The sequence below is a fragment of the Castanea sativa genome, chromosome 11 (assembly GCF_040712315.1).
Source record: "Castanea sativa cultivar Marrone di Chiusa Pesio chromosome 11, ASM4071231v1".
In the NCBI taxonomy this organism is placed as follows: Eukaryota; Viridiplantae; Streptophyta; class Magnoliopsida; order Fagales; family Fagaceae; genus Castanea; species Castanea sativa.
The window spans coordinates 70,588,200-70,732,378 of record NC_134023.1 but is presented as its reverse complement, the minus strand read 5'-3'; the positions used below and the strand labels follow the sequence as shown (position 1 = coordinate 70,732,378).

The following is a 144,179-nucleotide window of genomic DNA, read 5'->3' as shown; positions in this document are numbered from 1 at the left end:
TTGAAAAATACATATTTGAAAATCAAAATTGAATATTTATTCTCCCCGCCCTCCCCAAAAAATAAAAAATAAAAAAAAGCTTTGACAAATTCAGATAAATATAGATAGCAACATCTTCTTCATGCTTTATTTATTTACAGACCCACTCTCAAATCAACAATCAACCTATTAAGACGCCCATGAAAATCCCCAAGCCGTAGTTTACATATTCCCGTGCTCCCAGTCCCAGGAATTCGTTTCAAACACAGTTATAGATACTGTAGACTGCATGGAAATTGGAATAACCATGCGATCTTCCAGTTCAACAACTTGTAGTCACATATATAATATATGATCACTACAAGCGGGAAAGGTTAGAATTAACTGGGAAGTAGGATAGTACAATGGGAGCTCCAGATGATTTTGATTTGTCTTTGCCTTTGGGTTTCTTTAAAGACTCTGCTTTCATGGCATCATCAGAGACCTGTGACGATGAGGAGGGCACAAAACATTTGAACAAGGCTGAGAAAAGAGCCATTGTGTTTACTTGAAAAGTTTTGAACGGGTGAAGAGGCTTGTGGATTCTTTAGCAGAAGTTTGAAATGGATGAGAATTGAGGAAATTAAGATGCTCTATTTATAATGATACCAATGAGTCCATTAGCTTGTAGAGTAAGTAAGGGCAGTGACAGACTATGAAAAATGGGAGTGAGTCCAAAGCTTGGAGAGCACGGAGAAGACCAGGTAGAGTAGACTAGGAGGGCGTTTGGATCCAAGTCTGGCGTCCACGTCCGCGTTTTTGTTTTTGTTTTTGTTTTTTTTTTTTTTTAACCCAGCCGTATAGATTGACTTTTCAGTGATGAACAGTGCACAAATGCACTGTTCACGGGTCCCACAAATTTCACTTATCAGCAACTTTTTCATTAAAAATGGGTCCCATAGCACTATTCACACATTTAAAATTTATTTTGCTACAGTGTTTTCAGTTTTCAGTTTCAGTAAAATAAGTTCTATCTAAACAGACCCTAGGTCCCCGAAATGTGCGTTTGTATATTATTCCAAATTTCCTAGATGTTTTGTCACCATCACTAAGGATCCGTTTGGATAGAATTTAATGCTGAAAATTGAAAACACTGTAGCAAAATAATTTTTAAATGTGTGAATAGTGTTGTGAGTCCCATTTTTAATATATTTTTTCTGAATAAAATGCTTGTAGGTCCCATGAACAGTATGGAACATTGCATGAACAATAACAGTTACTGTTTATAAGCGCTGGAAAAAAAAAAAAGAAGCAAAAAATATGCAAATGCAAAACGTAAACACTGAATCCGAACCTATCCTAAGTCTCTCTTGGTTTTGTGGTTGCGCTAGCTTTGACTACAACTTACAATTAATGTTAAAGCAATACTCACAAAAGCACAAATATTATGCTGTTAGCTGTATGAAGCAGGATGAAGCCGTTTTTTACGGAAAACTATTAGGTATTTCTGGAGTACCATAAATGCGTATTTCCTCCTCTCACATGAATGTTGGGTCCCACCATGCTGTTAGCTGTATGAAGCGGGATGAAGCCGTTTTTTATGGAAAATTATTGTGTATAAATGCATACTTCCTCCTCTCACATAGATAGTGGGTTCTACTATGAATTTAATTAGTGGGACTCATTATTCATGTGAGAGGAGGGGGTACGCATTTATGGTACTCTAGGAGTACCTAATAATTTTCCGTTTTTGATTAGTATAAATTTGGTCCTTATTCCTTAGTCCCTCCCAAAAAAAAGCCAACACTTGTTCAAAATACCGTTTTTATGTGGTTGAAATCTCAAAATTGTAATATCGCATACCCAATTGTATTGAAATCAATGATACAATCGATCCTATATTGCTTATTGTATGCTAATGCTTATTATTTGAAAAAAGTAAACAAATGCTTACACCAATTCAGATAAGTTATATATATTGCAACATCTTCATGCTATATCTTTGTTACAAATTATTCACTCCATGCTTCCTCCCCATAATTCCACTCTAAAAAATCATCAAAACAACATACTAAAGACTACCATTGAAAATCCAAGCCATAGTTGAGATTTCCATGATACGACTATTTCCATCTATATTTCTTGGACAAACATGCTCAATTGAAGCATTTTCAAATGGGAAAAGTTTTTCTCTAAATCAATTTTCCTTCCAACCTACTACATGAAACTTGAAATGACCATCCACGTGCATTATTAGTCATATGATATTTTTCATGAGTCATGTGACACCGCATAATTTCACGATTGCAGGGAATAACCATACCATTATGCAGCTCAACATCTTGTAGCCATATATATGAATATATCACTACAAGTGGGAGAGGATTGAATTAATTGGGAAGTAGGATACAACAATCGGTGCTCCGGATGGTTTTGATTTTGATTTGCTTTTGGATTTCTATAATGACTCTGCTTTCATGGCATCATCTGAGACCTGTGACAATGAGGAGGGCACGAAACATTTGAAGAAGGCTAAGAAAAGTGCCATTGCGTTTCCCTTCTTTTTTTGACTTAGTAGAAGTTTTTGATTGGAGTGAAAGAAGGTTGTAGTTTCTTTGGCAAAGAAAAGTTTGAAATGGATGAGAAATTAATGAAGTGTGATTGATGAGAATTTGAGGAGTTAGGTGCTCTATTTATAATGACAAATCAGAGATGGCAATGGCTGATGTAACACCCCGTATTTTTTTTATACCAATTTAATTATTATACTTAAATTATAAAAGAGGCCTACAATTAAATGAATTTGATCTGGGTCTAAGATATTAAAAGTGAGATATATACTTTGGAATATAAAGCCCAAGTGAGGTGACATAAGTATATATATATGGGCCTTGTTAAGCTTTAAAAAAAATTAAATAAATAAAATCCTAGCTTTCTTCCTCTTTGGTCACACGTGTATTTTCTTTTGCTTCAGTCAACTATTGAACTCTGTTTTCTTCACTGTGGCGTTGAGTTGGAGTCTACAGGTGTGATTTTCTAATGCTCTAGATTTAAGAAGTTGGAATAGTCATAGGTAGAAATTGTTATGAACCTAGACTATCTCTATACTAATAGAAAAGAGTGCAGCTTCCATTGTTGACCGAATCAACCATCACCTTTTTGTTATTCGCTAAAACTAGTCCAACGGCATCATGAGAATTATAGGCTACTAGATTGATAATTAAGACTTCTACATGGATTCCTATATTTGATTGAATAGATATATGTATAATAATTTTTTACTATGAAGATTTAAAGCTTTTAAAAGGGAGTTTTGGCTTCTCTAGCAGACCATGATGATTATTGTAGTAGGAATTGTATATATATACCCGTATGGTCACCATAGACTTTGAAATTGAACAAATAGAGTAATAGGCTTGGACTTTGTGACTATGTCAAAGGGATAAAGGTGCTTGTGTTAATATGTATTCACACATAACTTCCATTGTTGGCCAAATCAACTATCACCCTTTTATTGTTTTCTAAAACTTGTCCAGCAGCTTTAATGGGGGAATAGGCAACTAGATGAATGAATTAAGACTTGTACGTGGGAGCCGTGTTAGATTGAATATATATATATATATATATATATATATATATATATATATATAAAATATTAGAGTCAATACCCAGCAGCATCAAGTGGGAATGCTAAGCAACTAAATGGATAAATTAAGACTATATGTGGCTTCCAATATTCAATTGGATAGTTAAGTGAATAAATAGAGGATTTTGGATATAACAATTTTGTCTAGGATAAAACCGTTTAAGCATGAAAATAGATTTTTAAGTGGGAAATTGTGTATTGATGAACCTATTTTTGGTGTTGCTAGGTTCTAATTCTACAGATTTGTTGTGATTCAAGGGAGGTTGATTTCCTTTATTTTTGCAACTAAGAGGTAAGTGGTGTTTGTTAATTTTTGGGGTTTCCCAAAACAGTGTTTGATTATTAAACTATTCTATATCAAATAAATATGTTGATATTATATATAAATTGATACTTTATAAATGCTTGATGTGCACGTTGAATATTTATTTTACGAAAAACATATGGGACAACCTAAATTTATTTAAACTTGTATGTGTGAATATATATTGATATTTTGAGAATTATAAAATGGATTATTTATGTGAGCATCTAGAATATGTTTTGAAAACCTATGGCAAGTCGTGATTAAAAAGCTCAGTATTGTGTTAGTCCTTAGCAAGGGACAATCATACTGTAGCTAGTCCTTAGCAAGGGACAGTCCCAGAAAAGGAGACAGTGCATATTTGGTAACTCCTTAGCAAGGGAGTATACTATTGAGGATCTAAAAAGGAAGCTCCTTAGCAAGGGAGTGCATTTTTAGGTTCCAAAGGAACCATCCTTAAGAAAGGGAATGAAAACGAGGTTCCAGTCCCAGAAAATGGGATAGCACAACCTTGTCAACGGGGCGTAAATGTTGACCACGAGTAAAGTCTAGGAAATTGTGTTTGTGATGGTATCGATATATATATACACTATAATGGCTCACTATATAAAGATTATTATTTCTTTTATATGAAATATTTAATGATAAAATATTGAGGTATGAGTAATGAATTGTTTGTAAGAATTATTTTTTTAAAGGTTGTTCCCACACCCCAATATTAGTGAATTCCACTTATTGAGTTATCTCAGCCCCCCTTTATTTCCCCTTACAGATACATTAGATGGATTATTGGAGTAGAGATTCCTAGAAGTCAGCAGTTACAAATTATTTTATGGGACTGAAGATTTTATTTTTTCTTTTATGATATTAAACATTGTACTGGAGAATTTTTTTTAGGATGTTTTAATTTTTGGTGGATTAGAGCTCTGACATTTGTGATGAAATTTTTAGATTGTTGGATTCTTTTATTTAATATTTTTATGGATTTTTCAGATTAAACAGAATTTTATTACTTATGATTTTTGGGGCGTTACAATTGTGGTATCAGAGCTTAGGATATGATTCTGTAGACACTTGATTCGATAGACTTGAAAATTAGGATATGATTCTATAGACACTTGAAAACTAGGTTATGATCTTGATTTTATTTTCAGAGCATTGGTATCTAGGTTATGTTTGATGAGATATTTTAAATAATTTTGGCAAGGTTACTTCTTATGTTTAGTAGTAATAATTGTTGCACCATCTATATTTCTTGATTTCTTTGTTAACTAGGTATCATGCCACCCAAAAAGAAGAGAGTAGCTAATTCCAATAGTGAGGAATCTATCGTTAATTTGCGAAGGCCAACCAAAGCAAGGGTTGGTACTGAGGCTGAAGTCACTCAAAACGTGAGAGATAATGAACGTCCTAGGGTGACTGGCATTGATCCTTTGGATGAAGCTGCTGCGCGATTGTTGGACAGGTTGACCCAGGTTGCTAGTAGAGGTGCAGGTAGGGTAGAGGCAAGGGTTGGTTGCTCTTTTGAGACTTTTATGAAGCAGAATCCCCCTTCCTTTGATGGGAAGCCAAATCCTACAGAAGCTGAGAACTGGTTCTTGCAAATGGAGAAATTGTTAGAAGCTTTAGATTGCACCGACTCTCAGAAGGTGCGGTTTGCAACTTTCAAACTGATTGGAGAAGCTGAGCGTTGGTGGAGATCCACTAAAGCCATTTTGGAGGGAATGGACATTGAGAGAAACCCCATCACTTGGGAGAAATTTAAAGGGGTTTTCTATGATAACTACTTCCCTGAAGTGGTTCGGGAACGAAAAGAGAGGGAGTTTGCTGATTTGGTGCAAGGAAGTATGACTGTTGAGCAATATGCAGCTAAATTCATTGAGTTATCTCGCTTTGGACCCCACTTAATCCTTATTGAGGCAAAGAAAGCAAACAGATTTCAAAAGGGGTTGAATGAGAGACTTTGACACCATTTGATTGCATCAGGGGTTGATAATTATGGAGAGTCAGTTAAGAGAGCTATGAGACTGGAGGAAGATTTCAAGAACAATGTTAGGAATGAGAACCCACCTAGAAACATTGGACAGACAGGCTTTCGATAAGGCAATGCTTAAGGTCATTGGAACAAGAAAGGATCTGTTGGGAAGTCTGGGAGTAATTCATCATCAAATAGGCCAGAAAATAAGAATCAACCCCATAATGCTCAAGGTAGAAGTTCGACTTGCGCTACATGTGGAAGGTTCCATGGAAAGGTTCCATGGAGATAAGCCATGTTTCTTTGAAGGAAAGGCTTGCTATAATTGTGGGAAGACAGGACACTTAGCTAGAAGTTGTACATCTCTTCAACAAAACTCAATGGCACAACCTAGAAAGGTGTTAGGAATATTTGGGTTAATACAGATACCAAGCTGGCTGGGTCATTGGAACAAGAAAGGATCTGTTGGGAAGTCTGGGAGTAATTCATCATCAAATAGGCCAGAAAATAAGAATCAACCCCATAATGCTCAAGGTAGAAGTTCGACTTGCGCTACATGTGGAAGGTTCCATGGAAAGGTTCCATGGAGATAAGCCATGTTTCTTTGAAGGAAAGGCTTGCTATAATTGTGGGAAGACAGGACACTTAGCTAGAAGTTGTACATCTCCTCAACAAAACTCAATGGCACAACCTAGAAAGGTGTTAGGAATATTTGGGTTAATACAGATACCAAGCTGGCTGGGTCATTGTATAATTGTAATTCAATTGTATTAGTAATATTGTACTGTGTATGGAGATAGTGAAGATAGTTGGCAAGGTGGTTATGACAGGTGGCAAGTTAGGGAGTTAGAAGTTAGTTAGGAAGTGGGGTTTAGTTGGAGTAATGGTTAGTTAGAGTAGTTACAGGTTAGAGGAGAAGCATTGTCAAGGGTATAAAGGGAATGGATTATACAGAACCGATATAGAAGTTTAATCCCTAATTCATATTCTTTCTGTTCAATTGTCTCCTTCTCTGTATTCTTCTCTTCCAATTCTGTATTCTTCTTTTTCTATGGAGGACCAGCTGACCTCGAATCCAGCTAGATAAAATCATATCCATCAATTCCATTCATAACATTTGGTATCAGAGCCTTGTTCCTGAGAATCCATGGCTGAAACACGAGCTTCGGCTACCATGAATTTGGTGAATGAAGCCATCGCCTCTCTTCGCACAACTTCAGACCATCACGAGAAGGACATTCAAGAAATTGAGAAAGACATTCAAGAAATCCAGAAAATTCAAGGGATTCACACTAGGACGTTGAGTGAGATGAATCAAAATATCCACACTATTCTACAGAAATTGAGTGTTATCGATGTTAATTCAACCACGGCGTAGAGAAACAACTCTTCAAGTCAGAATTCTTCGACGGTAGCTTTTGCCAGACCTGTGAAGCTGGAATTTCCACGTTTTTCAGGCGATGATCCTGCTAGTTGGGTTTATTAAGCCAATCAATATTTTGGTTATTATCAGACTCCAGCTACAGAAAAATTGCTAATTGCTTCATTCCACATGGAATTGGAAGCTTTGATTTTGTTCCAGGATGCTGAGGAGGCTGGTGTGTTCACTGATTGGGATTCATTAGTGCAAGCTTTACACGTGAGGTTTGGATCAACAACTTATGATGATCCTATGGAAGTGTTAACTAGGCTGAGACAGTCTCAACAGTGGCGTTATACAAGGCAGGGTTTGAAGCCGTGTCTAATCGAATCAAGGGTTTGTCCCCTGTGCACAAACTTAGCTTCTTCCTAACTGGCTTGAAGGATGAAATCAGGCTTCCAGTAAGGATGCTTAATCCAAGAACCTTGAATGAAGCATTTGAGTTGGCTAAGATTCAAGAGGAGTATGTGTTCAGTTGCAAGAAGAATTCCAGATTTCCACAAGAAACGGGTAAGGGTTCTATCTTGGGCTTACCAAAGAATAATATGGTGATAGAATCTAAATCTAAGATACCCATTAAGAGACTAACCCCTGCTCAGATGGATGAAAGAAGAAAGAGGGGTCTTTGCTATAATTGTGATGAGAAGTGGGGGGTTGGGCACAAATGTAAAAATGCTAAATTGTTTTTGTTAGAGGGAATTGAATTATCCTGTGGAGTGCAGTCCGGAGTACAAATCACTGAATTAGAGGAAGGAGTGGAGAGTGAGGTAGCTGCCAAGGCAGTTGGTCAGGAAGAAGAGGTAGAGATTACCTTGTATGCACTTACAGGAACCCCTACACCTGGTACTATGAGAGTGAGTGGTAAGGTTAATGGACGTGGATTGGTAATTCTAATAGATACCGGCAGTACCCATAATTTTTTAGATGCTTCCTTGGTTTCTGAGTTGCAATTGAGAGTAGATATCACTAGGGTCTTGGAAGTTAAAGTAGCCAATGGTACTGTGGTTAAAACTCTGGGTTTTTGTAGTAGTGTGCTAGTATGCATTCAAGGAGTGAAGTTTTACATTCCATTCCATGTTTTAGCATTGGGGGGCTGTGATACAGTGTTGGGCACCCAATGGTTAAGCACTTTAGGGGAGATTCAATGGAATTTTAAACTTTTGACAATGTGTTTCTGTTATGAAGATCAGAAAGTCTTGCTGCAAGGATTGACTCCATCCTTAGAGCTTTCTATTATGGATTGTGAACAGTTTTTCAAAGGGTCTGTGAAGAAAGGGCTGTTGTTACAAATTGCTAGTGTGGAGACAAATGCATTAGAGGTGAAGCTTCCTGTTGAAGTGGAATCCTTATTGCAAGAGTTTGAGCATGTTTTTGAGACTCCTATAGAATTACCTCCCCTTATGGGTCATGAACATTCCATTGCCCTTAAGGAAGGAGCTCAACCTGTGTGTCAAAGGCCCTATAGGTATCCTTTCTACCAAAAGAATGAGATTGAGAAGATTGTGAGAGATTTGCTATCTGTTGGTTCCATTAGGAACAGTAGCAGTCCCTTTGCCTCTCCTGTGTTGTTGGTAAGAAAAGCTGATGGTTCATGGAGGATGTGTATTGATTATAGAGCACTCAATGATATCACTATCAAGGACAAGTTTCCAATTCCAGTTATTGATGAGTTGCTGGATGAATTGAATGGAGCTACCATTTTTTCCAAATTGGACCTGAGATCTGGATATCATCAGATCAGAATAAGGGAAGAATACATACCTAAGACAGCTTTTAGGACACATGAGGGTCACTATGAATTTCTGGTGATGCCCTTTGGCCTAACCAATGCTCCCTCAACATTCCAATCATTGATGAACCGGGTATTCAAGCCCTTCCTTAGATAGTTTGTGCTAGTATTTTTTGATGATATATTAGTCTATAGTAAATCTTTGGCTGATCATGTAGTCCATCTAAGGAAAGTCTTGGAAATTTTAGCTATTAACAAGTTGTATGCTAAAAGGTCAAAGTGCATGTTTGCTTGTAATGAAGTTGAGTATTTGGGACATGTTATTACTGCTGAGGGGGTACACACTGATCCTAGGAAAGTGACTGCCATGCAACAATGGCCTATTCCTACGGATGTGAAGTCTCTAAGAGGTTTTTTGGGCCTCACTGGGTATTATAGGAAGTTTGTCAAGGGGTATGGTCAACTTGCAGCCCCCTTGACAGCTTTATTAAAAAAAGACTCTTTTTGTTGGTCTAATGAGGCTGAGTTGGCATTTCATCAACTTAAGGATGCTATAGTTAAGCCTCCAGTGTTAGCTTTGCCAAATTTTGATCTTCCTTTTGTGGTGGAGTGTGATGCCTCTGGAAGAGGGATTGGGGCAGTGTTAATGCAGTAGGGCAGACCAATAGCTTACCATAGTCAGGCACTTAAGGGTAAAAACTTGGCTTTGTCTACCTATGAAAAGGAGTTGCTAGCCTTAGTTGTTGCTGTCAAGAGGTGGAGAGCTTATCTGGTGGGTAGACCTTTTGTTGTTAAAACTGATCAACAAAGTTTGAAATACATGTTGGAACAGAAAATTGGCACTCCATCCCAGCAGAAGTGGTTTGCTAAATTGCTAGGCTATATGTTTGTGGTGGAATACAAGAAAGGCAAGGACAACTTAGTGGTTGATGCATTGTCTAGGAAGGCTGATTTTGGTGATTGTGCTTCCTATGAAGTTCCTAGTGCAATTTCGAAAGTTCATGAGGGAATCTTATGCATGGTGTCCTTTCCTTCCCCAACATGGCTGACTGAACTTAAGGCCAGTTATGCTTCTAATCAGCAGGTGCAAGATATTTTCCATGCTTGTCAGTTGGGAAAAGTGGTGCCAAAAGGGTATGCTGTGCAGAGTGGGTTGTTGTTATATAAAGGTAAGATTTACCTTAGGTCATGTAATGCTTTGAAGGCTACTGTTTTGCAGCAAGTCCATGACAGTCCCTTGGGTGGACATTCAGGTTTCCTCAAAACTTTACATTGGGTGCAGAGAGATTTTCATTGGCCTAGTTTGAGGTCTGATGTGAAGAAGCATGTTAGATAGTGTGATACATGCCAAAGAGTTAAGACAAAAACCTATCATGTTGCTGGGCTGTTATAACTCTACCTATACCTGATAAACCTTGGCTTGAGGTGAGCATGGACTTTGTTGAAGGCCTTCCTAAGTCCCAATCCAAAGACGTGATTCTAATGGTAGTTGAAAAACTTACTAAGTTTGTCCATTTCATTCCCTTATCTCATCCTTATACAGTTGCTAAGTTAGCCAATCTCTATCTGCAACATGTGTTAAAATTGCATGGTATGCCAGCTTCAATTGTCACTGACAGGGACCCTGTTTTCACCTCTCATTTTTGGCAAGAGTTGATGAGGTTGCAAGGAGTGCAACTTGCTATGTCCTCAGCTTATCACCCCCAGACTGATGGACAAACTGAGATAGTTAACCAAAGTTTAGAGCATTATTTGAGGGCCTTTGCAGCTGATAGACCTCAACATTGGGTGAAATGGCTACCATTGGCTGAATTTTGGTGTAATACCAATTTCCATTCTTCCACCAAGATGACTCCCTTTGAAGCCTTGTTTGGTTATCCTCCTCCCAAACTTTTGGATTATATTCCAGGCACCACTAAGGTAGGCAATGTGGATGTACAATTGAGGACTAGGCAGCAACTTCTGACCTTATTGAAGCAGAATTTGGTGGTAGCTCAGGAAAGGATGAAAATGAATGCTGATAAACACAGGACTGAAAGGGAGTTTGTTGAGGGTGATTGGGTATATCTCAGATTAAAGCCTTACAAGCTAAAGACAATGAGGCAGAAACATTTGGGCAAGTTGGCACCTAGATATTATGGACCTTTTCAGGTTTTGTATAGGGTTGGTAAGGTAGCTTATCGGTTGGATTTGCCACCAGGTTCTAGAATTCATCCTACATTCCATATTTCTTGTCTTAAGGAGAAATTGGGCAAGCATGTGGCTGTTGTTCCTTCATTACCTTTTGTGGATGCAGCTGGCTGTCTTAGTCCTGAACCAGTAACTGTTTTGCAGACTCAAACTCACAAATTGAGAAGCAGGACTATTACACAAGTTTTGGTGCAATGGCAAGGGGAAAGTGTTGATAATGCTACTTGGGAAGACTTGTATTTGCTGCAACAACAATTTCCTCACCTTGTGGGCAAGGTGCTTTGAGGGAGAGGGTAATTGTTAGGAATATTTGGGTTAGTACAGATACCAAGCTGGCTGGGTCATTGTATAATTGTAATTCAATTGTATTAGTAATATTGTACTGTGTATGGAGTTAGTGAAGATAGTTGGCAAGGTGGTCATGACAGGTGACAAGTTAGGGAGTTAGAAGTTAGTTAGGAAGTGGGGTTTAGTTAGAGTAATGGTTAGTTAGAGTAGTTACGGGTTAGAGGAGAAGCATTGTCAAGGGTATAAAGGGAATGGATTGTACAGAACAGATATAGAAGTTTAATCCCTAATTCATATTCTTTCTGTTCAACTGTCTCCTTCTCTGTATTCTTCTCTTCCTTTTCTGTATTCTTCTTTTTCTATGGAGGACCAGCTGACCTCGAATCCAGCTAGATAAAATCATATCCACCAATTCCATTCATAACAAAAGGATGATCAGAGGAGGAAGGCATAAGGGAGAGTGTTTGCACTCACACCACAGGATGTTCAAGCTTCAGATACTGGGGTTGCAAGTATCCTCCCATTATTCTCAAACTTTGCTAAAACTCTATTTGATTCTGGATCTACACACTCTTTTATCTCCACTCGATATGCTAAGTTATGTGATAAGAAACCTGGACTTATGGATTATGACTTGTTTGTGGCCATACCTATGGGTGATTCCTTAGTGTGTAATTCTATGCTTAAGTCTTGTGTTATTCAAATTGAGGATAGGGAAATGTTAGCAGACTTGATTTTGATGGACATGTATGATTATGATGTAATTTTGGGAATGGACTGGTTGGCAGCTTATCATGCTAATGTAGATTGCTTTAGAAAAGAGGTGGTGTTTCGGCCTCTAGGAGAGCCAGAATTTCGATTTAAGGGCTCTAGGATGCATGCCTTACCCAGGGTGATATCAGCCCTTTGGGCTCAGCGTCTATTACGAAAAGGATGCCAGGGGTACCTAGCTCATGTGGTGGACACTAGGAAAGAGGAATTGAAGTTGGATGATATCCCTGTTGTGAAGGAGTTTCCTGATGTCTTTCCTGAAGACTTACCAAGGATACCTATAGATAGAGAGATTGAGTTCTCCATTGATTTGCTCCCTGGAACTTCTCCTATATCGAAGGCACCATATCGGATGGCACCCACTGAACTTAAGGACCTCAAGGAACAGTTACAAGAACTTCTAGACAAGGGGTTTGTGCATCTCCTTGGGGTGCACCAATTTTATTTGTGAAAAAGAAGGATGGGACTATGAGGTTGTGCATTGACTACCGTGAGTTAAACTGGGTTACTGTGAGAAACAAATACCTCTCCCTTGTATTGATGACTTATTTGATCAATTGCATGGGGCACAAGTCTTCTCTAAGATTGACCTTCGTTCTGGGTATCACCAGTTGAAAATCATGAGTGAAGACATACCCAAGACAGCTTTCAGGACGAGGTATGGGCACTATGAATTCTTGGTAATGCCTTTTGGTTTAACCAATGCTCCTGCTGCATTTATGGACTTGATGAATAGGGTGTTTCATGAGTACTTAGACCGCTTTGTTATTGTCTTTATTGATGACATTCTAATCTTCTCCAAAAGCATGGAAGAACATGAAGAGCACTTGAGAATTGTTTTTCAAATTTTGAGGGAGAAGAAGTTATATGCAAAGTTTACGAAGTGTGAATTTTGGCTTGATCAAGTGGTGTTTCTAGGGCATGTGAAATCTGAGGCAAGGATTTCTGTAGACCCTAGTAAGGTTGAAGCTGTGGTTGATTGGGCAAGACCGACGAATGTGAGTGAGATCAGAAGCTTTTTGGGCCTCGCTGGCTATTATAGGCGGTTTGTGGAGGGATTTTCCCGTATTGCAGCCCCATTAACTCATCTAACTCGTAAGAATGCCAAGTTTGTGTGGACAGAAGAATGTGAAAAGAGTTTTCAAGAACTTAAGCAAAGGTTGGTCACTGCACCAGTACTAACCATCCCTAGCAACTTGGGAGGCTTTGTCATTTATAGTGATGCTTCAAGAAAAGGGCTTGATTGTGTGTTGATGCAGCATGGTAAAGTCATAGCTTATGCTTCCCGCCAATTAAAGAGTTATGAACAAAATTATCCCACTCATGATTTGGAGCTGGCTGCAGTGGTGTTTGCATTGAAGATTTAGAGACACTATTTATATGGTGAAAGGTGTGAAATTTATACAAATCATAAGAGCTTGAAGTACTTCTTTACTTAGAAAGAATTGAATATGAGGCAACGAAGGTGGCTTGAGTTGATTAAAGATTATGATTGCTCAATCAATTACCATCCAGACAAGGCTAATGTGGTAGCTAATGCACTTAGTCGGAAGTCTTCTGGTTTCTCAGCTGCCTTGTTAACTACTCAAAAGGAGATTATTAATGACTTGGAGAGGATGGGAATTGAAATTGTCATAGGTGACTCCCAAGTCTTTATGGCTAGTTTAACAATACAACCCACTTTGATTGAGAAGATTAAGAGGTCACAGGTCGAGGATGCACAAATTGTAAAGATCATAGGAGAAGTACAAGAAGAGAAGAGACCAAAATTTAATGTGTCTAATGATGGTGTTTTGAGGTTTGGAAGTAAACTTTGTGTGCCAAATGATTTTGGATTAAAGAAGGAGATTATGGAAGAAGCCCATCATACCCCATACTCAATGCACCTTGGTAGCACTAAAATGTATCGTGATATTCGAGAAACTTATTGGTGGAATAACATGAAGAGAGAGATAGCTCAATTTGTGGAGCAATGCTTGACTTGTCAACAAATTAAGGCACTACACCAAAAACCTTCAGGATTGCTGCAACCACTTCCCATTCCCGAAATGGAAGTGGGAGCATATATGTATGGATTTTGTAACTGGTTTGCCAAGATCTCCTAAGGGACACAAGGCCATTTGGGTCATTGGGGATAGGATGACAAAAACAACACGTTTTATTCCGGTTAAGATGACTTACTCACTTGATCAACTAGCACAGATATATATTGATGAGATTGTGAGTCTTCATGGAGTTTCAGCATCAATTGTGTCTTATTGAGACCCAAGATTCACCTCAAAGTTTTGGGAAAGCCTACATAAAGCTTTGGGTATTAATCTTAGCTTTAGCACAGCCTTCCACCCGCAAACAGATGGACTATCAGAAAGGACTATTTGTACTTTGGAGGATATGTTAAGGGCTTGTGTATTGGATTTCAAAGGAAGTTGGGAAGAGTACTTGTCTTTAGAGGAGTTTTCCTATAATAATAGCTACCACTCTAGTATTGAGATGGCTCCCTATGAGGCTTTGTATGGTAGAAAATGCAGGTCCCTATTGTGTTGGGAAGAGGTTGGTGATAGAAAATTGTTGGGACCAGAAATCATTCAGATGACATCTGAGAAGATTAATATGATTCGTAAAAGATTGCAAACAACACAAAGTCGACAGAAGAGTTATTATGACAACTCGAGGAGGGGAGTGGAATTTGGAATTGGAGATATGGTATTTTTGAAAGTCCCCAATGAGGGGTGTGATGAGATTTGGGAAGAAAGGGAAGTTGAGTCCCAGATTTGTTGGTCCATTTGAGATCCTAAAACGCATTGGTAAAGTTGCCTATGAGTTGGCCTTACCACCTACACTTGCAGGAGTGCATAATGTGTTTCATATTTCCATGTTGAGGAAGTACATCCCAGATCCTTCACATGTTTTGAACTATGAGCCACTCAAGATCAAAGACAACTTGACTTATGAGGAAGTTCCAATCCAAATTCCTGACTGTAAGGATCAAGTGCTACGCACCAAGACCATATCATTAGTTAAGGTCCTTTGGAAGAATCACAAAATGGAGGAGGCATCTTGGGAGCGAGAAGATGGGATGAAATCAAATTATCCAGAGTTGTTTGTTAATGAAGGTATGTACAATTTCGAGGAACAAATTTTTAAGGGGGGAAGGATGTAACACCCTGTATTTTTTTTATACCAATTTAATTATTATACTTAAATTATATAAGAGGCCTACAATTAAATGGATTAAATTGATCTGGACCTAATTTATTAAAAGTGAGATATATACTTTGGAATATGAAGCCCAAGTGAGGTGACATAAGTATATATATATATATATATATATATGGGCCTTGTTAAGCTTTAAAAAAAAAGAAAAATTAAATAACTAAAACCCTAGCTTTCTTGCTCTTTGGTCACACGTGTATTTCCTTTTACTTCAGCCGACTATTGAACTCTGCTTTCTTCACTGTGGCGTTGAGTTGGAGTCTACAGGTATGATTTTCTAATGCTCTAGATTTAAGAAGTTGGAATAGTCATAGGTAGAAATTGTTATGAACCTAGACTATCTCTATACTAATAGAAAAGAGTGCAGCCTCCATTGTTGACCGAATCAACCATCACCTTTTTGTTATTAGCTAAAACAAGTCCAACGGCATCATGGGAATTATAGGCTACTAGATTGATAGTTAAGGCTTCTACATGGCTTCCTATATTTGATTGAATAGATATATGTATAATATTTTTTTACTATGAAGATTTAAAGCTTTTAAAAGGGAGTTTTGGCTTCTCTAGCAGACCATGATGATTATTGTAGTAGGAATTGTATATATATAGCCGTATGGTCACCATAGACTTTGAAATTGAACAAATAGAGTAATAGGCTTGGAGTTTGTGACTATGTTAAAGGGATAAGGGTGTTTGTGTTAATATGTATTCACACATAGCCTCCATTGTTGACCAAATCAACTATCACCCTTTTATTGTTTCTAAAACTTGTCCAGCAGCTTTAATGGGGAATAGGCAACTAGATGAATGAATTAAGGCTTGTATATGGGAGCCATGTTAGATTGAATATATATATATATATATATATATATATATATATATATATATATATATATATATTGTTAGAGTCAATAGATATCCCACTTGATGTATACATATAATATTAGAGTCAATACCCAGCAGCATCAAGTGGGAATGCTAAGCAACTAGATGGATAAATTAAGACTATACGTGACTTCCAATATTAAATTGGATAGTTAAGTGAATAAATAGAGGATTTTGGATATAACAATTTTGTCTAGGGTAAAACCATTTAAGCGTGAAAATAGATTTTTAAGTGAGAAATTGTGTATTGATGAACCTATTTTTAGTGTTGCTAGGTTCTAATTCTACAGATTTGTTGTGATTCAAGGGAGGTTGATTTCCTTTATTTTTGCAACTAAGAGGTAAGTGGTGTGTACTAATTTTGGGGGTTTTCTCAAAACAGTGTTTGATTATTAAACTATTCTATATCAAATAAATATGTTGATATTATATATAAATTGATAATTTATAAATGCTTGATGTGCACGTTGAATATCTATTTTATGAAAAACATGTGGGACAACCTAAATTTATTTAAACTTGTATGTGTGAATATATATTGATATTTTGAGAATTATGAATGGATTATTTATGTGAGCATCTTGAATATATTTTGAAAACCTATGGCAAGTAGTGATTAAAAAGCTCAGTATTGTGTTAGTCCTTAGTAAAGGACAATCATACTGCAGCTAGTCCTTAGCAAGGGACGGTCCTAGAAAAGGAGACAGTGCACATTTGGTAACTCTTTAGCGAGAGAGTATATTATTGAGGATCCAAAAAGGAAGCTCCTTAGTAAGGGAGTGCACCTTTAGGTTCCAAAGGAACAATCCTTAAGAAAGGGAATGAAAAAGAGGTTCCAGTCCCAGAAAATGGGATAGCACAACCTTGTCAACAGGGCGTAAATGTTGACCACTAGTAAAGCCTAGGAAATTGTGTTTGTGATGGTATCGATATATATATACACTATAATGGCTCACTATATAAAGATTATTATTTCTTTTGTATGAAATATTTGATGATAAAATATTGATGAGGTATGAGTAATGAATTGTTTGTAAGAATTATTTTTTTAAAGGTTGTTTCCACACCCCAATGTTAGTGAATTCCACTTATTGAGTTATCTCACCCCCCCCCCCTCCCTTTATTTTCCCTTATAGATACATTAGATGGATTATTGGAGTAGAGATTCCTGGAAGTCAGTAGTTACAAATTATTTTGTAGGACTGAAGATTTTATTTTTACTTTTATGATATTCAACATTCTACTGGAGAATTTTTTTTTTAGGATGTTTTAATTTTTGGTGGATTAGAGCTCTGACATTTATGATGAAAATTTAGGTTGCTGGATTCTTTTATTTAATATTTTGATGGAATTTTCAAATTAAATAGAATTTTATTGCTTATGATTTTTGGGGCGTTACAGCCAATGATTTAGCTTGAAGAACAAGAGACAGAGTGATATATGACCAATGCATTTTCCATTGCTAGAGAGTACATGATGCGAGGACAACAAGGAGAAGACCAAATGTTTATACATTCCTAGATGTTTCTCACTGGTCTTACGGTTTTGTCCCAGCGATTTGGTCACAGCTCAAAGTTAATTAAGTATGTATATGAGATATTGGATGAGCTATTCCTTGTGTATGCCAATATTTATCTTTAAAAATATTATATAAATAAAAGAAGTTTAGTTGATGTACATCATCAACTATAGCATTAGCAACAAAAAAACATATCGTATGTGTTGCTATTGATGTGGGCCGAGTAGCATGCTCAAAGATGCTCAAATTTAATTTTTCATTTGTTGATATCAATCTTATTGTTTAATGAAAATATAACAACAGCAAAGTGATGCAATCGAGTTATTTATGACCGGGTTCCAAGATGGCAAACAAGTGCAAGTATATTTAATATTTATATTGTTTTGTTTTCTTACTTTGACTTTCGAAGGTGGATCAATTGAGTTGATCCTTTGGAGAGAGACATAGGAGAAAAATATTAGCGTAGAGATCGAGCAAGGAGCAATACACAAACATTTCAACGACCAAATAATAATAACGCGTTTTTCACTTTTTTCGGACTCTTCTCGGTCTTCTGCCTCCTCTTTGGTGAATGCCCCATCCCCTACCTCTTTCCTTTTCAATATTACACAACTACCATATGTATTTTTTTTTTTTTAAGAAACAAAAATACATACAAGGTAGATGACAAGGGGTTCTAACACAAAACCACATCACAACTCTACTCAAAAGCCATGATAACTTTTAAGGGAGGGTGGGACAAATTATACTATACACAACACACTCTCTTAAGCAATGCGAGACAATTTTTTTTTTTTTACTTGAGAACAAACACACACACACAAGGGAAAGAAAAAAATGTTCTAACACAAAGCCACATCACAACTACACTCAAAAGCGATGGTAACTTTTAAGAGAGGTGGAGTAAGTTATACTATGTACAACACACTCCCTTAAGCAATGTGGGACAATTACTTTTTTTTTTTTTGAGAAACAAACACACACGCACACAAAGGAAAGGAAAAGAGGTTCTAACACAAAGACACACCACAACTCCACTCAAAAGCCATGGTAACTTTTTATAAAGCTATATTATAGGTATTTTTATTTTTAACTTAACATGCTAATTTATATTTATATTTTTAATGTATAGTATTTTTAAAGTCTGGCTTCGATCTTTTTTTTTTTTTTTTTTTGATAAACTTGTACGGATAAACCTGTACTTTCATACAGTTTTTTGATAAACAAAATAGGTTCATGAAAATAATCTAAGCACTAAAGACAACATGTGGGAGGTGGGCACATCATGTTTTTTTTTTTTTTTTTGTTATATATATATTAAGGTGGAAAAAGGTGGTTCTTTTGGAGAGAGACAAGGAGGAGGAAACAAATAGCTTGGAAGCAAGGAAGAATAGGAAGGTTCCGCTTATTTTCCTAATGTTTGTCACTGCGTAGACCAAAGCACTTCTAACAACAGCACAAAACATGTTTAATAGCTGCTTGCTTCCCGACAATTCTAGACTACAAAAGTAATTCTAGTTTCTAGTTGTGGGTTTTTTTTTTTTTTTTTTTTTTTTTTAACAGTACCTAGGCCTGAGTAGAAATAAAAATCTTGGGTCTAAAACTTGTGATTTGGTGGACTAGATTTGGTTCACCGTAGTTGTGTTAGGCTGATTACGAATCAAGTTGTGTGCAAAACATGATTCCTGCAACACATACAAATTTATACATACAAAACATATATGTATTGTACAGTAAGGAACAACAAAGAGATAATAAAAAGGTAAATAAGACGTCATGGATCCTTAGAATGTTTAATGATATTTCATTATTTTGAGTTTTAGTACATTGGGTCCCTTTTCCATTGGGATATGTTACAAGGTCTAAATAAGTTTAAAAGTTACAGACTTAGATAAGTCCTTTAGGCTTCTAAGACTTGTGAGGTTTGAATCCCTTTGAATCCAAGTGTATCTTCTAATGCATGTCTTAGGATCCCTCACAGTGTTTTCCTTCTTTTCTTTCTTTTTGAATTCTAAAGAAGTTTTTTAAAGGATCTTTTTAGTCTGATTCTCTATTGCTGACTGGTTTTTGCTGTTGGCTCTATCCCCCTTTTATAGTGCATTCCTAGGGTTTTTGGTGTACCATTGATTCCCTCTGTTTGCTGCCCTGGGTAATAGAACCAATGTTGTGTCAGGAACATTGGTACTTGGTTCTTTCCTTATTTTCTCATTATTTTCCCCTTTTGAAGTTTCCCCCCAAAAATTATCTAGCTAACCTTCCTCTTTTGGGAGGTTCTAAGGGCTGACTTTCAATCTTTATTTTTCAAGGCTTCTAGATACTACTTTTCAAACCCACCGTTTTGCCTGCTTTACCTTTTGTCTTTTTCTCTAAATGGACAAATTCCTTTCTGTCAGGCTGAAAGATCCCCAACCACCTTCCTTTATAGTCCATCTTCCTGCGTTCCCCGAGGTACCAGGCTTCTTTTCATGAAGTGTTGATTCTTAAGTCATCAGCCTTTTTTTGAACCATGGGTAGCTGATGGGACATATCCATCTGTATTCTTTGTGTCCATGAGCATGCTCTCTTGAGTTGTTCCAATCCATGCTGATTTCTTTCTGCATATCTTGAGGATCCTTGGTTTTTGGGAATCCAAAGGTATCCTAGTTTAGTCCCTTTCTGGCAATGGGCTCCCCAGCAAATTTTTCTCACAGGGGCTGGGCTGAGCTTCCTTTTTCCTTTTCCTTTATTTTTCTAAGGCCCAAAACTTACCCATTCATGAGTTTGGACCCCCTCCTACTTATTTTAAGTGGTCCTTAATTGGCGGATTTGGGCTTTGTCCCTTTCTTGAAGGCCCAAATGGGTTTTAAATTTCAATTGTGTAATGTTTTGGGCCTTGATACAATGTTTGTGATATTTTAGACCTCAACACTAGTATACATAAAGCACATAAGGCTTGTCTTATTACATGTATTATAGGAAAATCCTTATGACACAAACCGAAGGTCTTATGAAGGATTTTGATGATCACACTACCTGCCCACATGGTGCTATTAGCCGAGCACAAAGGTCCAGCTAGCTAGGACTACGGTGAAGTTGTTAAGTGGGATTGCTCTCCCTATTCTGCAGGTTAAACATGGAGACTTCAATGTTCAAAGAGTAGGATTCTCGTTGAGCTTGCTTCTCTCTATTCTTGTGACCCAAATTTCCTTGCAAGGAGAGTGCCCCGTAGACTGTAGTTAAAATTTTGTAGAATTTGTTATATTGGTTGAAGGATTTGCACTATTGTTAGGGCATGGTTCCTTGCTTCTTATCTATTTGATATAGTCAAAAATAGATTTTTCTTTTTAAGCTTCATAAAATTTTAAAGTTTTTATATCTTTTTGAGATAGATAGAAAGGGGGAGACGAGGAGGTGGGATTCAAACCTACCACTAGACTATTACTTGAACACATCATATCTTTATATCAACCATATATTCTTAGAAATCGAGCCAAATTACAATTTGAATTTGATATATATTGGTTTTCCTTTATTTTCCCATCGACTTTTGGTAGTATGATATAGTTTTTCATCTCTGAAACTGTTAACTCACATGCATTTAATTCTCTATTTAATAATACTTATATATATATATATATATATATATATATATATATATATATATATATATATATATATATATATATATATAGGTGAGCAGACCGAGCAAGTGAGTTGGGTCGTGGGTCACGCCTAAGGATACCTAGCTAGGAACCCGAGGATGGTCGTAAGGTTTATTAAGTTTAGGGACCAACGAGTTGAGGACGAGAAAGTATAACAACAAGCTTGTAGTAGTTACCGAGGAGCCAAGATTCCTTGGGATAGCATTGTGGAAGGTTGTGACCCAACCTTCCCGAGGATGCTATCCTTCCTTTTATGGATAAGCTTCAAGGAAGATAACCAACAACAAAAGAAGAGATATCTGGGGAGAAGGCTACTATCATTGCACTAAATGTTCTGCACTTAACTAGCTGACCGCATTTATGTAGAAATAACCCCTGAGCAAAGATATCTCAATTTACAGCTATTCACAAAATTTCTAGGAGGTTTTTGATGGGACAAACATCTAAGAGATCATCTACATGATCAACAAGTGGAGGGTTGGGATTAAGTATAACAGGACCATATAAGGGAAAGGCCCCCGTGAAAAATGGGCATGGAATCTATGAGAAATAAAGGAGAAAAAAGAAAGTAGACCTTGTACTTAGACAAAACTAGTGTAAATATAAGAACAATTTATCCTCGGACTTGATCGGTGAATGTCTTTCTCACATTGTGTTTTATAACTGGTTTAATCCCTTTCAATTAGGACCCGTATTTGATTTGTTGAAACGTTCTTTCTTGTTAAATCCACTCTCTAACAAATATATTGTGTTGAGCTTGTTGGGCTATCATCAATTGTTTACATGTTGGAGGTCCTTCAAAAATGGGTCCTTACATTATATATTTCAAACAATAAAGTCAAGTTATGCATAAATAAAGAAAAATAGGCACAATTACAATAAATTTGTGAATGCAATACAATAAATTATTGAAAAATACATATTGAAAATCAAAATTGAATATTTGTTCTTGGTCTCATAAAATATAAAAAATAAAAAAAGCTTTGTCAAATTCAGATAAATATACATGGCAACATCTTCTTCATGCTTTATTTATTTACAGACCCCACTCTCAAATCAACAATCTACCTACTAAGACGCCCATGAAAATCAACAATCAACCTACTAAGATGCCCATGAAAATCTCCAAGCCATAGTTTACATATTCCTGCGCTCCCAGTCCCAGGAATTAGTTTCAAACACAGTTGTAGATACTGCAGACTGCATGGAAATTGGAATAACCATACCATCTTCCAGTTCAACAACTTGTAGTCACACATATAATATATCACTACAAGCGGGAGAGGTTAGAATTAACTGGGAAGTATGATAGTACAATGGGAACTCCAGATGATTTTGATTTGTCTTTGCCTTTGGGTTTCTCTGAAGAGTCTGCTTTCATGGCATCATCAGAGACCTGTGACGATGAGGAGGGCACGAAACATTTGAACAAGGCTGAGAAAAGAGCCATTGTGTTTACTTGAAAAGTTTTGATCAGGTGAAGAGGCTTGTGGATTCTTTAGCAGAATTTTGAAATGGATGAGAAAATAGGAAATTAAGATGCTCTATTTATAGTGATACCAATAAGTCCATTATCTTGTAGAATGAGGAACAGTGACAGACTATGAAACATGGTAGTGAGTCCAATGCTTAGAGAGCGCGGAGAAGACCCGGTAGAGTGGGCTAGGTCCTTGCAACGCGCGTTTGTATATTCTTCCAAGATGTTTGTGGCTGCGCTAGCTTTGACCACAGCTTATGTTGATGCAATACTCACATTAGCAAGTTGATTGGTGTAATGACATAAACCTCAGCCTTCTGATTGGTGTAATCACATAGCTTCATTCTTCACATTAAGGTATTGAATAGTCATTGTTTATTGCTGATCATTAATTACTTTTCTATTTGTAAAATTTCTTTTAATACGTTCGGTCTTTTATTACCGCTGTGAGGGCATCTCTAGTTTTTCACTACAGAATCAATATTTTATTCGGTTAGTCATTAAAATTCTTAATGAAAAACTAATCAAAGAAAATTTATTGACCGCATGGTTTAATTAGGAAACATTATTGAACAATGTTCTTTGTTCTGTTCAAGTCTACTTTTAGTGTGAGTTTGGATAGTGTTTTAGGCCTGGTGTTGCGTGTTTGCATTTTATTTCTGTAGATCTCGTGCATTGTTCACGAGACTCGCAAGTATGAAATTTAACAAAATCAATTTTAAAACTGAGTCTTACGGTACTATTTACACATTTAAAAATTATTTTGCTATAGTATTTTTAGTTTCAGCAATAAGCGATATTCAAGTAGACTTTCAATATTTCTTTAAGTTTGAATCAAATAGTCGTAATTAATTAAGGACTAAAGAGATGGATATACCTAAAAGAGAGGAGAAATGAAAGTTTATAACTTTTAAAGCAACGTGATTGGTGTAACTGCATAAGCTTCATCCTTCTGATTGGTGTAATCACGTAGCTTCATTCTACTTAGTACAGTATTGAATAGTCATTGTTGCGGCTGATTAATTCATTATTATTTGTAAATTTATTTATAGGTCTTATTTTATTTTTTTCACACTCGTTCAAATCAACTATTTCATATATATCCATAATTGATGCAATAATATTCACATTTTAACTGGTAAAAGTGGATGAAAAAAAAAATGAAATATTGAATATATGAGAATGTAAGCCCGTCTTTCCTACTTCTCGCTAGCTCTCAAAACCGAAAATTGATAGTTATCATAAGTATTCAAGCCATTGTGCTACAAAGAAAACCCGTCTTTTATTACTATAGTGAGGGCATCTCTTGATTGTCACTATGGAATCAATAGTCATTAATTAGGAGTTCCTTTTTACTCATATAATCACAAACTAATTAAAGAAAATTTATTAAATGCGTTTTAATTAGGAAACATCAATGATATCATATTATGTCCAATTTTTTCAGTGTCATGTTTTTACCAAACATGAACGTTGTTCTTTGTTCTGTTCATGTCTACTTTCAATGTTTTCTTTATATATGTTCAAATCATAGATTACTAATCAAAGACTAAAGAGAATGGACATCCTAAAAAGAGTGGATAAATGATGTTTTATAACTTTTAAAGTTATCACATAAATATTTGGGTGAATTCATGAGACTTGAGCACCCACATCCTAAAACATTGTTGACAAGCATAGTTACGAGGAATCACACACACACACACACAAAGAATAAATAAAGCCAGGCCGTTTGGTACATGTGTTTAACAAATGTTTTCAGTTTTTAAAGAACATTACACGTATTTTTACACACTTTTTCGCCTACACATTTTTCAAAAAAAATACAAATAACGTTACTAGAACAACGTTACCAAACAACTCCCTTAATTTTGCACTAGAGTTCTATTAAGAATTTAGAACCACAACTTTGACTATTATTTTGATGTGACATATTGCAGAGTATTTATTTATCACTTTCATATAAACTTAACACTTTTTTTTTACTACTCACAATTAGCCACACAGGATTGTGACAAAAATTGCAATCAACAAACTTTCTCTTTGCATTATTGTTCAAAATTTTGCAAAACACTATAGTGATGAAATGCATTTTATTATACGATTTTCAATAATCTCTCACACACAAATATTCAGTAGTGCGCTGATTCATCTTCCCATGCAAGCCTCCCATCTTAATTAGCGTCGGAGGAGTTCCAAGATCAATTGGATGTTGCGATTAGTGCATCTATTTTGGAGTTCCGATATAATTTGGTGAACAAATATGAAGTATTAGATCAGAGTAGCAACGCTATAGACCTTAGGAGACCATCAGATTGATTTAGCAAGGGATAAAGTTTGAAGAGTGTGTTGAGGTAGCTTCGGTCTCTCTGACTCTTTATTACCTATTTCTTTGCTTAAATCTTTATTTTGGTCTGTTTATGGTCATGATGGATGATCACACTTAAGGGTTACCAAATAGCCCCTTGCTTAAGGCTCGATCCAGTAGCCCAAAGGCCCACCAGGGTAATTGGCGGCTCGGCTTGTTGTTATTGAGACCCATAAGTAGCCCACTAACCTGGTGAGTCAAGTTATAGGCCCAAGCCATTTCCCAATTTGATAACTCAAAATTCATAATAAAAAAATATAGGAAGAATATGAAGAATTGATTTTAACACATTATGGAGGAATTTCTTAAGATTACTCCCTTAACTACTAAAATACTTAAAATGATTGTGCTAAACTTAGTTTACTAACTATATATTTTTATAGTAATCTAGCAACTTTAAATTAATCATTTGACATTTTTTTTAATTATTAAAAGATAAGAAAATAAAAAACCATTTAAAGCCTTAATAAAAAAATTAAATAGGTTTCCATCATCAAAACAAAAAATTAAATAGATTTTATTGTAAAAAAAATTTAAATAAGTTTTTTAATTTTTAATTCTTTCATTTAAAAGTAATAGATTGATTCTTGCCTTATTATATTAAAAAAAAATACTAAAATAAGATGCTAACATAAGCTCATGAGTAGCCTATTAGGCTCAACACAATAACCCAGCTAGCTAAAAACAAAATGGGCATTGCCCATGGGTAAGGTCATGAACTTGAGTTTTCTTTTTCTACCCAATCCAACCTGGCCCATTAACTAGTTAACAAGTCGCTATATCTAGCCCATTGTGCCTATGGGCCAAGTAAAAATGGGATAGGCCGGCCTTATCTGGTTTATTGTCAACCCTTAATCACACTATTATATGGTATATCTTTGTTGTTCTTGATGAGTGATCACACTATAATATGGTATATTGTCATTGATTTTGATGGGTGATCAAACTATAATATGGTGCACCATAATATATAAAATATAACCGCATTTGGTGATTGGTATGTTGCTTCATATATAAAACATTAAATTTATTTTGCAATGAGTTATATCCTTTGGATAGGGTTATGACTCTTTGGTATAGATATATCTATTTATTAACAGATACATGCATCAACAAATTTTTATATTTTTTTTTAATGATATTGATAAGCAACTTTACAAGTTTATTTTCAAGAACTGTGTCTATAAATTATTCAAAAATTTCCTTCTTTTTAATGAATGGATGAACTTTAATGAGAATAAGATTACAAGTTACTAAGTCACCTCCAAGATTTGTAAGATAGCTTAGAATCTTATAAATCATTGTTTATTATACGATTTAAGTAAATTATGAACAAGAATAATGGAAGATGAGTTCCATAATTTCAATTCTAAGAGCTTTCACATATGGTTTATAAAGTTTAGATAAATTTTGAAAGAAAAGTCACCTTTTTTTTTTTTTTTTAAGTTCCCTAGACTTTTAAAATACATCTCACGTCCTACCCTTTAATCTTTATGCTTTATTCTTTCTCTACTCCATATAAATATTCCTTTATTATTATTTTATTTATCTGTAATAGTAAAACCAAGCAAAAATAGTATTACCAAACATCCTCCCAAAAAAATATAGGAAGTTCATACTATTTACCATTTGCTTTGCAACAAACGTCCAATACCAAAATCAAGCAAAATTAAAATTTCTACAACAAAAAGCTCAAGATAATTATAACCCCAATTAAACAAAATTATCAAAAAAATAATTTGGGTGTAATGTGTGGATGGAATGATCTTATGCCCAAAGGATCCGATTTCAATAAATTCAATTCAAACCCACGTTATCAAAAAGGTCAAAAAAAGTGTAGAATTTATTGCACAAATGACTCGTACATGTATATAGCCAAATTCACCAAACCCTTTGAAATGCAAAATGATATGGTTAGGTGAAGTAATTGATAGAAAAGAAATTGTTATTAAGTTGCAACAGGTACATCATAAACACAGTTGAAATTAAACATTTTTACACCAAACAAGTACTACCTCAAAAGTCTAAAAAAAAGAAAAAACCCAAAAATTGCTCCATCAAGGAGATGATACGATATGATACACATCAAACATCTATAATATATATCATGTCACGTTAGACTTTATGTAGAGTCCATATCTCAAAAGACTCGTTCATAGTCATTAGTCATACACCCCTTCTTCCAGAATCAGATTTGGTCAAAGATCTAAGCCTCACCAAGAACTTCACTTTCTTTTCCCACGTAGACCCACCACCACCACCACACCCACCACTTTCCTTCCTCTTCTTCATCCAACTCTCCGGCGACCCCACCATCAACACGCTCTCCGGCGACCTCCCTGCGGCGGCGGCGTCATCACACTCCATCCCCTCCCCATGTCCCAACCCCAATATCTTCGCCTGCATTGCAGACACAACGTCTCTCAACGCCAAGTCAGCGTCGCCTCTGTTCCTCAGCAGTACCTCCCCAACCTGAGCCGGCGTGAGGGCCCCACCAGACCTCAGGCAACTCTCCACCACCTCGAACGCCGGGTGCGAGTCCAAACCGAGGTAGTTCTTCACCAATGCCTTGAATGCGTGCATCCCGCACGTACCGAGGCTGACGTGCACGTCCATTCTTCCACACCTCACCAATGCAGGGTCCACATTGTCTCTGTAATTGGTGGTGAACACTATGATCCTCTCTTCTCCGCAGCAAGACCATAACCCATCTGTGAAATTCAAGAGCCCCGACAATGTCACCCGCCCGCTCTCCTCCTGCTCGCCACGCGCCACCATCTCCTTCCTCTTCCTCATCAATGTCGACCTCGGTTTGATCGTTCTGTCCACCGTCAGATCCACCGTGCAATCTATATCCTCTATCACGATAATCGACCTGTTCGTCGTCTGTATCAGCAATGCTCTCAGCTCAGAATTGTCAGACACTTTCGTTAGCTCCAAGTCGTACACGTCGTAGCAGAGATAGTTCGCCATGGCTGCGATCAAGCTCGACTTGCCGGACCCGGGTGGACCATGCAGCAAGTACCCACGTTTCCATGCACGACCAACTCTGTGATAAAACTCTTTGCCGTTCGCGAACGCCGTCAAGTCCTCGGTGATCTGCTTCTTGAGGTCCGGCTCGAGAGCGAGAGTTTCGAACGTGGAAGGGTGGCGGAAAGGGACGGAGACCCAGCCGGACTCGTAGGAGCCGTGGCCGTTGTTGGTGAAGAGCCGTCTCTCGCGCGAGACTCGCTCGAACTCTTCCGCACGCGAGGTCACGTGGTCGAGGTAAGGCGAGAGGAGGGTGTGGCGGTGGCGCTTCGGGAGCTTGAGAGTGAAGCTTCGCTTCTCTTCGAGAGAGTCTTGAACAGTGTCTACATGGTGAGTCCAAGAGAGAGTGTGGTTGGAGAACGAGTCGTGAACGGTTTGGTTGGGCGCGACCGTGAAGGAAATGCGGTTGGAGGACTTGGAGCGAGAGAGGGTGAGGCGGCGGCAGGTGGCGGCGGAGGAGGGGTTGTTGACGGAGTTGAGGTAGAGGTTGACTTGGCGGTAGAGGTCGTTGACGTCGACGCCGCAGTAGCCGTTGAACTCTGGGACTTCGAAGTAAGAGTAAGGGGAGAAGAAGTCTTGGAGAGACTCGTAGAAGGAGTGAAGGAGAGAGAGGAGCTGAGTGGGCAAGACGTTTTGGAGGACTGTGAGAAGCCCCAAAAACGACCACATTTGCGACAATATCTCCATCTTTGCTTAATTTAGAACTATGCTTTGCTTTTGTTTTTGTTGTCTTTGTTCAATTGTGAGTTTGTCTGTGTCTAGCTATGAGAGTTTGGTGTAGTTTGAAGGTTTTATTAATGGTTTGTGGATTTTGTTTGTATATATATAGGGAGTGAGGAGAAGAAGATGACAAATTAGCTTTGAAGTGATAGTGTAGTCATTATAGTGTAGGTGTGGTGAAGGGTGTTTTGGGTATTTAGGGCTATGCTGCAATGTAAAACTTGAAAAGAGAAAGAGAGGCAAAGACACTGTTTTGAGGGCAGAAAAAAAAAAGAAGAAGCAAAGCAAGCAGTGGCAAAAGATAAAGCTAAAGATGAAACCGACTGCTCTCTCTTTTGCTTTTCTTTTACATGTGGACGGTTCCGGCCAGTTTTGTGTTTTTGCTCCACGCGCACTTTGGAAGTGTGAACCATACAAGGCCTATGTTTAACTTTAAGGTGCTATGAGAATGAGGGCATCCATGCAAAGCTACATTGTTTCCAAACAATTTGATAGAGGAGCATCTTATTTCGTCATTAAAATGTTTGTCTTTACAAATTGATATAAGGTTTATTTACTTTACATATAACCCTAGCTTAAAGAAAAGATTAGAATGAAGATTTAGGAAAGTGTTTACCTTTTATGTATGCCAATGAAAGCCAAATCAATGTCAAGAATTATGCAATCAAGTACAAAAAATGTTACAAATGGTAAAATTAATTTTGATTTTTCGATTATTAAAGCATGAGAGTTTTTCTCAATTTAAATTATTTCAAAATCAATGTAAAAATTTATATATATAGAGAAAGCTGTGTGCATAACAGTGAAGTCAATACCGTACCAGTACGTATACCGGTATCGAAACGATAACATTTTGTACTAGTTTAAATACCGGCCGTATCGGTCATGTACCAGACATACCGGCCAATTTCGGGCAATACCGGCCAATTTCGGGCAATACCGGCCAGTACCAAGTGTACTGGACGGTACAAAAAAACTTTTTTTTTTAGTTTTGTAATTTTTGAATTTTTGTAAGGACATAATGGTAATTTATTTACATTAACTTATTAGTATTATTTGTTTTCTTAGTATGCAATGAACAATTAAGCTTTCTATTTTTTAAATTGTGTTTTTTTTTCTTTTAATTGATGCTAAAGTCTAAAATTATGAATAATTTGTTCTAAATTGAGGTAATGTTTTATGATAAACTTTTATATTTACTATAATATAAATGAAATATTATATGCTTATAAACACGGTTCTAGAGATTTTGTGTGTGTGTGTGTGTATATATATATAATATATATACATATATGTATAAAATAGCGGTAAACTCGAAACGGTACACCGGTATTCACCGGTACCCAAAATATAACGTACCGTTGGCCAAACCGGTACAACCTCCAATATGGTATTAACTTCCTTGGTGCACAATCAAAATTATCAAGAAATATGAATGAAAAAAATGCAGCCTTTGACTCTTGTTTGTGGATGTACATTGTGTGGACAAATCACCTAAAATTCTCGTGTGTTGTCTGTTATTTCTTCTTCAATTTCTATTATTCTATCTTAAATTGAAAATTTTTATTTAATTTGATTGTACGGTTTTTGTCCTCTCACACCGTTGATATATAATCTGTATACAAGTTTATAATTCCATGCATGATATTTACTATTTTTTATTTATTTATTGATGTTCATGTTTAGAGCATGAAATAAAATGCATATAAACTAGTGCAATAAAGTGTATGAAAGAATCAAGGCTCTTGCTTATACACAGTTTCTTATCATGATTATAATGATTAATTAACTATGTAATTGCAAAATGAAAACTTAATGAGTAACTTTATAAAGCATTCCAAGGATGAATATTACACCAGGGAAACTTTATATAATGCATGAATGCATAGAGAGCATATATTCTACGCGCTTTATATCAGTAGTGTGGTGATAAAGGGCAGAGAAAGAGTAGTAGCTAACTAGCTAGCTAACATATAATACATATGCATGGATGACCGGCACCACCACTGCAAACAGCGGCGCGCATGTAGGGACACAGAGACACGGATGGCTTTTTACTTTGGTACTGGTAATATAAATTGGAATTTGCTTCTGCTTCCCTTCTTTACCATTACCAATCACCTTTATCTTTTTCTCTCCTCGTAATTTGGGTTCTTCTGCAGAGGTCAGAGAATGTTCTTCTGAATAATTATGCTCATCATCCTAAGAGGATTAGGATCGATATTGACATGTACAATCATGTCCTGCTGATTACATACACATCTTACTGACTTACTGTCCCCAACTGAGCCCCACCTCAGTTATTTTCGGCGTTAATTAAGATCTTAAACATCAACAAATTAAATAATACTACTAAAAGAATAAAACTACAAAGCTTGTATATGCGGTAAATTGGTAATGGTAAAAATAAATAAATAGTAATGTCAATACTACGCTTAAATGATATGTAATAAGAGTTTTCAATCTAAATTTTGTTGTAAAAAAGTTGTATTCTTAGCAATATCAAATTATTACAATCTTACTACAAACAACTTAAAAACTAGATGTGAAAATGAATATAATCAATATCTTTCCACCATATAATAAATAATTTTTTAACACATTTTTTGATTAGTAATTCATTAGTTTGTACTACCTTCTTTTTCAATGGTTGTTTATGTCATGTGCAATTGAGATGCTCAATTTCTTAAAGCTGGCAATGAGAATTGTAAAAAATATTATAAATTTTACTATATAAAATTTAGAAATTAATGTGACAATGATTGTGATTGATGTGTTTCAACTAACTAATAAATAAATGTTTAAATTGTGTTTTTTGGCTATTGATGATTATTATTATTATTATTTTTGAGGGGCTTTTGATGATTAATTAGTTAGAAATCTTTACACGACATCCTTAGAATCACTGCTTTTAATATAGTTGTTGAGACTTGAGAGCATGAAAGGATGGAGGAAAGGGAGGGCAATTTTGGACCATAATCTTTGGTGCAGCTTATGCGGATGAACGTCATGTTTGCTTCAGCGTTTAAAGCTAAATTTTGAAGGAAAATAAGAAAGATATCCTTTATCCCAAAATTAGTTTTTGCACGTTAAAGGGCATTTGGGACTTGGGAAAGGACCTAAGCAAAATTTTTTGAGTCTTTGAGGATTATTTCGCTACAATAAGTGGGTTCTTTCCTACAAAATTTTGCTTTTGTATTTCACAAGCCACACACACACACACATCTTTTTTTCATTTTTTTTAACATTTTCATTGGGGTTGGGGGAGCTGAGAGAGATAAAAGGGCAGCTCATAATATACCTTTTTTTTTTTTCCTCTTTGCCACTTGCAAATTTATCATCTTTACAGAACTATTCCTTTTAAACAAAGTTAATTTACACTTCTTTTACAAAAAAAAAAATTCACGTAAAATTCTTTTGAGAAAGTGACCCCTTGACCACCTTCAATTCAGATTATATGCTCTAGCGGGCCTTCATGGTCTCAAATGCATTTTATTAGGCTCTCTTTTAAATGTCTAGATCTCAGAAATGGTTGAAATTGAATTAAAAAAATAAAAGTAGAAGAGAAAAAGAAAAAGAAAAAGGGTTTAGGTTTGACATGGAAAGCCAAGAGTGAGGAGAGCAAAATTAGAGTATAGGTCAGCCTTGTGAGAAAGCTGAGCTAGCTCAATATGGAGAATCACGAATAAAGCCAAAAAGAAGCTCCACCTCGAATGTCAAAGATCAAATGGCTCAGATTCGGTTTGGCAGCAGTTTTTGAGATCATTCATGGTACAAAATATTTGGATTTAATTCATCAAGAAAATAAAATGACCTAAAAATAAACAAAACATTTGGACTTACATATCTATGGGGCAAAAACGAAGGTGATCAATCTAGCAATTGCACATGAGATATAGGAGCTCAAGTCCATCCACTTTTAAATCTTCATGTTGAGGCATAGAATGCTTACAAGAACATTAATACAATGTATGCTTGATTGCACAAATAGAATTTTCATCAAAGTAAACTTTGTCGGTATCTTTTTATCCCAGTCTTTTTTCTTTTTTTTCCTATAGAAATTAAAGGATAAATCTGAAGTCCAAGATTATCAGCCGGTTTTGGCCTCCAATTTATCATTGTAACTAAGATATCATATTTTATATATGTTAAGATGTCCTTCAGACCTAGGAGAAGAAAAACCAACTTGGGAACAAGTTCCTCTGACATAGCACTTAAGGTGGGGCAAACAAAGACTGACAAAAAGATTGGATTTGTTAGGTAAATTGTAAGAAATTACAGGAAACTTGAATTATAAAAGTTTTTGCAACAACGAACAACCAGTCAAGACAGATAAGTTGGGGTGCTTGAGTAGTGTTGTTGAGTTAGTTAGCTAGGAAGTTCGAGGTGGAGACATTCATGGGCAGTGGGTGAATAAAAGCATGGGAATTGATTCCACTTTAATTTAAGCTTTCCGCTTTTTATAATGTTACGTTTAGAAAAGAAGCCATTAAAGAAGCTTTAGATGGGGAATTTATCTATTGCATGATTTCTGAACTGAACATGAGAGAGGGTAGCCTAGCTAGCCTGGCCAGGAAAGGGGAAAAGGAATGGGGTGTGGGGGGGAGAGCCGGGGAGGGGGCGTGACTCATGAGAGTTTTCTTCTTTTACAAGGGTGGTGTCTTTTTTACAAAGTGTAAGATTTTAGTGAAGGCAACATAGTTATAATTCACCACAATGAAGACGTAAAGCATTAAAAAAGTATAAAGATTTGGTAACAATGAAAAACATCTTTAAAGGAAAAATAACTCTAAAAATCAAATCTCATTGAAAATCCACTATGATAGGGAATATTTTCACTAGCTACAAAATTTTTCTAACATCTTAGAGTCTTCGATCAACAAAGCATCATGAACTTACCAAAAGAATCTTTGGTCACCAAAAATATCGCCGGTCACAAAGGGAGTGCGACATGTTCTGCTCTGACGGTTGTTATGTATCAATGGGTCGTCATGTACCAAAAGGTTGTCAGGGACCTAGCAGTCGTCAGGTACCTTCTTGACGCCGCGCGACACGTTTTACCTTGACAATCGCCATGTATCAATGGGACGTCAAGGACCGAGCGGTCGTCTGGTACTAAAAGGTCGTCAGGGACCTAGCGATCGTCAAGTACCTTCCTTAACACCCTGCGACACATTCCATCTTGACAGTCGTCACATATCAATGGGTCGTTTAGTACCAAGAGGTTGTCAGGGACCCAGCGGTCGTCAAGTACCTTCCCTGACACTATGCAACACGTTCCGCCCTGACGGTCGTCACATATCAATGAGTCGTTTGGTACCAAGGGGTCGTCAGGTGCTGCGACTTAAATAATGCTCCCAAGTGCAAGATTGTCGTGAAGTAATAATTCAGAAATTCTGAAGTCAAATTCACAGAAAAAAGAGAATTGATTAGCAAACCACAATAGAATAAAACTAAAATAATAAAGTTCAACTGAAGAGATTTTTGATAGTTTAGTAAAGGTAATTTAAATTGAGAAAAAATAACAATATATTAAAACGCTAAGGTTTAGGGATCCACACATAAGACATCTATTGGTAGTCTTAAAAATATTTATTTTATAACTCAACTAAAATTCATATGAAGGATGATCTTAGTCTGATGATTTAACAATAAAAACTCAAGAATTAATTGTCTAAGGTAGTTTCATGCAATTGATTGATTTTAAGCAAAACATAACTAGTGAATTAGTTTGCAGGGAATACTAAACATTTAATATGCCCGAAGTCTACAATAAATCAAAGGATTATACAGAACTAAACATTTTTCTAGATGCGTAAAACAATCAAAAACATAAAAACATAAACTTTAAAACCAATAAATAATTGTTAAGAACATACTAATAGACGGGTGGATTTCACACCCCTTGCCTTAGCAAGACTTCTAGCAAGTCATAACACAAATAAAACTTTTAAAACTGTAAAGAAACTTTAAGAAAACCTAAATTATGTTCTACAGCAGCTCCCCTCTGAATTTTTCCCTAAAGAGCCTTTAAATAAGTCAAGGAATCATATTATAAGTTGAATTCCAGTTTGTAGAAAATCCAGGTTTTTAGGCTTCACTTAATTGACATAATTTTCCCATTTAACTTTAGAATTCGGACTTTTGGTAAACTACAAAGTTGTAGCCCTTTAAGTAAACTTTCTAGCCCAACTTAAATCATCTCAATTGAACATTTGAGCTAAAAGTTATACTTCAAATACTAACTAGTGTGCAAGCTGGAATCCTAATCTGAATTGGACTTGGATAATGTGCAAATTTCCATTGATTCCTTACTCCAATTGGACTTGAATTTAATTGGGTTCGCCTTTTTTGAGTTCATCATGGCCCTTGTAAAATTAAAGTCCATTAGTTTTCTTCTTTACAAAAATTTACTTATTTAATTTCATTATCCTACAAAAGACAAATTCATGCATTAAAATTCAATTAAGCACAAAATTGAATATTTAGCACTATTTCAAAATCAATTATAAAATGCATTAATTAACTCAAAATAAGTATGATAATGCTTTTCTAATAATGATATATGTGGGGAGTAAAAGGACTTGAGCAAGTATTTGGGTCTTGAGCTTTATTGACGGGTGTCAGTCCCTTTTTGACTAAAGGCCTTTAGGACCACAAGTCGGCCCACAGAGCGAAGGTCAGAGAATTCGTCCGAGGATGAATCTCCCCTCAGACAGACCCGCGATGACCCTGGGATTCGCCAAGAATATTAAAGATAGAGTTCTGGAAAAATTGTTGGTTAAGAGGGGGATCCAAGTACCTTCTAGACGCAATTGTGTGAGAGAAATATCTCAGAAATAGGCTGCTATCTCCACATTAAAGACCCAGCACCTACCTCCCTGGCCATATTAATGGAGAAATGACCCCTAAACAGTAGGATTGAACTTTCCTGCTACTATTTAAAAACTTCAAGAAGATGGTGGAAGGGGGGAGGAAGAAGAAGAAAGAAGATTTGGGTGACACGTGGATGTAAAAGGAAAAAAGAAGAATATTTAAGAAGAAAGAGGGAGAAAAGGAGGAGGGGGGATCCATTGAAGAAAGAAAAAAGAAAGAAACTAAGAACTGTAATTTTTAGCATAAAAGACAAGTAATATACAAATTATTCTCGGCTCACGTTCGAGGAGGGTCCCTTATCATATTTGTTGATCATTTGCTAAGATTGTGGCGTTCTAGCCTGTTTATCAAGCTTCCAACAACACTAAACTAGATTTCAAATCCACACTCTACAAACTTTATTGTTTAAGGCTCATTGGGCCTGAGCCCACGTCTGTCTTTGGGTCCAGGCACAATTGTGCACTTATAATATAAATATGCAAAATTAAGCTATTATCATCAGAGACCCAGCGGTCGTCAGGTACCTTCCTTGACACTACGCGACACGTTCCACCCTGACGGTCATCAAGTATTAATGAGTTGTCAGGTACCAAGGGGTCGTTAGGTACCCAACGGTTGTTAGGTACCTTCCCTGACCTTGTGCGACATGCTCTACCCTGACGGTCATCACGTATCAATTGGTCGTCACGTATCAAGGGGTGGTCAGGTACCCAATGGTCATCAAGTACCTTTCTAGACACTGCGCGACACATTTTGCCCTGAAGGTTGTCATGTATTAATGGGTCGTCAAGTGCCAAGGGGTCATTAGGGACCCAGCGGTCGTCAAGTACCTTCCCTTTCATCGCACGAAATGTTCCGCTTTGACGGTCGTCACGTATCAATGGGTTGTCAAGTACCAAGGGGTCGTCTGGGACCCAGCGGTCGTTAGGAACCTTCCTTAACACCGCTCGACTTGCTCCGCCTTGATAGTCGTTACATATCAAGGGGTCATCAAGTACCCTACTCATCGCTTAGAATATGTAGACACTAACTCGTTTAAATCGATGAGACACTTTTGGCAGACGACCCACTATACTCGTCCAATTAACAAACCAACTTGCACACTAATAAGGGTATTTTCGTCCAATAAAGTCCTTTGAGTACTTTGACCTATTAGGTTTGTGCCTCTTCTGATGGGACCTGCTAACTACGGACTCGTCGAGATGAACTACTCATTTGACTTCCTTGAAGTCTTTGCAAATCAGTGCTCCACATATGTGCCCAACGGATGGTTGCATATGCACCCGACGGATGGTCACGTCTTATCCTCCGTATTCATACCGACGAACAGATGGTGATACTGACGGACAGATGGTCATACTGATAGTTGAGTAACTGGGTCCCACAAACCTTTACGTATTCTCCACTCATTCATCCCTATAGGGAAATAACTTGCACTACACACCCAAAGACCATACTCCACACTCGTGTTTTCCCTATATGGGAAGAAAAGCTCAAGATCTTAGGGTCTTAACTCCAAATCTTCTCTACAATGAAAAGCCTTACATTCAAGGGATCTTGGTCAGCTCTATGCCACTATATAAGCACTAGGCATCCTCTTTCTTAAGGTACGTGAATTTTTCCTTGCTCTTGCACTCTTGAGTTCTTAGAGATTCTTCCATTACTGACTTAACCTTCGGAGGGTCTTTGGCCAGTACCTCACTGGTGCCCTTTGATTGGTTCTTCTCTTTTGTTTTTTAGGTACACCCATTGGCACGTGTGTGGATGATCAACTCACTAACGATTTTTGTGCATCATTAGTTGGCACCATCTGTGAGAACCAAGTGATCAGCCATATCACCGTTCCTAAGACAAAGAGTTGCATGGTCCAGAAGATCAATGGCTACCATTAACTAAGAGACCAGAAACCTGCCCAACACCTTGGTGAGGCAAGTGCAAATCCTGCCGCGGCGATTGAACTGGAATGAAAGTTGCGCCAGCGAAACAAATAGCATCTGAACCATCAAAATGACGAATAAGGCGGTGGCGAACGTAACAACAACCATCCCTCAACGGAAGATCACCAAGAAAAGGATGACCAAGATGAAAGCATTTGAGTGGACCGACGAATGCCAAAGAGCATTTGAGGAACTAAAGGCATACCTTGCATCTTCACCACTTCTCAATCCATCCAAACCCGATGAAGAGCTTTCCCTCTACTTGGCCGTATCCCCCACAGTTGTTAGTTCAGCTCTCGTCCAAAAGGAGGATCGTGTGCAATTACCCGTATGCTACACCAGCCGAGTGCTTAGGGGAGCGAAAGAAAGATATCCCCCCAGGGAGAAGTTAGCCTTTGCTCTAATCACAGCAGCCCACAAGCTTAGGCCATACTTCCAAGTGCACATCATAGTAGTCCAGACAAACAAACCCTTTAGCCCAAGCATTAGCTGACTTCGTCACAGAATTTATGATGAACAAGGCGGAAGGCTGAGGGGCAGCCCCATGGAAGGTTTGAAAGATCGGATCATCCAATAGACATGCTGGAGGGATCGGAGTAGTCCTACAATCTCTTGAAGGGGACATCATAGAATGCACCATCTGACTTTAGTCGCGATGACCAATAATGAAGTTGAGTACGAAGCTGTACTAACAGGACTCGACTTAGCCAAAGCAGCCGGGGCCTCATCAGTCGTCATCCATAGCGACTCCCAAGTTGTCATCGGGCATATCAACGAAGACTACGAAGTCAAGGGAGAGTGGATGAAGAAGTACCTTAGCCTTGTCATCGGGCATCACTGACGATTGTTATGCATCATCACACTAGAAACGACCTACTTAATTATAAAACCATTGCATAATTTTGTGGTTGCATTTCCATTGTAGTAACCCTCAAAACTTCTAAAATCCTTTTATTCGAAATTCTTTCACAAATGACCCTCATCCACAAGGGGAAAAACTTGTGAGGCTCACCTCTCATGGGAGCATTGCTCCCGGAGCATGTAAGAATTACCCCATCCACAACCTAGAACTCTTGAAATCAACAATGACCCAGTGTTGAAGAATAAACATTGTGCGGTTTAGGCTTATGGAGAAACACTCAGAGAAATTCTAAAAGATATCTCATAAAGTAAAAAAAACAAAAAAAAACAAAAAAAACAAAACAAAACAAAACAAAACACTTTTAGAAGAAGGATTTAAAAACTCTATGACTGGCTCAAGGAGGTTTGTCTCTTAGATCTGGTCTTGTATGGTAGCCTCTCATTCTCTCTCTGTAGCTAGAGTTGGTATTTATAAGGAAAACTAATTAAAAATTAATTTGGTTCTACAAATCCAATTTAGTGTTCATGCGTTCTCAGTTGAGCGAGAAAATCACCAACTTTCTATCTGAAATTCACCTAGGCCAAAATGAATTGGCTCAAGTGAAAATTATGTTCTTTGACATCTTTAATTAACTCATTTGACAGATTTCTAATTAACCTAACTCATGCATTAATATAAACCCTTTTTCATTCTAATTCTGTCGCACGGAATCAAATAACATTTAAGATTTAAAAAAAAAAACAATTTGGGGTTTCAATTTTGGTCTCAATGTTGAAGACCAAATAGCCTTGAGATCAAGACCAAGTTAGTCTAGATTTGAAGAATATGTTATTGTGAAATATGATGCTGTCATTTAAGTAAGAGCTCATTGGTTGTATACCTTCATGATTTGAACTTTAGAGTTTTATTGCGCCAGCAATTGGAGTCCAATAATTTCTAGAGTGCTCTTCATTAGCTTCTTCTTCGAAAAAAATTTACGGAAAATACTCATATATATCCTCCTAACAACTATATATTATAGATTTTTTTTATTTTTATCGTCGATCAAGTACTTAATAAAAGTGGATCCTCCAAAAAAAAAAAATACTTAATAAAAGTGAGTCTTTTATTCAACAAAAAAGTATATAATTTAGGAAAAATTCACTATAAAATTATAAGGCTCATAATTAACGAGGGCCTTTCAATTTTAGGTTATATATATCCAAATTATTATTTCATAAGAAAAAAAAAGGTTATGCATCCAAATTTCACATCAATATCCCTAGTTGTAAGATTGACAAATTCATGACGTTCAATTAAAAAGAGCAAAATATCTTTAGAAATGGGTGGTTATCCAAGTCTTGATGGTGGTTTGAAAGCTTTAGGTTGAACTATGATATTGCCACCATAGGGCTTTTGGATTATCTTCAATAGAACACTGAAGAGCAGTGGCTATATCATATTTCTGATGAACCATGAAGGACGAGATCCGTAATATGGGCCAATATTTAAGTCCTATGCCATGATAGGGAGGAATAATCGGGCTAGTGAAACTTGCAGGATCATAAATTGGACATTTTCCATAATGCCCACGAAGCCCAATCTCCTCACAGTGTACAATTACATCTCATTGGTTTTTATTTATTAAACTTAGTCTGATCCCCGGCCCAAAAGGGAAAGATTTCAGGCAACCGTCCTTGATATCTTGATAGTTGGAGAATACAATGATCAACAATATCCCAAACAATGCCCTATGATTTTTATTTAATAACACAATTGTTTTACTCTTACCTTTGTGACTTTGAGCCAATTTGCATGCCTTAGTAAATTGCCTGCTCAAATGGAGCCATAAGCCATAAATCTTTCCAAAGTTCATAACTAGTTCACAAAGTTTGAGAGTACATATATAAATTTGGGCCAAAATGACTAAATACTATCGTTAGCCAAAATTTTTAAAAATCTACTACTGATTGCAAAATAATTAACAATATACCACCTTTTTAGAACTCGAGTTTACGATGAGTTTTTTTTTAGAACTCGAGTTTACATTATAACTCAAGTTTTAAAAACTCGAGTTCCATAAAAATAGCCTACTTGGATTTTTTTAATTAAAAAAAGCCACGCAAAACTCGATTGGCTAAAGGATGAGATACACTCCCTCAACCATGTATCTTGTGACTGGGTTTTGTTAAGAACCTAAGATTATGAATCTTCATTTAAAATTTTTTTTTCTACAACTCATTTTCACAATCCAATTGAGTTTCCCACTTGGTTTTCATATAGTGCAAATGTACAATTAGTTTTACCAAACTCTATTGTTAAGATCACATTTAGGGCTAATTTGCTTACTAATCTCTCTAAATTGAAGGTTTTTAACACCTCCAAAGTCAATAATCTAACCCTATAACCCAAAATTCATCAAAATATCATTGTATACCTCCTCAATATATTGCTTAGATTATCCTAACCATGAAAGATCCCCAAACTTCAAAAACCTAGAATATGAAAATTGAACAAAAATATAGATGTTAGGAAAAGAATTCTTAGCTTATGGATGACTTTGATTGATCTTTGCATCAAAATTCAAGTTCAAAATTTAGGAACTCTCTGCCAATTTACGTACTAACTATAAAGCTAGATAACATTTACCTTTTATATATATATATATGTATATATATATATATATATATAAAAAATTTCAACCTATGCATTAACCCACTAGGTAACATTTACTTTAGAACTCATTTGGTATTTTTGAAAGAATTTAACCTCCTTATAATATGTTTCTCTTTCTGCTAAGCATTGGAACAAAATAAGGGGACCTTTTCTCTCTCCCAAGTATATATTGACTGCATATTGGTGATCTGGCATTCAAAATTAAGTGAAATTTGAAATTTGTAGGTGTCTTCCAGCCAAATGTTGCGTTCACGTCATTACCAGAGAATTAGGTGAAATATTGAAATTCTAAGCTCAAAAGAAATATACGGTCATCTTTTCTTAAACAAAATGTCAATAGGTTAGATAAAACTTAAAAACTACTTTTCCTTCAAAGACCTTGACCAACAATTCACAACCTGATATATGCTTTGTACGTATAATAATTAATTAAGTTGCTGCACATTAAACATGGCACTCTGATTCATCATCCATTACCAATAAGTCACGGGTTTGCAAATGTCATAAACAAATTAACTTTGTTCCATGGAAAAACCTTTTGTAAATTAGACAGCATGTGCCCACTGAGCCACAAATGACCAATGAAATGTGACTTAGGACTGAATTAGATCGAAGCAGGGTTGGGGCACCATTAGTGACAATCTCAAACCTAATTTACTTAACCAAAAAAAAAAGAAAAAAAGAATGGTTTCTTCTGCGCAGAGAACTAGGGCTTCTGTCTAGAGCTGTGAGTAAATTATTTTGAAACTCGGGTAATTACTGAATATTTGATTTAACCAATGTCTGTATAGTATTAGGAATTTAGAACAGCACAGTGTTTCTAATTCTAGGTATCACGGAGGCCACTTTCTTCCGTAACATTGGTGGACTGTGTAGACTATAATTGGCAAGAAAATAAATTGATGAGACAATTTGGAGCAACAAAATTTGATTCCTATTACCAACACTCCTATTATACAAATACAGTAATATTTATACTACAAACTTCTCAATACTACCGTACAGCTAAAATCTGGTAGCTCATGAAAACCAACTTACAATTTTTACATACAAAATCAAAACCACATATTTATTCCATGAACTAAACGCAAATTTCATCTGGGATACCACTAAACTAGTATATATTTATTTGCTGCGATGAAGCAGAGGAAACCAGCTTTCTTTAAAGTAAGAATGGTAAGAAATCATGAAGCAGAGAAGGACAAGCGCAAATCCAAGGCCCCAAGGAGTTCCCCCAGCTCTATGGAATGAGTCTCTGTCTGGCATAGGAATGAACGGGGAAAGAGGGCTCCGATCACTGTTGAAGAGGAAGTGTGCAACTAATAAAAGCAAGGGGGACACTATGAGTAAAAGCTTGAAATTATCAAACGCGCTCTCTAGCACAGGCTCGTAGTTGATGTACCATGAAAAGCCAAGGAACATGAGCAGTATGAGGAAGACGAAAAGTAGATGTAAGGACAAAGGAGACTGATGAGAGCTGGAAGAAGAAGATGAGTAACCCTCATCAGCCATGTGTATGTGCCTCAAAAACAAACCTTTGTATATTCCTAATACAACACAAATATGTAGCTAAAAGGGTGTAATTTGTGGTTGTGGAGTACACTGATTACGTAGTGGAGATGGTTTATATAGAAGGTAAATTATGATATTTTTGCATTGTGAAGAAAGGGAAAGCTTCACTTTTTGACAATCTAGCCAGAGCAGAAGATAACTCCCAAGGACAGGTGGGTTTTCTGTGGCGGAGATTAACGTTATAGAAAGGTGACTCGTGAGGAGCTGACACGTACAACCGACATGGACCGAATATTGAGATGACTTGTGATAAAAGTAATTAATTAATAAGACCAGATTCATTTTTTATTATTCCAGGCTTAGGTCATGGTCAGGTCGGCCACATCAATCGTCAAGCTTCTTTTATATTCTAGTCATTTTAAAATCATTTCACTGTCCCATCAAAAATAAAAAAATCACTTCACTGTTAGAGAAGATCCTAGTTCTATCTATGAAAATAATCTGTAAATCTAACCCCAAAAAAAGGGGAAAAACTTTTAAAGGTTCTAAATTTTTTGTCCGACACAATCAAATGTCATACAGTTAATACTAAATAAGTCCAGTTAATAGATGCCATTAATAATAATTGGGTTTAGTTAATATGTGTCTTTAGGTATATATTAAACAATTTATTTTTAAAAATATTTTTTTAAAATTAAAAAATTTGTCAATATTTTTTTAATTTTCATAAAAATATTTTAAAAAATAATTAATTATGATTAATTATTATGTGCCCTTAGGGCACACAATAACAAATTCCATAATAAATTTAGAGGCATGATCTTTTTACAAAGGATATCAATTATTAAAAAAAAAATTGTGTTTTTACCATTACTCTTAAGTAAATAGATATTTATTCTGGTTGGAATAAATAAATATTTTATTTAAAAATAAAAATAAAAATGAAGGCAATTAATTTAAAGAATATTATAGTGGTATAAGGCGAATATCCATAATTGAAAATGGAATATCTTTTAGTGACTCAGAATTTTGACTTGGTTTAAACTATGTATAGCTGAATGATGATGCCTGAATCGCCTGATGCCTTGCAAGAATATTACTTATCCCTAAAACGAGGCTTACATCCATAAAAAATAAAAAGAAAAAGAAGAATTAACCCCCAAATTAATATTGATAAATGTCTCTCTTTGTACTAGTTTATTAGTTAAAAAACTCAAAGTTGTTCAAAAGAGAAAGAAAGTGTTATCCCACTCAAAGTTATGCCTACTGGTACTGTGATATCTTTAGAGCTGCCCTCCACTCATTAGTGTTTTTTGGTACTGGTCTCTCTCACTTTTTACATATATACATACATGCACACTCAACTGTGATAATCTTGCATGTGACAACCATGCACACTGATGACTCGGTCTTAAAGGAGTTAATATAATAAAATATTTATTTTATAAAAAAGGAATTCAAATCTTAAGGTTTAAGCATTTCATGCATGCAGATGCAGTCCCAATGGCCGGGAGGAAGGACCCTCTTTTTAGCTTTTAGTCGTTACATAATAAGACCAACAGAGAAGGTCCCACAGAAACAATTGAAGGTTTATATACCTACAGTAAAAAAGACGAATAAAAATACATAGAGGGAATCAATATAAGTCCCCCCCCCAAACAAAAAAAAAAAACGGCTCTAAAATCACTAGGATCGTCTAACCCGCATAACTATAACTCATTTATTCAGCACCAAAAAAAGAAAAGAAAAAAAGCATAAGACTAAGGGTGAAACAGATAAGTATGTCCAATTTTACATACACATATAAAGGTCACTTATTTGATTAACAGACTAGATGTTCATAAACTAATCATATATCCAAAATTATGACAAACTTAAAAGGGTTTTATTAACCGATACTTTTAAATTAATTTTTTAATGAGCTATTTTAAGAAAATTTTAATATTATTTTCATGAAAAAAAATATAAAGAAATTGTCAAAAAATCAAATACTTTTCTTTTTTCATAAATTTCTAAAAAAAATTTCTAAACTAATGTCCTTAAGAGATTGGTTAACTTTTTCCAACTTTTAAAGATAAGTAAAAAAAAAAAAAGATTTGTGATTTTATTGGTTTAGAATATTACACTAGCTGTATTGTAAACTAAACTATAATGTCATACATATATAAAATAAAAATAACAAAAAAAAAAAAAACATTTTCAAAATGAGAAGCTAAGACCTAGCCCCGGCCTTGTACCTTCACGATCATGATGATAAATTCAGTTTAAGGAAGCCCAATGGTGATATTGATTATAGACCAGTTATGGATCATTATTTAGGTTTGGGCCAAGGCTAACACCAGATACTTGTTTTCTGGTTCTCCTCCTCTTTGGGTACAAGTTTGTCCAACTGGAGAATGCAGTGGCCCAAACAGAAGATACAGAATGCTGGCCCAAGATGTGCTAGAGAAAATAAAAATGAAGTGCACTGGTTTATGATATTGATGTCATTAAGAACGGTGAATGATATCATGATTTCAAAGCCATAGGCATCATCATTGTCACTGACTTGTTGCCTTTGGTTGGGGTAGGTGAAGTGACCCACTATATGTTATCCAAAGTCTTGTTTTAAGTTTTAAGTTGACCTTGGAGAACTTCTGCGATCTTCTATTTCTTTACACATGTTATCTTATCCCAGGTCTGTATTACTAGCAAGTAGCAACTATGACTAAGAAAGAAAAGGTGCTTTAGTAGATTTCATCATGTGCATTTAGAGGAATGAAGCTTTAGTTACTTTTCTTGCATCCTGCTGCAATCATAGAATGCCACATCTAGTAAGATAGCAATTGTTGAGATATTCTTAAGAGTGCACTACATATCAATTCGATGTGGAATGTTGTCAACAAGTAATAATTCAAAAGTAGTGCTAAACTTGGTGATTGTAATAATGAAAGTAGTGACAACCGAGTACAAAGCAGATGATATGATAGACTCCACTACCACCTAGCTCTTTTTAAATAGCCTAAGCATAAATTGAGTTTGGACCCCTCTTTCTGTGTGCGTAAACAAAATGGCAATAGCCTTACACTTGAGCACTTTGATACTTCCATTCCTATTAGTGCTAATGTCAGTTATGGTTAGCTATACAATGGCAGATGCAGCCAAAGACAGAGAGGAGTGTGCACAACAACTAGTAGGACTGGCTACATGTCTGCCATACGTTGGTGGTCAAGCAAAAGCACCTACACCAGACTGTTGTAGTGGTCTTAAACAAGTCCTAAAGGACAACAAGAAGTGCTTGTGTGTCATCATCAGAGATCGCAATGCTCCTGAATTAGGACTACAGATTAATGTTACACTTGCTTTGGGCCTGCCTTCTGTTTGCAATGCCCCTGCTAATGTCTCCCAGTGTCCTGGTATGCATTCAGCTATAAGAGTTGTTTTGTTCTAGCTAATTGTTTTTTTATGAAATTCGATATAAGAAGTGAATGGTGAATGCTATAGACCTGATTTGGTTTTACACTTCTTTAAAAAGAAGGATAAATGCCACTAGAAGTGGCTAATATTTGACACACTGATTTGATTTGTTTGCATGGTCATGGATGCAGCTCTTCTACACTTGGATCCTAATTCACCAGAAGCTCAAGTTTTCTACCAATTGGGAAGTTCTAATCAAAGTGATGGTAGTCCTGCTCCTAGTCCTAGTGGTAATATAACCAACATACATGAGTCTTCTTTTTCATTTCAATTTCTTTTGATATTGTAGAAAACTACTTAAATTTGTGGGTAATTTCTCTGGCTACAGGTGGAGGGAGTTCCACGGGTGCCAAAAGTGAGGGGGCTACTGGTCAGGACAAGAATGAAGGTTGTTATGGTCCAAAGAGATGGTTTGAAATGGAGATTGTTATTAGCGGGGCCTTAACATGGTGTTTCATTACTTCACACTTGTTCATATAGGTACTTGGACTGTCACTCTTCAGTAACTTTGGCCTTCTACAGCTTTGTAATTGTTATCCCCATGTAATGTTCATTTTATTTTTTAATACTCCCTACCTCTGTTTATTCCAGAATAATAATAAAAACCTTCTACCTCTATTTAAGATTCCATTTTTCTCCCTTGAGCTTTCAAGGTACTCATTTATTTAGAATGATATCTAACTTGTTTTTGTTCTGCATCACTATCACATTAAAAGCCAACTGTGCCCAAATAATTATTTATGTAAATAATCTTATCAATAGAATGAAACTTCTGTACACATACTAAATTCCAGGATTCACTCATTCAAGGATCCTACCTAAGAACACAACATAACGAAAAAAAAATTAAAAAAAAACTGAAAAACATATGCACGTGAAATGGAACAAATCAAGAATAGATATTAGTACATAAATTGACAACAAGAAATCATATGGAATGACAAACAATCTACAAGTAAATCAGGTCTTAAAGAGGTGAAAGAAGAAACAAGGGGGAAATGACAAAAAGGACTCTAGAGAGAAAAATTAGGATATTGTATGAGTTGCTTCCTTGGATGGTTCACTAAAGGAAGCTATGGATTGTTGTGAGAAACTGCCAACATAAATATTGTACATGATAAAAGCTTGAAAGCGCACACATTAAAATGATGCATCAAATTCTTTTGTTAATATCTCCTGATGCATCAATTTCTGTTGCTAATATCTCTATAGAAACGATTGCTTCACAAAAAAATAGTGCTAACTACATCATTTAGTTTGTCACAGCAACACCAATAATTAAAAGATTTTTGGATCTCTAGTTTTATAATATATGATAACTAGTCGCTAACTCATGCTATGCACATGAACTTACCTATTTGTGAGGTAGACTAAAATAGTTTTATAAAAAATTTAAGAAACTATAGCATTGCATGATTTGCTTTTATATGACTTTAATTTGTGTTACAATTTGATGAAGAAGTCGTTGCTTAAATGTGCAATGTCTTACAAAAATTTATAAAATGATAATTTTATTTAAATATTATGCTGATGTGAAAAATTATGAGAGTTTCAGAGGCTTCGGCTCGCAAATTTGGAGAAAAATTATCAATGTTTGAGTTTGAGTTTGAGTTTAAGTTGGATTTGTTAGAGAGATAGAGTTTCACTCCTTGTTAAGTTTGGACTAAACAAAAATAATTTTTTTTAAAATAAAATGATATTTTTATTTAAATATTGTGTTGATGTGAAAAATTGTAAGAACTTCCGAGGTTTCGATTTTATATATAGAGTTTTACTCTTTGTTAATTTTGGATTAAACAAAAATAATTTTGTTAAAACAATGATAATGATGAATTTAAGTTTAAGTTGGAACCTATAATACAAAAATTGATAGTGAGAAAAATATAGTAGTTTGCTGTTTCGATAACATATTGGAATATTTTCCAGTTTATTTGAATTTATCAAATGATTTTAAAACATTGAGCTGTGTTTTCAAATAAGACCAAGCTACAAGAAAAAATTGTGAGTCATTATTATTATTATTATTATTATGATTGTGATTTAAAGATATAACAATAGGTTAGGTGCTTACATATAAAAAGGATTTGAACTAGCAAAATTCCTATACAATGAGCTAATTCCAGTAGCATGGTTGCAAGATTTAATTCTCCCTACAATAGTACCTCTATTCCACCTTGAGCCAAATTTTACTCTATTTAAACAATATTTGAAGCACATCAAATACATCATGTCATCAATGCAATTTGAGATACAAAGATGCAATTTATTAGAATGAAGAAAATGTTGAAGGAAAAGTCACATGTTTTTTATTAAAATGCAAAAGTCATAAATCAAAGATCAAAGATCCCTAGAGTAGATAAAGGGTAAAAAAAGGAAATGAGAAAAATACCAGTGAGTTCAGTCAAATAAGCCTTGGTATCCATTCCAAAATCCCACGACCAAAAAGAGAGGAAGTTCATGTTTAAAAGAATCGATCTTACGCATTTTTATAAAAAATGAAGAAAAAGGGACCAATTTGTGTAAAGACCTTATAATTTTACTTTGGAACTCAAATCGTCGAAAATAAAATAATTTATTCTCTTCTTTCTGATAGCTTTTGTTGTCTAGTATTTATTTTAAAAGCCATTAGAAAGGTTAGGAACTCCTGTTCTTGAGAATAGAAGGTGCTAGATTTTATTTTATTTTATTTTTGGATAATCAGACAGAAATTTCATTGAAACCAAGCCGAAAACCAGCAACTCAAATACAACAGCAATTCTGAAGCATCAAACAGAGCACTAAAACAATTACAACTTAGGGCAGAGCACTAAACAAAAAATTCCAACAAGGTGTTAGATTCATGTGATATTTCACAAGTGCCATATCTCTAATATAACTCCATGGTATGCTAAGCAACCTTAAGAAATTAATCCAAAGATGAACGAAATTCCTTCTTTATTAAGTAAAGGAACTCTCCAAGCAACCCTTGTTCAACGAAGTCTTACTAGTTGAGAAGTCCAAAAATCATTCACCATGAAATTAAGCTATCCTTAAAAGTAGGTAATACTTTGAGTGGTAACACCAAGCTATAGCTTTCGTCCATGGTAATCTATCAGACCAAAGTTTGAGAAATAAAAAGGTGAATAAGTGAGTGAATAAGTTTTCCACCATATTTTAAAAAAAGGAAAAAGTTTTGAGAAGAAATGAGGATCCATAGCTAACCTCAAAACTTGGGAATAACACTTTGTTGTTGATGTTGCCTATCATATTGCCAGAAAATTAAAAAGAAAAAACTCAATAATTGAAGCCAAACCTATGTCGAAAGATTTAATGTGGTAAGGAATGAGATAGTTACCATTATTTTCTTCTTGTTTTTTTGTAAACTTATTAATTCAGAAAGACGAGGAAATGAAGGAAGAGAATCCCTCCTTCCCCGCCACCATCCCTTTAAATTAGGGCATTTTACAATTTGGAGTGTCTCTCGAGATGGGTAGAATAAAGAATCATTGTTATCTTTCTCTAAATCTGAAATGTACTCCAAAGAATCCAATTTGTACAATTTGTTTATTTTGAGAGAAGGAAATTGATCCAACGGTGGAAGATATTGGCCCTTTTTACATGAATCTAATTCAAATTGGACAAGATTTGTGAGTGAAACAAGCCAATGTGGAAATATCACTCCCCCGTACTGCTCTAAACTCAATGCTTTGAGATTTATATGTGGTTGCAAGGCTTCCAATGACATTTCCTCGTAACCAACACCTGTCTCATCAATGTCTTCTTCTACCCAATTTAAGTCCAACCTATCAAGACGTTGTTTTCTTTCAAATTTGCATCCTTATACTCTAATGCGGCATCTTTTACTTGTTTGAGATTTTCGATTAACATATTTCCTCGTAGCTCATTTAGCCTTTCAAGTTCCTTCAATCCACCGTAACTCCTAGGCATTGAATCGGCAATATCCTTATTCATCACAAACCTTGACAATGTTTGTAGATTAGTCAATTGGCCCAGTCCATTTGGCATATGAGTTAAACCCCAACACCCATTAATCTCAAGAAACTTGAGGCTGACTAATTTGTTAATATCTCTAGGCATTTCTTTAAGGTTTTTACACTCAGAGAGTTTAAGTGTTTGCAAATTGTACAACTTGACAATAGAATTAGGAAGCATCTCAATGTTTTTATTCTCAGAAAGGTCAAGATATCTTAGATGTTTCAACTTTTTGATAGAACTTGGAATTGTTTTAATCCCCATGTTATGCAAATCCAACAAGCGTATGAACTTAAAACTAGCCATAATTGCACTATAAGTTGAATCATTTGATCACCGTTGGTAGTTAATTTTGTATGGCAGCAACTTCTAGAACACTGGATCTTGAGTTTCTTCAAGAAATATTGCCGGTAGAAGATTTAAGAAAGCTTTGGGTACAAAAACCCTAGATCTACAATAGAAAGCACATGATGCACTCTTCTCTCTCTAAAAACTCCCTTTAAAACATGACTTAGGGTTTCTTTTATATACTAGAAGTGTTTCACTTGAAACCCAAAACATTTAAGTATAGTTTTGGCTGAAAGAGAATTCTATAGAAATTTCATGTCTACAATTTTTGATCGGTCAAAGCTTACTTTCAATCGGTCGAGCTTCACTGAAATTCAACTCTTCTTTCTGTAGCTTGAATATTCTTGTATTCTGACTTGTAACACCTTGAGTATTGTCTAATCAAACATATAAACTTAGGAATCTATATCTAATTTAAAAAAAATAAGGTTTTCAATAAAGACTTATCAACCTCACGCCACATGACCCAACACGTTATTAACATTGTATATGTTCCTCCAATATAAAGTCACAAGTTGTAGAAAAAATAATTTCTAAAACGTCATGCTATATGTTGTATTGTAATGAAAGATTTTCCTTTAGACTAGGACGACATGTTGTTGAGAAAGCCTAAGGGTATGTTTGATAACTGTTTTTTCCCCTTATTTTCTATTTTCAAAAACAATTTTCTATTTTTGAGACTAAAAAACTTGTTTGGCAACCCAAAATGGACAAAAAATAAAAAATGTTCTCAAAACTCAATTTGTGAAAGAAACTGAAAACATGCAAAAAACTGTTTTCAGTTTCTAATTTTCAAAAGTCAATGAAAACATGCATTTAATTCAATGAATCTGTCTCATTTAATAAGTTAGCATTAAAATTCAAATCTTAGTAACAACATATTTTAGTACTTTCTATTTTTTTCTTCAAAAAAATATTTTCTTAATTTCAACTAACAAAACATGTTTTTGATTTCAAAAATACAAGATTTTTTTTTCTTTATATTTCCAAAAAATAAGTTTTTGAAAATAAAAAACAAAAACTATTACCAAATATAACCTAAATTTTTGTGGAAAAAACAACACACTGTGTGTCTACGTCTTTGTCTTTAATCTTCGTTTCTTGAGGAAAAAACCATTGTTATGAATTCCGTTCCGTTCCAGCCGGAATGGACGGAATTTCTCGTACCGGTATATAATCCGGAACCAGAATACCCTTTGTTCCACCTCAAGTCAAAATCCGGCCAGTTTTGAGGCATTTTGGTCATTCCGGTGTGTTTCAGCAAATATCGGCCGAAACTAGAGATTCGGCTGGTATGTGTTTTGGGTTTGTTTACACTTCATAATTCACAGGGATTGAAGAAAAAAAAAAAAGATTCACATCAGATCGAAGAAGAAGAAAAAAAAAATTCAAGTCATGGACAAAGTTTAAGTGGTGCCATTAAAACTCACTTCTTCACTAATCAAAAAAAAAAAAAACTCACTTCTTCAAGCTTGTGTCACTGCCACTTCCAGAGAGAAAAAGAGGGAGTGTGAGTCTGTTAGACGTTTATGAGGCTTTGAGTAAAAAAGCTTTGGAATGTGATATTTTAGAGTCCAATGCACATGGGTAGTTGGTATTTGGTGGGAGTAGAGCTTCCTAGAAGCTTCATGATTCTAATTTCAAAGTATCCCAACACATTCACTTATTCACAAAAAGAACCCCAAATTTGAATATTTTTTAAAATAACCAATCTAATTCCCTTTATTATGAATTTCTTTTTAATCCACTATGTTAAATGCATTCGTTTATTTTATATTACTTGGCTCTATAATAGTAATTAGTAAATATTTATTTTATTAATGACTAGATAATAATACTAATTTATATATATATATATATATATATATATTAGTAATTCCGAAACGGTAATTTAAACCATCTACTAATTTATAGTCACCTTCATGTGACTAACATTAACATCTAATTTTTTTTTTAATCTCTAAAAAAAGGTTTTTTTTTTCATATTATTACTCTTATTATATTCTATAAATAACTGAACTGATATGTGGATTTAAAGATTACATATTAGTTTAAATATGTACTTATAAGTTATAACTTTAAAATCCTTTTTACCAACAAAGAAAAAAACCTTTAAAACCCTTAATAATTCATATGTTTTTTTTTTTTATCAATAATACTTATATATATATTTATTTATTTATTTATAAAAATAGCTATAACCCGAAACAGCATGCAACGGTACGTCGAAATAGGCCAGTACCGAAATATTCCGTTCTAATAGACAAACCAAAACGGGTTCCGAAACGGTATTCATAACATTGGAAAAAACAAGACTATGTTTGCCAACATCTTTGTCCTTAATCTTCTTTTATACTTTAACAAATTTCCAAAAACGTTTACTAATGAGTAATGCATTTGAAAGTGAGACTTGCAAGTACGCAAGTGTGCGTTTTGGTTGAACCCAAGAAAACTTTAAAAGTTTCAAATGGATATGGAAAAAATTGGTAAGGTCCTACTGTAAAAATTAAAGGCATACGTATGCTAGATAGTAAAACACAAATAATCGATAAATCTACAAGGTTTAGGGAGATACCTCCAAAAATTATCAATAGCAGATTACCAATAGCAATAGACATGTACATGCACACTTGGCACATGGCCTAAGCAGATACTCCCCCTTTCAAGACATCTTTCAATGGGGCAAGCCACCATAATCTCTAGAAGAATGAGATCTATGGTTTTATTTTCATTTAACGTTAAGAGTGGAGAGAGGGCCTAGCCTTATATAGACTAAATATCCACCCATTATTTTTGATGTTTTTTATTGATATTGATATTTTTTGAAGTGGTCCATATTCTTTTAACAATTATTATTATGCACAATATTTTCCTCTCTTTTTTTGGGTACAATTAAATACTTTTTGTTTCATATTTCTTATTCTTTGAATTGGACTGAAGTTGATCGAATTAGACCAAAGTGGACGGAAATGAACTAAAATGTTATGCTAATGTTGCTCAACATGAGTGTAGCAACTAGGAAGAAAAAAAAAAAACTATTCAAATTTTAGATATCATATTCTTCACCAAAAAAAAAAATTCAAATATTTTATATAAACATCACAATACGATCCCTGTCTGTCTTTCATTTTTGTTTTCCTTTCTATACTTCTTGGGCCAGCATTCTCTCTTTTCTATTTGGGCCTTAATTCCTTTTAGGAATGAGTTAGGGAATTTGGACCACAACATTCTCCGGTTGCACAAACTTATACCTAAGAGATGAATTTCAGTTAGCTCAACGTGTAAAGTTTCTGATGGTTGAATAAAAGAGTTGGGGTTTAATTCCCACCTACACCAAACCATAAATCGAGTGTATTAGACTTGAGATCCACGTGTACAAAAGATCCACATCAGTCTCTGCCAGAGCATAAATTGAGTGTATTAGACTCGATTTCCTTTATTGAAATTGAGTCTAACAAAATCGAAATGTTAGTTTGCTAAATTGTTTCAAAAACATGCTAACTAACAAAATTGTTGCTAAAATGATGCTAAATGGCAAAAAAAATCCAAAGAAGAAAGCTGATATTCGGTGAAAAGGGCTATCATTTATAATCTCATCAGCATTCAAATCCTATCAACAAAAATTTTGGACTAGGCTTTACAAGCCCTTCCTAAATCAACTCTAAGTGGGCCTTGCGAATTCAAACTACCAAGTATGAACACGGTTTTCTTTCGGTGCAGTGGGGATTATTGATGCAAGTCGAGGAACTATGCATATTTTTTCGTTTGCATCGTTGTATTCCACTACTACGTCTTTTATAGTATAAATATATATATATATATATATATATATATTTTAATCTCACTTCACAATTAATTTTTGAAATATTTGCAAAACAACCAGAACAGAGTTACAAAATTACAAGAAAAGTCTGCTTTAGGAGGGCCTCAGTAACTAGGAGCACCCACCCTCTTCTATGACGTTCTTTACAAAATTGTTCATCTTATCGAAAAATAAATAAAAGATAACTGATATTTTAGATTTTTTTTTTCATTTTTTTTAAAAATGAAGTTGCAATTATCTTCATCAATACAGTAAAATTATCTTAATTTTAATTGTGAAATAAAACTATATATATATATATACACATTATTAATAACAGGATTTCCTATTTGGTTTTCAACATTTTGCCTACTTTGACAAAGTATGCAAATAATCTCATGACCCCTGCAGGAGGTGAGCCTATGTATCTGAATTAGTAATGGTTTAACAGTTGCTTAGGTATTCCAGTACATTAAGTTTGCAATTTTTTACTTGTCATGGATGTATCTATTTATAAGTATTATTATGCATTCATCAAAATTGTTATTTGAAGATAGTTTAACTTTATATATTGAGTTAAAAAGGTGCAGGGAAGGAAAATATATTTTTGGTAGAGAATAAATAATTTCTAATGAATTCTCATTTTAAAGGAGGAATTTCATTTTCATGAACCAAAATAATGTGAACCATTTGGTTGGATTTTTATTTTTTGTTTTTTTATACCTTTTCTCACTTATTTAGTAAAAAAATTCCAGGTGAAAATTTGTCAAGAGTGGACTAAGCTTTTCACATCCCAGGGTTCAAAATTTATTTTAGAAGGGTTTTACCCGTGTGCCTACAGGTGCATACAACTCCATTCTCAATTCCCCTCAAATTAATTTAATACCAGATTTGTTCTCTCTCAGCTTTTCCCTTTAGGGTCTGTTTGGATAGAACTTATTGCTGAAAACTGAAAACTGAAAACACTGTAGCAAAATAATTTTAAAATGTGTGAATAGTACCGCGGGACCTATTTTTAATAAAAAAAGTGGCTAAAAAGTAAAATTTGTGGATCCGTGAACAGTGCACGAATGCACTGTTCACGGAAGACTTGGTCAACAACTGCGGCTGGGAAGGAATAAAAAAAAAAAAAAAAAACTGAAGGCTGGACGCTGGACGCAGGACGCTGGACGCAGCCTCCCAATCCAAACACACACTTAGTTTCAGGTATGGGGAATTCATTAGTTATTCGGTTTTATATGCAAAAGGCTGAGGATAATTAATAGTACAGCAGACAAGAGTTTAGTAGTGCATGTTTTTCAAATGTCTCATTGGGTTTCAACTTCTTACGGTACAAAATTGCCCTCATTTGAACGTTAAAATTGCATTTACCCACTACTATCTCAACTCCCTTTAGCCACAATCAAGCATATCACATGTCCCACCTTCCTATTTCACAGATTCATTCTAATTTAACAAACCCACCAGTTTTATGAAAGAATCAAACGCAACGACCTTTGAAATCCGCTAAATTTTAATAGTTAAAGGTATATTATATCTAATTTATCTGAAGAAAAGAATTTTTATTGAGATATGTATTTAAATGTGTTTGTTGTTGACAGAGAGCTTGGCGAGAGAGACAGAGATTGTTGACTACAAGCCCAGTCTAAATTTCTATTGAGGTATGTATTTGATTCCTTTGTAATGTTTTGTAATGTTGAGCCTATTTTGATCGATTTTTGGTTTTACCTTGAGCATAATACACATGCTTTGCACGTGTGATGAGTCTAATATATATATATATAGTTCTATTTCACAAATAAAATTAAGATATGGTACAAGATAATTGTATGGTATTGATGATGATAATTGCAACTTCATTTTAAAAAAGTGAAAAAAAAGCAATCCAAAATATCAGTTATCTATTTTTTTTTTTTCATAGGATTTCTGTACAATTACAATTAAGAGATGATAACTACAAAATTCAATAAGCTGTAATAATCAATTTAATGACTTCCAAAATTTGAAGTTTATTCTTACATACCTTCTTTTCTAGGTAGTGTTGATTATGCAGCTCTGTCACGAAATGGCTCTAGCAAAAAATCTACATGAGTTTTGTGTTTTTTTTCCTTTCCAAAAAAAAAATTATTTAGTGCAACTAAACTTTAATGATGACTACCAAAATTTAAGGTTTACTGTTACATACGTTCCTTTCCAACAATATTAATTATGCAGATCTATCCCAAAATGGCTTTAGCAAAAAAACTGCATAAACAAAAAACAATAGTGCATTATTGTCTATAAAGAGGATGAGATGAACAATTTTGTAGAGAACATACTAGAAGAAGGTGGGTGCTCTCAGTTACTAAGGGCCTTCCTAGACTAGACTTCTCTCCAAATTTTGTATTTCTGTTCAGGTTGTTTTTTTTGCAAATATTTCAAAAATTAATTGTCAATTGAGATTAAGGGGAAAAAAAAGGATGAATGTTATATATATTTTTTATTTTTTAAACAAAATGATAAACTTTAGAGATAAGCAGAAAATGTCATTTGTTTTTTGAACGTGTATTTTAAAGTAGTGTGGTGATATAGAGCAAAGATTAGAATAAGGATAAGTAATTCTTTTTTAAACGAGTATTATGTTTTTTTTATTAAAAAAAAGATGGAGGTATTTTATTTGGAATTAGGACTTCTTGTGACAAGGGTTTTTTTTTTCTTTTTTTTTTTAAAAGATGAATGTGATATTTTTTTTCTTCAAACAAATAAAAATGATAAATTTTAGAAATAGACAATAACTATAATTTCTTTTTGAACATGAGTTTGATAGTGGTATAGTGATGTAGAGAAAATATTGGGTAGGAAAAATAAGATGAACGAGGGGAAAGAAGGCTAATTTTAGGAGTTCTCATAGTTTTTTATTTATTCTTATTTTTTATAGAAATTTTGTTTTTAACTAGAGGTGTTTTATTCAGATAAAAAATTAATAAAAAATGGCTAAAGTTTAGGAAATAAAAAGATGAGCATGAAGGAGAAAAAAAATTAAAAAAGAAAAACTAAAATTTTATGAGTTTTCTTTTTGAATTCAAAATAATACTAGTTGTAAGTGTTGTAGAAAGTATAGATAAATTTGTTATTTATTTGACATTTAAGACCTTATTTCTAAGAGAAGTTATCCTTTGGATTGTTGACACTTTCAAAATTTGGTTTTTTTTTTTTTTTTTTCTTTTGATGGGTCAAAATTGGGTTTGATGCCAACCAATCCCAAAATTTGGGCTAATAGCAACCAAAATTTGGTGTGTTAACTGCATTTTACTAATTTTATAAAAGAAAACTAGAACTATAAATCTACAGCCACACTATAAATAAAGGACATATTAACAACTCTATTTTATAGACAAACAAATCAAAAAAAGAATCGGTTCCAAAAAAAAAAAAAAAAATGAGTCATTTCAATAAGAACGTATCAACATTGTTGTTGCTTGCATTTTTTATAATTGTTACTACTTTCTCTATGAATGCAGAGGCTGATGAATTTGAAGTCTGGAACTACGTGACTCGTCTCTCGAAAATTAATGGCACTTGTGCAAACAGCTATGATGATTTTCCTTCCTTTTTCGTTGCCTATGGTGAAAAATACCTTTTCTCTATTGGGGATACTACTCTAAATATCAACTGCAAATGGGAATGGACGGGGGTATCCCACAAGTTCGAGATTTACAATGTTGATAGGGACCAGTGCGTTACTTGTATTTGGCATCTTAAACCTGATGGTCCATGTTTTCAAGACAAATTGAGAGGTGGTGAACAGTGTTATTCTTGGGATAGTTAATTCTATGCTTTTCCATGGTGTGTTGTAATAAAGGAGATTCATTCACAATAGTGTTCTCCTTCTGGGTTTTACAAAAAAATAACAATAAGATTTGGGATTTTATGAATGTATGGTCTTGGATTCACTAAGTGTTGTTTGTGAACGTTTTTTAAATTTGTAATTTACTTGGATTGATTGGCTCAAAATGTTCGTACCGAAAGAAGTGTGCTCTTCAACCAAAGTTTTACAAAGTTTAAAAATTTGTTTTTAGATCTTATTTCTCTTATTGTTTTATGTATTATTTTGTTTTAGGAAGAGAGATGCATAAAATGTGAGAAAGATATATATTTACCTTTATTTTTAACAGAGATGGATAACAGAAGACTAATGGATATAACCTCAGGTAGGCAGAGTGTTAAGTTTTGAACCATGGGTAGGAAAAGTGCACAAGGGCCAAACCATAGACAGGTTTACTATAATTTGCCCTTAACTTTAATGTAGACAAGGCTAGCTCATTGAGAAAATTGCAATTGAATGAGTTGGAAGAAATCTGGCATGATGCATAAGAGAATTTTAGGAGTCATAAAGAAAGAATGAAGGTTTTTCATGACAAGCATATTTTAAGGAAATCTTTTGAATCATCTCAAAAAGGTTCTTTTGTATAATTCTAGTTTACATTTGTTCCCTGAAAAATTGAGATCTAGATGGATTGAACTTTCATTGTTAAAAATGTTTTCCCTCATGGTGCAATAGAATTGAGAACCCTAAAAATGGTAAGATATTTAAGGTGAATGAACAACATCTTAATCCATTTCTTGAAAAATTTTCACAAGCAGAGGAATCCATTAATTTGGAAGATCCCATTTATCAAGATTTGCCAAGAAATTAGCATTAGTGTTTGTCTCGTAGTTTAAATTGTGTTTTTCTTTTTATTATTTTTGTTGTTTTGTTTTCTAACCCCTTTTGCAGGTGTTAATTTTTTTTTTTTTTGTTCATTTATATTTATTTCTTCATGGTACTCTATGTAATCTCTACTCTTTATTGCTTTTCCATGTTAACATTGATGACAATGTAAATTTTAGGTTGGAGGAAGACCTTGAGATAATTTTCATTTGGTTTTATTTTATGTTAATGTTTTTTTATTGTTATTTTTAGTGATTTTTGTTTTTTCTTTTAGTCCAATTTTTTTTAGAAAAAAATAAAATTTTTCTTTAGCATGAGTTTTTAGTTGAAGTTCTTTACGCTATTTCTATCTAAAGAATTCCACTATTTTTTTTTTTATCAAAAAAAAGAAAAAAGGAATTCCACTATATTTCATACTCAACTATTATGCACATGCACTTTAGTCACATGAGCATGTTTCTTGGTTGAGATACAGAGATGACTTTGAAAATCTTGAAAATAAAGTGTAGATACTTTAACTCTTGTGAGAATTGAGTCATTCATTTCTTTTAGAGAGGTTTTTTTTTTTTTTTTTTTTCATTTTTCATTTGGAAGCAAATAACTTTGTTGTTTCTTAGTCTCATTATTCTTTCTTTTGGTCGAATACTAAGAACTCATCAATTTTATGCCACACTTGAATATGTTAAATTCATGAATTTTGAAGAACTATCTCAATCCTTAAGAGATGATTTTAGGCCATCTTTGTTTATTTGAGCCTTTATTATTTTCTTTCTTGATACTTTATTGCTAGTCACCCATTTGAGTCTATTATTTTAGCCATTCTTTCTCAAATCCTTTCCCAACTGTTCCAAGAATGAATGCAATCAAATTGTCTTATTGTGGTAAATTTGTGTTAAAACAATTGGAAGAAAAGGAGGACTAAAAAAATCACAATCAAAAGAAGAAAAATGTTGAAAAAAAAGGTGTGAAAGAGGAAGAAATAGAGAATGAATTTGTTGATGAAACGTTGAAGAAAAAAAGTGAAAGTGTAATATTCAATAAACCTGAGAAGATAAATCAAATGTCACACAAGTACTCTCCAGTATAAGTGATTTCTATCTCTAAGATAGTTTTTACAAAAATCACATAGGTAGTCTTTTGTATTACCCCATTTTGCAACTTGCCTTTTGTTAGTAGTGTAGAATATGGCTTAAATTAAGGAGTTTGACTCCTTGTTAGGTTTGGATAAGAAATAAATTTTTATTACTTTTGGGTTATCTTTGTTTGAAGTTATCAAACTCTACTTGACTTTGAGTTCTATATGGAATAGGAGTGATGCTCCTTTGTGCACGGAAGAAAAGTCTAGTCTTTCTTGGTTTTGGATTGCTAGCCAACTATCTCCTCTATATAAGCACAGTGCCATTGCGGCAAATTTAGTGTGTGAGAAAAAGAGGCTTTCCCTTGTTTGGTTCTTTGATATTTTTGGGTTGCAATCTAATCTAATCTAATCTAATTTAATACCATATATAAAAGCAGAAGCCTTTAACAAGGTGCTGCCACATTAATAAAAGGGCCACTTAAAATTCAGCCACGTCTAGGTTAAAAAGCGATAAATTATGTTGCTTGGGAATACCACGCACCGTTTAAAAACCTCTCACTATAAATAACAAAAACTAACCGGTTAAAATTAAAGACTACACATAAATAGAAATAGAGAGAGAGGCGAGAGGACTGGGACGCAGAGAAAGAAACAGAGAAAGAAACAGAGAGAGGCAGAACGGTAAAAGACTACATCGCTTGGGCAAAAGAAATTAAAAATCTCAAAACACGATTTGGTTTTTTTTTTTTTTTTTTTTTTGGGGGGGTGGTATTTGGGTTCAATTCGTTTTGGGTGTATGTCTTTACTCTTTCAGATCTTCATGGATCAATTTGGTGCTGTATCTCAACAAAAGGGTTATCATCCTCTGTTGCCATTCGATCAACAAAAATGGGCAAAAGAAAAGGAAACTCTTCCCCTTTTCTTGCTTTGTTCATTTCGTTTCTGCAACTTCATACACACAACGTCAGCATAACGTTGTTCCTGTTTCAGATACTCTTTCTGTGTTTAGTTGTTTGCTGTTGTATCTATGATGTTACTAAATTGGACCCGATTTGAATTTTTGGGTTTCTTTGTTTGCAGATAAAAACTTGCACTGTTCTACATATTTGTTTTTATTGCATTTGACATGTTCGATGAAATCCCTCTTAGACTTAATATGTGATATTTGGATTTGATTTTCCCCACCCCACATCATGATAAATATAAATGATTTATTCATTTATCAACAATGAATATGAACAAAAGTTTAGAAGGATGAAGTCTAGAAGATATCAGCATGGTGGATAAAATGAATTTTGAACCAAATGTGATGCAATTGGTAATATTACATAACATGTACACAGTTTTTTTTTTTTTTTTTCCATAGCTAACAGTCTTCCAAGAATTTCTCAGGCATTTTCTACCCAAACATCAACCCAACTTCATGTAATTGATGGTCTTTACGTTAAAAATATTGTTCTAATGGTAATGGTAACTACATTTTTGTTACATGCCAAAACTGCATAGTTCCACACCCCAAAGCGTACTTACCCAACCCATTGTTAACATCCTGACTCAATAAGGAATACACCAGATAAGAGTATGTGGATAATAAATGCTCAAGGGAGGTTTATAGTGAGGTCAGAATATTTTTTGCAACAGGGGTGATGTCAAGCACAGAAATCAGTCTAGAAGAAGAAGTGATGGAATTTGAAAATACTATGGAAAACAACTCAGAAAATTTTATTTACTAAGTGCAGGTTATAAGATTTGGGATAGTAGCTTGATGCCAGATTAGCAAGTGAGGGAGATAGAGGAGAGTGAAGGAGAGAGAGAGAGAGAGAGAGAATAAGAAAGATAAGAAACAGCTTCAGATTACTACACCAACACTGCCCAATATATATATTTCTAAAATCTGTGTTTTGAGTAGTTGATAGGCTAAATCTAGAAAATTTAGAATACGTTTTATGGAATTTCTCATAGAAGCTTTATTGTTTTCTAAAATAAATTTGTTGTTTGTTGTTTATTTCCCTATTTGATGCAGAAAGCTAAATATAATAAACAGTTATTCTTTTTTTCCTTCTATAATGATTTTAATCAGATAAGAATGATCTTATTTTGTAGTTAATATTTTCATTTGTAGATTAGGAGCTGCATTCTAAAGAATTATGTTCATCCATCCTTTATAAAGACAAACCATGTCATCATTTATGACATTAGTAATAAAAACGATCGATTGATATTGATATTAATTCAAATGTTATAAATACTGCCTTACCTTATGACAATAGTAAGCTAGATGTTCAGTTTTTATTTTATTTGTAAATTCTTACAATCATGGACCAACAAAATTAGTGATCTGCTATTTGCTCCAAATTTAAAATTGATAGTATTATTGACGTGTAAGAGTAGAAAAAAGTTTTAAACACCCAAAAGGGGATATGGTCGGCAAGATTACCATCATGCAATTTGCTGCTGAAAAGCTGCCAAACTTAGATCTTTTTGTAAGTTTTTGCTTCCTTTTAATTTGCTTCTTCTATTTGATTTGCAAAAAAAAGTTGGGATTGTCAAATGATCTCGTCCCATTTTTGTTATATCTGCGGCCTTTTGTAATTTCCTGTCACTGAATTATTTAAAACCAAAGTTTTGACTGTGTTTATATCTATAATTATTAATAGCTATGAATTTATTTTCTTATGCTCAACCTTTACCATTCCAATGTAAAGAGTTATTATAGTTCTTTGTTTGTATAGATCAAAAGAAAGTAAAACTCTATAGGACTACTGTAAAAAAAATCTGATTCTGATTTTTTTTTTTCCGGCTAAGCCTGGATTCTTTATGTTGCATCACAAGGTGGCTATTACACTCTCAACATGCTTCAACAACCCAATTCACTAACCCTCGCTTCAACATATATATAAGATGGACTCCAAGTCGTGCTTGGTGTTAATACCCAATTTCGCAAATTTGTACCCAAAAGTTCATGAAGAGAAAAGCCCAAGAAAAGCCCAAGAGAGGGGTTCAAGGCATGAGCAAAGTAATAGCAATTGGGTCATATTCCAAAGGCCCGAAGAAAGAAAAAATTGAAAGGGTCAGTAGGCGCTCAATGCAACAAAATAGAGCTAACTCACAAAGCCCACAATTAGGGGTGGCAAAGTAAGCCCAAAACCCATTTGCCCACTCAAACCCACTCATTCTAATTGAATCCAAACTCACCCAATTATTAGTTGGGTTAAATGGGTATCAACCCAATTAGACCCAGTGATTATTGGGTTTTAACTAAAAACCCATTGAAGCCCATTTAACCCAAAAACAATACACTCAAATTCAACCCAGCCTTTCCATAAAATAAAATAAATAAATAAAAACCCCAACCCTCAGACATTTCAGTGTTTCACGAGGGTTTTCATTTTCCCTCATTTTCTCGGCCTCCAATCACGTTTTAGTCGGAGACCCAGTGATCTTTTTTCTTTCTTTCTATTCACCACTTTCTAGTATGTATTTTTATTCACCACTTTCTATTCACCACGAGGTAAATATCCAGGGACTATACTCTAATGAAAAGATCGAAGTATTCAACAAAGGTTAGAAATTGGTGGTAGCTAGTATGTATTTTTCACAGCTAAAAATTGGTATATTAGATATACTCAAAAATACAAAAATGGAATTTATTAAACTGTATGAAATTAGATGAAAGAAAGTTCACATATTTAAAAGATATAAATTAAAGAATGAGAATATTACGAGCAGATAATATTCTCAGAATATTTTGAGTTAAACAATTCCATTCCTCTTAGTGCTAATGTCAGTTATGGTTAGCTATGCAATGGCAGATGCAGCCAAAGACAGAATAGTGTGCAAAGCAACAGGTAGGGCTGGCTACATGTCTACCTTGCGTTGGTGGTCAAGCAAAAGCTCCTACACCCAGACTGTGGCACTAGTCTCAAACAAGTCCAAGTACAACAAGAAGCGCTTGTGCCCCTTCTAATCGAAGTGATAGTAGTCCTACCACATGAGTCTTTTTTTTCATTTCAATTTAATTACTATTCTTTTGATATTGTAGAAAACTATTTAAATTTGTGGTAATTTCTTTGGCTACAGGTGGAGTGGGTTCCACGAGTGCCAAAAGTGAGGGGACTAGTGGTCAAGAAGACTAGAGATGGTTTGTAATAAAAATTGTCATTGGCGGAGTCCTAAGATGATGTTTCTTCAATTCACACTTGTTCATATAGGCACTTGGATTGTCACTCCTCAGTAACTTTGGCCTTGATTGCTATTTCTGTTTTGTAATTGTTATACTCATGTTATGGTTTTTTTTTTTTTTTCATTTATTAATACTCCCTGCCTCTATTTATCCCAAACATAATATTAAAAAAAACTTTCCAACTCTCCCGTTGTCTCAGTTTTTACACAAGGGGTATCTTTAGAACTATGTTTTTCTTATAAATCATAGGGTTAGACATATAAAATTAGTAATTTAAAAACTCCTAATTTTTAGCCAAATTAAGAAAAATATATAAAAAATAAAAAAGTTTTTTCTCCCACCTCCACATTTCTTTCTCACGTTTGTTATCAAGTACAACTTCTTTTTGAAAAAATATAAAAAATAAAACTGTTTTTTTCCCACAAACGTATCATTTTTTTATCGCTAAACTATTCTTCTCACCTCCACATTTCTCTCTCACATTAGTAGTCAAATATTAATATAACTTTTTTTAAAAAATAAAAAATAAAATGAAATTGCCAAAAGTAAAACGTGTAAACCAAAAAAAAAAAAAAAAAGCCTCGTTGCTCTCACAAAGCGCATGTGACAAGACTAATAATTCTATAACGCACGTGGCTGTTGAATACAAGAACGAAAAATTCACAGTTCCCCAACTTGGATCTATAATCAAAATCAGACAAAAAACACCAAAAGAAAACCGTGTTGGTACTATGTTGTTCGAAGTTGCAAGGCCCACTTGGAGCAGATTCAGAGAGGTCGCCCAAAAGCTTAGCCCAAAAATTTTCTTGATGGGCTTTAAATGCGGCCCATAAATTTTTTAAGGGTTAAGTAAGGCCCATGGTCAAATTGCTGATGGGATGATAATATTAGCCTTTTTCATAGAATATCAGCTTTCTTCTTTGGTGAAAGAGTTTACAACTGAGTTTTCCACACTTATTAGATCTTTTTCATATGTGAACTTATATGGTTGGCATTCACACTCATTTGTCTTTGATTATTAAAATATAATTTTGAAAGGATAGCGATAAGAAGACAAAAATCTTACAGCAATTTATATATTTATCATGTTTTTTTTGGCCTATTATGAATATGTACAATGCATTGTTGTACTTGTTTATTTAGTACATTCAAAATTGCTAAGCTCTTCAATTCTAGTCCATGGTTTCTTTTGGCTCTATGGTTTATCTAGGGGGAGCAATTAACCCTATCCACAGGAATTAAAGTTGGATTTATAGAATTCTTAAGAGTATCATGTGAGAATTCATCATTGGGGTTTTTTGATGCATGACTACCTAGCATGCTAGCATTTATCATGGGAACAAACAATCAGTAGTATAAAAGAGGTGCATTTTTCAAAGGTCTTCTTTGCTTGAATCTGTCTCAACCATTTCTTAAGTATCATACCATTATAATCCCTTTAATGGACCCATTTTTCAAGAAATACAAGATTTAATAATAAAGAACCATTGGTTAATTTGGTTTTAAACCATAGGTTCTCTCAAAAAAAAAAATTTAAGAAATGAATAAGCTATGATAATTTCTTAATGACGGTTCCAAAACCCGCTCTTCTTAATAATAATAAAAAATTCATAAAAATACTTTAAAAGTTTTTTAATGCACCAAACCTTTTTTTTTAATTTCATACCGCAAGAATTATTTATTTCGATCTTGAAATTTTAGATTAGATTTTTTGAGAAGAAAATTCTAGATTAGATGATGCTGCCATTTTGTTTAATAAGATATCAAAGTAGTAGATGATTGATTCATTCCATAATAAAAATAATTGCACAAAATTGCAATCCTTCGATTGACTCGAGGGTTTACTTTGCCTTTTTAAGAGCAATTGTTTAATGCACTTTAGAGCATGTCACAATGCTTACGTTTCAATGCCTTTGTAATACTTACCTTGTTTGTTTCAAGGATATTTTTGAGCTATGGTGGTGTAGAAAGAAGCAATGAAAGCTTGACTGGTGCATGATAAAATTGGGTAGGATTGGATGTCACAAGCAAGCTTCTCCAGTGCAGTCGAAATATTCAACAAAATATTAGATATATTGGTGGTAGCTAATATGTATTTTCACAAATAAAAACTAGTACTCCATGTTAGATATTGATCGAAAATTAATTTATTGGAGAAACGTTGAAGTGCAGTATTCGTGTAAAACATATAACAAATTGGTTGGGGAAATCAATCTTTTTTTTCTTTTTTTTTTAATTACTACATGTAGGTAAAAAGTCATACATTTTTAAGAAGAGAAACTAAAAACTAGTGGCTCCTTGTACCTTCATATGTCATGATAAATTCAAGTGGATTGGCAGTAACTTGTCCAGTAACTTGTCAAACTAGAGAATGTTTTGGTCCAAATTTTAACTCGTGTCTAAAAGGAATTGAGGCCCAAACAGAACAGAGAGAATGCTGGCCCAAGAAGTGTAAAAGAAAAACAAAAATGAAGGGCAGGTTGGGGTTGTATTGTGATGTTGATGTCATTAAAAATGGTGCATAATACCATAATTTCAATCTGGATCTATATAATATGAATATCTAAAAGTGTAATATTTATTGTTGCTACGCTCATATTGAGCGGCCACATTTATATAACATTTTGGTCCATTTTAGTTTCATTTGATACATTTTTGTCAACTTTTATTCATTTCAGTGTCCAATTCGAAGAATGATAAATTTAAAATTTAAAATTTTTAGTAATAACAAAAGAAATTAGAAAAATAAAATGCATTATAAAAATAATTAAAAGAATATGAACCAGTTCAAAAACTAATAAAATCAATGAAAAGCACCAAAGATAATAATTTTATATATTTGTAAAGATAGAAAGATAAAATTACTTTTAGAAATTGTTTAATTTTTAGGGAGAACAAATTATTTATAATAAAATTTTGAAAATAAATTATACACTATACTATAATTTGGAAGTACAAATAATAATTATGGAACTTGGCTCACCACATCATGTACTGACTTGTTGCGCTAGGTGGGGTTGGTGACTAGGACCTCAGGAAAACTTTTGTGATCTTCTATTTCTCTACATAGCATCACCTATGCCCCAATGGAACAGTGTTACTAGCAACTGTGACTAAAGAAAGAAAAGATGCTTGGTAGATTTCATCTCGTGCGTTTATTAGAGGAATGGAAATTTAATTACTTTTCTTGCAACCTGCCGCAATCATTGAATGACACATCTAATTAGATAGCAATTGTTGAGCTATCCTTAAACGAGTGTATACTGTATATCATTCAATGTGGAATGTTTTCAACAAGTAGTGACTACTGAGGGCAAATGCAATGATACAAAATGGCAATAGCTTTACACCCAAGCACCTTGATACTTCCATTCCTTTTAGTGCTAATGTCAGTTATGGTTAGCTATACAATGGCAGATGCAGCCAAAGACAGAGAGGAATGTGCACAGCAACTAGTAGGACTGGCTACATGTCTGCCTTACGTTGGTGGTCAAGCAAAAGCACCTACACCAGATTGTTGCACTGGTCTTAAACAAGTCCTAAAGGACAACAAGAATTGCTTGTGTGTCATCATTAGAGATCGTAATGATCCTAAATTAGGACAACAGATTAATGTAACACTTACTCTGGCCTGCCTTCAGTTTGCCATGCCCCTGCTAAAGTCTCCTAGTGTCCCAGTATGCATTTAGCTATAAGAGTTGTTTTTTTATGAAATTCAATGTAAGAAATGAATGGTGAGTGCAATAGCGTTTTTTCTGGTTTTATAATTCTTAAAAAAAAAAAAAAGGATAAATGTCACTAGAAGTGGCTAATATTTGACTCACTAATTTGATTTGTTTGCTTCTTCATGGATGTAGCTCTTCTACACTTGGATCCTAATTCACCAAAAGCTCAAGTTTTCTACCAATTGGGAAGGAGTTCTAATCAAAGTGATGGTAGTCCTGCTCCTAGTCCTAGTGGTAATGTAACCAACATACATAAGTCTTCTTTTTCATTTCAATTTCTTTTGATACTGTAGAAAACTTCTTAAATTTGTGGGTAATTTATCTAGTTACAGGTGTAGGGAGTTCCACGAGTGCCAAAAGTGAGGGGACTATTGGTCAAGACAAGAATGAAGGTTGTTATGGTCAAAAGAGAGAGTTTGGAATGGAGATTGTTATTGGCGGGGCCTTAACATGGTGTTTCATCGGTTCACACTTGTTCATATAGGCACTTGGACTGTCACTCTTCAGTAACTTTGGCCTTGATTGCTATTTTGTAATCATTATACTCATGTTATGTTCTTTTCATTTATTAATACTCCCTACCTCTATTTATCTCAAAATAATAATAAAACCCTTCCAACTCTCACTTTGTCTCAGCTTTTCCACAAGGGGTGTCATTTGAACTATGTTTTTCTTATAAATCTTCCCAATGAAGACCAATGAATGCAAGGATAAAGAGTGTGTGTGTGTGTGTGTGTGCGCGTGTGTGTATATATATATATATATATATATATGTATGTATGTATGTATGTATGTATCTAGCATGAGAATAAAAAAGTTACAGATAAAATTGAACTCTAATCACTATCCTTGAAGTGAAGCTCAAAGGATGTTGGAAAAAAAACAAAAAAGTAACTTTCTCAATTGTCTACAAGAGAAATTGATCCAATTTTTGTATATACCATATACCTTATCCTTGATTAGATTGGTTGGGGGAAAAAACTCCTATGAGAATTTTGCTAAATTTCTGAAGATTCCATTTTTTTATTCCTTGAGCTTTCAAGGTATTCATTCAGTTACAAAGATATCTAAATTGTTTTCATTCGTTCTACATCACCATCACATTGAAAGCCAACTTGTGCCCAAATAATTGTGTATAATCTTATCAATAGAATGAAACTTCTGTACACGTATACTCAATTTCAGGATTCACTACTTCAAGGATCCTACCTAAGAACAAAACATAACTAAAAAAATAAAAATAAATGAAAAACATACATATTCAAACATCCAATCTGTGCCTAGACTATGAGTCCGTTTGGATAGAACTTATTTTGCTGAAACTGAAAACTGAAAACACTGTAGCAAAATAATTTTTAAATGTGTGAATAGTACTGTGGGACCCATTTTTAATGAAAAAGTTGCTGAAAAGTGAAATTTGTGGGACCTATGAACAGTGCATTTGTGCACTGTTCATGGCTGAATAGTCAAATCTTGCGGCTGGGTTTTAAAAAAAAAAAAAAAAAAAAAGGAAGCAAAACGCGGACGTGGGACGCAGACGTGGGATCCAAACGCCCTCTATATTTACAAATTTTTTTGGAACCTCAACTATTGGAAATATAATTACCTGATATTTTACAGGTTTCCTATTTCGAAATGTCTATAACTTCATGGTATGGTAAACAACCTTGAGAAAAAAGTGCAAAGACTTCATGGTATGGTAAGCAACCTTGAGAAATTGGTGCAAAGATGAACTCAAATGTCTTGTTTATGATTTCACAACACTCACCAAACAATCCTTTTGTTCATGGAACTCATCAAGTTAAGAAGTCCAAGAATCACTTGAGAAAGCCACATATTGTTGTAGAAAGCTGGCTATACAAATGTACTTGATAAAAGCCTGAAACACCTGCATTAAAACGATGCATCAGGTTCTACTATTACTATCAGTAGAAAGCATAGCTCATAAAAAATAAGGATTTGTCTTGACTGCAATATTTAGTCTGTAATGACAATAACAATAATTAATAGGTGCTTGATCTCTATAAAGAATAGTTGGTGTTATAAAACATGTCAGAGGTAGAAACTTTTTTTAGCTCAAACCAACCAACAATATTAACAAAGTGAGAAAACTTAGTAAGTTTGTTGTTTAGGTAACATATAGTAATATTTTCCTTATAAATATCAAGCAACTTTTCACAATAAAACAGTGATGCTTGAAAATTATATTTTATTATAAAGCATGATCCCATAGTGATTTTATTTTAGATAACAAATTGTGATACATGGTATTATCCGTAGACATAACAAAAAATTGTAAGCTTATATATAAAAAGGAATTGAAGCAAAGGGAATACCTGTACAATGAGGTGATTCCTACAGCATGATAACCGGATTCAATTCCCCAAGTAATATTACCTAGTGCCAATTTGACTCTATTTTCACAACAGGAAAAAAAAAAAGCACATCAAATACATCCCGATTGAAAATACAAAGATGGAATTTATTCAAATGTAAGAATTAGATGAAAGAAAATTTCACATTATTTTTTTTCTTAACATGCAAAGATATAAGTCAAAGAATGGGAATATTATGAGCAGATAAAGGGGGAAAGGAAAAGAAAAGAAAGGTGATAGTACCAGTGAGTGAGTTATTGAGTTGTTGAACAATTGCAACACCCAAAAGCTTCAATTAAGTCCCACTTCTTAAGAGTAGGTTTCTTTGGATCTTCTTCTGAAATGAAAAACATAAAGATTCAAATATCCAATCTGTGCCAAGACCATATTTACAAATTTGTTTGGAACTCAAACAGTTGGAAATAATATTACCTGATATTTTACAGGTTTCCTATCTCAAAATGTGTCTATAACATCATGGTATGGTAAGCAACAATGAGAAATTAGAGCTAAGATGAGAGCAAATGTCTTGTTTACGATTTTACAAAATTCACCAAACAATCCTTTTGTTCACGGAACAAATCAAGTTAAGAAGTCTCTAAGTGCCAACAGTCTTCCTTTATGAGAACCTATTAGATCAACATTTAAGAAATAAATTTAGAGAATAAGTGAGAAAGTAACAAATTTTCTACCAATCCATGCTTATTGCCAAAAAAATGAAGAAGAGAAAGATAAATTAAAAAGAGAAGGTAGAAAAAAATAAATTTTCTACCATATTTGTGAGTGCCAGGAGGTGGGGCAGTCCAGCACAAAGCAGGGTTGGATTTCAGCTAAAATGCAATTGATAAGGCACCTTTGTAGTCCTTGAAAGTTCTTCTAGCAGTTTCCCATATTTGGATGGGAAGTGATGAGGTTGACTCATGTACCATCTGATTCCGGCTTTACCAAATAGGCCAGGCTGTGACAAAAAAAGTTTCCAAGTCTTGAGTGGTGCCATTGGTGATGAACTGAAATGCAAGATCAGTAAAATCCCCAGAATTTGTCTCCTAATCCACTAGACAGTTTAGACAACTGCTCCACACCTCTTTGGGAGTGTCACACTGTATGAGAGCATGCAGAGTAATTTCAGGGCACAAGTCACACAAAAGGCAAATACCATATGTGCTTACTCCTCTGGTTCTTAGGCAATGCATAGTGAGGAAGGCATTCATGCAGGCAAGTCAGGTGAAGATTCTTATCTTTGGCAGGATGTTGAGGTGCCATCTCCTTTTCCAGAGAGGGGAGTGAGGATCATTGCTTGAGTTTTCACCCTCATTAGATGGATGAATGATTGGAAGTGCTACATAGTAAACGCTTTTGACAGAGAATTCACCTTTCTTGCTTCCAATTCATATGATTTGATCATCTGGGAGGGTGTAGCTGAGAGGGATGTTTAGGATGATGTCTGCTTCAAAGGTAGGAAGGTTCTTCTAACAACATCAACCTTCCAACACCTTGTGTCTTCATCAATGAGCACTGAGACCATGGGGAAATATCTTCAAAACAATTCTGATGCATGCATAATAATACTTAGAAACAGATACAAGCATGACAAGCAAAAATTTACAAACTTAATGTACTGGAATACAAAAGCAACTGTTCAACCATTACTAATTCAGATACGTAGGCTACCTCTCACAGGAGTCATAAGTTTATTTACGTACTTTGTCAAAGCAATTATCATGTATCTCAATGTAAGTATGGAATTAGAAAGCACTACATCACCTTATACATGGGTTATCATTTACTCTACACTTCTCATCATATTAGCACGTGAAATGGAACAAATCAAGAATAGATCTTAGTACATAAACTGACAACAAGAAGTCATATGGAATGAAAAACAATCTACAAGTAAATCAGGTCTTATAGAGGTGAAAGAAGAAACAATGGGGGAAATGACAAAAAAGACTCTAGAGAGATAAATTACGATATTGTATTAGTTGCCTCTTTGGATGGTTCACTAAAGGAAGCTGTGGATTGTTTTCAGAAACTGCCAACATAAATGTACATGATAAAAGCTTGAAAGCGCACACATTAAAATGATGCATCAAGTTCTGTTGCTAATATCTCTATAGAAAGGATTGCTTCACAAAAAATTAGTGCTAACTATAAACATATGCTAGAGATTTTCTTTTTCTTTTCCAAGCAACCTATAATACAAAAACTGATCGTGAGAAAAATATAGTAGTTGCTGTTTTGATAACATATAGGAATATTTATAAGAATAGAAGGTGCTAGATTTTATTTTATTTTTGGATAATCAGGCAGAAATTTCATTGAAACCAAGCTGAAAACTAGCAACACAAATACAACAGCAAGTCTGGACCCGCAGACAGAGCACTAAGACAATTACAACTCAGGACCACAAAAGAATGACACTTCAGTACTCTACAACAGTAATACAAATACACCAGCAAGCCTGAACCTATCAGACAGAGCACTAAACAAAAAATTACAACAAGGTGCTAGATTCATGTGATATTTCACAGGTGTCATATCTCTAATATAACTCCATGGTATGCCAAGCAACCTTGCAAAATTAATCCAAACATGAAAAGAATGCCGAATGCCTTCAACATTAGGTAACGGAACTCTCCAAGCAAACCTTGTTAAATGAATTCTTACTGGTTGAGAAGTCCAAGAATCACTCACCATGAAATTAAACTATCCTTAAGAGCATGGTCTTCATTCATGGGAACCTATTAGACCAATGTTTAAGAAATAAATTTAAAGGAGAATAAGTGAAAAAGTAGATATTTATCTACCATGCCATGCATATTGCCAAAAAACGAAGAGAAGGATAAATTAAAAAAAGAGAATGTAGAAAGTAATATTCTTTCCACCATATTTCAAGAAAAAGAAAATTCAAAATTGAAACCTAATCTATGAGGAAAGATTTAATTAGGTTAGGAAAGAGATAATTACCATTCTTTTTCTTAGTTTCTGCATAATTTTTGTACCAAGTAGATTTACAAAAACATGCACTACTAAACTCTTGTCTGCTGTATTATCAATTATCCTCGGGCTTTTGCATATAGAAGTCCCCATACCTGAAACCAAAGGGAAAAGCTAAGAGAGAACTAATCTGGTACTTAATAAATTTGAAGGGAACTGAGAATGGAGATGTGTGCACCTGTAGACACACGAATTAAATCCTTCTGAAATAAATTTTGAACCCTGGGATGTGAAAAGCTTAGTCTACTCTTGACAAATTTCCACCTGGATTTTTTTTACTAAATAACTGAGAAAAGATATAAACAAAAAAAACAAAAAACAAAAATCCAAACAAATAGTTCACATTATTTTGGTTCATGAAAATCAAATTCCTCCTTTAAAATGAGAATTCATTAGGAATTATTTATTCTCTACCAGAAATATATTTTCCTTCCTTGCACCTTTTTACTCAATATATAGAGTTAAACTATCTTCAAATAACAATTCTGATGAATGCATTATAATACATAGAAACAGACACAGCTATGACAAGTAAAAAATTCCAAACTTAATGTACTAGAATACCTAAGCAACTGTTAAACCATTACTAATTCAGATACGTAGGCTCACGTCATGCAGGAGTCATGAGGTTATTTGCATACTTTGTCAAAGTAATTATCCATGTATCTCAATGTAATTATGGAATTAGAAGCTACATGACTCAACAAGAAGTCATATGGAATGACAAACAATCTACAAGTAAAATCAAGTCTTAAAGAGGTGAAAGAAGAAATGAGGGGGAAATGACAAAAAGGGCTAGAGATAGAAATTAGGATATTGTATGAGTTGCCTCTTTGGATGGTTCACTTAAGGAAGCTATGGATTTTTGTGAAAAACTGCCAATATAAATGTATATGATCAGAGCTTGAAGCGCATACATTAAAATGATGCATGAAGTTCTATTGCTAATATCTATATAGAAAGGACTTCTTCACAAAAAATAGTGCTAACTATATTGTTTATTCTGTCATACCAACACCAATAATTAAAATATTTTTGGATCTCTAGGTTTATAATATATGATAATTAGTGTTATGAAACAAATGCCAGAGATTTTTTTTTTTTTTTTTGGTTCTTTTTCTTTCCCAAGCAACCTATAATATAAAAATTGATAGTGAGAAAAATATAGTAGTTTGCTGTTTCAATAACATATAGGAACATTTTCCATTTTATTGGAATTTATCAAATGATTTAAAAAATCGAGCTGTGTTTTCGAAGAAGACCAAGCTACTAGAAAAAATTGCGAGCCATTATTATTACGATTTTGATTTGAAGATATAACAGCAAGTTTGGTGCTTACATATAAAAAGGATTTCAAGCAGCAAAATTCCTATACAATGAGCTAATTCCAGAAGCATGGTAGCAAGATTTAATTCTCCCTGCAATATTACCTCGATATCACCCTGAGCCAAATTTTACTCTATTTAAACAATAGTTGAAGCACATCAAATACATCATCCCATCAACTCAATTTGAGAAACAAAGATGCAATTTATCAGAAAGAAGAAAATGATGAAGGAAAAGTCACATGTTTTTTATCTACCATGCCATGCATATTGCCAAAAAACGAAGAGAAGGATAAATTAAAAAAAGAGAATGTAGAAAGTAATACTTTTTCTACCATATTTCAAGAAAAAGAAAATTCAAAAATTGAAACCTAATCTATGAGGAAAGATTTAATTAGGTTAAAAAAAGAGATAATTACCATTCTTTTTCTTAGTTTCTGCATAATTTTTGTACCAAGTACATTTAGAAAAACCAGCACTACTAAACTCGTCTGCTGTATTATCAAATATCCTCAGGCTTTGCATATAGAAGTATAGAACCCAATAACTAATAAAGTCCCCATACCTGAAACCAAAGGGAAAAGCTAAGAGAGAACTAATTGGGTATTTAATAAATTTGAAGGGAACTGAGAATGGAGATGTGTGCACCTGTAGACACACGAATTAAATCCTTCTGAAATAAAATTTTGAACCCTAGGATGTGAAAAGCTTAGTCTACTCTTGACAAATTTCCACCTGGATTTTTGTACTAAATAAGTGAGAAAAGATATAAAACAAAAAACAAAAACAAAATCCAAACAAATGGTTCACATTATTTTGGTTCATGAAAATCAAATTCCTCCTTTAAAATGAGAATTCATTAGGAATTATTTATTCTCTACCAGAAATATATTTTCCTTCTTTGCACCTTTTTAACTCAATATATAAAGTTAAACTATCTTCAAATAACAATTCTGAGGAATGCATAATAATACATAGAAACAGACACAACCATGAAAAGTAGAAAATTCCACACTTAATGTGCTGGAATACCTAAGCAACTGTTAAACCATTACTAATTCAGATACGTAACCTCACCTCTTGCAGGAGTCATGAGGTTATTTGCATACTTTGTCAAAGTAATTATCCATGTATCTCAATGTAATTATGGAATTAGAAGCACTACATCACCTTATACATGGGTTATCATTTTCTCTACACTTCTCATCATATTAGCATGTGAAATGGAACAAATCAAGAATAGATATTAGTACATAAACTGACAACAAGAAGTCATATGGAATGACAAACAATCTACTGTGAAAAACTGCCAATATAAATGTACATGATCAGAGCTTGACGCACACGCATTAAAATGATGCATGAAGTTCTATTGCTAATATCTCTGTAGAAAGGATTTCTTCACAAAAAAATAGTGCTAACTATATTATTTATTCTGTCATAGCAACACCAATAATTAAAATATTTTTGGATCTCTAGTTTTATAATAGATGGTAATTAGTGTTATGAAACAAATGCCAGAGATTTTTTTTTTGTTCTTTTTCTTTCCCAAGCAACCTATAATATAAAAATTGATAGTAAGAAAAATATAGTAGTTTGCTGTTTCAATAACATATAGGAACATTTTCCATTTTATTGGAATTTATCAAATGATTTAAAAAATAGAGCTGTGTTTTCAAAGAAGACCAAGCTACTAGAAAAAATTGCGAGTCATTATTGTGATGATTTTGATTTGAAGATATAACAGCAAGTTAGGTGTTTACATATAAAAAGGATTTGAAGCAGCAATATTCCTATACAATGAGCTAATTCCAGCAGCATGGTTGCAAGATTTAATTCTCCTTGCAATATTACCTCGATATCACCCTGAGCCAAATTTTACTCTGTTTAAACAATAGTTGAAGCACATCAAACATATCATCCCATCAACTCAATTTGAGAAACAAAGATGCAATTTATCAGAAAGAAGAAAATGATGAAGGAAAAGTCACATGTTTTTTTATTAATATGCAAAGGTCATAAATTAAAGATCGAAAATCCTAAGAGCAGATAAAGGGTAAAAAAAGGAAATGCAAAAAATACCAATCAAACAAGCCTTGGTATCCATTCCAACATCCCAGGACCACAAAGAGAGGAAGTTCATGTTTTAAAAGCATCGGTCTTTCTCATTTAGGCGAACAATCTTGCCTTCACCTTGAAAGCCAACTTCTGCCCAGAAGAGAATTTACTTATACAACATAATTGGAAAATTTTTACAAAAAATGTTTGTGTAAAGTCCTTATAATTTTACTTTGGAACTCAAATTGTTGGAAATAAGATCATTTGTTCCCTTCTGTCTAATAGCTTTTGTTGTCTAGTATTCAATTTAAAAGCCATTAGAAAAGTTAGGAACTCCTGTTCTTGTGAATAGAAGGTGCTAGATTTTATTTTATTTTATTTTATTTTTGGATGATGAGGCAGAAATTTCATTAAAACCAAGCCGAAAACCAGCAACACATATACAACAGCAAGTCTGAACCAGCAAACAGAGCACTAAGACAATTACAACTCAGGACAACAAAATAATGACATTTGACAACAGCAACACAAATATACCAGCAAGCATGAACCTATCAGCCAGAGCACTAAAAAAAAAATTCCAAAAAGGTGCTAGATTCATATGATATTTCACAGGTGCTATATCTCTAACATAACTCCATGGTATGCTAAGCAACCTTAAGAAATTAATCCAAAGATGAAAGGAATGCCTTCATTATGAAGTAACAGAACTCTCCAAGCAATCCTTGTTCAATGAAGTCTTACTGGTTGAGAATCATTCACCATGAAATTAAGCTATCCTTAAAAGCAGAGAATACTTTGAGTGGTAACACCAAGCTATAGCTTTCATTCATGATAACCTATCAGACCAAAGTTTGAGAAATAAAAAAGTGAATTAAGCGAGTGAAGTAATAAGTATTCTACCATGTTGCAAAAAAATGAAAAAATTTTGAGAGGAAATGAGGATCCATAGCTGACCTCAATATTTGGGACTAATGCTTTGTTATTGTTATGGCCTATCATATTGCAAGAAAAACAACAGAAATAAAGAGAATTCACTCCAAGTTTCTGTGTGGAAAGAATTAATTAGGTAAGGAACGAGATAGTTACCATAATTCTCTCCAAGTTTCTGTGTAAATTTCGTATAGGCTAGTGGGAAAAAAAAAACATTCGCTCTTAAACTCTTGCCTGCTTTAGTATTCAGTTCTCCCCAGGCTCTTGCATATAGAATCCAATAAATGATAAACTCATCAACCTGAAACCAAAGGATAAAATTAACAGAGAACTAGATTAGTATTTGATAAATTTGGTTCTGCAGTAACTAGCTATATATTCGGACCTTATTTTTTAGTTTAATTAATACTTACATCTTTACTGAGAAACCTGTAGAAACACTGGAGTTAAATCCTTCCAAAAAAATTCCAATCTCTGGGATGGGATGTGAGCATCATAGTGCACTCTTGACCTATATCCTCCTGCATTTTTCAAATATGTGAGAAAAGATATACAAACAAGTTTCCAATCAAACTGGTGAAACAGCTCCTGCATTACCGGGGAAATATCTTTGGATATTTAGAAGGAAAAAAAAATGTACAAAATATCAAACAGGAGAAGTAAAAGTTGCAAATCTAAAGTCCTAAAATAAACAAAAGCAGCGGTTAAAAGTTATAGCCATTATGATTTTAGATACGGTTGCTCACCTTTCATAGGAGTCTTGAGGCTATTTGCTCACCTTTCATAGGTATCTCAATCTACTTTGAGATTAAAAGCACTACATCACTTATACATGGGGTCCTATATATTTACTCTTCACTTCTAGTCCTGTACCAATGTATATGAAATACAATAAAACAAGAATTGATAATTCAGATCGTGAAGATGTGAAAGAAGAAACAAAAGAAAAAAAGGACAAAGAACACTGGAGAGGTAGGTTAGGATATTGTATAAGCTACCTCCAAAGATAATTCACATGAGAAAGCCACTTAGTTGTAAAAAGCTAGCCATATAAATGTACATGATAAAAGCCTGAAACATCCGTATTAAAATGATGCATCAGGTTCTGCTAGTACTATTAGTAGAAAAAAAAATAGCTTAAAAAAAAGATGTCTCGACTACAATAATTAGTTTGTAATGACAATAACAATAATTAATAGGTGCTTGATAGTTGATGTTATAAATCATATCAGAGGCATAATTCTTTTCTTTTAGCTCAAACCAACCAACAATATTGAAAACAACTAAGTGAGAAAACTTTTAGTTAGTTTGTTGTTTCGGTAACATTTTCCTTCTAAATATCAAGATACTTTGCAAAAATAAAACCATGACGCTTAAAAATTATATTTTATTATAAAGCATGATGTCATAGTGATTTAACTTAGATAACAAACTGTGATACATGGTATTATCTGTAGACATAACAGAAAATTGGAAGGTCATATATAAAAATAAATTAAAGCAACAGAATACCTGTACAATGAGCTGATTCCAATGGCTCGGTTACCAGATTCCAGTGCTGAATGCAACTTTGCCTTTATTCAATTCTCCTACTAACATTAGCTTGTGCCAATTTCGAATCTGTTTAAACAACGAGAAACAAAGCACATCAAACACATCACCTCTTCATCAACCCAGTTGAAAATACAAAGATGGAATTTATTAGAATGTAAGAAACTGGATGAAGGAAAATTGAGCAGATAAAGGGGGGTAAAGGAAAAGAAAAGAAAGTTGATATTACCAGTGAGTGAGTTGTTGAGTTGTTGAACAATTGCAGCACCCAAAAGCTTTAATTATTTCCCAATTCTTATGAGCAGGTTTCTTTGCTTCTTCATCTGAAATTTAATCATCAAGTAAAACAGATGTTGAGAGAGAACAATGGAGAAGAACAATTGGGCTTTTGGATTTTTTTTTTTAATTGAAGGTTGAGAATAAAATTGTGACTTTTATATACCTGGCTCTTCTACTTCCAAATTGGGAATGTGAGAAATTTTATGCCAATCTTCCCCGATTTGCTTCTTGCATCTTTTCAGTAAGATGGGACATCTTCCAATTTCTAGTGTTTGCAAAGAGGTAAGGGCACCGATTCCTTCTGGCAATGATTCCAAATTAGGGCAATGACTAATTTCTAGTGTTTGCAAAGAGGTAAGGGCACCAATTCCTTCTGGCAATGATTCCAATTTAGAGCAATCCCAAATTTGTAGTGTTTGCAAAGAGGTAAGGCCACCGATTCCTTCTGGCAATGATTCCAATTTAGGGCAATCCCAAATTCGTAGTGTTCGCAAAGAGGTAAGGCCACCGATTCCTTCTGGTAATGATTCCAAAGGGCAATCCCAAATATGAAGTGATTGAAGAGATATAAGTTTACAGATCCACTCCGGCAATGATTCCAAATTAGGGCAATTGTAAATAAGGAGTTCTTGTAGAGAGCTAACATGTTGAAGTCCCATTGGGAGAGAGACCAACTGCGGAAGTTTACGGAAACTCAAAGAGAGAAGGGTCGTAAGTCCTTGCCATTCCATCTCATCCCAATCATTGGATAAATCAACTACCTCAGAGTTACAAACACTCAGATGTTGGAGTGCCGTAAGATACCGCATGCCTTGAGGAAGAGGACATTTGAGTCTGACTAGATATAGATAACGGAGAGAAATGAGATTTGGTAGGCACTCCTCTGGCAAAGCTTCTTCTATAAACATGAAACTTAATTTGGAGAGAGGGGCAACAATTGTAGAAGGAGGAGAAGAAGAAGAAGCGATTGATGGTAGATTCCCTGAAGTCTTGTTGTTTATCATCATCCTCTCCAATGACTGCTTCAAGTTCAAGCTACAATCACGTAGCTTCAAACTTCCGAGATATGGAAACAAAGGAAAGGAAGTCAGCTGAGGGCAATCCTCAATACTTAAATAAGAAAGACGAGGAAATGAAGGAAGAGAATCCCTCCTTCCCCGCCACCATCCCTTTAAATTAGGGCAACCCCGAATATATAGTTTCTCCAAAGATGGGTAGAATAAAGAATCACTGTTATCTCTCTCTGAATCTGATATGTGCTCTAAACAATCCAATCCATCCAAATCAATAATTTTGAGAGAAGGAAATTGGTCCAACGGTGGAAGATATTGGCATTTTTTACATGAATTTAATTCAAATTGGACAAGATTTGTGAGGGACATAAACCAATGTGGAAATCTCACTCCCCCGTACTGCACTAAACTCAATGCTTTGAGATTTAGATGTGGTTGCAAGGCCTCCAGTGACATGTCATCATAACCAGCACCCGTCTCATTAATGTTTTCTTCTACCCACTTTAAGTACAACCTATCAAGACGTTTCTCTTTCAAATTTGCATCCTTACACTCTAATGCGGCATCTTTTCCGTGTTTGAGATTTTCAATTGACAGATTTCCTCTTTAGCTCATTTAGCCTGCCAAGTTCCTTCAATTCACCGTTACTTCTAGGTACTGAATTGATCATACCCTCACTCATCACAAATCTTGACAATATCTGTAGATTAGTCAATTGACCCAGTCCATTTGGCATATCAGTCAAATCCCGACACAAATCAATATCAAGAAACCTGAGGTTAACTAATTTATTAATATCTTTTGGCAATTCTTTAAGCCTTCTACACTTAGAGAGTTTAAGTGTTTGCAAATTGTACAACTTGACAATAGAGTTAGGAAGCATCTCAATGCCGTTATTCTCAGAAAGATCAAGATATCTTAAATGTTTCAACTTTTTTATAGAACTTGGAATTGTTTTAATTCCCATTTTATGCAAATCCAACAAGCGTACAAACTTAAAACTTTCAATAATTACACTATAAGCTGAAAATTTTATATTAGTATACACTGATTGACATAGCAAAACAAATGTTCTTATCCTTCTTGCTTTATATAATGAGATCGGAATTTTCAATGATGAGTATAATATATGCCCAAATGACACATGACGAGTTTTCTCATCAATGTCTTTCTCTTTTGAATAAATGGTAGTGCTCTCTGATCCCATTACTTTTATTGCTAAATCATGCATAAGATCATGTATTTTGAAGTTTGAAATATTGCCAAGTTCATCTTTTCTAACTTCTTGAAAGAACGATCTCCAAAGCAAATCCATAAAATACTCATCACCAACATCTTCTGGACATTTCTTTTCATTATACAATTTGATGAATCCTTGCGCCATCCACATATAAATCAAACTCACCTTTTCAATTACATAATCCTTTGGAAATATACTACAAAAAGCAAAACATTGCTTCAAATGTGATGGGAGATGATCGTAACTCAACTTTAATGTTGGTAAAATATCATTGTTTTCCTCAGATATATTCAAAAGTTCATTGTCTTTGAATAATTGCCACTCTCTTACAGATTCTTTTGAATACAACAGACATCCTATTGTTTTTATAGCAAGTGGAACCCCTCCACACTTCTTCAAAATCTCCCTCCCAATATCTTCAAAACTTGCACTCTTTGGTTCTCCACCCTCTACAAACGCCATCTTCTTAAGTAGAGACCAAGACTGTGCTTCATCTAAACCCTTTAACAAGTGCGGTTGCATAGTTTGTGCAATCTCTGCCACTTTTTTACTGCGTGTAGTCAATAATATTCCACTGCCTCTTGTGCCACCCGTCAAAATATCTTTCAAGCGAAGCCATTTTTCACGATTCTCATTCCACACATCATCCAACACAAGCAAGTATCTTTTTCCATTAATTTCATTTTGAAGATTATTGACTAATGTGTTCATTTCAAGATCTTTTCGTTTCTCATTTTTTATACATTCCAAGATTTTCTCAACAATTATCTTCACATCAAAATCGTCGGAGACACACACCCACAATTTTAGCTGAAAATGGTTCTTGATTTCTTCATCATTGAAGACAAGTTGAGCAAGTGTCGTCTTTCCTAGTCCTCCGATACCAACTATCGGAAGGACATAAACATTCTCCTTAACATTGGGATCCAACAGAGATCCAATAATGGCATTTTTATCCTCCTCCCTCCCAATAACATCTTCAGCACTTACAAGGGAATGAGTCTGCCGTCTTGCCTCATTCCTGACTTGTATCTCCTCACAACGTTCATCCAAGTGAAACTGCCTGTCCGCAGCTATAGCAACTAGCCTCTCCCTCATGGCCTTAACCTTATGACCCATTCTAAGACCATATGCAAGCTGATTAGATTTGGAAAAGAAGATGCGTACCTCTTTGGCCTTCTTGTCTCGGGTCATCACTTCCCGTCCCAAGGCCTCAGTGGAGATTTCGTCCAGCAAGTCATCCGCATCAAACATGGCGTCCTTAAGCCTTTTCAGCCACAGTTTGATCGCTTCACTGTCGTGTTGCTTCGCCTCTGCATCCAGAAGGACATCTTTGATAGTAGAAACTGTCTCCTTGAGTTTTTTGATCTCGTCTTTGACTCCCCAGATGAGCGCAATCTCTTGGACTGCTAGGTTGCCCGCTTTCCCGATGATTCCCTTAGCAACATCAAACAGAACTCCTTCCGCCATTTCTTAATTAGTGAGAATTGAACGAATGCTATCTTTGTGAGAACTGAGACCTGGAGGGTAAGAGTAAGACCAGAATGATCTGTGATCTGTGTGATAAGGGATGGACTAGCAGATTTACCAAAAGATAAGACTCTGCTTTTTGAATGCTTGGATGATAAGGCTGCTTTTTGAATGCTTGGATACTAAGAAACGAACACCCCTGCAAAGTGGAAACGTGCAAAGTTACATCAAGATCATAATTTGGGCAAGGCATATTAATGGAAGAGTATGGACACAGCCATATCTTGGAAGCATGATTTAATCAAAATCAAAATCGAATGAAGTGAAATATAATCATGGTATCAATGCTTATATAGCAATATCACCAAGTGCAAATAAAGTTTCTTTTAAACCTTCGCCATTATTGAAGCAACCCGCACAGTAGTATCTTTTAAACCTTTTTGGGTTAACGCAGTGGTTTTTTGTTCGAAGTCGCAAGGCCCAGTTGGGTTGATTCAGGAAGGGCAAAAGCCGAGTCCACAACATCTCTTAATGGGCTTGAGAGTTTTTGTTGAAAGACTTTGCAGCTGAGTTTTCAACACTTTCTATGTTTTGGTAGAACCAAGATAATCCACTCGGCAGTTTTCACATTTTAACACAGTTTTGGTTATCAATCTGTGTACTAATAATACATGAGTTTAGCAAATTAGATAAGATGAATATTTGCACTAAAAATTTGGCTTGCTTTTATATATATCATTCTCCATCTTTTGTCTTTCGGAACAAAAAATATAATTTCAAAAGGATAGAAATGGAAGACAAAAATCTTACAACAATATATACAACTTTTAAATGGAAATTTCATAGATATTATATCACAAATAAAATTAACAAATTGACTTGCCAATATGCTAATAACCACTTAACATCGGAAAATGAACAAGAAACCAAAATTGCATTCAAAAGGTGAGTACCTATCATTATTAGAATCAGCATATTTTTTTCACTGAATAACAAAACTAAATTTTATAAAGAGAGAGACAGATAGAGGTATTATCTCTTTTGAAAGGTTGATAAATTTGGCATGATAAATAGACCTCTTACATGTCATAAAATATTGTTCACAATTATAAAAATAGTCTAAAACAAAATAATATTTCTCTAATCATAATTTGTAATCATGAAAAAATATCACACTCCTAGCTTTAATTTTTAGTGAAAACGTCATTTTGGTCCCTATATTTTAGGGTTAGGGTTATAGTCAATTCAGTCCTTACGGTTAACTTACTAACGAAAAATGCATATGTAACTAAAAAATTGTGTTGTTGGCACACTTAAAGCTTAAGCAGTTAATAAAATGATTTAATTACTATTTAAAAATGGCCCGTCAACCTCGTAAAAATCCAAGCATGAAAAAAGTGAATTGCTAATTTGAAAGAAAAATAAAAATGAATCAAATAAATTAACTTAGCAATTTCCTTTTTCTTTCAATTTCATTTTTCAGGTTTTGGGTTTGGACCTGGGTTAGAGAGAGGGGAGTCGGGCCATTACGTATGAGAAATTGAAAGAAAAATGAAATTGGTAGATTGATTTTTTTTTGGTTATTTTTTTTTCTTAAAAATTAGTAATTCAATTTTTTTTCTCTAACATGGGTTTTTAAGAGGTTGATGTGGCATTTTTAAATAGCAATTAAAATATTTTATTAGCCACCTAAACTTTAAATGTGCAAACTGTGCAATCTATTAGTCATGTAAGGATTTTTTTTGTTAGTAAAATAATGGTAGAGATTAACTTGATTGCAAGTTCAAATTGTAGAAGTCAAATTAATTGCAGCCCCAAAATATAAAGATAAAAATAGTATTTTTGCAAAAATATTTTCATATTGATCCGTTCAGCATGGTCCACAAAATCTACCAGTCCACACTTTTGGTAGGTTAAGACATAGGAGCAAGGAATGGTAGTTTTATTTTAGAATCTTGGGTGGAATCAGAGGTAGTGGGACCAGATAAGGAGAGAGATGGGCTCAATTTGAAGCCTTCGAAAAGCGCCACATCTTCTTGATTCCAACAATAATATATATATGTCAAGTCTCTCTCTCGCTGTCTCTCTCTATGAATATAAAACGGACACACAAGGCACACCCAAATGAACCTGCCACTCTCATTCCTTAGTCAATGTTACACTACTAAAAGACAAAAATATCCCCGGTATTTTCATAAAAAAATGTTCAAACATGGACAGGACTGTGTCTTTTGGTCTTATTCTGAGAGTCATAACTCACAGACTCTCACAGTCGGTGACATTGATGACACGCATTCCCCAAACAAAGGAAAGAAGAAAAACAGAAAATAGAAAGGAACTTATGAAGAAGAGAACAAACAACATTGCTTAGATGACAGAAAAGGAATATATAACATCGGTTTCTCTCGTTGTTCTGCTAACGTTTGAGGGGCTCTCGTTGATGGGTTCTGCTTAGCTTATCTCCTGTGTCTGTATGTTCCTTCTGTCCCTTTTTCGTTTCTTTCCAGTTATGTAGAATTCGAATTGTATCTGGGTTTTATAGTTTTCCTGTTATTATATATAGTTTGTATCTGTTTTTTTTTTTTTTTTTTTCATTTTGGTGTTATGGATGAAGGGCATGTTTAGTTGATGATTATTATTGGTTTTGAATCTAATTAGACTGTTTTTGAATCTTACATGAGGATATTTATGTGGGTAATGCTTCTTTTCCTGAATTGGGGTTGGATGAGGCTCAGAGGGTTGCATAGTTAGGATTTAAACAACACTATACTCTGAAAGTTTTTGTCTTTTGGGGCTGTCCAATATAATCTGGACTCTGGAGGGAAGGGGGTTACTTTGATGGCACTATGAAAGTTATTCAGAAAGTTTCCTAGGTTCTTCACTGGATATGATTAAGCTGTTAGCGTATATGAGAAACATTATATGAATATAACAAGTAAAAGCTTTGTTAAATTTGAGAACCCTGTGTTCACCAAATTCAATAGAAATGGTTCCTTCATTGTTTTCAATTTTTCTAAATTTGATATTTCAGATTTTGTTGAGTTAATTGGAGTCCATATGTTCTGTATCTGAATCTGGTTCAATGCTGTGTGGAGCTTGAAATGGTCAAATCCATTTCTTACATTATTCATGCGTTGTGAAAAATTATGCATTTGAGTATTTGAGCTTCCTGTCCTATATGTAAATCATGCAAAAAGAAAGTAAAATTATTCATCTGTTTGCTAGGCTGGACAACAAGGGAATTTCTTTGATTTGCCAAAAGACTTGCCCAACATTACATCAATGTATCAAATTTACTAGTTTGAGTTGTTAGCAAAATGAAGGGCAGGTTGTTAGCAAATTGAAGACCAAGTGAATGACTTTTATTTTGGGCATAGATTAGGAACAAGATGGCGTGTCTTTCTTTTTTTCAACATACGAGATGGGATGTGGCTGAATTTGAGGAGAGGAATGCTGGAAAAGAGAGGAACAAGATTCGGTCCCTTTGTTAAGATTATTTTAATTTTGTCCTTTCTTGCGATTCATTAGTCTCAAATGATATCAAAAATATTTCCTATAGTTGGTAACAGAGCATCATTGTTAGCATGTTGAATTGGCAAGAGTGTCCTGAAAGATATAGAGCATCATTGGTAGATTCCCTGAAGAAGTCTTGTTGTTTATCATCATCCTCTCCAATGACTGCTTCAAGTTCAAGCTACAATCACGTAGCGTCAATCTTAAGTCGAGATATGGAAACAAAGGAAAGGAAGTCAGCTGAGGGCAATACCAAATTCTTAAGTCGGAAAGACGAGGAAATGAAGGAAGAGAATCCCTACTTCCCCGCCACCATCCCTTTAAATTAGGGCAACCCCAACTATCGAGTTTGTCCAAAGATGGGTAGAATAAAGAATCACTGTTATCTCTCTCTGAATTTGATATGTGCTCTAAACAATCCAATCCGTCCAAATCAATAATTTTGAGAGAAGGAAGTTGGTCCAACGGTGGAAGATATTGGCATTTTTTACATGAATTTAATTCAAATTGGACAAGATTTGTGAGGGACATAAACCAATGTGGAAATCTCACTCCCCCGTACTGCACTAAACTCAATGCTTTGAGATTTAGATGTGGTTGCAAGGCCTCCAGTGACATGTCATCATAACCAGCACCCGTTTCATTAATGTTTTCTTCTACCCACTTTAAGTACAAACTATCAAGACGTTTCTCTTTCAAATTTGCATCCTTACACTCTAATGCGGCATCTTTTCCGTGTTTGAGATTTTCAATTGACGGATTTCCTCTTAGCTCATTTAGCCTGCCAAGTTCCTTCAATCCACTGTTACTTCTAGGCACTGAATCGATCATACCCTTACTCATCACAAATCTTGACAATGTCTGTAAATTAGTCAATTGGCCCAGTCCATTTGGCATATGAGTCAAACCCAACAAAAATCAATATCAAGAAACCTGAGGTTGACTAATTTGTTAATATCTTTTGGCAATTCTTGAAGGTTTCTACATCTAGAGAGTTTAAGGGTTTGCAAATTGTACAATTTGACAATAGAGTTAGGAAGCATCTCAATGTCTTTATTCTTAGAAAGATCAAGATATCTGAGATGTTTCAACTTTTTTATAGAACTTGGAATTGTTTCAATCCCCATGTTATGCAAATCCAACAAGCGTATGAACTTAAAACTTTCAATAATTACACTATAAGCTGAACAATTTATATCATTATACTCTGGTTGACATGGCAAAAGAAATGTTCTTATCCTTCTTGCTTTATATAATGAGATCGGAATTTTCGATGATGAGTATAATATATGCCCAAATGACACATGACGAGTTTTCTCATCAATGTCTTTCTCTTTTGAATAAATGGTAGTGCTCTCTGATCCCATTACTTTTATTGCTAAATCATGCATGAGATCATGTATTTTGAATTTTGAAATATTGCCAAGTTTATCTTTTCTAACTTCTTGAAAGAACGATCTCCAAAGCAAATCCATAAAATACTCATCACCAACATCTTCTGGACATTTCTTTTCATTATACAATTTGATGAATCCTTGCGCTATCCACATATAAATCAAACTTGCCTTTTTAATCACATAATCCTTTGGAAATATACTACAAAAAGCGAAGCATTGCTTCAATGTGACGGAATTGAAAGTACGACCCTAAAGTTTGACATTACTTGAATTTTATACCTGAAGCTTACCTATATTAGCAAAAGGATCCACTCCATCAATATAATCGGATTTTAATTATTTTATTCCATAATTAAAATAATTGCACGAAATTGCAATCCCTTGATTGTCTCGAGGGTCTACTTTAGCTTTTTAAGAGCAATTGTTCAATGCACTTTAAAGCATTTCACAATGCTTAAGTTCCAATGCCTATGTAATATTTACATTGTGTGCTTGTTTATTTATTATAATTTTTTTTTGTTTGGGTGGGGAAAATTTATCTATTTGAGATCAAGAATATTTTTTACCTTTGGTGCTGTTGAAAGAAGCAATGAAGGCTTGACTAGTGCATGAAAGCTAGGGAGATGGGGATTATAGATGAAATTTTTGAGGGACATGATACCACTCCTCCACTAAGCATCTCTAATAGCATTACATTTACAGGGTCTTTACCACAACTCTAGCAGTTCGATAGGACTAACTCTCTTTCGTTTCACGAGATGGCAATAAGGTTGTGCATGGACTAGCTCAATATGCTAGAGGTCTTTCAAACTTTAGTGCTTGAATAGAGGAAACACCATTTATTATTGAGCATTTGGCCACTCAAGACGTACTATTTTTACCCTCATCTGAATAAAATAAAAAATGAATTATAAAGTTAGGTAGGATAGGATATCAAAAGTATGATAAAAATTATCTCCAGTGTATTGCTTTCGAGTTTAAGCATACATAGGCACTTGTCTAGCTTCCTTGTGTCTTTATAATTTTTTTTTTCCGGAAACATAAATCTCTTGTAATTAGTTTTTTTTCTTTTAAGGATGTTTTGTATATCCAGGGACTATACTCTAACGAAAAGATCGAAGTATTCAACAAAGGTTAGAAATTGGTGGTAGCTAGTATGTATTTTTCACAGCTAAAAATTGGTATATTAGATATACTCAAAAATACAAAAATGGAATTTATTAAACTGTATGAAATTAGATGAAAGAAAGTTCACATATTTAAAAGATATAAATTAAAGAATGAGAATATTACGAGCAGATAATATTCTCAGAATATTTTGAGTTAAACAATTCCATTCCTCTTAGTGCTAATGTCAGTTATGGTTAGCTATGCAATGGCAGATGCAGCCAAAGACAGAATAGTGTGCAAAGCAACAGGTAGGGCTGGCTACATGTCTACCTTGCGTTGGTGGTCAAGCAAAAGCTCCTACACCCAGACTGTGGCACTAGTCTCAAACAAGTCCAAGTACAACAAGAAGCGCTTGTGCCCCTTCTAATCGAAGTGATAGTAGTCCTACCACATGAGTCTTTTTTTTCATTTCAATTTAATTACTATTCTTTTGATATTGTAGAAAACTATTTAAATTTGTGGTAATTTCTTTGGCTACAGGTGGAGTGGGTTCCACGAGTGCCAAAAGTGAGGGGACTAGTGGTCAAGAAGACTAGAGATGGTTTGTAATAAAAATTGTCATTGGCGGAGTCCTAAGATGATGTTTCTTCAATTCACACTTGTTCATATAGGCACTTGGATTGTCACTCCTCAGTAACTTTGGCCTTGATTGCTATTTCTGTTTTGTAATTGTTATACTCATGTTATGGTTTTTTTTTTTTTTCATTTATTAATACTCCCTGCCTCTATTTATCCCAAACATAATATTAAAAAAAACTTTCCAACTCTCCCGTTGTCTCAGCTTTTACACAAGGGGTATCTTTAGAACTATGTTTTTCTTATAAATCATAGGGTTAGACATATAAAATTAGTAATTTAAAAACTCCTAATTTTTAGCCAAATTAAGAAAAATATATAAAAAATAAAAAAGTTTTTTCTCCCACCTCCACATTTCTTTCTCACGTTTGTTATCAAATACAACTTCTTTTTGAAAAAATATAAAAAATAAAACTGTTTTTTTCCCCACAAATGTATCATTTTTTTATCGCTAAACTATTCTTCTCACCTCCACATTTCTCTCTCACATTAGTAGTCAAATATTAATATAACTTTTTTTAAAAAATAAAAAATAAAATGAAATTGCCAAAAGTAAAACGTGTAAACCAAAAACAAAAAAAAAATCCTCGTTGCTCTCACAAAGCGCATGTGACAAGACTAATAATTCTATAACGCACGTGGCTGTTGAATACAAGAACGAAAAATTCACAGTTCCCCAACTTGGATCTATAATCAAAATCAGACAAAAAACACCAAAAGAAAACCGTGTTGGTACTATGTTGTTCGAAGTTGCAAGGCTCACTTGGAGCAGATTCAGAGAGGTCGCCTAAAAGCTTAGCCCAAAAATTCTCTTGATGGGCTTTAAATGCGGCCCATAAATTTTTTAAGGGTTAAGTAAGGCCCATGGTCACATTGCTGATAGGATGATAATATTAGCCTTTTTCATAGAATATCAGCTTTCTTCTTTGGTGAAAGAGTTTACAACTGAGTTTTCCATACTTATTAGATCTTTTTCATATGTGAACTTAAATGGTTGGTGTAAGTGCACAATTGCACCTGGACCCAAAAACACACGTGGGCTCAGACCCAATGAGCCTTAAACAATTAAATTTGTAGAGTGTGGGTTAGCAATCTAGTTCAATGGTGCTCGAAGCTTGATGAACAGGCCAGAATATTACAGTATTTACCAACAATGGACAAATAGGGCAAAATGAACCTCCTCGGACGTAGGCCGAGGACCCTTTGTATATTATTTCTCTTCTTCCTTTTAAAGGTTACAGCTCCTAGTCCTTCTCTAGTTCTTTTCAAAAAGGCCTCCTCTTTCTTTTACCCCCTTCTCTCCTTAAATACTTCCTTTCCTTCTCCTTTTATCCACGTGTCACCCAAATCTCCCTCCACCACCTTCTTGAAATCTTTAAATACTAGCTAGAAGGCTGAATTCTACTGTTCAGGGGTCACTTCCCCATTAATGCGGCCAGAGAGGTAGGTGCAGGGTCTTTAATATGGAGGCAGCAGCCTTTTTCTGAGATATTTTCCTTACACCGCTACATCTAGAGGGTATTTGGATCCCCTCTTTAACCTACAGTCTTTCTAGAACTCTGCCTTGATCTTTCTAGTGAATCTCCAAGTAATCAAGGGTCTGTCAGAGGAGAGACTCTTCCTCGGATGAATCCTCGGGCCCTCGGCTTGTGAGCCGACTCGCAGCCCTAAAAGCTTTTAGTCAAGAACAAACTAGTGCCCATTGATAAAGCCCAAAGCCCAAATACCCACTTAGGTTCTTTTAGTCCCACAATAGCCCCTCAAAACTTTATTTTTCCTCATCCGAGGAGGAAAATAGGGTTTTGATCCGACCAGAGCTCCCTTCACACGTTCGTACATCATCACGCGTGTGAGGGTCGTTTCATTCCTAAAAATGCCGTTTGGCGCTTTGATTTCCAGAACGTGCGCATTTATGACCGCAAGTTACACCCTGTTCCCTACGTTCAACGTTGAGATGAATATCCAATGGTCCTTGTCACTCCCTGAAAATTTGGGCGGGACGCATCCAATTTCGAGGCCGCCTCCCGCACGACATAACGCCTGAAAATTTGCGCCTTCATTCATTTCTTCAAAATTCTATCACATCAGTGCATCAGTCATCATCTTTTCTCTCCAGAAACCCATGAAAACTCGCATCAAACTTGTAAGTCCTTATTCTCTCTACTTTTTTCTCCTCGGATTCTGTCCTCGGCTTCCTTCTTAAAGCTTTCCCTTTCATTTCTTTTAGATGGGTAGATTTAAGTGTTTAGTTGATATCGCCGCTGGGATGGAAGACTTTAGGGCCAAATACCATATTCTCAGTGACGTAGGTTTGAAATACTGTCCGGCGGAAGCCATAGGTGACTCTAGGAAGACGGGAGAGGTTATTATTCCCATGATTGCCTTCATAGAAGGTGGGTGACCCTCCCTATGAGAAGCGTAACTAGGGAATACCTTCGCAACCATAGGTTGTGCCCAGACCAATGCACACCCAATGTATTTAGGGTCTTAGGAAGTGTCGACGCTCTAAATGAGCAGATGGGGTTGAACCTCACTTGGCATGATGTTGTCTTCATGTATGAATGCCACAAACTTACAAACGTAGGTTATTACATTAAATCCCGGTCTAGTGTAGTTAGGTTAATTTCTTGTCTGCCCAAATCTAATAAAGGCATCAAGGACGACTACCTCATCGCCTCAGGCAACTGGCACGACGACCCTCACTGCCCAGTCATATGGGGAGACCCAGGTGTTACTCTTTAGGAGTTAATTTCTCTACCCCTAACTTTAATCTCAAAATCTTCTACTGTTTTTTTCCTTTTGCACATTGTCCATTTCGATTTCTCACATACATTGCAAATCTGACCATACTTGGGTTCTTTGGTATTCTTTCTTGCAGATAAACAACTCGTGCGTCCCCGTCTGAGCCACTGCAACGTTGCTGACCTGAACCGTGTACTTTGCTCAGAAGTGTTTGTGAGTGAAAACCTGCAACTTAGAGCGGCGCACCTAATACTAGGGTACAACCCAATATCCTCGGACTTCCAGGAGATAGAGAACGCGATTATCGCGGGAGATAGGAGGCGTAAGAGAATAAATGTAGCAAGACCAAACTTTCTTGCCGACTACAACATCATTCTGTACACGCGTCCCATTGCGGCGATCCCTCTCTCGATGCACTCAAGCAACTGCTGTCCCGGAGGAGCAAGTGTCCTCTTCGCACACGTTGGACGACGAGATAGACAAGTTTCAGCTCGAGGTCGTCGAAAGACCCCGAGGAAACCAGTTCGTCGTGCTTTCTGACGAGGAAGAAGAGCCCGCCGAGGCCTCCGGAGTTGCAGGGTTAATAGTTGCCCGTCTTGAAGACGATTCCGAGGAGGAAGAAATGGACGCACTTCAAGGCCTTATGACCAAGAGAGGCGAGAGAGTCGCCCAGAAAAGAGCGGGAGGGTCCCAAGTTCCTCCGTCTTTGCCACCACCCCCTCCTCCAGCCGATCCTAAACCCCCAGTTGTAGAGCCCAAGAAGAAAAGGAAAGGGGAGGCCGAGGAGGCTGGTGGCGAGAAACAGAAGAAGCCAAGGCAGCAACCATAACAAGCTCAGCAGCAGAAACTGGACAAGGGCAAGGGACGTGCTCGTTCAATTGAAAGTGGGGAGATTAGGGATATGGCCAAAGTGCGCCGAGCACCGGCTACCTGGTCTCCTGACTTGAGATTGGACGGCGCACCAATCTCTTGCCAGTCCAACATTAGGGCATTCCAACAAGGCCACACCCACCACCTGGCCAAGGCGTTGGAACGTCCCCTTCTGCTGCCCAAGGATATGGATGCCTTGGAAAAAATGAGCCAGCCTCAGCTGTTCCTTTCTTTGAAAAGGGAATTGGCCCTGGTAAGTTTCACCGATGAATATTTTATTTTCATAATATCAGATTATTAGTAAGTATTTTTATGCATTTAACTCCCTGATACTTTGTCACAGGCCATTCAAGAGGTCTTTGCTGCCGAGAAATTTGTGGAGGATGCTCGGAAGAAGGCCGGAATGGAGCAGGAGATTTGGCAGGAGACTGAGAAGTCCCTAGGCCAGGCCCTAGCAGAAAACGAGAGACTCTCCTCTCAGTTGGCCAATTTAAAAAGAGAAAGAGACGACGCCGAGGCCAATCTGAGAACAATAAGGATTCAAGTGGAAGGGCAGCGCAAGCTTCTTCATCAAAAGGATGATGAGTTCTCCCAAGCCCAGAAGGAACGCTCGGACTTGGAGAAGGAGCTTGCGCGAATGAAGGAGGAAGCTCGCACCTTCAAGCATTCTCTGGAGGACGCGAAGCGGGCAAGTTACAAGGAAGGGGTAGCTGCAACGGAAGAACAGCTGACAGAGGCTTTCGCGGCCTTGTGCCGAGAATACTGTCAGCAAGTCTGGGGGGAAGCCCTAAACGTGGCAGGGGTTCCTTCAGCTTCCGAGCTAAGGAAGTCCGAGAACATTTGGCTTCCCCTGGACATACAGGAGATAGAAGAGGCTCCAGCTGTTGCTCCTGCCCCTGAGGCTGCTCCTCCTGCTCTTCCTCCTGTGATCCCAGAGCTCATTCCAGAACCTTCAGGTTCTAATAAAGAGAAGGAAGGGAGCGGGGGTGCCGAGAAGGGCCTAAGCCAAAGTGCGGAGCCTACCGTTCCTCCAACCACTACAACAGACAAAGGAAAGCAAGTTCTGTCTTCCTTTGAGCTGGAATTAAAAGACACTGAGGCTACCAGCACTTCTCAGCAAAACCATCCTCCAAAAGCTTAGGGTCGTGCCTAGGGCTTCTTTTTCTCTGTACTTAAAATTTTCCATGTAATGATGTATATCGACATAATTAATGAAAGACAATTTTATTTGATTTTGATCTAAGTTGTGTTTATTTCATCTTTTCATCTTTATGCTTACAATAAAAGTTCTCATTAGCACACAGCGAAAAGAAAGAATGAGATAAATAAGTCCACTTTCAACAGTTGAACAATTAAAACTTTAAACAGCAATACACATACTTGCCTTGTGAAGTAAAGCGTGGGGTAAAGCCTTGTGAAGTAAAGCCTTGTGAGATAAATAAGTCCACTTTCAGCAGTTGAAACGCTAATTTTAGTAAAGTGTGGGGTCCGAGGACCCTACCTTACCAAATTTCTGCCTGATACTTAAAGATATATAACTTAAGACTCAATTTGACCACGATTCTATTCGACAAAAAATCAAATATCAATCTTAACAAGGTATGTGGTCCGAGGACCTTACAAAACCAAGTTTCTATTTGACACTTAGTATTATATATCAATTCCCACAAGGTATGCGGTCCGAGGACCATACTTAACCAAATTTCTGTTTGACATTTAGTAATATATCAATTTCCACAAGGTATGTGGTCCGAGGACCACGCAATACCAAGTTTCTGTTTGATACATCGGAACAGTAACTTAAGATGTTAATTTCCCCAAAGTAGAAGGTCTGAAGACCCGACATAACTAAGGTTCTGTTTAACAAATGATAAGGGATCAATTTCCACTAGGTATGTAGTCCGAGGACCATGCATAACCAAGTTTCTGTTTGATATTTAGTAATATATCAATTTCCACAAGGTATGTGGTCCAAGGACCACGCAATACCAAGTTTCTGTTTGATACTTCAGAACAGTAACTTAAGATATTAATTTCCCCAAAGTAGAAGATCCGAGGACCCGGCATAACTAAGGTTCTGTTTAACAAATGATAAGATATCAATTTCCACTAGGTATGTAGTCCGAGGACCGTGCATAACCAAGTTTCTGTTTGATATTTAGTAATATATCAATTTTCACAAGGTATGTGGTCCGAGGACCACGCAATACCAAGTTTCTGTTTGATACTTAGTAATAGTAACTTAAGAAGTTAATTTGCCCAAAGTAGAAGGTCGGAGGACCCGGCATAACTTAGGTTCTGTTTAACAAATGATAAGATATCAATTTCCACTAGGTATGTAGTCCGAGGACCGTGCATAACCAAGTTTCTGTTTGATATTTAGTAATATATCAATTTCCACAAGGTATGTGGTCCGAGGACCACGCAATACCAAGTTTCTGTTTGATACTTAGTAATAGTAACTTACAATGTTAATTTCCCCAAAGTAGAAGGTCCGAGGACCCGGTATAACTAAGGTTCTGTTTAACAAATGATAAGATATCAATTTCCTCTAGGTATGTAGTCCGAGGACCGTGCATAACCAAGTTTCTGTTTGATATTTAGTAATATATCAATTTCCACAAGATATGTGGTCCGAGGACCACGCAATACCAAGTTTCTGTTTGATATTACGAGAGTTGTAATTGATAAGTCCACATACATTTATAAGTTAAACCACAGATGACAAAAGTGCCTTTTATTAATAATAATACCTTCGAAGGTTGTTTACATTCTATAGACGTTTTACAACTTTTTCATCTAAATCAGCTAGTCGATATGACCCTATGCCTGCTACAGAAATAATCCGATATGGTCCTTCCCAGTTCGGTCCTAATTTTCCCCAAGCTGGGTTTCTTGTAGTACCTACAACTTTTCTCAAAACCAGATCCCCAGGCGCTAGTGGCCTGAGCTTCACATAAGCATCATACCCTCGTTTAAGCTTCTGCTGATAATAAGCCATTTGGACCATAGCTGTCTCTCGCCGTTCCTCAACTAGATCTAGGTTCTTCTCCAGGAGGTCGTTGTTATTTTCTGGGCTAAAAGTACTCGTCCTTAGTGTGGAGAAACCAGACTCTAAAGGGATCACTGCCTCGGCCCCATAAGTCATAGAGAATGGCGTTTCTCCTGTGGATCTACGCGGCGTAGTTCGATACGTCCATAGGACATGCGGTAGTTCTTCCACTCATCTGCCCTTCGCATCGTCCAGCCTTTTCTTGAGTCCACTAACTATAACCTTGCTAACGGCCTCGGCTTGCCCGTTTCCCTGAGGATAAGCTGGAGTGGAGTATCTATTTATGATGCCCATGTCACTACAATATTTCCTAAAAGCTCTACTGTCAAATTGAACCCCATTGTCCGAAATGAGTGTATGTGGTACCCCAAATCTAGTGACGATGTTTTTCCAGATGAACTTCTTGGAATCGACGTCCCTAATATTTGCCAAGGGCTCAGCCTCTACCCATTTGGTGAAGTAGTCGGTCCCCATAAGCAACCACCTTTTGTTTCCTATAGCCCTCGAAAATGGTCCTACTATGTCCAATCCCCATTGAGCGAAAGGCCAAGGACTGGAGAGAGGGTTAAGGGCTCCTCCAGGCTAATGGATGTTAGGAGCGAACCTCTGGCATTGATCACACTTTCTTGCATAATCTTGAGCTTCCCTCTGCATATTGGGCCACCAATATCCTTGAGTCAGGGCCCTATGGGCTAGGGACCTTCCTCCAGTGTGGCTTCCACAAATCCCTTCATGCAGTTCTTCCAAAAGTGCCTCCGTTGACTCAAGGTGCACGCATAACAGGTATGGTCCGGAGAACGATCGTTTATACAGCTTCTAATCCTCGGACAACTAGAAACGCGTTGCCTTTCGACGGATCTTGTCTACTTCAGACTTGTCGTCGAGTAGAATGTCATTTTTCAGAAAAGATATCATAGGGTCGATCCAACTAGGTCCAGGCCTTATTAAGTGGATCCGAGCTGCACAAATAGTAGTAAGAGCTGGCTCTAGCAAATCTTCAACAAGGATAGTCCTAGGCAAACTCTGAACCGAGGATGTCGCTAAGGTAGCCAAGGAGTCTACATGTGTATTTCCACTTCTAGAAACATGAGATAGGATAAAGGAATCGAAGCTAGATTGTAATCGTTTGATCTGGGCCAAGTATTCTTGCAGTCTTGGGTCCCTAGCCTCCATGGTCCCCGTTACCTGGCCGACCACTAATTGAGAATCCGAGCGCATATGAACTCCCTTTTCGCCCATCTTATACACCATGTTCATGCCGACCAGGACTGCTTCATACTCGGCCTCATTATTCGTAGCCGAGAACGCCAACCTCAGAGATTTTTCAAAGATAATTCCCTCGGGGGATACCAGGACAAGTCCGATACCAGACCTTTTCTGGTTAACGGCCCCATCAACATACACCTCCCAAGTCGGGGGTCTTATGCCGGTGATCACGCCCACCGATTTTTCATCCATGTGTGATTCCTGTATAGCCTCTTCTAACAATGGTTCCGCGAACTCCGCCATCAAATCCGCAAGAACCTGGCCCTTTATTGAGGTGCGCAGCATGTATTTGATATCAAAAGCTCCTAAAATAGTTTCCCATTTAGCCACCCTTCCAGAGTAGTCAGCGCTACGCAAAACTGACTTGAGAGGTAGTTGGGTCAAAACTACAACGGTGTGGGACTGGAAATAATAAGGAAGCCTCCGCGTGGCATGAACTATGGCTAAAATTGCTTTCTCCAAAAGTAAGTAACGCACCTCGGCGTCATTCAGAGTTTTACTGACGTAGTAGACCGGTCTTTGCACCCCACCATCATCCCTTATGAGGACCAGGCTGACCGCATGGACGGCCACTGCCAGATACACAAACAGGACCTCATCTACTTCAGGCCGAGACATAATGGATGGCCGGGAAAGATATTCCTTAAGTTGTTGGAAGGCTACAACGCACTCCTCGGACCATTGGAACCCCCTCCACTTATTCAAAAGTTGGAAGAAAGGCTTGCATCGGTCAGCTGACCGAGAGATGAACCTGCTAAGAGCAGCGATCATTCCGGTCAATTTTTAAACTTCTTTCGGATTCCGAGGTGGCTGTAAGGTTTGAATAGCTCTGACTTGCGCTGGATTCACCTCTATCCTTCTATGAGTAACCATATAACCCAAGAACTTCCTAGAACTCACACCAAATGAACACTTCGAGGCATTAAGACGTAACTTGTACTTTCTAAGTACCTGAAAAGTGTCGTCCAAATCTTTCACGTGTGTAGATATCGTCCTACTCTTCACTACCATGTCATCCACGTATATCTCAATGGTCTTTCCAAGCTGCAACTCAAATATTCTAGTCATCATCCTCTGGTAAGTAGCCCCAGCATTCTTCAATCCAAACGGCATCACTTTATAGTGATAATTCCCTGTTGGAGTAATAAAGGCAGTTTTCTCCTAATCTTCTGCCGCCAATGGAATTTGGTGATAACCCTGGAAGGCGTCCAAAAAACTCATCCGAGGATGTCCGACGATGGCGTCCACTAGTTGGTCGATGCGCGGCATCGGGAACGAGTCCTTTGGGCAGGCTTTGTTTAAATCTGTGAAGTCTACACATACCCACCATTTTCCATTTTTCTTTTTGACCACAACCGTGTGCGCCAGCCATTCCGAATAGAAAACTTCCTTGATAGCCCCAGCCCTCTTGAGCTTGAGCACCTCTTCCTTAACGGCTTCGGAGTGCTCCTTGGAAGAACGCCGAGGGGGCTGCCTTCTAGGAGGAATAGCAGGATTGACGTTCAAATGATGACAAATAAAGCTTGGGTCCACCCCCGGAGCCTCATAGGGGTCCCAGGCAAAAACATCGACGTTGTTCTTTAGAAACTCCACCAATTCCATCTTCTCTTGATGTGGTAAACATACCCCAACCTGAAAGAACCTTTCGGGATCATCCGATATCAGAAACTTCTCTAGGTCTTCGCATATGGCTTCCTCTGCTGCCACCACATCGGGCGCATCCAGAGTCGTTAATTGCTATGAGTCTTTCACAGCCAAGAGCGAGGATTGTGCTTCGGCTTGATGCAGCACTGTGGTCGATATGCATTGCCTGGCCACCAGTTGGTTGCCGAGAATCTCTTCAATGTACTCCCCTGAAGGGAACTTAACCTTGACATGCAAGGTGGAGGAAACAGCCCCCAAAGCGTGCAGCCAGGGCCAGGCAAGGATGGCTGTGTATGGAGAATATGCATCGACCACAATGAAATCCACCTCTACCGTCTCCGAGCCAGATTGCACGGGCAACCAGATCTGTCCCTTTGGTATAACGGCCTTCCCCTCAAAACTTATCAACGGCGAATCGTAAGGGGTGAGGTCCTCCAATTTCAACTTCAGCCCTTTAAATAAGTCAGGGTACATAATATCCGCGCCGCTGCCTTGATCAATCATTACCCTTCTCACATCATAATTCCCTATCCTCAGAGTAACTACTGGGGCGTCGTCATGGGGTTGGATGGTCCCAACCTTATCTTCCTCTGAAAATCCCAAGACGGGCACATTCAGCTTCAATCTCTTCGGCTTGGAGGCCCCCTCCTCGGCTTGGGAGTGCGAAACTGCCATCACCCTAGTGGGACATGAGCCAGTTCTGCCAGGCGCAGCAAAGATAACATTGATCGTTCCCAAAGGAGGGCGAGATGAGTTATTCCTCTGATTATTCGAGCCAGACTGACTGCCCTACCCGCTAGGTTGGTACAGGTGCTGCTTTAACTTTCCTTCGCTGACCAGCTACTCCAAGTAGTTCCAGAGGGTTCGACAGTTCTCGGTAGTATGACCCACGTCTTGATGGTACTGACAAAAGAGATTCTGATTCCTCTTGGCAGGATCCCCCGCCATCTTACTGGGCCATCTGAAGTAGGGTTCCTTACGGACCTTCTCTAGTAGCTAGTGCACTGGTTCTCGGAATACAGTATTAACAGCCTGAGGTGCCACCGAGCCAGACTGCCCGGAGTAATCTCTTCTCAGCTTATTGTTGTGATATCTATCCGACCTGAAATCCCTTCTCTCTTACGGGATAACCTTCGCCTTACCCTTCCCCTGCTGTTGGTCTTCCTCGACCCTCTTGTATTCGTCGATACGATCCATGAGGCGACGTACACTCTATACGGGTTTTTTGGTCAAGGACTTCCTCAAGTCATGATCAGTGGGAATGCCCACTTTAAAAGTATTGATCGCCACCTCATCAAAATCACCATCTATCTCGTTAAACATCTCCCAATACCTGTCGGAGTATGCTTTCAACGTCTCACCCTCTTTCATAGCCATAGACAACAGTGAGTCCAATGGTCGAGGAACTCTGCTGCACGTAATGAACCGTGACACGAATGCTCAGGTCAGTTCCCCGAACGAACCTACAGACCCTGATTTAAGACCGTTGAACCACCTCATAGCAACAGGTCCCAAGCTAGAAGGGAAGACTTTGCACATCAGGGTCTCATTGTGAGAATGAACAGCCATTCTCTAGTTAAAGTGGCTCACATGTTCCACCGGGTCGGTCCGGCCGTTATAAATGGTGAAGGTGGGCTGGGTGAACCTCCTAAAGAGCCTCTCATTCTCAATCCTGCGTGAGAATGGCGATTTGGAGAGTTGGTGCAACGCCCGGCTCATGACATCGTTCCCTAAGCCCCTGGAAGGGAGCTTCCTGTTCCTATGACCTGGTAGGCCATCCTCTTCGCAAGAGGATGTTTTGCTGGGGGGCGACCATGACCTCAAACTGTAACTACTTCCCCGAGATTCCCCCGAAGAGGTATTGGATGAGGGTGAAGCACACCTCCGCCTGACGCGATGCAGCTTCTTCTTAAGGTGATCAATCTCCCTCTGCATGGCTTTAGCACCATCTTCATGGGTGGTACTATCTCCTCCACTGTGAGTATGACTCGTTCTAGGATACTCGGTGCGAGCGCTACCCTCTCGATCCCTCCGGCGCTCAAGACGCTCGAAAAGATCATCAGGTTGCGATCCCTGAGATTCTGCATGGTGTGAGCCTAAGCCTGCCATGGTGTTCGAGTTCTTCCAACGCTAGATCCCCACAGACGGTGCCAATTGTAAGTGCACAATTGCACCTGGACCCAAAAACACACGTGGGCTCAGGCCCAATGAGCCTTAAACAATTAAATTTGTAGAGTGTGGGTTCGCAATCTAATTCAATGGTGCTCGAAGCTTGATGAACAGGCCAGAATATTACAGTATTTACAAACAATAGACAAATAGGGCAAAATGAACCTCCTCGGACGTAGGCCGAGGACCCTTTGTATATTATTTCTCTTCTTCCTTTTAAAGGTTACAGCTCCTAGTCCTTCTCTAGTTCTTTTCAAAAAGGCCTCCTCTTTCTTTTACCCCCTTCTCTCCTTAAATACTTCCTTTCCTTCTCCTTTTATCCACGTGTCACCCAAATCTCCCTCCACCACCTTCTTGAAATCTTTAAATACTAGCTAGAAGGCTGAATTCTACTGTTCAGGGGTCACTTCCCCATTAATGCGGCCAGAGAGGTAGGTGCAGGGTCTTTAATATGGAGGCAGCAGCCTTTTTCTGAGATATTTTCCTTACACCGCTACATCTAGAGGGTATTTGGATCCCCTCTTTAACCTACAGTCTTTCCAGAACTCTGCCTTGATCTTTCTAGTGAATCTCCAAATAATCACGGGTCTGTCCGAGGAGAGACTCTTCCTCGGATGAATCCTCGAGCCCTCAGCTTGTGAGCCGACTCGCAGCCCTAAAAGCCTTTAGTCAAGAACAAACTAGCGCCCATTGATAAAGCCCAAGGCCCAAATACCCACTTAGGTTCTTTTAGTCCCCACAGTTGGCATTCACACTCATTTGTCTTTGATTATTAAAATATAATTTTGAAAGGATAGTGATAAGAAGACAAAAATCTTACAACAATTTATATATTTATCATGTTTTTTTTGGCCTATTATGAATATGTACAATGCAATGTTGTACTTGTTTATTTAGTACATTCAAAATTGCTAAGCTCTTCAATTCTAGTCCATGGTTTCTTTTGGCTCTATGGTTTATTTAGGGGGAGCAATTAACCCTATCTACAGGAATTAAAGTTGGATTTATAGAATTCTTAAGAGTATCATGTGAGAATTCATCATTGGGGTTTTTTGATGCATGACTACCTAGCATGCTAGCATTTATCATGGGAACAAACAATCAGTAGTATAAAAGAGGTGCATTTTTCAAAGGTCTTCTTTGCTTGAATCTATCTCAACCATTTCTTAAGTATCATACCATTATAATCCCTTTAATGGACTCATTTTTCAAGAAATACAAGATTTAATAATAAAGAACCATTGGTTAATTTGGTTTTAAACCATAGGTTCTCTCCAAAAAAAAAATTTAAGAAATGAATAAGCTATGATAATTTCTTAATGACGGTTCCAAAACCCGCTCTTCTTAATAATAATAAAAAATTCATAAAAATACTTTAAAAGTTTTTTAATGCACCAAACCTTTTTTTTTTTTTTAATTTCATACCGCAAGAATTATTTATTTCAATCTTGAAATTTTAGATTAGATTTTTTGAGAAGAAAATTCTAGATTAGATGATGCTGCCATTTTGTTTAATAAGATATCAAAGTAGTAGATGATTGATTCATTCCATAATAAAAATAATTGCACAAAATTGCAATCCTTCGATTGACTCGAGGGTTTACTTTGCCTTTTTAAGAGCAATTGTTTAATGCACTTTAGAGCATGTCACAATGCTTACGTTTCAATGCCTTTGTAATACTTACCTTGTTTGTTTCAAGGATATTTTTGAGCTATGGTGGTGTTGAAAGAAGCAATGAAAGCTTGACTGGTGCATGATAAAATTGGGTAGGATTGGATGTCACAAGCAAGCTTCTACAGTGCAGTCGAAATATTCAACAAAATATTAGATATATTGGTGGTAGCTAATATGTATTTTAACAAATAAAAACTAGTACTCCATGTTAGATATTGATCGAAAATTAATTTATTGGAGAAACGTTGAAGTGCAGTATTCGTGTAAAACATATAACAAATTGGTTGGGGAAATCAATCTTTTTTTTCTTTTTTTTTAATTACTACATGTAGGTAAAAAGTCATACATTTTTAAGAAGAGAAACTAAAAACTAGTGGCTCCTTGTACCTTCATATGTCATGAAAAATTCAAGTGGATTGGCAGTAACTTGCCCATTAATCGTTCTAAGTTCTAACTCTTGTTTTATGTTTCTGCCCTCTCTAGAGTATTAGTTTGTCAAACTAGAGAATGTTGTGGTCCAAATTTTAACTCGTGTCTAAAAGGAATTGAGGCCCAAACAGAACAGAGAGAATGCTGGCCCAAGAAGTGTAAAAGAAAAACAAAAATGAAGGGCAGGTAGGGGTTGTACTGTGACGTTGATGTCATTAAAAATGGTACATAATACCATAATTTCAATCTGGATCTATATAATATGAATATCTAAAAGTGTAATATTTATTATTCCTATGCTTATGTTGAGCGGCCACATTTGTGTAGTATTTTGGTCCATTTTAGTTTCATTTGATACATTTTTGTCAACTTCTATTCATTTCGGTGTCCAGTTCGAAGAATGATAAATTTAAAATTTAAAATTTTTAGTAATAACAAAAGAAATTAGAAAAATAAAATGCATTATAAAAATAATTAAAAGAATATGAACCAATTTAAAAACTAATAAAATCAATGAAAAGCACCAAAAATAATAATTTTATATATTTGTTAAGATAGAAAGATAAAAATTACTTTTAGAAATTGTTTAATTTTTAGGGAGAACAAATTATTTATAATAAAATTTTGAAAATAAATTATACATTATACTATAATTTGGAAGTACAAATAATAATTATAGAACTTGGCTCACCACATCATGTACTGACTTGTTGCGCTAGGTGGGGTTGGTGACTATGACCTCAGGAAAACTTCTGTGATCTTCTATTTCTTTACATAGCATCACCTATGCCCCAATCGAACAGTGTTACTAGCAACTGTGACTAAAGAAAGAAAAGATGCTTGGTAGATTTCATCTCGTGCGTTTATTAGAGGAATGGAATTTTAATTACTTTTCTTGCAACCTGCCAAAATCATTAAAATGACACGTCTAATTAGATAGCAATTGTTGAGCTATCCTTAAAAGAGTGTATACTGTATATCATTCAATGTGGAATGTTTTCAACAAGTAGTGACTACTGAGGGCAAATGCAATGATACAAAATGGCAATAGCTTTACACCCAAGCACCTTGATACTTCCATTCCTTTTAGTGCTAATGTCAGTTATGGTTAGCTATACAATGGCAGATGCAGCCAAAGACAGAGAGGAATGTGCACAGCAACTAGTAGGACTGACTACATGTCTGCCTTACGTTGGTGGTCAAGCAAAAGCACCTACACCTGATTGTTGCACTGGCCTTAAACAAGTCCTAAAGGACAACAAGAATTGCTTGTGTGTCATCATTAGAGATCGTAATGATCCTAAATTAGGACAACAGATTAATGTAACACTTACTTTGGCCTGCCTTCAGTTTGCCATGCCCCTGCTAAAGTCTCCCAGTGTCCCAGTATGCATTTAGCTATAAGAGTTGTTTTTTTATGAAATTCAATGTAAGAAATGAATGGTGAGTGCAATAGAGTCTTTTCTGGTTTTATAATTCTTTAAAAAAAAAAAAGGATAAATGTCACTAGAAGTGGCTAATATTTGACACACTAATTTGATTTGTTTGCTTCTTCATGGATGTAGCTCTTCTACACTTGGATCCTAATTCACCAAAAGCTCAAGTTTTCTACCAATTGGGAAGGAGTCCTAATCAAAGTGATGGCAGTCCTGCTCCTAGTCCTAGTGGTAATGTAACCAACATACACAAGTCTTCTTTTTCATTTCAATATCTTTTGATACTGTAGAAAACTTCTTAAATTTGTGGGTAATTTATCTAGTTACAAGTGTAGGGAGTTCCACGAGTGCCAAAGTGAGGGGACTATTGGTCAAGACAAGAATGAAGGTTGTTATGGTCAAAAGAGAGAGTTTGGGATGGAGATTGTTATTGGCGGGGCCTTAACATGGTGTTTCATCGGTTCACACTTGTTCATATAGGCACTTGGACTGTCACTCTTCAGTAACTTTGACCTTGATTGCTATTTTGTAATCATTATACTCATGTTATGTTCTTTTCATTTATTAATACTCCCTATCTCTATTTATCTCAAAATAATAATAAAACCCTTCCAACTCTCACTTTGTCTCAGCTTTTCCACAAGGGGTGTCATTTGAACTATGTTTTTCTTATAAATCTTCCCATGAATCCAAGGATAAAGAGTGTGTGTGTGTGTGTGTGTGTGTGTGTATGTATCTAGTATGAGAATAAAAAAGTTACAGATAAAATTGAACTCTAATCACTATCCTTGAAGTGAAGCTCAAAGGATGTTGGAAAAAAAACAAAAAAGTAACTTTCTCAATTGTCTACAAGAGAAATTGATCCGATTTTTGTATATACCATATATCTTATCCTTGATTAGATTGGTTGGGGGAAAAAACTTCTATGAGAATTTTGCTAAATTTCTGAAGATTCCATTTTTTTTTTCCTTGAGCTTTCAAGGTATTCATTCAGTTACAAAGATATCTAAATTGTTTTCATTCGTTCTACATCACCATCACATTGAAAGCCAACTTGTGCCCAAATAATTATTTGTGTATAATCTTATCAATAGAATGAAACTTCTGTACACGTATACTCAATTCCAGGATTCACTACTTCAAGGATCCTACCTAAGAACAAAACATAACTAAAAAAATAAAAATAAATGAAAAACATACATATTCAAACATCCAATCTGTGCTAAGACTATATTTACAAATTTTTTTGGAACCTCAACTATTGGAAATATAATTACCTGATATTTTACAGGTTTCCTATTTCGAAATGTCTATAACTTTGTGGTATGGTAAACAACCTTGAGAAAAAAGTGCAAAGACTTCATGGTATGGTAAGCAACCTTGAGAAATTGGTGCAAAGATGAAATCAAATGTCTTGTTTATGATTTCACAACACTCACCAAACAATCCTTTTGTTCATGGAACTCATCAAGTTAAGAAGTCCAAGAATCACTTGAGAAAGGCACATATTGTTGTAGAAAGCTGGCTATACAAATGTACTTGATAAAAGCCTGAAACACCTGCATTAAAATGATGCATTAGGTTCTACTATTACTATCAGTAGAAAGCATAGCTCATAAAAAATTAGGATTTGTCTTGACTGCAATATTTAGTCTGTAATGACAATAACAATAATTAATAGGTGCTTGATCTCTATAAAGAATAGTTGGTGTTATAAAACATGTCAGAGGTAGAAACTTACTTATCAAAAAAAAAACATGTCAGAGGTAGAAACTTTTTTTAGCTCAAACCAACCAACAATATTAACAAAGTGAGAAAACTTAGTAAGTTTGTTGTTTAGGTAACATATAGTAATATTTTCCTTATAAATATCAAGCAACTTTTCACAATAAAACCATGATGCTTGAAAATTATATTTTATTATAAAGCATGATCCCATAGTGATTTAATTTTAGATAACAAACTGCGATACATGGTATTATCCGTAGACATAACAAAAAATTGTAAGCTTATATATAAAAAGGAATTGAAGCAAAGGGAATACCTGTACAATGAGGTGATTCCTACAGCATGATTACCGGATTCAATTCCCCAAGTAATATTACCTAGTGCCAATTTGACTCTATTTACACAACAGGAAAAAAAAAAGCACATCAAATACATCCCGATTGAAAATACAAAGATGGAATTTATTCAAATGTAAGAATTAGATGAAAGAAAATTTCACATTATTTTTTTTCTTAACATGCAAAGATATAAGTCAAAGAATGGGAATATTATGAGCAGATAAAGGGGGAAAGGAAAAGAAAAGAAAGGTGATAGTACCAGTGAGTGAGTTATTGAGTTGTTGAACAATTGCAACACCCAAAAGCTTCAATTAAGTCCCACTTCTTAAGAGTAGGTTTCTTTGAATCTTCTTCTGAAAGGAAAAACATAAAGATTCAAATATCCAATCTGTGCCAAGACCATATTTACAAATTTGTTTGGAACTCAAACAGTTGGAAATAATATTACCTGATATTTTACAGGTTTCCTATCTCAAAATGTGTCTATAACATCATGGTATGGTAAGCAACAATGAGAAATTAGAGCTAAGATGAAAGCAAATGTCTTGTTTACGATTTTACAAAATTCACCAAACAATCCTTTTGTTCACGGAACAAATCAAGTTAAGAAGTCTCTAAGTGCCAACAGTCTTCCTTTATGAGAACCTATTAGATCAACATTTAAGAAATAAATTTAGAGAATATGTGAGAAAGTAACAAATTTTCTACCAATCCATGCTTATTGCCAAGAAAATGAAGAAGAGAAAGATAAATTAAAAAGAGAAGGTAGAAAGAAATACTTTTTCTACCATATTTGTGAGTGCTAGGATGTGGGGCAGTCCAGCACAAAGCTGGGTTGGATTTCAGCTGAAATGCAGTTGATAATGGCACCTTTGTAGTCCTCGACAGTTCTCCTAGCAGTTTCCCATATTTGGATGGGAAGTGATGCGGTTGACTCATGTACCATCTGATTCTGGTTGTACCAAATAGGCCAGGCTGTGACAAAAAAAGTTTCCATGTCTTGAGTGGTGCCATTGGTGATGAACTGAAATGCTAGATCAGCAAATCCCCAGAATTTGTCTCCTAATCCACTGGACAGTTTAGACAACTGCTCCAGACCTCTTTGGGAGTGTCACACTGCATGAGGGCATGCAGAGTACTTTCAGGGCACAAGTCACAAACAGGGCAAATACCATATGTGCTTACTCCTCTGGTTCTTAGGCAATGCATAGTAGGGAGGGCATTCACGCAGGCACGCCAGGCGAAGATTCTGATCTTTGCTGGGATGTTGAGGTGCCACATCCTTTTCCAGAGAGGGGAGCGAGGATCATCTCTTGAGCTTTCACCCTCATTAGATGGATGAATGATTGGAAGTGCTACATAGCAAGTGCTTTTGACAGAGAATTCACCTTTCTTGCTTCCAATTCAAATGATTTGATCATCTGGGAGGGTGTAGCTGAGAGGGATGTTTAGGATGATGTCTGCTTCAAAGGTAGGAAGGTTCTTCTAAAAAAATCAACCTTCCAACACCTTTTTTCTTCATCAATGAGCGCCAAGACCATGGGGAAATATCTTCAAATAACAATTCTGATGCATGCATAATAATACTTAGAAACAGATACAAGCATGACAAGCAAAAATTTACAAACTTAATGTACTGGAATACAATAGCAACTGTTCAACCATTACTAATTCAGATACGTAGGCTACCTCTCACAGGAGTCATAAGTTTATTTACTTACTTTGTCAAAGCAATTATCATGTACCTCAATGTAAGTATGGAATTAGAAAGCACTACATCACCTTATACATGGGTTATCATTTACTCTACACTTCTCATCATATTAGCACGTGAAATGGAACAAATCAAGAATAGATCTTAGTACATAAACTGACAACAAGAAGTCATATGGAATGAAAAACAATCTACAAGTAAATCAGGTCTTATAGAGGTGAAAGAAGAAACAATGGGGGAAATGACAAAAAAGACTCTAGAGAGATAAATTACGATATTGTATTAGTTGCCTCTTTGGATGGTTCACTAAAGGAAGCTATGGATTGTTTTCAGAAACTGCCAACATAAATGTACATGATAAAAGCTTGAAAGCGCACACATTAAAATGATGCATCAAGTTCTGTTGCTAATATCTCTTGATGCATCAAGTTCTGTTGCTAATATCTCTATAGAAAGGATTGCTTCACAAAAAAATAGTGCTAACTATAAACATATGCTAGAGATTTTCTTTTTCTTTTCCAAGCAACCTATAATACAAAAACTGATAGTGAGAAAAATATAGTAGTTGCTGTTTTGATAACATATAGGAATATTTATAAGAATAGAAGGTGCTAGATTTTATTTTATTTTTGGATAATCAGGCAGAAATTTCATTGAAACCAAGCTGAAAACTAGCAACACAAATACAACAGCAAGTCTGGACCAGCAGACAGAGCACTAAGACAATTACAACTCAGGACCACAAAAGAATGACACTATAGTACTCTACAACAGTAATACAAATACACCAGCAAGCCTGAACCTATCAGACAGAGCACTAAACAAAAAATTCCAACAAGGTGCTAGATTCATGTGATATTTCACAGGTGTCATATCTCTAATATAACTCCATGGTATGCCAAGCAACCTTGCAAAATTAATCCAAACATGAAAAGAATGCCGAATGCCTTCAACATTAGGTAACAGAACTCTCCAAGCAAACCTTGTTAAATGAATTCTTACTGGTTGAGAAGTCCAAGAATCACTCACCATGAAATTAAACTATCCTTAAGAGCATGGTCTTCATTCATGGGAACCTATTAGACCAATGTTTAAGAAATAAATTTAAAGGAGAATAAGTGAAAAAGTAGAAATTTATCTACCATGTCATGCATATTGCCAAAAAATGAAGAGAAGGATAAATTAAAAAAAGAGAATGTAGAAAGTAATATTTTTCTACCATATTTCAAGAAAAAGAAAATTCAAATTGAAACCTAATCTATGAGGAAAGATTTAATTAGGTTAGGAAAGAGATAATTACCATTCTTTTTCTTAGTTTCTGCATAATTTTTGTACCAAGTAGATTTAGAAAAACATGCACTACTAAACTCTTGTCTGCTGTATTATCAATTATCCTCAGGCTTTTGCATATAGAAGTCCCCATACCTGAAACCAAAGGGAAAAGCTAAGAGAGAACTAATCTGGTACTTAATAAATTTGAAGGGAACTGAGAATGGAGATGTGTGCACCTGTAGACACACGAATTAAATCCTTTTGAAATAAATTTTGAACCCTGGGATGTGAAAAGCTTAGTCTACTCTTGACAAATTTCCACCTGGATTTTTTTTACTAAATAAGTGAGAAAAGATATAAACAAAAAAACAAAAATCCAAACAAATGGTTCACATTATTTTGGTTCATGAAAATCAAATTCCTCCTTTAAAATGAGAATTCATTAGGAATTATTTATGCTCTACCAGAAATATATTTTCCTTCCTTGCACCTTTTTAACTCAATATATAAAGTTAAACTATCTTCAAATAACAATTCTGATGAATGCATTATAATACATAGAAACAGACACAACTATGACAAGTAAAAAATTCCAAACTTAATGTACTAGAATACCTAAGCAACTGTTAAACCATTACTAATTCAGATACGTAGGCTCACGTCATGCAGGAGTCATGAGGTTATTTGCATACTTTGTCAAAGTAAGTATCCATGTATCTCAATGTAATTATGGAATTAGAAGCACTACATGACTCAACAAGAAGTCATATGGAATGACAAACAATCTACAAGTAAAATAAAGTCTTAAAGAGGTGAAAGAAGAAACGAGGAGGAAATGACAAAAAGGGCAAGAGATAGAAATTAGGATATTGTATGAGTTGCCTCTTTGGATGGTTCACTTAAGGAAGCTATGGATTTTTGTGAAAAACTGCCAATATAAATGTACATGATCAGAGCTTGAAGCGCATACATTAAAATGATGCAAGAAGTTCTATTGCTAATATCTCTATAGAAAGGACTTCTTCACAAAAAAATGGTGCTAACTATATTGTTTATTCTGTCATACCAACACCAATAATTAAAATATTTTTGGATCTCTAGGTTTATAATATATGATAATTAGTGTTATGAAACAAATGCCAGAGATTTTTTTTTTTTTTGGTTCTTTTTCTTTCCCAAGCAACCTATAATATAAAAATTGATAGTGAGAAAAATATAGTAGTTTGTTGTTTCAATAACATATAGGAACATTTTCCATTTTATTGGAATTTATCAAATGATTTAAAAAATCGAGCTGTGTTTTCAAAGAAGACCAAGCTACTAGAAAAAATTGCGAGTCATTATTATTACAATTTTGATTTGAAGATATAACAGCAAGTTTGGTGCATACATATAAAAAGGATTTCAAGAAGCAAAATTCCTACAAGTACATAAACTGACAACAAGAAGTCATATGGAATGACAAACAATCTACAAGTAAAAATCAAGTCTTAAAGAGGTGAAAGAAGAAACGAGGGGGAAATGACAAAAAGGACTACAGATAGAAATTAGGATATTGTATGAGTTGCCTCTTTAATTGGTTCACTAAAGGAAGCTATGGATTTTTGTGAAAAACTGCCAATATAAATGTACACATGATCAGAGCTTGAAGCGCACACATTAAAATGATGCATGAAGTTCTATTGCTAATATCTCTGTAGAAAGGATTTCTTCACAAAAAAAAAGTGCTAACTATATTATTTATTCTGTCATAGCAGCACCAATAATTCAAATATTTTTGGATCTCTAGTTTTATAATATATGATAATTAGTGTGATGAAACAAATGCCAAAGATTTTTTTTTTGGTTCTTTTTCTTTCCCAAGCAACCTATAATATAAAAATTGATAGTGAGAAAAACATAGTAGTTTGCTGTTTGGATAACATATAGGAACATTTTCCATTTTACTGGAATTTATCAAATGATTTAAAAAATCGAGCTGTGTTTTCAAAGAAGACCAAGCTACTAGAAAAAATTGCGAGCCATTATTACTATGATTTTGCTTTGAAGATATAACAGCAAGTTTGGTGCTTACATATAAAAAGGGTTTCAAGCAGCAAAATTCCTATACAATGAGCTAATTCCAGCAGCATGGTTGCAAGATTTAATTCTCCCTGCAATATTACCTCGATATCACCCTGAGCCAAATTTTACTCTATTTAAACAATAGTTGAAGCACATCAAATACATCATCCCATCAACTCAATTTGAGAAACAAAGATGCAATTTATCAAAAAGAAGAAAATGATGAAGGAAAAGTCACATGTTTTTTAATTAATATGCAAAAGTCATAAATTAAAGATTGAAAATCCTAAGAGCAGATAAAGGGTAAAAAGAGGAAATGCGAAAAATACTAGTGAGTTCAATCAAATAAGCCTTGGTATCCGTTCCAACATCCCAGGACCACAAAGAGAGGAAGTTCATGTTTTAAAAGCATCGGTCTTTCTCATTTAGGTGAACAGTCTTGCCTTCACCTTGAAAGCCAACTTCTGCCCAAAAGAGAATTTACTTATACAACATAATTGGAAATTTTTTACAAAAAATGAGGAAAAGTGTAAAGACCTTATAATTTTACTTTGGAACTCAAATTGTCGGAAATAAAATAATTTGTTCCCTTCTATCTGATAGCTTTTGCTGTCTAGTATTCAATTTAAAAGCCATTAGAAAAGTTAGGAACTCCAGTTCTTGAGAATAGAAGGTGCTAGATTTTATTTTTGGATGATGAGGCAGAAATTTCATAGAAACCAAGCCGAAAACCAGCAACACAAATACAACAGCAAATCTGAACCAGCAAATAGAGCACTAGGACAATTACAACTCAGGACAACAAAAGAATGACACTTGACAACAACAACATAAATATACCAGCAAGCATGAACCTATCAGGCAGAGCACTAAACAAAAAATTCCAACAAGATGCTACATTCATATGATTTTTCACAGGTGCTATATCTCTAACATAACTCCATGGTATGCTAAGCAACCTTAAGAAATTAATCCAAAGATGAAAGGAATGCCTTCGTTATGAAGTAACAGATCTCTCCAAGCAATCCTTGTTCAATGAAGTCTTACTGGTTGAGAAGTCCAAGAATCATTCACCATGAAATTAAGCTATCCTTAAAAGCAGAGAATACTTTGAGTGGTAACACCAAGTATAGCTTTCATCCATGATTACCTATCAGACCAAAGTTTGAGAAATAAAAAAGTGAATTAAGTGAGTGAAGTAACAAGTATTCTACCATGTTGCAAAAAAATGAAAAAGTTTTGAGAGGAAATGAGGATCCATAGCTGACCTCAATATTTGTGAATAACGCTTTGTTATTGTTATGGCCTATCATATTGCAAGAAAAACAACAGAAATAAAGAACATTCACTCCAAGTTTCTGCGTGGAAAGAATTAATTAGGTAAGGAATGAGATAGTTACCATAATTCTCTCCAAGTTTCTGCGTAAATTTCGTATAGGCTAGTTGGAAAAAAAAAAAAATATATATATATATATATATATATATATTCACTCTTAAACTCTTGCCTGCTTTAGTATTCAATTCTCCCCAGGCTTTTGCATATAGAATCCAATAAATAATAAACTCATCAACCTGAAACCAAAGGATAAAATTAAGAGAGAACTAGATTAGTATTTGATAAATTTGGTTTTGTAGTAACTAGCTATATATTCGTACCTTATTTTTTAGTTTAATTAATACTTACAACTTTACTGAGAAACCTGTAGAAACACTGGAATTAAATCCTTCCAAAAGAAATTCCAATCTCTGGGATGGGATGTGAGCATCATAGTGCACTCTTGACCTATATCCTCCTGCATTTTTCAAATATGCGAGAAAAGATATACAAACAAGTTTCCAATCAAATGTTACTTATTATTTTGGTTCACAAGAATTAAAATCCTCCTCTTCCTCTCCCTTTCCCATTCAACCAAGAAAGCAGAATTTCTTCAAACAAGCACTATGATGCATGCATACCTCTTTTGCTATACAAACTGGTGAAACAGCTCCCGCACTACCGGGGAAATATCTTTGGATATTTAGAAGGAAAAAAAAATGTACAAAATATCAAACAAGAGAAGTAAAAGTTGCAAATCTAAAGTCCTAAAATATACAAAAGCAGTGGTTAAAAGTTATAGCCATTATGATTTTAGATACGTTTGCTCACCTTTCATAGGAGTCTTGAGGCTATTTGCAAACTTTATGAAAGCAATCATCCCCGTATCTCAATCTACTTTGAGATTAAAAGCACTACATCACTTATACATGGGGTCCTATATATTTACTCCACTTTTAGTCCTGTACCAATGTATGTGAAATACAATAAAACAAGAATTGATAATTCAGATCGTGAAGATGTGAAATAAGAAACAAAAGAATAAAAGGACAAAGAACACTGGAGAGGTAGGTTAGGATATTGTATAAGCTACCTCCAAAGATAATTCACATGAGAAAGCCACTTAGTTGTAAAAAGCTAGCCATATAAATGTACATGATAAAAGCCTGAAACATCCATATTAAAATGATGCATCAGGTTCTGCTAGTACTATTAGTAGAAAAAAAAATAGCTTAAAAAAAAGGATGTCTCGACTACAATAATTAGTTTGTAATGACAAGAACAATAATTAATAGGTGCTTGATAGTTGATATTATAAATCATATCAGAGGCAGAATTAATTTCTTTTAGCTCAAACCAACCAACAATATTAAAATCAACTAAGTGAGAAAACTTTTAGTTAGTTTGTTGTTTCGGTAACATTTTCCTTCTAAATATCAAGATACTTTGCAAAAGAAAAAACCATGATGCTTAAAAATTATATTTTATTATAAAGCATGATGTCATAGTGATTTAACTTAGATAACAAACTGTGATACATGGTATTATCTGTAGACATAACAGAAAATTGGAAGGTCATATATAAAGAGGAATTAAAGCAACAGAATACCTGTACAATGAGCTGATTCCTATGGCTTGGTTACCAGATTCCAGTGTTGAATGCAACTTTGCCTTTATTCAATTCTCCTACTAACATTAGCTTGTGCCAATTTTGAATCTGTTTAAACAACGAGAAACAAAGCACATCAAACACATCACCTCTTCATCAACCCAGTTGAAAATACAAAGATGGAATTTATTAGAATGTAAGAAACTGGATGAAGGAAAATTGAGCAGATAAAGGGGGAAAAAGGAAAAGAAAAGAAAGTTGTTATTACCAGTGAGTGAGTTGTTGAGTTGTTGAACAATTGCAGCACCCAAAAGCTTTAATTAAGTCCCAATTCTGACGAGCAGGTTTCTTTGCTTCTTCGTTTGGTTCTTCTTCATCTGAAATTTAATCACCAAGAAATACAGATGTTGAGAGAGAACAACGGAGAAGAAGAATTGGGCTTTTGGATTTTTTTTTTTTTTTTTAATCGAAGGTTGGGAGTAAAATGGTGACTTTTATATACCTGGCTCTTCTTCTTGCCGAGACAAATCTCCTTTCAAATTGGGAATGTGAGAAATTTTATGCCAATCTTCCCCGATTTGCTTCTTGCATCTTTCCAGTAAGATGGGACATGCTCCAATATTTAGTGTTTGCAAAGAGGTAAGGGCATTGAATCCTTCTGGCAATGATTCCAATTTAGGGCAACCCAAAATAAATAGTGTTTGCAAAGAGGTAAGGCCACCGATTCCTTCTGGTAATGATTCCAAATTAGGGCATACCCAAATTTCTAGTGTTTGCAAAGAGGTAAGGGCACCGATTCCTTCTGGCAATGATTCCAAATTAGGGCAATTCTCAATACGGAGGTCTTGTAGAGAGCTGACATGTTGAAGTCCCATTGGGAGAGAGACCAACTGCGGAAGTCCACGGAAAGTCAAAGAGAGAAGGGTCGTAAGTCCTTGCCATTCCATCTCATCCCAATCATTGAATAAATCAACCACCTCAGAGTTCCCAACACTCAGATGTTGGAGTGCCGTAAGATACCGCATGCCTTGAGGAAGAGGACATTTGAGTTTGACTAGATATAGATAACGGAGAGAAATGAGATTTGGTAGGCACTCCTCTGGCAAAGCTTCTTCTATTTCCATCCAACTTAATTTGGAGAGAGGGGCAACAATTGTAGAAGGAGAAGAAGAAGAAGAAGAAGCGATTGATGGTAGATTCCCTGAAGAAGTCTTGTTGTTTATCATCATCCTCTCCAATGACTGCTTCAAGTTCAAGCTACACTTAATTAGGTTCAAACTTTTGAGATATGGAAACAAAGGAAAGGAAGTCAGCTGAGGGCAATTCCAAATTGCTAAGCCGGAAAGACGAGGAAATGAAGGAAGAGAATCTCTACTTCCCCGCCACCATCCCTTTAAATTAGGGCATCTCTCAATTACAAGACTCTCCAGAGATGGGTAGAATAAAGAATCACATTTCTCTCTCTCTGAATCTGACATGTGCTCTAAACAATCCAATCCCTCCAAATGGATAATTTTGAGAGATGGAAATTGGTCCAACGGTGGAAGATATTGGCATTTTTTACATGAATTTAATTTAAATTGGACAAGATTTGTGAGGGACATAAACCAATGTGGAAATCTCACTCCCCCGTACTGCACTAAACTCAATGCTTTGAGATTTAGATGTGGTTGCAAGGCCTCCAGTGACATGTCATCATAACCAGCACCCGTCTCATTAATGTTTTCTTCTACCCACTTTAAGTACAAACTATCAAGATGTTTCTCTTTCAAATTTGCTTCCTTACACTCTAATGCGGCATCATTTCCGTGTTTGAGATTTTCAATTGACAGATTTCCTCTTAGCTCATTTAGCCCGCCAAGTTCCTTCAATCCACCGTTACTTCTAGGCACTGAATCGATCATACCCTTACTCATCACAAATCTTGACAATGTCTGTAAATTAGTCAATTGGCCCAATCCATTTGGCATATGAGTCAAACCCCAACACTCATCAATCTCAAGAAACCTGAGGTTGACTAATTTGTTAATATCTTTTGGCAATTCTTTAAAGCTTCCACACCCAAAGAGTTTAAGTGTTTGCAAATTGCACAACTTGACAATAGAGTTAGGAAGCATCTTAATGCCTCCATTATTAGAAATATCAAAATATCTTAAATGCTTCAACTTTTTTATAGAACTTGGAATTGTTTTAATCCCCATACTATGCAAATCCAACAAGCGTATGAATTTAAAACTAGCCACAATTGCACTGTAAGTTGAATCATTTGATCTTATGGTATCATACTTTGGTTGACATGGCAAAAGAAATGTTCTTATCCTTCTTGCTTTATATAATGAAATTGGAATTTCCGAAAATGAGTATAACGCATCCCCAAATGACACATGACGAGTTTTCTCATCAACGACTTTGTCTTTTGAATAAATTGTGGTGCTTTCTGATCCCGTTACTTGTATTGCTATATCATGCATGAGATCATGTATTTTGAATATTGAAATATTGCCAAGTTCATCTTCTTCAACTTCTTGAAAGAATGATCTCCCAAGCAAATCCATAAAATACTCATGACCAACATCTTCTAGACATTGCTTTTCGCCATACAACGTGATGAACCCATGCGCCATCCACATATTAATCAAACTTGATTTGTCAATCCTATAATCCTTTGGAAATAGACTACAATAAGCAAAGCATTGTTTCAAATGTGATGGGAGATGATCGTAACTCAACTTTAATATTGGTAAAATATTGTCATTCTGAGATATATTCAAAAGTTCATTCTTTTTGAATAACTCCCACTCTCCTTCGGATTTTTTTAAAGATAACAGACCTCCTATTACTCTTATAACAAGCGGAACCCCTCCACACTTCTTCAAAATCTCATTCCCAATATTTTCAAAACTTGCACTCTTTAGCTCTTCGCCCTCCCCAAACGCCATCTTCTTAAATAGAGACCAAGACTGTGTTTTATCTAAACCCTTTAAAAAGTGCGGTTGCATAGATTGTGTAATCTTTGCCACTGTTTGACTACGTGTAGTCAACAATATTCTACTGCCTCTTGCGCCACCCATCAAAATATCTTTCAAGCTAAGCCATTCTTCAAGATTCTCATTCCACACATCATCCAACACGAGCAAGTATCTTTTTCCATTAATTTCTTTTTGAAGATTATTGACTAATGTGTTCATTTCAAGGTCTTTTGGTTTCTTATTTTTTACACACTCCATCATTTTCTCAACAATTATTTTATCATCAAAATTATCAGACACACAAACCCACAATTTTAGCTCAAAATGGTTCTTGATTTGTTCATCATTGAAGACAAGTTTAGCTACTGTCGTCTTTCCTAGGCCTCCGATTCCAACTATCGGAAGGACCAAAACATCGTCTTTGGCATTGGCATAATTCAACAGAGATCGAATAACAGCCTTCTTATCATCCTCCCTCCCTATAACAGCTTCAGCATTTACACTAGAATAAGTCGGCTTTCTTGCCTTAAACGGAACTTGACTCTCCTCAGAAAGTTCTCTAAAGCCAAACTTAATCCTAGCAGCTGCGATCTCATCAAACCTCTCCTTCATGGCCTTAACCTTATGACCCATTCTAAGACCATATGCAAGCTGATTAGATTTGGAAAAGAAGATGCATACCTCTTTGGCCTTCTTGTCGCGGGTCATCACTTCCCGTCGCAAGGTCTCAGTGGAGATTTCATCCAGCAAGTCATCCGCATCACACATGGCATCCTTAAGACTTTTCAGCCACAGTTTGATCGCTTCACTGTTGTGTTGCTTCGCCTCTGCATCCAGAAGCACAGCTTTGATAAGAGAAACTGTCTCCCCAAGTTTTGTAATCTCGTCTTTGACACTCCAGATGAGCACGATCTCTTTGAGTGCTAGGTTGCCTGCTTTCCCGATAATTCCAGCAGCAACGTCATACAGAACTCCTTCCGCCATTTCTTAATTAGTGAGAATTGAACGAACGCTAATCTTTGTGAGAACTGAGAACTGGATGGTAAGAGTAAGACCAGAATGATCTATGATCTGTGATCTGTGTGATTAGGGATAGAGTAGCAGATTGACCAAAAGATAAGACCCTGCTTTTTGAATGCTTGGATGACAGTAAAACACGTAGTTGTAGGGTACAAAATGCACAGTTCCTTAGCTGGCATCAATAATCGAAAAGACCCTGCTTTTTGAGTGCTTCGATCGATGAAAGTAATAATTTAGTTCCCAACTTGCATCAATGATTCAAATTTCAAAGCGGGGAAGAAAACACCCATGGGCCCTCAGCACCGAAAGAAAAACGCGTGGACCACAAAGTGTTTCTTTTCCACTCTTACACTCCGTTTGTTTCAATGAAAAACCTTATATAAAGATAGTTTTCCTTATTTTTCAATGTTTGGTAGTATAAAAAAATATGAGTCAAAGAAAAACTATCTTTGGTCAATATAAAAAGTATGGCTTATTTTTAGAGATTGTTTTCCATTAATTTTTTTTGGAAAACAACTCTATCTCACAGCAAGCTAAATAAGGGAAGATAAGAGGTTGTTTTTCAACTTATTTAAAGTTGCTACCAAACATTAGAAAATGAGATAGTTTTATAAAAAATGTTTTTTAGAAAATCACTCATTTTCTAGAAAACATCATTATTGAAACAAACAGAGCGTTAGCCATTATTAAAGCAACCTTTTCATATACTCGTGATGCATGCACCACTATAGTTTTTAACTTCTATCTTCCTAACTTTTATGGGTTCACACAGCAATTATACCCCTCTCTTTTTTTTCTTTTTTTCTTTTTTTTCTTTTTTACAAATAGTGATGCTAATGGGGCTGTGTTTGGTTTTATGTAAAATCTTTTTCAAGTGTAAAATATTTTCAGGTGTTAAGTAGTATTTTAAAAAATATTTCAACAAATATTTTTTAGTGTTTGATTGTGTTCTTGAAAATAATACAGAAAACACATTTTCTATTTGTTGCTCACATTTTCTCAGCTTCCAAACAAATATATAATATCATTTATCGGTCCACAAACACAAAAGAAACAAAACCCAAAAAAAAAATTTCATCAAATCTGGTGTGATCTTTGCTTGATTGGCGCGGTGCGATTGGCTCTGTGTTGCGATCGACAAGACCGGTGAGATCTGGTGAGATTGGCATGGTGCTGCGATCGACGAGACTAGTGTGATCTTTGCTTGATCGGCGCGGTGCGATCAGCGTTGTGCTACGATCGACGAGACCGGTGCGATCTTTGCTTGATTGGCGCGGTGCGATCGGCGCTGTGCTGCGATCTTTGCTTGATTAGCGTGGTGCTGCGATCGGCGCGATCTCTTCTTGTTGTTTCTCTCTCTCTCTCTCTGCGTCTGAGTCCGAAAATGGTTTGAAGTGAAAATTTTCACTTCAAACCATTTCCGGGTCAAACCCTTTAATTTTACGGTCAAATGAAATGTATTTCCAGAAATTCTATTTTCCATGCACAACCGAACACACGATTTTACAGAAAATAATTTCTTGAAATGGTTTGAAGCCAAAACAAACGGACCGTAGTGAGTAGGTAAGTCCGAAATCACAAGGCCCACTTGGAGTTGATTCAAGAAGGGCAAAAGCTTAGTCCAAAACTTCTTTTGATGGGCTTGAGTGTGGCCTGTTAACTTTTTTTTAAAGTTAAGTAAGGCCCATGTCTGATGGGGATGATCAGATGATGGCCTTTTTCACAGATTTTCCACTTTCTTCTTTGGGGAAAGAGTTTGCACCTAAGATTTCCACACTTTTTGTTTTGGTAGAACCAAGATAATTGACTCAATGCAGTTTTCACATTTTAACACAGTTTTGCATATCATTTTTTGGGTTCACACATGAATCATATACTGTTCTTGATACGTACTAGCTAGGTTGTCCGAAAATTCAAGGCCCACTAATTAAAGTTGATTCAGGAAGGGTAAAAGCTTAGTCTAAAACTTATCTTGATGGGCTTCAGTGAGGCCTATGACTTTTTAAGGGTTAAGTAAGGCCCATGGCTGAATTGGGTATGGGATGATGATTTCATGATAGCCTTTTTCGCTTGTTTTTGTAGAACCAAGATGGCTAAGGCAGTTTTGAGTTTTCACATTTTAACACAGTTTTGCATATCATTTTGTTTACTAATAATAACTTTGTTTATCAAACTAGATAGATGAATATGTGCACTAAATTTGGCTTGCTTATATATATATATATATATAATAAATATAATTTCAAAGGATAGTGATGGAAGACAAAAATCTTACAACAATTTATACATATCTAATGTATTATAAGTTTTTAACAGTGAAAAATTAATTTCATAGATATTATATCACAAATACAATTAACAACTTGTTTTTATCAACCAAACAAAAATAATAATAATAATAATAACTTGACTTGCCAATATGCTAATAACCCAACTATGTTCTATCCTTGTTTTTTTTTCTTTGATAATTTATAGTTTGGTGAGCGTGATCTTGAATGTATCAATCATAAACATTAGGAATTGCCAACTAATTGAATTACAAAACATTACGTCCTTGTTGATAGCTATTGTTTGTAGATTTGATCCTTTTTGTAGAAGATTACATAGTTAATTAAGGATTAAAAAATATATATATTGTTGTCAATGAAGTGTGGACAATGAAAGTAGTCTTTGTGCTGTGCTGAGTTTATTTTCCAATTTATTTACTTTATTTTTAAAGCAAAATAAGTTAATCCAATGAAACTAAACTCATCAACAATCCTAAAATAAGTCAATTAAAAGCTTCTTGCTTATTTATATGTTGGTTTTAAGGAATACAAATCGTCTTTTCCATCTTTTGAGTTCCACCATTTGCAACTTGTCATTTATTTGTTTCATTTTTTATATAAAATAATCAAAATTTTTTAAAAATCAAAACACATGGCATAGGTACCATGATTGGTGAAAAAAAAAAAAGTGGAACACAAAAAGTGATACAAAATATTTTTATTCAATTTCAAATAATATCAATCATCAATTCTATAATGCATTAAACATTTTTGATTACGGATTTATGATTAAAAGGAACAATCTCAAATAAACAAACCAAGATCAAATTTCAGGTAATTTCCTCCAAATGGATGTTCCAATATCTTTTTGATCCACACTTCCTTTCTTTGTTTTATATATATATATATATATATATATATATAAAGGAGAGAGAGAGACAACATGCCCTAAAATAGAAATAAATAATTTATTTTATGGAACCTTCGTTTCCCTTTTTTTTCACAACTTATTAGAGTGATAGAATGTGTTTAGTATAACATCGCTTTTACATGTGATTATCACTAATATTACTTTTAGTATACATTAATCATAATCCATTGTCTATAGTTATAAAAAAAGTTGTGAAATTTGTTGTCATTATTAGATATATTGATAAATAGTTCTAAGATCTCACAAACTGGATCGATTTACCAATTTGATCCTTGTTTATAAAGTTGAACAACAAAGCTTGTCATAAATTCAACCACTTAACGTCAAAAAATGGGACAAACCAAAATTGCATTCAAAAGGTTAATACATATCATTATCAGTGTATGTTTGGATTGCAGTGTGTTTTGCATTGCTTTGCGTCTGACGTTTTAAATGGGGTCCCGTGCACTATTTACAAGACCTACAAACCACTTCTTTCAACAAAATTTTTATTAAAAATGGGTCTCACGGTACTATTCACATATTTAAAAATTATTTTGCTACAGTGTTTTCAAATTTTAGCAATAAGCGGTATCCAAACAAACCCTTAGAATCAACTTTTTTTTTTTGCTGAATAACAAAGAAAAAAAAAACTTTATAAAGAGAGAACAATAGAGGTATCATTAACCTTTGGAAAAAGTGAATTGCTAATTTTAAAGAAAAATAAAAATGAATCAAATAAATTAACTTAGCAATTTCCTTTTTCTTTTCAATTTCATTTTTCAGGTTTTGGGTTCGGCCAGGGTTAGAGAGAGGGGAGTCAGGCCATTACATATGAGAAATTGAAAGAAAAATGAAATTGCTAAGTTTATTTTTTTTTTAAAAAAAATTAGTAATTCAATTTTTTTCTCTGACATGGGTTTTTAAGAGGTTGATGTGGCATTTTTAAATAGCAACAATTAAAAAAAATTTATTAGCCACCTAATTATAGGTAGCCACCTAAATTATAAATGTGCAAACTGTGCAATCTATTAGTCATGTAAGGATTTTTTTTTTGTTAGTAAAATAATGGTAGAGATTAACTTAATTGCAAGTTCAAATTGTAGAGGTCAAATTAATTGCGGCCCCAAAATATAAGGACAAAAAATAGTATTTTTGCAAATATATTTTCATATGGATCCGTTCAGCATGGTCCACAAAATCTACCAGTCCACACTTTTGGTATGTTAAGACATAGGAGCAAGGAATGGTAGTTTTATTTTAGAATCTTGGGTGGAATCAGAGGTAGTGGGACCAGATAAGGAGAGGGATGGGTCTATTTGAAGCCTTCAAAAAGCGCCACATCTTCTTGATTCCAACAATAATATATATATGTCAAGTCTCTCTCTCTCTCTCTCTCGCTCTCGCTCTCTATGAATATAAAACGGACACACAAGGCACACCCAAATGAACCTGCCACTCTCATTCCTTAGTCAATCGTACACTACTAAAAGACAAAAATATCCCCGGTATTTTCATAAAAAAATGTTCAAACATGGACAGGACTGTCTGTCTCTTGGTCTTATTCTGAGAGTCATAACTCACAGACTCTCACAGTCGGTGACATTGATGACACGCATTCCCCAAACAAAGGAAAGAAGAAAAACAGAAAATAGAAAGGAACTTATGAAGAAGAGAACAAACAACATTGCTTAGATGACAGAAAAGGAATATATAACATCGGTTTCTCTCGTTGTTCTGCTAACGTTTGAGGGGCTCTCGTTGATGGGTTCTGCTTAGCTTATCTCCTGTGTCTGTATGTTCCTTCTGACCCTTTGTCGTTTCTTTCCAGTTATGTAGAATTCGAATTGTATCTGGGTTTTATAGTTTTTCTGTTATTATATATAGTTTGTATCTGTTTTTTTTTCATTTTGGTGTTATGGATGAAGGGCATGTTTAGTTGATGATTATTATTGGTTTTGAATCTAATTAGACTGTTTTTGAATCTTACATGAGGATATTTATGTGGGTAATGCTTCTTTACCTGAATTGGGGTTGGATGAGGCTCAGAGGGTTGCATAGTTAGGATTTAAACAACACTATACTCTGAAAGTTTTTGTCTTTTGGGGCTGTCCAATATAATCTGGACTCTGGAGGGAAGGGGGTTACTTTGATGGCACTATGAAAGTTATTCAGAAAGTTTCCTAGGTTCTTCACTGGATATGATTAAGCTGTTAGCGTATATGAGAAACATTATATGAATATAACAAGTAAAAGCTTTGTTAAATTTGAGAACCCTGTGTTCACCAAATTCAATAGAAATGGTTCCTTCATTGTTTTCAATTTTTCTGAATTTGATATTTCAGATTTTGTTGAGTTAATTGGAGTCCATATGTTCTGTATCTGAATCTGGTTCAATGCTGTGTGGAGCTTGAAATGGTCAAATCCATTTCTTACATTATTCATGCGTTGTGAAAAATTATGCATATGAGTATTTGAGCTTCCTGTCCTATATGTAAATCATGCAAAAAGAAAGTAAAATTATTCATCTGTTTGCTAGGCTGAACAACAAGGGAATTTCTTTGATTTGCCAAAAGACTTGCCCAACATTACATCAATGTATCAAATTTACTAATTTGAGTTGTTAGCAAAATGAAGGGCAGGTTGTTAGCAAATTGAAGACCAAGTGAATGACTTTTATTTTGGGCATAGATTAGGAACAAGATGGCGTGTCTTTCTTTTTTTCAACATACGAGATGGGATGTGGCTGAATTTGAGGAGAGGAATGCTGGAAAAGAGAGGAACAAGATTCGGTCCCTTTGTTAAGATTATTTTAATTTTGTCCTCTCTTGCGATTCATTAGTCTCAAATGATATCAAAAATATTTCCTATAGTTGGTAACAGAGCATCATTGTTAGCATGTTGAATTGGCAAGAGTGTCCTGAAAGATATAGAGGCTTGAACATGAGCCATGAAGGGGACAACTTGTTGATGTTCACATGTAAGTGTTGAGTTTGAGAGATTGAAATAATAGTTAATCCCCAAACAAAATGGCCTAAGATTTTGAATTGAAGTTGTATCCAATGTGCATATCAAGGCGTCATTGAAAGGCTATCCAAAGTGTCAATCTTCCCATATCTCCTGCAATGCTAGTACTTAATGCAGGACTATGTGGCATTCACATACTTGAATGGTCTAGATTTATGCCATTTCTGCATCATGCTTAGCATCTTGTATGTTAGGAAGACCATTCCCCAAAAGAAAGGCCAAAATGTTTATTCCCACCCCCTCCCCCCAAAAAAAGAAAAAGAAAAAGTTAAACTGCAACGATATGAAGGGCACTTCACCAATTCCAATGTAGCCCTCGCTCCAGCACTGCTACCCTTAAAGGGTAGGGGTGGTTAGTGACTCCTTGGCTCTGCAAGCATGTATACTTTCATTACCCCTTGAGTCTGCTATCCTTGTATGTTGGCATGTTTTTTTATTATGGTAACCCGTGTTACCTTCAACTTGGCTTAGCAACAACTATGTTTGGAAATATTTAGGGCATTTAAGAATTTTGCTGGGTGTGGTAAAATTCTCATAAACTCATTGCATGGATGACAAAGTATGATCATCAATAAACCTAGTTCTGATTTGTTGGAAATAAAGGAGAGATATTACTTGAATTTTCTTGAAATTCTCACAAAATGAAATTACCTATAAACCATTATTAATGAAATAAACTTTAGAGATAAATTCTCTTTTTATTGCTTATCCTAGTGAGATCTCTAATAAATAGCAACATTATTCGCTTGCTTAAAAAAGTACCTTTTTTTAAAAAAAAATTTCCTTTAGGCAGCTGGACATGTAAATGTTGTAGACATATCATGGATCCGGTAAAACATTGAATTATATAAACGGAAATATCATAGTTTGTTTAATTGTTAAATTTGTTTAAAGACATTAACTTCAGCCAATTAAGGTAATGGTTAAAAACAATGAATTAAGATTGAACAATAAAAATGCATCACTAAAGCTCAGTAAGTAGCTAAGCCTGTCAACTTTATGAGAAACTCAAATGACAATTAATTTATGAATATATTATTTCTATAGTTGATGTGAATGATCATTTATTATAAATTAGAATAAAATTAATAAATTTTTTATAAAAAAAAATACTCCAACATGATTACTCTGCTAAATTGCTATTTATGCTTGTTCTCTCAAGCTTCAGTTCATATTTTGCAGGTTCCCATTTGTTAAAAAAGTATCATGATGGGAAATAGTATTGAGGATGATGATGATGATTCCTTCACTAAGCCCCTTGGAAGACGGTCTGTCATTTATTATGGCATGGGTCACATGCTCAATGATATCACTGCTGCCTGTTGGTTCACTTACCTCTTATTGTTCTTGACAGATATTGGACTTTCTTCAAGGTATATGTCTTATTACCTGGCCAGCAGTTTATAAAATCACATTACAGTTGTTAAAGATGTTTTCTGTTGACGTTTTGTTCACATTATGTTGAGAAAGAACGATACATGGAAGGAAAGTGGTGTTTATCCTGGGTAATGTTGAATTTGGTAATAGGGGATTTATCAGGTACAAGTTTTATATGTTATTTGGGAAAAGTAAATTTGGTGATATTCTACCAGATTCAAACTCTTATTCTTTGCAGCATTATGAGATTTTAGTTTGGAGATATAGTGAAGTCAGCAAACAATTTATTATCAAGCACACACTTAGGACACTACCTAGAACTTCTTGATTTGCTTATGTTTTCATCAAAATTGTTCTTGAATAAAGTTTTTTGTCTGTTGCTGCATTGAGTTCTGTTTAGCTCATGGTATGAATGAATTGTTGAGCTCCTATAATTTCTTTTTTTGACATTGTTGTTTCGTTTTATAGGGATGCTGCTGTGGTTATGCTTTCAGGTCAAGTAGCTGATGGATTTACAACCATATTGGCTGGTGAACTGGTACATATTTATATTTTTTTCTGTTTTTTTTTTAACTCACAAATTGATATGCTAAAATACATAACTAGATACTGTAAAATTAAAACAGTGGAATATTATATCTATCTGGTCCATTTTTTGTTTTGAATACTTTTTAATATCCATCATTGTTTTTTCCTTTCTTCGATTTTTCTTTTTGTTATTTAATTCATTGGAGCCTTCACAGTGGTACTCAAGTTTGAGTCTAGTGACAAGTTAACATGTGTTTCTTATACTTCTTACATGTGAGTGTTTGATTCATTTTGCATTGCTTGCTTCTAGTACAAGAATAAAATAAAGAAAAAAGAAAAGAAAATAGCAAGCACTTTCTCTAATTTGTGATTGGGTTTACAAGAGGATTTTACACGTGAAACCTTTTAAAAAAAATGTCTAATATACACTAACAATATTGAACAAAAGGAATTAAATTCTATATGTTCTTCAAATCAGTTTTTTAAACCTCATTTACTAGCTCTATATAGGCAAATGGTTTCAGAAGAAAGTACAAATGCAGATGTCATGTCTGATTGTTATGTTTTCATGTCCTACACAAGATTGTATGCACATATTATGATTGCCTAGGGCTAGGTTTTAATATCCAGTTATTCTGTCTCCTAAATGATTGAAATTCAAATATTTTTACAAAATTTTTGTTAAATACATAAGCTCTTATTTTTGGTTGTTTGGGTGATTTTGAGAGGGGGGGGGGGGGGAATTGTGACCTCAGCTTGCTGGAAATAATACTGCTTCCTATTGTTTCCATGATAGATTGACAGGTTTGGACATTTCAAAATATGGCATGCTGCAGGCTCTGTTCTGGTTGCCGTTTCATTTTCTTCTGTTTTTGGTGGTTGCGTACCTTGTAAGATCTTTGGTACTTCTTCATCAACATTGGAAACTGTTGGCTACAGCTTGTTTGCAGCAATCTTCAATGTTGGTTGGGCTGCTACTCAGGTTTCACACATGTAATAACCTTCTCAATCTACAATTTCCAGTTGAAATGTGCAAATCATCATTTCTATTTTTTATCCTATATAAGAACAAGGGAAAAGGCACTGCTGCCACTCCTTTAAGTGGTTATTATTCTGTGAACACATAATTTTTTGGGCATTTAATTGAAGCCTAAAAAACTGATTGGTAACAAATGGCTATTTTGTTTTATTTCTGAATTTTTGTCTATGCGGAGGGACTAGCCTGAAAGTTTGTTAATTTAACAAAAGGATGATCACATAAAACAGGGGGACCTTATGGAAATTCCTTAAAGCATGGGGCACCAGTGAACCCCTTCACCTGGCCCTTCCACATTCATGGAAAAGATAAAAGGAAGAAACACATGTCATTGGCTTTGGAAGTATTTTTCACTTATGCTATGAACCTTAACTGTTTTGTTGAAGGTCTATGGTGAATTGCATCACACTGAATTCAACAAGTAGAGTAGTGCTGACTAGCTGTCGAAATGCATTTACAATGGTCAGCTTCGAACTGAATTCTATTTGGTTGTACTTGTCTGTATGTTGTAACATGGTACCAATGAAGGTTTTTTTTTTTGGTAACTTTGTTTTATAGATTGCCAACCTCAGCCTATATGCAGTTGCTCTAATAGTCTTTGCTGTCACCAAAGCAAACACATATGCTGATGTTGAAAATCAGGTATGTCCAAAGAATTTTTGATCTATTATTAAGAGTTTTCTTTCTGGATTTTAATCACTGTATTCTACCGAGCAGTATCGATGGATTGCATATTCATCAATTTTTGTTGGATGCTGCTTCGTGGGCATATTCCTTTTTGGAACCAAAGAGCCAAGGTGACATAAATAGTCTAAATCTTTGAAGTTTCTAGGAAATGTCTTTATAATGCTTTCTTGATGTGTTGTGAGATAAAAAATTAATCTTATAGTACCATGACCTGTAATAGTGTTATCATTCTTAATTTTGTTTGGTATAAGATAAGAAAATGACTAGGGGCATTTAATTTCAAGTTTTGTTTTTTGCCTTTGGTACTAGATGGATAAAGACCTCATTTTTTCACATTGTTTAATTGAACCATTTGGTTAGAAACTAGATGTGAGAAATTCCAACACCATCAATGTAAGGGAAATATTTGAAATTTTAGAAAGTTTGGGGGTACCTCGGCATAGTTAATTACAATAATTATTTACTTCTCTTATGTAGATCCAGGGTAGGAGCACGCGGAAATTTTCATGTTAGGATTGCATGGGCTTACTGGTTCAAGCGAGTTCTATATTATGAAGTTGCTATCGTTTATGTGCTCACCAGATTAATTGTCAATGTGTCACAGGTCAGTGCATTTTCCTGTTTAGTGGTGTTCATTTTAACAAACAGAAAAGAAAGAAGAAACTTAACTTTATATATTATAACATCATATGAGGAGCTGATATTTTTAAGAGTATCTTAAGCCTCCAAGAAAACATGTCCTATGAAAAATGGGCTTCCCTACTGGAAAAATCAGTCCACAAATATTACAAATTATAAAAGAAGCGATTTCCCTAAAATTGGTAAGCTATCTTTGTAGTTCTGATATCAAGATGGCTTCTTTTGTCAGGCGTATCTTGCATTCTATGTTATTAATGATCTACGAATGGCCCAATCAGCTAAAGCTCTGGTACATGCACAAACCTTTCCAAATCATATTTCTTTTAATCTTAAAAATATTTTATTTGGAAAAATGATACATGGCTAATTCTTTCAAATTGATGGGAGCAGGTTCCTGCAATCATCTACACTTGCAGCTTCATTGTATCTGTTATTCTACAGGTTCCCTTGTGAAACCCACTTCTTTGGTTGAAAAACCGTGTTTTCTACAAATTCTTTATTTATTGATACCTGACCTTTTCAGGAGATTGCATGGACTGGCCAACGCCTGAAGGCCTACTACACTGCTGGTGGCATTATTTGGATGTTTTCTGGTGCAGCAATCATTTTCTTACCTAGAAGCATGAGTGCTTTCATGTACATAATATCAATATTTATTGGTGTAGCAAATGCTTTGATGATGGTATGATCTAATATTCTGTTCTATTAATCTTTTCTTCATTTCAAGTTATTTATGAGTCCATTTCACTTCTATGACATATTAAGATAAGTGAAGCATTGTCCTTATTGTTGAATTTTCTTATCAATAAAAGAAAAATCAGTGTCCTCATGGTTGATGGAAACCATTTAGATTTGAGAATCAAAATATTATGACACGATAAACAACCAGCCTTCTGGGACTTGTTACAGCAATATGACAACCTTAGAGTTTATAAATCTTCCTCTGAATAGTTATGCTTCATAACAGATAATTTTGCTAACAAAGCATTAACTAAAGAACATTTGTATTCTTCTAATTCGACCCAAGCTTATTGATTTGAGTTTGACGATGATGATTCTAATAACAAATTAAGCCAGAAGCCCAAAATTTCCCCAGTTTATTGAAAATAGGAGATTTTTTAAAAAGTTCCATCTAAATTAGTGAATGATTTGAGATCCTAACACTGAAATGTCTAAATGAAGTATGAAAGAAATCAAAACTATAGAACTTATGTGAAAAACGAGTACTTTACCTAATAGGTTGTATGATGTAACATAGTCTGTGAACTACCAGTCCACACACTTTACAAGGACAGTTGAATCTTAAACATTGTCTAAATGTATTAATGCTAACAGAAACAACATAAAAACGTTCCTGTTCAATTACAAATGTATTAATGCTAACAGGGAACTTGATATTTCACATCAGATTAGGTCCTCTTTAAAGACTACACTCAAGCCATTATTGACTTCTTATGATTAATTTCAATGAACTTGTATAAAATTTTTCCTGAATTACTATAGGTGACTGGAATAAGTATGCAAAATGTTCTAATTGGGGAGAATCTTGGTGGCTGTGCATTTGTTTGTGGATCATTGAGCTTCTTGGACAAAATCTCATGTGGGCTTGCCGTTTATGTTCTTCAGTCTTTCCAAAGTAAGTTGTTTGAATCTTCAGTCTTTGCAAAAGCTTTAAAATTAGGGTTCTTTTATATGATTCTAGGTGCTTTGTTACATACTTGATTATTACATACAAGTATGTATAGTTATGAGTGAATGGAGAGGGATATTGGCTTATATTCATTAGCTGTTTCTCTAGATCCTACTATCCTAGATCTTTTCTTTTGAGGGATGGAAGATATAAGAGAAAAATAAAAAGAATTTAAGAGCAATAATGGATAATACTATTACAAAATCCAAAAACGAAAAACCAAAATACACCCCGGCTGTGTCCTGTCATTTAAAAAAAAAAAAAAGGAAAAGAAAAGAAAGGGCTGGACATGCTTGCAGCTGTGCCCCAGAGGTGTCCATGCTTCCTAGGGCTTGATTTTGGCTTTTATTATGCTAAAGGGAGATTGAGAAAAGATTCACTCACTATTTGAAATTTCACATGCCAAAAAAGATCACTATCATGACTATCATTTTTGTTGAAGATGATCCACTATTTATATTTTATTTTTGGTAATGTTTTTGTTGGTCAATTATGTTACTGACTAATTAGACAACCATTGGAGCAACCAACAGAAACAATCATGGAAGCCTTGTTAGCTTTAGTTTAAGTGATCTGGGATATCTTAGTAAAGCCTTGTTAGCTTTACTTGAAACATCACTTGAGCAGGTTTGAAAGTTTGATACTAATTTTCCAGACATGGGATCTCTTCTTGATTTCTGATTAATTCCTCTATTAATTGTTGTCATCTTAATTTTCAGAACTCATCAGTAACACTGACATTATTTTTTGTGTCTGTGTCTTTGTGTGTAAAAAATTCTTGAGTTCTTTCTCAAATGTCCATACTGGTTCTTAGTCAAAAATTTCTGTTTGATATTCTATATACTCCAATGCAGGTTGCTCTCCAGAACTTCAGAGAACAAATGCAATAAATGTCTATATTTCAGTTACACGGTTTGGTTTGGGTCTCTTACCGTCATTTTGTGCACTAATTGGGGTGGCAGTTACGTACAGCATGAAACTCCATACCCCTTTTTCGAAACCTATAATGGAGCCGCTGTTGGAATAGTCTACAAAAGGCCAATTTACTTTAAACAACACTGATTGTAAGATGGTGGAGCATTTGCTTTTGAGTATTTACCTGAAGCAAAGCTTTATAGCACACATTTCTATAGGAAAGGAAAAAATTTAGATAGATATGATGGAGAAAGCCATGAGATTTTCTTATTCTTTTTTTATTTCTTTCTATGAAGTCTTTTTTTTCAGTACTCTTTTTTTGCGTATAGGACATTATCATGTGTATAATCAAGATTTTATATTTGTTAATGAAAAGTCTATTCAGTGAACTTATACATATATGAATGATACTCTCTCTGCTAAAAGAAAAAAAATGCTACATCTTGTTAGGTGTTGTTATCAAATAATGATACCTATTGATAGTACCTATCAAAAAAAAAAAATGATACCTATTGATAGTGATGATTGACTTTGTTTATATTGATTGGTACTACCTTGGTATCGATAAAGCAAATGAGGTTCAAAGTGATGGTGCTCACTCCCCTATTTGCCTATGCCCTGAGTGAGCCAAGTGATGCCCATTTCTTGGTGAATGAAATGGTGAATAGCATATGTATTACCAATGATTATACTCTGATTCGAACTCCATTATATACAGCGGAGGTGCTTGCTTATGCTAACATTTGTGGCCTCGTTTTATCTGATAAATTAGGTAAGATCACAGTTTCTTCACCTTCAGTTTGTGGCTAGCCGAGATTATATAGTTTATGCCTGAAAACAAATTGGGCCATGTTCTATCGGTGGCAGTTTGAGGCAGCTCCAAGTAGAATAGAATCAGATGTAATTTGCAGAATGCTTTGATTCACTTCTTATAACCCTGCTTAAGCTGCTGAAAATCCTGCAGCAGCTGGATACTAGTTCAATGTGGTGAATGAAGCTATTTTAGCTTATTTTAGGATTGTTTATATCAAACCCTATGCTCTGCAAGATTTGTAGGGAGGGCCCAAAAGAATGTGAAAAAGACAAGCCTAGGGCCCTTGCTTATAACTTGGTCTGTCCTCTAGATTTTTGGTTCTTTCTTCTTCTTTTGAGCCAATTTTCTTTCATGGTGAGGTGATTTTTCTATTTCAAGTGAGCTGTTGAGTGTTGATAATTTAAAATATGGAGTTTCTCCCACAAGTATTGATTATCCGAAACATTCCTGAAGTGCATTAAGCAAATTATAACCAAAAGCATGCATGCATGAGCACTTGTAAATTCAGGTTGACATAGAGTTGAGCAATTAAAGTACAAAGCATTAGATTGAAAAAGAACTGAATGCAATTATTAGAAGCATCTAATTGTCCATCCAAGATATGAAACAGTTATTCTACTATGAACAATCAGATTCATTATCTCTCTTTCAAACAAAATTAAACTTAAAACATATATTACATTTTCTTGTTTTGGAACAACAGAGGGTAATGTTTTTTCATATCCTCCTCCCCTTCCCATGTGATCCTCCCTTTTGAATGGTTCCACATCTTCACTAATTTCACAACTTTATTAGACCGTAAAAGTTTTTCCTTATTCCCTTCAAGCAATTGAGCTGACAGCTTCACATTAGATAAAACCTTGCCTCCATCTACAGCCATACTCACTATCGTCATATATGCAAACAAAAAAGGACATGTACGCAGTTAGCAGTGAAAGACACAAAATTGTTTCAACAAATACTGATTAGAATACACAATAATATTTTATTATTTAAGAACAAAATATAATTATTTTTGATGCATCCTACATCTATACAACACCAAAATATTTGAGTCCTATATATCATAGCATGTAAGTTTCGTTCATTTGTATGATCCATATATTATATGAGAGAAGTATTGGGTAATCAGTACATTAGGCAAAAAATTTAATTAACTCCAACTACTTGGACATCTAATACTAATTTTTTAAAAGTAAAAAAAAAAAAATGAAATTACTAATTACCTTGTTCACTTTCATTATCTTTTTTCGCAACACGAGTCTTAGTGTAGTCTCCACTCTATATCAAAACATAAAATTCACAAAATTGGTTCAAAATATATCAAATTAACAACAAAAAGAAAAAAGAAAAAAGAAAATATATATATATATATACACACACACACACACACACACCTTGAGCTCCTGGTGATTCAAAGCCACATCCTCATCCATAGGTACTGCAGGCAAAACATCATAGGTTTCTTTGGGGCCAAGCAACTCACTGTTACTACTAGAACTGTCACCAATCTATAAAGACAATAAATCAGATACATATTGGTTCAAACAATCAAAGTCCTTGAAAAAATTAAGCCAAAAGAAGAAGACAATAACATAGCATAAATACTAAAAGTATACCTCAGGGGATGTGGTATTAGAAGCTACGTCCTCTTCGTCTTCCACAGGTAATCCAATCATATCAAAAACCACATTCTCGTAGTCAGGCAATTCATACTCATAAAAAATCATGTCCTCGTCCACAGGTAATTCATTCAAATCAAAGTTCAAAACCATGCTTGTTTTTCCAACGTAATAATCTATAACACACCCCAAGTTAAAGTTATATTTTGACATGCATTTTAAAAACACACTAAATCCTAAAAATCTAGAATTAAATAAACTAACTTGAACACAGAACAGGGTTCTTGAAAGAAAAAAAAGGAACATACCTTGAATAGAACATAAACCCTTAAACCCGAGTTTCTCTCAATGAAAATATTGTGAAGTATTTAGCAACTGAAATATTAATTTATACTCTCTAACTCTCAAAACCTCTTCTTCTAATAATATCCTTATTCAGGCTCACTCACGCACTGACACAATGTTAATACAAAAACTTATCTTATAAAATCAGCCCACTGACACAATGTTAATACGTTGGAAAACTTATCTTATAAAATCGGCTTATGTAATGCCACTTTAACAAGATACTTTTTTTCACAAGTAGGATAAAAAGTAGAGTTTTTCTTAATGTATTCATCGATGCTAATAAAAACTGATCTAGAACGTAACACACACACGTAGCCATAATGATATCGAATCAATCCGTAATTCCTATTAATATAGTTTGATTAAATTAAATATTATATGAGCCAATATTGTTGGGTGGACATTAGAATTGGCCCATCAAAGTACAAAACAGAAGCCCGTTAGGTTTTGTATGTCCTTTTTACGAGGACTTCTACATTCCGGTGGATAATTTTTTTTTTTTAAATGAGAAAAGAATTTCATTAATGTTTTTTGTTTTTGTTTTTTTAATTAATTAATTTTCATTTTTATAACTTGATAAATCTATATATTATGCTTAAAAACTAAACCGTGGCATTTAATTTTACTATATGCCTGTTGAGCTACATCAACGATCACATCGTCCACCTATTTTCAATATTCTCTCACATTTTTAATTATATTTTTTCTTATTAATTTCTCAACTTATTGTTATACTTTTAAAATTTTCCTACTTTTTACCTTTTTGTATCCCGACTACTATTTATCTTGATATTGCTTTTCCCTTATCCCTTTTGTAGGTGCACAATTGCACCTGGCCCCAAGAACGGTTACGGGCCCAGGCCCAATGAGCCTTAAACAATATGAATTTGTAGAGTGTGGGCTTGAAACCCAGGATAGAAGTACGTGGGGATTAAATGACAAACTAAGGATTTCGAATACTTGGAAACAATAAGGAATATTGCAAATTGGCCTCCTCGGACGTAAGCCGAGAGCTGTTCTTATATTATATCCCCTTCTTAGTCTTTATCTTTCTTTTTTAGGTTACAAAAGTCCTCCCTCTTTCTGTCTTAAATTGCTCTTTATATACTACTCTTTTGAATGCTTAGTACACGTGTTACCTCACCTCCCCCTTAGTCTCGATATTTCTTTTTTTTAGTGCCTTTAAATAGTAACCAGAAGTTTCTCTTCCACTGTTCAGGTGTCACTTCTCCATAAATGCGGCCAGGGTAGTAGGTGCAGGGTCTTTAATGTGGAGGCAGCAGCCTTTATCTTTGACATTTCTTCAACACCGGTGCTTCTGGGGCGTTCTAGGGTTCACCCCTTTTAACCATTGGCCTTAACTGTGTCATCCCCTAACCTTTATTATGAAATCCCGAGTTCTTAGGTGCTCGTCCAAGGGTAAGTTCACCCTCGGCTGGATCCTTGTATCCTCGGCATATGGGCCGACCCATAGCACTAACAACTTCCAAACCCAGGGTCAGGTCGGCCTTCCTTAACACGGCCCAAAAGGCCCACGTTCCCATCAGGATCTTTTTGCCCCCCCACAATAGCCCCTCAAAACTCTAATTTTCAACGTCCGAGGAGAAAAATAGGGTTTTGATCCGACGAGAACCTACTCCAATCATTTTGTGAGTAATGGCACGTGTGGAAATCGTTTCGCGTCCCAGAAGATGCCATTTGGCGGTTTTATTTTGAACAACGCGCGTATTTAATATTGCCAGTTACACTTTGTCCCTCACGTTCAATGGTGAGATGGGCATCCAACGGCCCTCATTACTCCACGAAATTTTAGGCGGGACAAATATAATTTCGAGGCCGCCCTTTTCGCACGTCGTGACGCTTTGGGAACCTGCGCCTTCATTTAATTCCTCTGGGGGTAATCCCATCAAGACATCAGCCATCATTCCTTACTTTGCAGAAAACCGTGGAAATTTGCACTCCTTCAACCTTGTAAGTTCTTGCTCCTATTCTTAACCTTTTTCTCCTTGATATTTGTCCTCGGCTATCACTACAAACACTATCCCTTTTAGAGTTTAGTCTATCGTTCCTCTGTGATGGGAAAATTCAAGTGTCTAGTTGATACCGCCGCTGGGATGGAAGGCTTTAGAGCCAAATACCGTATTCCCAGCGACGTAGGATTAGAATATTGCCCGGCAACAGCCGTGGCTGGTTCAAAGAAGGAGGGAGAGGTTATCATTCCTATGATAGCCTTTATAGAGGGTGGGATGGATGACCCTTCCAATGAAACCTGTAACAAGGGAGTACCTTCACAACCACCGGTTGTGTCCCGACCAATGCCTCCCAAACGTTTTTAGAGTTTTAGGTAGTGTAGATGCTCTAAACGAGCAGATGGGTTTAAACCTCACATGGCACGATGTCGTGTTCTTATATGAGTCCCACAAACTTTCTAAAGTAGGTTATTACATTAAATCTCGGTCCAGCACCGTTAGGCTAATCTCCTGTCTGCCCAAATCAAACAAAGGCATGAAGGACGACTACTTGATCGTGTCTGGGAACTGGCACAACGGCTTCCACTGCCCAGTTGAGTGGGGGGATCCAGGTGCGATGCCGTAGGATTAACCTCCCCACGACACAATTTCTCCTAACACACACACAGAAATGCGTATTCGTACTTACTTAAATTTGTTAAACATCTATATAAATCTGACCAAGTTTGTTTGTTTTGACATCTTTTTTGCAGATAAGCAACACGTGCGTCCTCGTCTGAGTCACTGTAACATCGCAGATCTGAACCGGGTACTTCGCTCTGAGGTGTTCGTTAGTGAAGACCTGCAACTCCGGGCTGCTCACCTTATTCTTGGGTACACCCCCCTTTCCAAAGACTTCCAGGAGATAGAGAACGCCATAATTGCGGGCGACCGAAGACGAAAGAGGATAAACGTAGCTCGGCCCCACTTTTTAGACGACCGTGATCTCCCGGACGCTCCTAACACCATTTTGTACAACCGGCCGATAGCAGCAGTCCCCCTTGCCGTGCATTCACAAACAGCTGTCATTCCGGAAAGAGCGGTGTCTTCTTCACACACACTTGACGACGAGATAGATCAATTCCATCTCGAAGACACCGAGAGACCTCGCGGGAACCAGTTTGTGGTACTTTCCGACGAGGAGGAAGAAGCCACCGAGGCCTCTGGAATCGCAGGGTTTGTAGTTGCCCTTCCCGAGGACGAACTTGAAGAAGACATGGGAAGAATGGAGGGCCTCCTTACCAATAGGGCTGCTAAAGTTGCAGAGAAAAAGAAAACGGGGACGTCCCAAGTTCCCCCAGCTTTACCTCCTCCTCCTCCTCCAGCTGAGCCAAAACTGCCAGCCGAGGATCCCAAGAAAAAGAGAAAGGGGGATAACGAGGGGACGATTACTAAAGACCCCAAGAAACCACGCCAACAACTCCCACCGGCCCAGCAGCAGAAGCCGGACAAGGGCAAGGGTAGAGCCCGTTCGGCTGAAATTGGGGAAATCAGGGACGAGGCTGAAGTGCGACGAGCACCGACCACCTGGTACCCCGATTTAAGACTGGACGGCGCTCCCATCTCTTGCCAGTCCAGTATAAGGGCGGTTCAACAAGGCCATGCCCACCACCTGGCCGAGGTCCTGGAACGCCCTCTTCTGCTACCCAAGGACATGGAAACCTTGGAAAAGATGGGCCAGCCACAACTATTCCTCTCACTAAAAAGAGACTTAGCGTTGGTAAGGTTTTCTCTTTTAATAATATTTATAGGTAAGTTTGTTCGTTATTATTCCTAACTCCATCATACTTTACTACAGGCTATTCAGGAGGTCTTCGTAGCTGAGAAGTTTATTGAGGACACTCGGAAAATAGCCAGGACTGAGCTCGAAATCAGGATGGAAACTGAGAAGTCCTTGGGCACAGCCCTTGCTGCGAATGAGAAGTTGACCTCGGAGGTGGCTGATCTGAAGAGAGAGAAAAATGGGGTCGAGTCAAACTTGAAGACCATGAAGACCCAGATAGAAGGACAGCGCAAGCTCCTTCATGAAAGAGATGAAGAACTCTCCCAAGCTCAAAGGGAGTGCTCGGATCTGAAGAAGCAACTGGCTCTGATGAAGGAAGAAGCCAGCTCCTTCAAACTCTCTCTTCAGGCTGCCAAGCAGGCAAGTTTCGATGAAGGGGTAGCAGCCACAGAGGAGCAGCTGACAGAGGAGTTCGCGGCTTTGTGCCGTGAATACTGTCAAAAAGTATGGGGGGAAGCTTTAAACGTAGCAGGAGTTCCCCAATCTTCGGATTTGAGGAAGTCCGAGAATGTTTGGCTTCCCCTAGAAATACAGGAGATTGAAGAGGCTCCTGCTGCTACTCCTATCCCCGAGACGACTCCTCTTGCTATACCTCCGGTGGTCTCACAGCAAATTCCTGATCCTACAAAACCTTCTGGTTCCAATAAAGAAAAGGAAGGAGGAATGGATGCAGAGAAGGACTTGAACCAGACAGTGGAACCCAACGTCCTTCCAACAAAGACAGCGGATAAAGGAAAGCAGGTTATGACTCCTTTTGAGCTGGAGTTGAGAAAGACCGAGGGCACTAGTACCTCTCAGCAAGCTCCTCCTCCAACAGCTTAGGACTTAGCTTAGGGCTTCTCTTTTTCCATTCCCCTTTTTTTTTTTTTTTGAATTATATATTGTAACGCATATTCAACTGATTAATGAAGAACGATTTCGTTTACTTTTTACTTGGATTGTATCTGTTTTTACTTTATTCTTTTTGTACTTATTACAACAGTTTCCCATTAAGTCATATCAAAAGTTTCTCAGAGTATAAAAATCTAACTCCAAGGATTGCACAATCATAACTTCCACATAATCATGCGTATATTATTAAAGATTTAATACAAGGTGACATGGTTAATTCATTTGAACAATGCCTCGATTAAGAAGAAGAGAGGACATCATAAGAAGAAGAGAGGGCCTCATATAACGATTAAACCCGTGTATTGCATAGCTCTGTTTCTAGTAAGATGTAAGATCCGAGGACCATTCCTTACACAATCAGAAGTTAACTTTACGATTTGAGTTAATAAACAGTCACGTATTAACATCCAGACACAATCAGAAGTTAACTTTAATCGAAGCCGTAGTCCGAAGATAAATATTAAGCAATCTTTCGTTTAATTCTTAAAAATTGTAATTGTAAATGTTAATTTTCCCAAAGTAGGAGGTCCGAAGACCCGGCATAACTAAGGTTCTGTTTAACAAACGATAAGACATCAATTACCACAAGGTTTGTGGTCCGAGGACTGCACTTAACCAAGTTTCTGTTTGATTCTTAAAAATTATAACTTCAAATATTAATTTTCCCAAAGTAGGAGGTCCGAAGACCCGGCATAACTAAGGTTCTGTTTAACAAATGATAAGACATCAATTTCCACAAGGTTTGTGGTCCGAGGACTGCACTTAACCAAGCTTCTGTTTGATTCTTAAAAATTATAACTTCAAATGTTAATTTTCCCAAAGTAGGAGGTCCGAAGACCCGGCATAACTAAGGTTCTGTTTTAACAAATAATAAGACATCAATTTCCACAAGGTTTGTGGTCCGAGGACTGCACTTAACCAAGCTTCTGTTTGATTCTTAAAAATTATAACTTCAAATGTTAATTTTCCCAAAGTAGGAGGTCCGAAGACCCGGCATAACTAAGGTTCTGTTTAACAAATGATAAGACATCAATTTCCACAAGGTTTGTGGTCCGAGGACTGCACTTAACCAAGCTTCTGTTTGATTCTTAAAAATTATAACTTCAAATGTTAATTTTCCCAAAGTAGGAGGTCCGAAGACCCGGCATAACTAAGGTTCTGTTTAACAAATGATAAGACATCAATTTCCACAAGGTTTGTGGTCCGAGGACTGCACTTAACCAAGATTCTGTTTGATTCTTAAAAATTATAACTTCAAATGTTAATTTTCCCAAAGTAGGAGGTCCGAAGACCCGGCATAACTAAGGTTCTGTTTAACAAATGATAAGACATCAATTTCCACAAGGTTTGTGGTCCGAGGACTGCACTTAACCAAGTTTCTGTTTGATTCTTAAAAATTATAACTTCAAATGTTAATTTTCCCAAAGTAGGAGGTCCGAAGACCCGGCATAACTAAGGTTCTGTTTAACAAATGATAAGACATCAATTTCCACAAGGTTTGTGGTCCGAGGACTGCACTTAACCAAGTTTCTGTTTGATTCTTAAAAATTATCACTGCGAGCATCAGAGCTACTCATAACTTTGAAAAACAAACTGAGAAAAGCTCTTTTTATTAATAATAATACCTTCTAAGATTATTTACATTCCATGGACGTGGTACAATCCGTTCGTCTAGATCGGCTAGCCTATATGACCCTATGCCTGCTACTGAAACAATGCGATAGGGGTCTTCCCAGTTAGGTCCCAGCTTACCCCAAGCCGGGTTCTTAGAAGTGCCTACAACTTTCCTTAATACAAGATCACCAGGTGCAAGTGGTCTTAGCTTCACATGGGCATCATATCCTCGTTTTAGCTTCTGCTGATAATAGGCCATCTGGACCATAGCTGCCTCACGCCGTTCCTCAAGTAAATCAAGATCTTTCTCTAGAAGTCCCTCGTTATTCTCTGGGCTAAAAGAACTTGTCTTTAGAGTAGGAAAACCAGATTCCAAAGGTATCACCGCCTCGGCTCCATAAGTCATAGAGAATGGCGTTTCTCCAGTGGATCTGCGCGGTGTGGTCCGATACGTCCACAGGACATGAGGGAGCTCCTCTACCCATCTACCTTTCGCATCGTCCAACCTCTTCTTGAGCCCATTAACTATGACCTTGTTAGCGGCCTCAGCTTGTCCATTTCCCTGAGGATAAACAGGGGTGGAATATCTGTTTATGATACCCATGTCACCACAATACTTCCTAAAAGCCTTACTATCGAACTGGACACCATTGTCAGAGATGAGTGTGTGTGGTACTCCAAATCTAGTAACGATGTTTTTCCATATAAATTTCTTCGAATCGACATCTCGGATATTGGCTAGGGGCTCAGCTTCAACCCATTTAGTGAAGTAGTCTGTTCCCACCAGCAGCCATCTTTTGTTGCCAACAGCCCTCGGAAATGGCCCTACAATGTCCAAGCCCCACTGTGCGAAAGGCCAAGGGCATGAGAGAGTGATAAGAACCCCTCCAGGTTGGTGGATATTAGGGGCGAACCTCTGACATTGATCGCATTTTCTAGCATAGTCCTGAGCTTCCCTCTGCATATTAGGCCACCAATAACCCTGCGTCAGGGCTCTATGGGCTAAAGACCTTCCCCCAGTGTGGCTCCCACAAATTCCCTCATGCAATTCCTCCAGTAATGTCTCTGTTGATTCAGGGTGCACACATAACAAATACGGTCCTGAGAAGGATCGTTTGTACAGCTTCTGGTCCTCGGACAACCAGAAACGCGGCGCCTTTCGACGTATCTTTTCTGCTTCAACCTTGGCTTCGGGGAGAATGTCATTTTTAAGAAAAGATATGATCGAATCCATCCAACTAGGACCAGGCCTTATTAGATGGATGCGAGGTGAGTTAGCAGTTACAAGAGAAGGTTCTACCAAATCTTGAACGAGGATAACCCTTGGTAACCCTTAAGCCGAGGACGTTGCCAAAGTAGCCAAGGAATCTGCATGAGTGTTTCCACTCCTAGAAACGTGAGCTAAGGAAAAGGAGTCGAATTCAGCCTGCTGGCGTTTGACCTGGGCCAAATATTCCTGCATTCTGGGGTCTCTAGCCTCCATGGTTCCCATGACCTGGCCGACCACTAACTGAGAGTCCGAGAACACGTGGATTTCCTTGCCACCCATCTTATGTACCATTTGCATGCCTACCAAGACTGCTTCATACTCGGCCTCGTTATTAGTAGCCGAGAAGGCCAATCTCAAAGATTTTTCGAAGACAATTCCTTCAGGGGACATTAGAACAAGTCCAACACCAGACCCTCTTTGATTAGCAGCCCCATCCACATAAACTCTGCAAACCGAGGACGATACGTCTGTGATCACACCAACTGATTTTTCACCCATGTGTGCTTCTTTTGAAGTTTCTTCTAACAATGGTTCAGTAAACTCTGCCACCAAATCAGCGAGGACCTGTCCCTTTACCGATGTGCAAGGCCTGTATTTAACATCAAAGGCTCCCAAAATGGTTCCCCATTTTGCCACCCTGCCAGAGTAATCAGCACTACGCAACACAGCCTTAAGAGGCAACTGGGTCAAGACAACCACAGTATGAGATTGGAAATAATGAGGAAGTTTACGCGTGGCGTGGACTACAGCCAGAAGTGCTTTTTCCAAGGGCAGATAGCGCACCTCGGCCTCATTCAAGGACTTACTAACGTAGTAGATCGGTCTCTGTACCCCGCTTTCATTCCTTATAAGGACTAAGCTCACCGCGTGAATAGCCACGGCCAGATAAGCGAATAGAACCTCGTCCACTTCAGGGCGAGATAAAATAGGTGGCCGAGAAAGATATTGCTTAAGCTGTTGGAAAGCTAATTCGCAGTCCTCGGTCCATTGAAACCCTTTCCACCTGTGCAAAAACTGAAAGAAAGGATGACACCGATCTGCTGACCGAGAAATAAACCTATTCAACGCAGCAATCATTCCAGTCAATTTCTGAATCTCTTTTGGGTTCCTAGGCGGCTGCAAATTCTGAATAGCCTTAACTTGCACTGGGTTTACCTCTATGCCCCTATGAGTAATCATAAATCCCAAGAACTTCCCAGATCCTACGCCAAACGAACACTTAGAGGCGTTAAGGCGCAATTTATACTTCCTTAGCACCTGGAATGTGTCGGCCAGATCTGTCATGTGTGAAGGTACTGTCTTACTCTTCACCA

General features: G+C 35.7%; 5 protein-coding genes, 1 long non-coding RNA gene and 3 pseudogenes across 31 annotated transcripts; 4 read left to right on the top strand and 5 right to left on the bottom strand.

Annotated features, from left to right (window-relative positions):
- Positions 1–27,298: 27,298 nt before the first annotated feature.
- LOC142615099 (AAA-ATPase At4g30250-like) lies at positions 27,299–29,218 on the bottom strand. The gene has a single exon (XM_075787795.1). The coding sequence runs from the start codon at positions 29,099–29,101 to the stop codon at positions 27,551–27,553; it is 1,551 nt and encodes a 516-aa protein (XP_075643910.1). The 5' UTR covers positions 29,102–29,218; the 3' UTR covers positions 27,299–27,550.
- Positions 29,219–45,973: 16,755 nt separating this feature from the next.
- On the top strand, positions 45,974–47,061 carry LOC142617847 (non-specific lipid transfer protein GPI-anchored 14-like). Its single transcript, XM_075790829.1, has 3 exons — positions 45,974–46,371; positions 46,564–46,662; positions 46,761–47,061. The coding sequence occupies exons 1-3, from the start codon at positions 46,026–46,028 to the stop codon at positions 46,910–46,912; spliced, it is 597 nt and encodes a 198-aa protein (XP_075646944.1). The 5' UTR covers positions 45,974–46,025; the 3' UTR covers positions 46,913–47,061.
- Positions 47,062–67,837: 20,776 nt separating this feature from the next.
- LOC142615193 (non-specific lipid transfer protein GPI-anchored 14-like) lies at positions 67,838–68,714 on the top strand (annotated as a pseudogene).
- A 683-nt stretch (positions 68,715–69,397) lies between these two features.
- LOC142617846 (uncharacterized) lies at positions 69,398–71,334 on the bottom strand. The gene is made up of 4 exons (XR_012841068.1): positions 71,038–71,334; positions 70,849–70,942; positions 70,567–70,644; positions 69,398–70,118 (listed from the first exon to the last, which is right to left on the bottom strand). It is a non-coding gene; the product is annotated as an uncharacterized LOC142617846 (long non-coding RNA).
- A 5,143-nt stretch (positions 71,335–76,477) lies between these two features.
- On the bottom strand, positions 76,478–119,571 carry LOC142617843 (putative disease resistance protein RGA1). 26 transcript variants are annotated; one of them, XM_075790801.1, is made up of 19 exons: positions 115,953–119,571; positions 115,719–115,827; positions 115,451–115,558; positions 114,935–115,007; positions 114,673–114,803; positions 114,483–114,534; positions 114,211–114,319; positions 114,032–114,098; positions 113,795–113,884; positions 113,486–113,676; positions 112,537–112,639; positions 110,699–110,784; positions 110,491–110,615; positions 110,220–110,266; positions 108,256–109,042; positions 107,925–108,121; positions 107,736–107,829; positions 107,455–107,532; positions 106,465–106,969 (listed from the first exon to the last, which is right to left on the bottom strand). In XM_075790801.1, coding segments are annotated over exons 1-3 (3,561 nt in total). In that variant the 5' UTR covers positions 119,404–119,571; the 3' UTR covers positions 106,465–106,969; positions 107,455–107,532; positions 107,736–107,829; positions 107,925–108,121; positions 108,256–109,042; positions 110,220–110,266; positions 110,491–110,615; positions 110,699–110,784; positions 112,537–112,639; positions 113,486–113,676; positions 113,795–113,884; positions 114,032–114,098; positions 114,211–114,319; positions 114,483–114,534; positions 114,673–114,803; positions 114,935–115,007; positions 115,451–115,557. The 26 variants fall into 26 exon arrangements, with proteins under 26 accessions (XP_075646943.1, XP_075646941.1, XP_075646916.1 ...); XM_075790806.1 differs by lacking the exon at positions 114,483–114,534 and having other exon boundaries at positions 115,451–115,601; XM_075790800.1 differs by lacking the exon at positions 114,483–114,534.
- LOC142617842 (putative disease resistance protein RGA3) lies at positions 79,436–83,557 on the bottom strand (annotated as a pseudogene).
- On the bottom strand, positions 87,051–88,534 carry LOC142617075 (putative disease resistance protein At3g14460). The gene is made up of 2 exons (XM_075789766.1): positions 87,893–88,534; positions 87,051–87,845 (listed from the first exon to the last, which is right to left on the bottom strand). Exons 1-2 carry the CDS (start codon positions 88,532–88,534, stop codon positions 87,051–87,053), a joined length of 1,437 nt encoding a protein of 478 aa, XP_075645881.1.
- On the top strand, positions 105,016–105,890 carry LOC142615120 (non-specific lipid transfer protein GPI-anchored 14-like; annotated as a pseudogene).
- Positions 119,572–124,166: 4,595 nt separating the features above from the next.
- Positions 124,167–132,914, top strand: LOC142614411 (uncharacterized). The gene is made up of 13 exons (XM_075786932.1): positions 124,167–124,411; positions 126,826–127,016; positions 127,489–127,558; positions 128,345–128,541; positions 128,971–129,046; positions 129,143–129,226; positions 129,302–129,381; positions 129,749–129,875; positions 130,140–130,199; positions 130,301–130,351; positions 130,434–130,592; positions 131,414–131,546; positions 132,455–132,914. The coding sequence occupies exons 2-13, from the start codon at positions 126,850–126,852 to the stop codon at positions 132,625–132,627; spliced, it is 1,377 nt and encodes a 458-aa protein (XP_075643047.1). The 5' UTR covers positions 124,167–124,411; positions 126,826–126,849; the 3' UTR covers positions 132,628–132,914.
- The last annotated feature ends 11,265 nt before the right edge of the window (positions 132,915–144,179 follow it).

Excerpts from the sequence above, each read along its gene's own strand:
- LOC142617075 (XM_075789766.1), bottom strand. The coding sequence starts at position 88,534 with ATGTGGATAGCGCAAGGATTCATCAAATTGTATAATGAAAAGAAATGT. Across the intron at positions 87,846-87,892 it reads TTGATATTGATTTTTGTTGG|ACATTGTCAAGATTTGTGAT; the intron begins GTTTGACTCATA and ends ACTAATTTACAG.
- LOC142617843 (XM_075790828.1), bottom strand. The coding sequence starts at position 119,403 with ATGGCGGAAGGAGTTCTGTATGACGTTGCTGCTGGAATTATCGGGAAA. Across the intron at positions 115,828-115,952 it reads TCGGCAAGAAGAAGAGCCAG|ATGAAGAAGAACCAAACGAA; the intron begins GTATATAAAAGT and ends ATTAAATTTCAG.
- LOC142617847 (XM_075790829.1), top strand. The coding sequence starts at position 46,026 with ATGGCAATAGCCTTACACTTGAGCACTTTGATACTTCCATTCCTATTA. Across the intron at positions 46,372-46,563 it reads TAATGTCTCCCAGTGTCCTG|CTCTTCTACACTTGGATCCT; the intron begins GTATGCATTCAG and ends TCATGGATGCAG. Across the intron at positions 46,663-46,760 it reads TCCTGCTCCTAGTCCTAGTG|GTGGAGGGAGTTCCACGGGT; the intron begins GTAATATAACCA and ends CTCTGGCTACAG.
- LOC142615099 (XM_075787795.1), bottom strand. The coding sequence starts at position 29,101 with ATGGAGATATTGTCGCAAATGTGGTCGTTTTTGGGGCTTCTCACAGTC.
- LOC142614411 (XM_075786932.1), top strand. The coding sequence starts at position 126,850 with ATGATGGGAAATAGTATTGAGGATGATGATGATGATTCCTTCACTAAG. Across the intron at positions 129,382-129,748 it reads TTTGGAACCAAAGAGCCAAG|ATCCAGGGTAGGAGCACGCG; the intron begins GTGACATAAATA and ends TCTCTTATGTAG. Across the intron at positions 130,352-130,433 it reads TTGTATCTGTTATTCTACAG|GAGATTGCATGGACTGGCCA; the intron begins GTTCCCTTGTGA and ends TGACCTTTTCAG.